This window comes from Podarcis raffonei, chromosome 8 (assembly GCF_027172205.1).
Source record: "Podarcis raffonei isolate rPodRaf1 chromosome 8, rPodRaf1.pri, whole genome shotgun sequence".
Lineage (NCBI taxonomy): Eukaryota > Metazoa > Chordata > Lepidosauria > Squamata > Lacertidae > Podarcis > Podarcis raffonei.
Genome location: NC_070609.1, coordinates 24,470,318 through 24,607,496, shown reverse-complemented (window position 1 = coordinate 24,607,496; position 137,179 = coordinate 24,470,318). Strand labels below are relative to the sequence as shown.

Genomic DNA, 137,179 nt, shown 5'->3' with positions numbered 1-137,179 from the left:
TGGTACCTCGGGTTACAGACGCTTCAGGTTACAGACTCCGCTAACCCAGAAATAGTACCTTGGGTTAAGAACTTTGCTTCAGGATGAGAACAGAAATTGTGCGGCAGCAGCGCGGTGGCAGCGGGAGGCCCCATTAGCTAAAGTGGTACCTCAGGTTAAGAACACTTTCATGTTAAGAACGGACCTCCAGAACGAATTAAGTTCTTAACCCGAGGTACCACTGTATAATGAAGATTCCTAACACACCTCTGTGGGGAGGGAGTTCCACAACTCTGGGGCTGCCACTGAGAAGGCCCTCTCCCAGGCCAACAGCTTCTGAAAGTGGTAGAACAAACAATACGTCCTCTTCTGCCAATCTTAACTCCTGAGAGGGTCTGTAGGGAAGGAGGCAATCTTTCAGGTGTTGGGAGCCTAAGAAGTTTGTCGCTTTAAACTAATGTGAGCTCCTTGACTTGAGCCCAGAAACAGACTGGAACTCGTGCAGTCCATTTAGAACACTGCCTTTCAGTGTCAAAAACATTCCCAGTTCTGCTTACAGCTGCCACTGGCTGTCCTGGAATCTGCACACTGGCTGTCCTGGAATCTTTTAGTGAAGGGCAGTTCAGAAATACCTCAGATAAATAAAAACCTAGAGCAAAACAGTAACAATACAAACTGCAGCAATTGAAAACAATGCCATCACATATTTGTAGCCCAGAATCCCTCAGCTTGGTGCCTTCCAGATGTTTTGAACTACAACTCCCATCAGCCCCAGCCATCATGGCCAATGCTCAGGGATGATGGGACCTGTAGTCTAGCAAATCTCCCACCCTATGCTCCAGACAATAAAGTTCCAGGGGACTTACTTTTGAGTAAGCATGCATAAGAGGATTTAGCTGTATAAGAGGATTCTTTCTACCAGGTGCAAATACTCTGAGGACAACGCTGTGGTAAAGTTGATTTGGCGCCCCCACCCCACCCCACCTGTTGCATCTGTAGACTCAGTATCAGCCAGCCTCTGCTTCCGGTTACGACTAAAAGGACCACAGGATGCTAACCAGGAACATGATGCTGCCAGACTTGTATCAGTGCCAGTGTTGTATCTAGGACTGTTTTGTCTCCTTGAACCAAAGGGAGTGTAATCACTTTGTACAGGACATTGTTTCCTTTGGGCAAAACAAGCCTGGGCGTGGTCTCTCAGTCATTAACCTGGCTTTGTTGTCCTCCCTCGTTTAAAAGGCTCTTCTAAAGTGGAAAAGGCAGTTTGGCCTCTTTAGCCATTGCAGCTTGTGCGAGAGAGCAAAAGGTCAGGAGGCTGCGACCAGGATCTCTTTCTCCTTTGTTCCTTTCTCACGCTAATCCAGGAGGGCCTTCTCTCCCCGCATTTGCATCTTGCACCCAAAAACTTTCTCCACAAGGGCAAATCCCCAGACATGCCCTGGGTTTTTGTTTTCTTTTTGCCAAAAGTACTATGTGGATGACAGAGTGCCTTCTCAAGGTCTCCCTGCCCAGCCAATCAATAAGACAGGATGACTCTGGCATGGACCCAAATAAATGACTCTCAAGGAGAGACAGAAATATAGTCACCTTAAGTCTGCCAGGGATTCACTGCCCCTGCTCTTTATGCCTCTGACAGCTGGGTAAGAGGCAGAAGTTCACCAGGGAAAGCTCTCTCAACCATGTTATCTTCCACCAGGAAAATCTCCAGCTGTTCAGTTTCTGCCTGTTATGCAGCTGTTTGTGGACCAGAAAATGAGGTGTTACTATTGGTATATAAAGCCCTCAACAGCTTGGGACTGATTTACTTGAAGGAACATCTTGCCCCATTCATATTTGCCCACTCTACAATCTCTCTCTCTCTCTCTCTCTCTCTCTCTCTCTCTCACACACACACACACACACACACACACACACTGGGGATGATGGAAGTACAGCAGCAGAGAGGTCATTCAGCATGCAACTTAAGGGTTAATCATGTTAGTGTTAAAGTCAACTAAGAAGAGGGGGGCAGGTTAGGTTTGCTTAGCACAATCTTAACTTAGATGACATGTGTTCTGATTGGCTACATAGTTCTGAGGGAACTTTTTTCTGTATGTTTGGTTGAGTGTCACCCTGCTATGTTCAAGGCCTGAACAAAGAAAGACAAAACCTCTCTACTTATTTCTTCTCAAATTATACATTGCTTTTGTTCCGTTTGCTTAGTAAAGTGTTTTAAAGACTTTTCTCACTGGGCTTGTGTCTGTGTTATTGAAGTGACTTTGCTAAGAGGGTGCAACAGAAAAAGAGTTTTAGTCTGTCCCTCATCATTTTAGTTATTTATTTCTTCCTTTGTATGCCACATACTTGGACTGACCATGTTCCTCACAGTGGGTTTCCTCAGAAGCCCTTCCCCTTGGATTACTTCCAAATGAGTCTTGCTTTGGAATGTGGCCTTAAATATTATTCCAGAAGGATTAAGGGCACGCGCTTAACAATCCTATTGGATTCAATCAGCTTTAAGAGGGCTGAACAATCCAATATAGGAATGCTGAAAGCTACCTTATACCAGGTCAAACTAATTATCCATCTCTCTAACCTGGTACTTGCCAGCCTGACTGCAGTGGCACTTTCAGCCTTGTCCAATCTGCTGCCCTCCAGATGTTTGGGGTCAAAACTCCCATCTTTAGCCGAGCTGCTGGAAGTTGTAGTCCAAAACATCTGGCTCCTGCTCTTTTCTGTGTTCCTTCTGCTCATTCTGCCGGGTGGAGTCCTCAACCTCTGTCCCAGAGTCCTGTCCTGTTGCCACCACTATGCAAGTGAGCCTATCATGCCGATTTTAAAGATTAAACAAAACATAACAAAACCTGAGCAAGGATGACTGGGCTTTTCTTCCACAGCAGTTCCAAGGAATTCTGGGCTCACTGCCACTGCCAGAGTGGCTTTCGCTATCATATGAGGTTCGGGCTGGGAAGGGAAGGGAAGGGAAGGTGATCCTACTGTATGTGAGCTGAGATCCCACTGCCGAGATCACTTTGGGACCTGCTGGCTGCTGCATTCTCCTCTCCTCTCCCCCCTCCCCCTCTCCCACAGGCCTTTCGGGGAAATGATTGCAGGATAGAGAGTTGTGCAAGAACGCAGGAGTCTGGCGCTCCACAGTAACTGAGGGAAGGTAGACTTTATGGAAGCACAAATGCAGAATGGAGCCTCACTTCCAGCTCCCAGAAATGCTTTGCAGGCTGAAGCCAGCACGGGAAGGAGGAAATGTTAATGTTTATACAGAAAGATTAATAGCCATTACTTGTGGTTTCTGTTTTGAAAGATAACTTTCTATCTCTCTCCTCTTACATTCCCTCTTAAACCCAGATTTCCTGCCAACTTTCCTATCACTCTTCCCCCTGTTCTTTCTTGTGCTCTCCTGGTTTTGCAACGTGTGACGCCACACTGTTACAACAGTATCAGGAAGCCGAGGCTGGATGAGGTAGCTAAGCTTGAACAGGTGAAACAGCAATTTACGACTTTTCTTTTTAACCCTGCCTCCCTACCCCTCACTTTTCCTTTATCCTCAAGTTTTAGACTGTAGGCTCCTCAGGGCAGGGACCTTCTCCCTCTGTACTCCACATTCAAGTGTACTTGGGGCACTTCCTGATGGTCATTGTTTTCGGGTGGGATTCAGTCGCATCCTAGCAAATCTAGGCTGCACAATTAAAGCCGAGTTGGGAGCTCTCACTAAACAATTCCGCTTCCCCAGAAGACTGGACGTTTTGCAAAAAGGAAAGCACGAGAAAAATGCACTGGGAAGCGTGAAATAACGCAGCGTCATCTAACATCTTCCCCATCAACAAATCAGGGTAAATACTCGTTAAATGGCAAAGGTCATCTGATCTCTCTGCAAACAAATCAGACCGGATGCTCATTGAACAGGTCATGTGGAAGTAACCTTTGAGGACAGTTGATGAGGGTGCATTTATGTATACTTAGAGGTCAGTTGACAAGGTGGCATTCAATTTTGGGAAATGATATACAACAAATTGAAGAAAATGTTCCATCTAACATTTGTTAAAAAACCTGAAGCATTTCTGTTAGGGATTATAGGGAAAGACCTGCCAAAAAAGCTGAAAAACACCTTCATATATGCGACAACGGCTTCGAGAGTTCTAATAGCACAAGGATGGAAGACTGAAGAAACCGTAACTAAAGAATCATGGCAAGAAAAATTGACGGACTATGCAGAACTGGCGAAACTGACATATAAGCTACGGGACAAGGATAACTGTGACTTTAAAGATGAATGGGAACCCTTTACAAAGTATTTGAAGACACAACAAAGTGAACTGGACTCCTTGGCAGGTTTTGAATAAACATTCACAAACTTTTTATTGAATAGTTTGAGGATCTATACAACTCTGTAACATGCAGAAAACAGCAGTCTCAGAGAAACCAAAGACTGGAACTGAGGGAAGTCGGGGGGTGGGGGGGTGGGAGTGGGTGGGTTTTGTGGGGGGAGGAAAATGGGGGGGGAGAGAAGGATGTTATGTTTTTGGATAATATGTTTTGTTTTAATTTTGAATAAAAACATTTTTTTAAAAAAAAAGACAAAGTGGCATTCAAGCACTACAGGGGTGGGTTGACGAGGTGCCAGCCCTAGCTGTCGGGGCTCATCCCATCACTGTGATGCCCTGGCTTGTGTAGCTGGATGTGTATACAGCACTGTCACATTTTATAGTCAGTTTGCTAAAATTATGCAAAGGAGGCTGGTCGATCGTAACATTTGCTTTTGCATCCATCTGAGGATCACCAGGGCACGGTTGAGAGGAGAGGTCCAGACTTGGAGGAGATGGTAGCATTTTCTGTAGCTCAACAACTGGGGGCATTATGGAGGAAAGAGGCAGTTTTCTACTCAGTGCCCCTGCTCCCAGCTGCTGGGAATGCTGCTTGCAGGTTCCTCCCCTTGGTTACTGCTGCTGCTTTCCAGCAAAAGTCCTTGGTCTAAAAACCCTCCGCTGCTAATTTATTACAGATGGAAATTCCTGTTTGGAGAGATGAGGGGAAACCTGAGTTCTGGGAAGGCGACGGGGCAGCCAGTCTGGATTTACAGAAAATGCTGCACAAAAACCCTAGATTCATCACATTCTTCTGGCAAGAGGGAAAAATGAGACCACCTAGGTGGGTGGATGAAGGAACCCCAACAACCTCCAAATGAAAAGAGGGAGCTGGGGAAAGAACAGGGAGACCTCCCAGCCTGTCTCTGTCATTTGCATCTCTCTGGTTAGAGAGACTTTAAACTCCTCAGCCTATTACAGGAGTGGGGAATCCCAGATTTTGTTGGAGTTTGACTCCCATTAGGGAGTTTCAAGTTCTTTCAGTTTCTCTTCAGTAATCCACATTTCCACATCAGTTTGCAATTATTATTATTATTATTATTATTATTATTATTAAATATCTCCACAAAAATCTGGTGGCATTTTAGTGCATATTCCTAATATACACCTATTTGCAAGCTGTTTCCCCTAATGCAATACATTTTTTGTATGCTGTTTTCACTAATGTATGCATTTTAATGCATACTTTACCCTTGTACATTCATTTTTATACACATTCCATGATTGGAGAACTGCACTACCAAATTAGGAGAACTCTGAATTTCAAAGGATGGTTGTCTTTCAGGTCACTTATCGTTTCAGGAGGTACAAATTAGGCAACGTGCAAACTGAATCAATTTTCTCCACCATCCCTGCCTCCCACAGTCCCCTGCCATTGGGTATGCTGGATACAGATGATGGGAGCTAGAGTTCAACAACATCCGGAGTGGTCTCCTTTCCCCACAAGAAGCAGGCATGATCCTTGTGAAGCAAATTATTTCTGCAATCGAAAGCCTTACTGTGAAAGCCGTCCAGAGTACCTGGGGCAACCCAGTCAGATGGGCAGGGTCAAATAAAACCATTATTATTAACAAAGATGTGAGGGCTATGTGCCACAATCACATAAAGACATACGAACCTAGATCAGGCCAATGGCTCATCTAGTCCAATGCTAGTATGGTGCTGGCACACATTGCATAGCACCTCTGGTTCACCGGAAATGCTATATGATCAAACTCTATCTGACCTTATAAGAACATAAGACATGGGTAGGCAAACTAAGGCCTGGGGGCTGGATCCGGCCCAATCGCCTTCTAAATCCGGCCCGCGGACGGTCCGGCAATCGGCGTGTTTTTACATGAGTAGAATGTGTCCTTTTATTTAAAATGCCTCTCTGGGTTATTTGTGGGGCATAGGAATTTGTTCATTTTTTTTTTTTCAAAATATGGTCCTGCCCCCACAAGGTCTGAGGGACAGTGGACCAGCCCCCAGCTGAAAAAGTTTGCTGACCCCTGACATAAGACAAAGCCTGCTGGCAGGCCCTCCAAGTACTCCTATTTTCCAAGGACAGTCCCAGTTTCTGATTTGATCCTGGAATGTCCCACTTCTTACGAGCAGCGGTTCTCAACCTGTGGGTCCCCAGATGCTGTTGGACTACAACTCCCATCATCCCTGAGCTGTCCTTGCTAGCTAGGGATGATGGGAGTTGTAGTTCAACATCTGGGGACCCACAGGTTGAGAAAGGCTGCCTTAGAGCAACCTAGTTAGATGGGTGGGGTATAACAACAACAACAACAACGATATGATGGAATAGGATGTCCCTGTTTTCATCCATTATGTGCAGCATCCTCACCAGATGCCAATGGGAAGCCGAAAAGCATGACCTGAGTGCAACAGCATTCTCCCCACCTGTAATTCCCTTCAACTGGAATTCAGAGGGATGCTGCCTTTGGCAGTGCCAATGACAAAACATTTTGGCTATCAACTATAGCCTTACCAGTCATGTCTTTTAAAGGCATCCAAGCAGGTGGCCATCACCGCCTCTTGTGAGTGCAAGTTCCATGTGAAGAAGTCCTTTCATCTGTCCTGAATCTTCCAACATTCAGCTTCATTGGATGGCCCTGAGTTCTAGCATTGCAAGAGCGGGAGAAAAACCTATCACTATCTACTTTCTCCACAGCAGATTATGTTTGATTATGACTCAGTTTGTTGCTCAGTTCACTCTTGAATCCTTAAATTGATAGTACAGCAAGCCAGGACTGCCTGAATACAGCACGTACGCTGATGCTATCTAAGCATTGTAAACTCAAAAGTGCTAGCACGAAGCATTCCCTCAGAAGCATTGCTGCTGAAAAATGCCGTAACACTTAACAGGCATGGACCCTGCCTTATCTGTGGGGTTTCTTGGGGAATTTCCCCTGCTTGTGGCACTTGACCCAGACTCTGTAGCAAAGGGCAGCTCCTGCCCTTGAGGAAGCCTCTTAATTCAGCCACTCAAAAGGGACTCTGCTAATATATCTTCAAGCACAATTGGAAGATTCCTAGCAAGTTGCAGATATAAATCTCTTCAAAACGGCAAGAACAGAAATATAAGCATAGCAGAGTTGGAGGGAGCCCTGTAGGTGAGGAATCGCCAACCTTTTTAATGCCAGTGGGCACATACGGTATTTTGGAATAGTGTCATGGGTGCAAGTCACAAAATGGCTGCTGTGGGGTGTGACATAACGCAAGATGGATAAAAGAGCAGAAAAAGAGACAGGACCACAAAATGCTGTAGGTATGCCCCTGCTTTCAATCAACCCCACCCACATTGGGGGGGGGGAAGAGAAGGCATCTGCATTAACTACCACCACATTCCAAGAATGATGCTGTTTATACCTCCCTTCTGTTCAGGAAAGGTGGATTTTCGATCCTGCCATCCCCTCCAAAAATGTGGGTGGGATTAAGGGTGTGTGTGTAATGCAGGAGAGGCCAAGCCACTGCAATTAGGAGCTGATAAAGAAAAGCAAAAAGTCTCCCAGGCATCATGGGTTTTTGAGAAGGTATTTAATGAGACATTTCATGGGCACCTTGAAGGGACGCGGGTGGCGCTGTGGGTTAAACCACAGAGCCTAGAACTTGCCGATCAGAAGGTCGGCAATTCGAATCCCCGCAACGGGGTGAGCTCCCGTTTCTTGGTCCCTGCTCCCGCCAGCAGTTCAAAAGCACGTCAAAGTGCAAGTAGATAAATAGGTACCACTCCAGCAGGAAGGTAAACAGCGTTTCCATGCGCTGCTCTGGTTTGCCAGAAGCGGCTTAGTCATGCTGGCCACATGACCCGGAAGCTGTACACCGGCTCCCTCGGCCAATAAAGCGAGATGAGCGCCGCAACCCCAGTCAGCCGCGACTGGACCTAATGGTCCTTTTACCCTTTACCTGGGCACCTTAGAAGGTACTGGTGGGCATACTGGCCCTCATGGGCACCACATTGGTGACCCCTGCTGACCATCCAGTCCAACCTTTTGTTGAATGCAGGAAACCCAAAGAGAGAGCAACCCTGACCCATGGCTGACCTCCGTTGAGGGAGAGGCCACTGGCAAGTCCAGCATTTTCATCATTGCCTGACATGGCTTGGAGAAAGAGAAAGAGGAAAAAGAAAAAGAGAACAACAATGAGAAAGATTAGCAGGTCTGCATTAATGATCTGTGGGCCTCCAGGTGATGCTGGACTACAACTCCCATCATTCCTGACTGTTGGCCAGGTTGGCAGGGGGTTGATGGGACTTGGGAGTCCTATATTTAGCCAACCATGTGCCCCCCCATCCCTGTACATAATAATCTATAGATGAAGCAGCGGCAGCCTGGTTAACCACTTACTGCCCAAAGGTCTCCAAGCGACTTACAACGTGTTTGAAAAACATGAACATTAATACAATATATCATTTAAAAAAATCAATACAAAACACCTACAAATAACATAGCAAGTGGCAGCAAGAAATCCCCCCACCCCACCCCGGAAGTAACTTAAAAAGCAGATTCCTTAGAGTAGCTGTAAAACCAGCCATTTCTCTGCCCTTATATTTTCTCTTCTTCCTTGTTCAGCAGACAGCCACATGGGGGCAGCCTATGTCAATACATCCCAAATACTTCTCCAAAAAGCCTCAGTAATTTGGGGGGATTTGTTTGTCTTGTTCAGGATTCTGTGGATTTGAAAGTGGCCTTGACTGCCAGCTTCGTCTCAGGCTGCATTCAGACAGCACTTTATTCCATTTTCCTGATAAATTTTCACGTTTTGTGAACAACGTAAAAAAATTCGCTTCTGGGAACCCAGCAGCATCCAGCATGGAAGTTTCCCACTTGTTTGTGATAATTGCTTATGTTGGGAGAGAAAAATGTGGAACTAAATTCAGAGCGGTATTCCGGCCTACAGCTCTTTCCCCAGCATTTCCATGAGTGAATTATGAGGGAACGAAAGCGCACATGTGCATGAAAGGTGGGTGGCAACATGGTGGTATATTGATTCAAAAGCCATAGTCCCATAAGGCAACAGGTGAGAAAGTAAAGGGACCCCTGACCGTTAGGTCCAGTCAAGGATGACTCTGGGGTTGTGGTGCTCATCTCGCTTTACTGGCTGAGGGAGCCGGCGTACAGCTTCCGGATCATGTGGCCAGCATGACTAAGCCGCTTCTGGCGAACCAGAGCAGCACACGGAAATGCCGTTTACCTTCCCGCCGGAGCGGTACCTATTTATCTACATGCACTTTTGTGCTTTCGAACTGCTAGGTTTGCAGAGCAGGGACCGAGCAACAGGAGCTCACCCCGTCACAGGGATTCGAACCGCCGACCTTCTGATCGGCAGTCTAAAAGGATCATTAATTCTTGCGTTTCTAATCAGGAAAGCTAACAGAACAATCCCTGTGTCTGAACGCACTGTCAGTGTTGCCCTGTAGGAAAATCAGCAGAGGTGATGAATTGGCTTTCCCGGTCATTGCCTCTAGCTGTTTACTGTCTGCTATTTGGGTTCCCTGCCTTCTGCCCCAATGGGAACCAGCCATTACTAGTCCCAGCCAAATAGGAAGGCTGGTTAAACTTTTCCTGATCAGGAGGACCTAATGGCTACTCTAGCAAGGCAGGCGCCTGGAAATGGCACTTGAAAACCAGGAAACAGCGGTCCTGGTGGCTTGCCGTATGGGCAAAGGACACACGCTGAGGATTTGAGGATTTCTGTTCTCGGCCCAGCAGCTCCTGCAAAAGCAACGAGCAAGTCAGCGCTATGGGTGGCAATCACAAAATGGCTGCCACACGGGGCGTCTCAGACCACAACATGGCTGCCTGTGGGGATGTGTGGCATAATGGTTGCCACATGTAAGAACAGAACAAGAGGCAGGACTGCTAAATGGTGCCAGCATGCTGCCCCACCCCAAATAAATGGGGGGAGGGAAAGGCACCTACATCAATTACTATCACATCCGTTCATGGAAAGAAGTTATTTGCACCTATCCTCTGTTCGCAATGGGAGGGTGGTCATCAAATGTCAGCGTCCCAAGATGTGTGGGCATGTTTAATGGGGTTGGTTCAGTGTAGGAGAGGCTGAGCCACTGCAACCAGGAACTGAACAGGAGGAGCCAACAGTCTTTCATGTATTGCAGATTTTTTTAGCATTTACAGAGACCTACAGGAGTTACATAGGGACACAGGTGGCGCTGTGGGTTAAACCACTGAGCCTAGGACTTGCCGATCAGAAGGTCGGCGGTTCGAATCTCCGCGACGGGGGGGGGGGGGAGCTCCTGTTGCTTGGTCCCTGCTCCTGCCAACCTAGCAGTTCGAAAGCACGTCGAAGTATAAGTAGATAAATAGGTACCGCTCCGGCGGGAAGGTAAACGGCGTTTCCGTGCGCTGCTCTGGTTTGCCAGAAGCGGCTTAGTCATGCTGGCCACACGACCCGGAAGCTGTACACCGGCTCCCTCGGCCAATAAAGCGAGATGAGCGCCGCAACCCGAGTCGGCCACGACTGGATCTAATGGTCAGGGGTCCCTTTACCTTTACAGGAGTTACAACTGGTGCCTGAAGGCATCATGTTAGTGAACACTGAGTTAAAAGTTTGGGACATAGTAATGCATTTCTTTATTTGTTGCATTTATCTCCCACCTTTATTTCCATGGAGCTCAAGGTGGCCCACACGGTTCTCTCCCTCCTCATTTAATTCCCACAGCAACCCTGTGAGGTGGGTTAGGCTGAGAGGCTGCGACTGGCCTAAAGTCGCCCAACAAGCTTCATGGCTGAGTGGGGATTTGAACCCTGGTCTCCCAGGTCCTAGTCTGGCATGCTTAGAAATATCCACCCTCCCCCCACAACAAAATACAAAAAAACCTAATGACCATGGAAACAGAACTCAAAATAGGTCTCTGCTTGGTTCAAACATTTTATTTCCTTTTTTGCTGTTGTTCACAAAACACACATCACCAAGTGCCTCAAGTTTAGAACAAAACAAAACAAAACCCTCACATACATCTCCACCCACCAGGCCAAAAGTTACAGAAAACCTAGAAGTCTTTAAATACTCAGTCCCAAACAAAAGCCACACAGCAGAACAGTGTCAAAGAGGGATTCCATTATAAATACAGTGCAATGATTATATACAACTTTTTACAATATTTAAGACAGGACCAGGGACAACGTTGGGCCCAAATAACATGTTAAAGGCCTTGTACACAGGGGGAAGCACTGAAGAATCAAAACAGGCCTCCCTCTTCTCTGAACATATGGTGAATTAAGACTAAAGTTGAGCTGCGATTTCATTGTTGGCGCATGCTCAACCCGTATTACAATCTAGAATCAGAAACTGGTTAAAAAAACCCAACACCATCCAGTGAAACAGGAACATGGAGAAATAAGTATTCTAGAAAACAGCCTCCCCCAACCCGGTGCTCTCCAGATGTTTTGGACAACAACTGTGCTGGTAGTTCAAAACACCTGGAAGGTGCCAGGTCTACACCAAACCACGTTTCGAAACAATTGCAGGCATCTGAATGCTGCAGAAATTTGGTATCCCAGAAGGGTTGATGAAGCCCCAAACTCATAACTCATTTTGCTATGTACAAAGTAAAGAACCTCGTCTATGCAAATAAATCAATTAAGACAATTCAGTTCCAAAAGCTTATTTTCAAACAGGTATATAACACATAGCCCTTAAGTGTCCTTCTGTTGCAGAAAAGGAATGACTATCCCCCCCCTCAAAAATTGCACTGTGGCATTTCTTACTCAAGACTTTCATGCCCATTCCCACCCCCCAGCTTTCCAGACAAGCCTCAAAATAATCTATACCAAATTAATGAGCTACCAGAGTTTAAACTGAGGTTGGCAACTGGCAACCCCGTGGTTGAATCCAGGATGAATTCATGCTCTGTGTCCCCTTAATTTGGGAGGGTACTAAGAACTGAATGGTGTTCCACGCAACTGGTGTATTTGGTCACATGATGGCGTGATTTCAAAATGCAAAGTAAGCCCTGATTGGCTGGGCCACCTTAGGATGAAGCCCATATTTCTTTCTTTCTTTCTTTCTTTCTTTCTTTCTTTCTTTCTTTCTTTCTTTCTTTCCAGTAGCTGCAGGAAACAAACAACTCACTGAAAAAGATAAATAATGTACATGAAATCTTCTCCTCAAAGCACAATTTTCACTCTTTTTTGTTTCCCTAATGAATTAGGGAATGGAGCACTTTCCAGATTTTTAAATGTGCTGTATCAGGAAAAGATGTTTTGCAAAGGAGGGCTGCATTCACTCAACACACTTGTTGTCGTGCAGGGACTGTGTCAAGCTGATCCCTGCTAGTGGAAAACGGCAGATATCCGCAGCTGGCCACACAGTCCAAGGCAGCAACTAGTCAGTCTCACTTTCTTGCAATCCACACCTTCACGCTATTGCTTGATTATTTAGTGCTACAACAAACTCCTAGTCCTTACTGAGGTATTGCACTTCCATCCGCCTAGATTTCAACATGGCAAACTGCTGGTGGGGACTGCCATGACCTAATGCTTCAACAACAAAACAAGTCTTTGCAAGCAGAAAACTAGCATGCCAGAAGGGCAGGCCCACACCCTTAACATCCCATTTTCCACACGCAGGGACTTTTAAAAATAAACACAGGAGAGCATTATGCATTATGCAAGTTCCTCCTGCAGCCTGAAGTGCTATAGATCTGATGCAGGTTTGCTGCTCCAGTAAAAACTAAGCCTAATTCAGCCATGGAAGAAGTGATCATCAGGAGGCAAACCCATGGCTCAAATCCTATGATTTAAAGACCAGCTTAACTTATTCATGGAATTTGGTGTCATGCACCATGAGGGCAAGAAGTATGTGAGATTGAGGATCTGTTCAAATTGGGATGCAATTTGTGCTTTGAAGATCAGGTAGGCACCAGACATGTTGACGGATGGCTGTGTACCCTCTACTGTAAGTTCAATTGAACAGCTCTCTAGAATGAATGGCACTCATGGTGACAGACCTCCAATCAAAGTACTACACCTGCAATCCTGGATTCAGAGGCTGCAAGGAGGAGTGTTTCCAAATCTCCATGGGTCAGGCACTGTCACTTACCATAAATACCCAAGCAAAACGTTTGGTTCCAAGACTCTCAATTCATTCCACAAAGAAGTTCTCTCTCTCTCTCTCTCTCTCTCTCTCTCTCTCTCTCTCTCTCTCTGTGTGTGTGTGTGTGTTATAGACAAAGAGAGAGAGGCAGAGAGAGACACAAGGAACAGTTCAGAGCAGCAGCATCTCCAAAGGCAGCATGTTATTTGGTCAGGAGCATCAGAACAAATGAAACCATTGTTCCCTGAGACAGTATGCATCTCCTATAGCAGAGATTGGGAACCTGTGGCCATTCCAGATGTTTTGGGACCACCGCTCCCACCAGACCCAGACAGCAAGGTCAGTCATCAAGAATGATGCATCTAAATTGCACCCCAACTTTCTCTCATAGATCATCTAGACAAACTGGATGCTTGGGCTTGATGGTTTATCATGCTGCTATTTTACACTTGCAGCTGTCAATGCATGAAGCGAAGGTGGGGAAACTCCCCACATAATGTGATGTTCAGAGACTTTCACTAAATGTTTCTGGGGAGAAGAGAAAGATGGTATTTTCAGGGACTGGCCTGTGTCTTGTCTAGCTCTGCAAGGACATTAAAAAAACCAAGAACTGGCGGGACATCAACTTTTAGAGGGCAACAAACACAGCAAGAAGAACCAGCAAGGTTTTGTGCTTGCCAGACAAATTCTATGCAACTCCAAAGCTTCTCTAGGCTCCTACCGCAATGGGTCCAGCCAAAAGAGCTTCCCTGTTTTATATTTCTTGGTCATGGATGGGACAAGCTTAGGAAAAGGCCTTGCTCGCTTACTTACTAAGCCAAATTAAGGAACTGGACAGCCACCTTTGATACCCAAAGATGACAAGCCCCAATACAAAGAAATAAGGCTCTGTTAGGCAGGAGGATTTGGTGACAATGGTGAGGTTGAAGATTAAAATCGAACTGAACCAATAAGGCAGAGTTGGGGAATCTGCAGTCCTCTCCAGATGTTGGGAGTTCAACAACATCTGGAGGGCCAAAGGTAGCCCAATCCCTGCTTTAAGAGTTACAGTCCTTCCAGCTGAGTTCCTCCAACACCTCAAAGAAGGTGAGCTACTTCATCTGGTGATTATGAATGACGAGAGATTACATCCTCTGGTGTACCTAAATTTGGGACGGGGGCTACAGTGCAGGGATGCGGAACCCTCTGGCCTTCTGGATGTTGCTGGGACTCCAACTCCCATCATCAATAACACTGCTGATCAGGGCTGGTGGGAGTTGGAGTCTGACAACATCTGGAGGGGTCAGACAACTCTAGCGGAAGAAAGAATGCTTTGCCCAAGGCAGAACCGTCTGAAGCAAGGAGAAGGTTCCGCCAACCAGAAATGGCTCCATTTCCAAGGATGAGGCTACCCTTGGAAATGAAGGGGACAGATCCCTTTGCATGGCTTAAGTCCAAAAAGTGCAGCTTAGCCTATGCATAGACATCTTAGCAAGGGATGTGCATGGCTTGCTTAGAACTCAGCCTGCAAAAAATAAGCCAACCTCACCTTGTTCTAGCTACCGTAGGAGACAAAGGAAACCTTCCCCTACCCTCCTGATACAGTAGAGAACCTGTGGTCCTCCCAGTGTTCAACAACAAGTCCCATCAGCTCCAGCCAGCCTGGAATGATGGGAGCTGCAGTCCAACAGGTTCCCCAGCCGTTCATTTCAGATTTAGAACATCATGTGGTGCATTCACAGGAGGAAGCATGCGACCTTGCAGCTTCATACCAGAGCGCACTGGAAAGGAAGTTTCAAGTTAAATCGGCTTCACCAGGACGGGCTTTTAGCTCAGACACATCGTGCCACAGGACTGATACTTGGAGAGGAATCGCAGCAGTAGCAGGAGAGTACCCTGTGCCAAGCACTTGCTAAAAATATTACTTCTCCTGGCAGATTGGCCTATAATTTCAGGGTGCCAAAGCCAAGGAAAATGGCTCTCTTGCACATCTCCTGCTGCTGGGATTAGCGCAGTTGCTTTGCCAGCCAGAATCACACCTGGTGCTACCGATACTGCCCTAAATAGACCATTTCTGCCTCGGTGAGAAATTGGAACAAAACAAGGACGCATCATGGGGTTAAGGTTCCAAGGGTCCCTAGAAAAGTCACAGACATGGGCTATTATAGCTGCTGGCACCACGAGTGGAGTGGAGGGATAATCATCCAGCTTGCAACCTCTGCAGAAGGAAAAGGGGTAGGAGGGGGGTCCCCCCCATGGCAGCTGTTGGCACTTCTCATTGCATCAAGGGGGAGGGGAGTGTCACGCACAACGTCCACGACGGTTTCAGAAAAGCCTGAGATGAATAAGGATCTCTCGGAGAGCTGCTTGTGGGGGTCTTGGCAGCCAGGTTCCGCTGGGCCCAAATGCAAGCAGGTGCCCCAAGGCAGAAAAGCCCCGAGGCTCTGGAGTGGAGGCAATTAGCACCATGAGAAGGGCCTGGGGATCCTGGGGGCTCAGTTCTTTAGCAGGTCGCCCAAGTCGTAGGCCTCAAATAAGTCGCTGACGCCCTCGCCCTCCTCCAGCCCCCACAGGTAGTCCTCCTGGTCGAGGTGAGGGGAGAAGGTGACAAAGGGCCCCGCGTCACCATAGGAAGCGGAAGGGAGTTGGTCCTCGGTCTGTTGCAGGAGGTGGTGAGGCAGCTCAAGGAAGCCGTCTTCCCCCTCCATCAGGCAGCTGGGCAGCTCAGTCTTCACGGACTCGACTGGGGAAAAGACACAAAGAGAAGGGAGGAGTGGTGGCTGGTACCCACTGAGAGAAGGGCCTTCTCAGTGATGGCTCCGACCTGGTAGAATGCTCTGTCCCATGAAACTAGGGCCCTACAGGATTTAACCTCCTTCCGTCGGGCCTGTAAGACAGAGCTATTCCGCCTGGCCTTTAATTTGAACCCAGCCTGATCCTTTATTTCCCTTCTCTTCCCTCCCCCTCCCCTTTTATGAAGATCACTCGCTCTGAGACCCCACAGCTAATTGTCCCCTGGCCTCCTCGCTGGCCCAAGTAGGACCAATTCAGCCAGATAGCCCTGGGGATTATCTAATGCTTATTCCCCTAAATTGAATTTTTAATTTTATTGTTATTCATGTTTTTATACTGCTTTTACAATTAAGTGTTTTAAATTTGTTGTTAGCTGCCCTGAGTCCGGTTTTTGAACCGGGAAGGGCGGGGTATAAATAAAAAATAATAATTATTATTATTGGGAGAAGCAGAAGGCAGGGAGCCCCAGGGAGTTTCAAGGGGTTGGAACAATGCCCCTATGAGGAAGGATCGCAGCACTGGGGGCTTTTTTAGGCAAGAGGTGACATGACAAAAGTTTATACAATTGTGCATTGCATGGAGAAAATGGAGAGCGAAAAGGCTTTCTCCCTCTCTCAAGACACTGGTGGACGTCCAGTGAAGCTGAAGATTTCAGGACAGATAAAAGCCCTTCTTTCTGCACATAAACGATGGAACTGCTTCCCACAGCAGGCAAGGATGGCCACCAACTTGGATGGCTTTAAAAGAGGGTCAGACACAGGAGGACAAGTTCATGGCTACTGACTATGATGGCTACGTCCTGTCTCCACGATCGGAGGCAGTAATTGTCATGGGCCAGTAGTCAGCCTTGCCTGCTGAACAGCATCCTAAAGGGGGAGAAGGCAGAGTGACTCCACCAGCAGCTGATCAGCCTTCAAGGACTCAGAGAAGGCACTGCTGAGAATCAGCTGGCTTCAGCCTTCTGAAGCAGAGCTTCCAGCAACAGTCAGATGCTAGAAACAATGCTTGTTGCTGCTTCCTGCTCTCCATCTGGAGCCTTGGCTCTGTGTCCGTCTGGATTCCCAGATCTCTAGACTGTCTGGCTTTGTATGCGGATTCTGCTATCAGCAAGAGTTCCTTGGAGACTCCTAACCCGTCTGCTCGCCTTGCCTTGTTTAGCATCGCAGCAGATTCGGGAGCTACAGTGCAGGGCATTGTAGGAAATGAAAAAGGTGGCCACAAGACCCAACTACTGGGTACTGCTGCCAGGTTAAGCAGGAAGGGATCCAAGGAAGGATGCTTTGGCCCAGGGCGCTCTGCCCTGAGACAAGCAAATAAACCAGTTTGGAGAGCATTGCTGGAAAGGTGGGGGGGTGGTGGTCTTGCAGAGACACCTTGCAGAAACCAAAATGCAATCCACTGGTGCAAAAGTGTCAAGGCATTGGTTATCCAGACCCCCAAGATTTTACCTTTCACTGTCGGGGGGTTGCTGCTCTCCTGGGGTGCTGGAGCAGGAGCAGGGAAGCTGCCTTCCTTGGCTGGGCTCTCCTCCAGGATTTCCTCAGGACAGAGGTATACCTCGATGGGGCCGTTGTTGCTTTTCAGATGCAGCTGGACGTTCTCCTGGCCAGAAAAGAGGAAAGCGGTGTGAGACTAGAGAACAACCTGTCACCTACTAAGCCAAACACAACACACTGAGATCTGGGGGAGAGGCTAGGAAGGTAAGCTATCACCCCCCTCCCCCAGGAGGCCACATTACATGGGGAAGGCTTAAATACCCAGGAAGAAGCTGCTAGTCAGAGTGGACAGTATTAGGGTAGTTGGACAAATAGGCAGTTCAAGGCAGTTTCCTATGTTCTACCAGGCTACACTTTACTTAGGAAACAGGGCCCTACAAAGCTGTCAATAACATGGTAATAGGGTCCATGCCGCAATGTAAAGTAAAGGTAAAGGGACCCTTGACCATTAGGTCCAGTCGTGGCCAACTCTGGGGTTGTGGCACTCATCTCGCTTTACTGGCCGAGGGAGCCGGCACACAGCTTCCGGGTCATGTGGCCAGCATGACTAAGCCGCTTCTGGCGAACCAGAGCAGTGTACGGAAACGCCGTTTACCTTCCTGCCGGAGCGGTACCTATTTATCTACTTGCACTTTGACGTGCTTTCGAACTGCTAGGTTGGCAGGAGCTGGGACCGAGCAATGGGAGCTCACCCTGTTGTGGGGATTCGAACCGCCGACCTTCTGATCGGCAAGTCCTAGGCTCTGTGGTTTAACCCACAGCACCACCCAGTCCCTCCTATGCCGCAATGTAGGCGAGAATTATTATTCTGATATTCCGTTTACAGAGGGGAGGAAGAGAAACTGAGGCTGAAATAAAAGTGGCATGCCTATGGGTCACCTTGTAAGTTCATGACAGAGGTGGGATTTGAACCCAGGACTCCCCGATGCACAGAGGAGTCTCTTAGCCGCTAATGCTATGCTAGCTCTCATCTTGTGAAGCCACTCTTTGAGTTACAGGAAAGGAGATTCCAACTAAACACCAGGAAGAACTTTCTGACAGTAAGAGCTGTTTGACAGGGGAATGGACCTCCTCAGGAGGTGGTGGACTCTTCCCTCATTGGAGGTTTCCGAGCAGAGGTTGGCTGGCCACCTGTCACAGATGCTTTAGTTGAGATTCCTGCATTGCAGGGGGTTGGACTACATGACCCACAGGGTCCCTTCCAACTCTACAATTCTAGTATTCTACCAAGAGGCAGGCAAAAAAAAACAGGAGACAGTGGTGGCCATCAACTTGGATGGCTTGAAAATTGTGCTTAACAAGTATTGTTGGCAGGGACATCCCGAAGGCCTTTAGAGAGGTATTTTTATATGCAATGGCTGCAGCCCGGACTTTGGTGGCAAAGGGGTGGAAGGAAGAAGAAGCCCCAACAATAACGGACTGGCATAATAAACTACAAGAATTTGCTGAAATGGCACAGTTGACAAATAGCCTGAGAGGAAATTCAAAACAAAAATTTATGGAAAAATGGGATAGATATAAGATATATGTTCAAAAATATAGTAAAGGTTCGCTATCTATGCTAGCATTCGATTGACGTTGGAGAGAAATTGAGTTGAGAAACAAGATTAAGGGTACATATTGATATAGGAATGTATTAGATAAAATGTAAAGAAATATACAATAATAAGAGTACATTCATTTGTAAAAAAAGAATATATGAGATTGACAGGAAGTCCGTAGTGTTGGTACAAATATTATTTTGAAATGGCTTTATGTCTTTTTTTCCCTTTTTCCCCCTTGTTTCTTTCTTTAGGTACATAAATTTGGTATATAAACTTTGTATACATGTTGGAAATTATATTATAATATGTTCTGTAATGTAGTAGGATAATGTATACATATGTGACATAAGAATGTTAATAAATAAAAGAAAGAAAGAAAATAGGGCTTAACAAATTCATAAAGGATAAGGCAATTGATGGCTACTGGCCCTGAGGGATATCTCTAGCTGGAGGCAGGATGCTTCTGAATATCAGTTGCTGGAAACTGCTCAGGTCTGCCAGAGGGCTTTCCCCGTAGGCAACTGGTAGAGTTGCCTACCAGTAACTGAAAATAAGATGCTGGAATAGATGGGACATTGGCCTGATCCAGCAGGCTCTTCTTACATTATTTATACTCTTGCCCCGCAACCCAATCTTGCAATCTCACCTCGCAAACGTCTGGCACCTCCAGCCGGGTTTCTGGTGGGGCTCTGACCACAATCACCGTCTGCTCGTTGAAGTTGCTGATGGCCCGGATATCCTGATAAGTGACATATGCTAGCGTAGGGCAGGGCAGAAGTTAAAGAAAACACCAGGCACCCATATCCAGAATCAGCTCAGGCAGAGGTAAGCGAACATGGTGTTCTCTAGATGTAACATGACTCCAACTCCCATCATGCCTGGCAAATGCGTCAGGGACTACTAGCAGGATGCTGGTGAGTGTGCCCTGGAGGAAAGAGGGCTGGCGTCTGACTCAGGAGAGTGACACCGTGATCTGTGGGCACCTGTACCAGCCAGGAGGCAAGAATCAAGAGGCAGGGAAAACTTAGGAAACTTAAGGAAACCTCTTCCTTAGGGACGAGGACGAGGAAGAGGCAGATCAGGCAAGTGAAGGGCCAGGTGCTTCCCCACCCTCTCCTGCACCACTGTCCCCTAGAACCAGGAGGGAAATGAAAAGGGAGGAGCAGAGGAAGTTGCCACACAGTCTCTGGCTGCATGCATGCAGCCTGACAGGGAACTGCCATCGGCTCAGGGGCGAGAGGGGAAAAGCTGGATGGATTACAGAGAGCCCCCAGAGATCGATCAGCAGAGGAAGGAAGCCACGCCTCCAGTGGAGAGGAGATGCAGGGCTTGGAGGAGGCAAGGCGGTGCCAGGACACCTTGCCTGAGCAAAGCGGGGAGGAGGGAGGTCCTCCTTTACCCAAGCCGTCCTTGCGCAGTAGGCTTCCGTGCAGAGAGGGGAGGCGCAGACTGGGGGTCAAGACTGGGAAGATTTAAGCACCGCCCACTCTCAGATTCTGCCAGTGAATGAGCAAGACATGGAATAGAGATGCTCTGCTTTGCAAAGGTTTTTTAGCACCAATAAGAAAGCTTTAGCACAGACTAGTGAGGCATCTTGCCTGATTGTTCTCAAGCAATCACCCGATACCCTTAACACAGCCCATTGGGGGAAGATATATAAACTGGTGGAGGGGAGTGGACCCATGTTGATGCTACTGCTCTAGACAGTGAGGACCTGGGAATAACTGGATTGGGGTGCATAGGTATCCAGAGCTGTAGAAGTGACTGTAAGTGTTATATTTGACAATAAAGGCTTAACCATCTGCCATAAGTATTCCTTTGGCTGGGAAGCACCCTTGACGCCATGCTATCTGGGGCTGATGGAAGCTGGAATCCAACAATTCTGATGAGAGCCACAATGAGCTACATTGTTCACTGAGGACAGAAGCCAGCTCTCCAGACTCCCACCCAACTTCTCCAGAACCTCCCGGCCCTCTAAAGGATATCTCTGATTTGTTTCTTCATCTGTCAGGTGCTTCAGCTGAAGTGTGCACTCGTGGATGAGCTTGTCCAGCATCCTCTCAGTCTTGGAGAGCTCCGTCAGCTCCTGCCGCAATGCCTGCTGCTTCGTTGCCACAGAGGAGTCCTCAAAAATCCCTGTTCCCCTGTGTAGCAAATCAAGATACACTGAATGAGCACAGAACTGCATTTTGCTGCATTCAAACGAGAACTTTATCATTATTTTAATTTCTTCAACAGGATTTAATATATACCACGTCATCGTCAAAAGCTCTAAGCAGTTTAAATAGAATGTATGTTAGAACCAGTACAGTCGTACCTTGGTTTTTGAACAGATTAGTTCTCAAACGTTTTGGCTCCCGAACGCCGCAAACCTGGAAATGACTGTTTCGGTTTGTGAACTATTTTTGGAAGCCAAACGTCCAATAGGGCTACTGCAGCTTCCGATTGGCTGCAGGAGCTTCCTGCAGCCAATCAGAAGCTGCACTTTGATTTTCAAACGTTTTGGAAGTTGAACAGATTTCTGGAACGGATTCCGTTCGACTTCCAAAGTACGAATGTAATTAAAAAGAAGTTAAAACTTGGATCTTCTGCAGCTTTCACTAAAGAGACAAATGGTATGGACAGTGCCGTTGGTAGAGAAATTGACCAAACGCATTAAGGTCCTGAATGGGACTCGGGACTTTTCTCCCTCCATTCCACTTTACAACAATGACCTAGTTGTGTGCTCTCTTTGACCAAAACTGGACTTAGATGTTGGTCAAATTTGGTCAACTGTGTAAAAAAAGAAAAAGAAAAGAACACCTAAAAGTAAATTATGTCCAAACCAAGGTTGCCGTATTGGGTGAAACTTGGATGACTATTGAAATATGGCATCTGTTAATAACTTACTCAAACGGCAGCACCACCACATACTCACAAAACAATTATGGTGTAATGTATTCCCCTAATGATGTTTCGAGCCCTTTTGGGGAGAAAGGGGAGGGTTATTATTCTTGTCCCTATCATATCCTGCCAACCTCACTGGGCAAGGCTGCAATTCCCTTAGCTGTCATTTTTCACCAGGGGTCCAGCAGCTAAGGCACTGGGCAGCGTGGTTCTGCTCCCAGTTCCCCAATGCACTTACATCCATTGAATGTTGTTTTTGGATTTCTTCCGAATGAGCTGAATCCCCTCCAGGACATTGGTGATATCGTAGATGCGCCGCTTCTGGACATCCAGCACCTCGGCAGCCCGGTTCAGGTCCAACACACCATCCTCCGACTCGCTGAGCAAGTGGATGAACTTCTTGGTTAGCAGGCCGAGCGACGTGTCGTAGCGGGTCTTCTCCCCAGGTGACTTAGGGGCTAAAAATGCAAAAGAGAAGATTTGCCATAGCCTGCACACAGAATTCTTGTAACTGAATGCTTGTAAATTTTGACGGGGCCCTGGTAGCTTCCCATTGAGATGTAGTGTGACTCATGCAACAAGTTGGCAATTAATATACACAGAACAATAATTATACATACTTTATCAAACTTCTGAGAAAAATACAAAACATTAAGCAAAGCCACAGAGACTTGCGAACTACCCAACCTAAGATGAACCTAAGCATCCCATTGAGATGTGGCAGGAGAGAATATAAACCCTTTCCTTTTAAAATGGGCAAGCTCTGCTGCTGCTTCAAGCTACAATGAGCCTCTCGCTCGACCCTTCTGAGTCCTATAAATTGTCCCAATGGGAATGACAGTTGTATGTGGAGGGGGAAACGCAACTGCCCCTCCCTCACTGCCCAATAGCTTGACTCTGCGAAAAGCAACTTCCTAGGATCTGCCAAGATCTAAGCTGCTTGTGTGCTGCAAGAAAGTAATGCAAGCCTTCCCTGACTCAACGCTGGCAGATGGCATCTCCTACTAACTGGCCGCAGGACTGTGGCCACCTTTTCCCTCACTTCTGTTGGCAAGTGCCCTCTATCTAGTTGCCCAAGGAAGGAGTGGCATGCAGTGCTTGCTTTCCCCGTTTGCTTGCTCCTTTGCCAACGCTGCCTCCTCTTCCTTCTGCTACAGATGGGAAGGGAAGTGCCTTTCAACCGAGAGACACCGAGGCAGAAGCCCTGCAATTTCCCTGCCAGATGCAAAATCACAGCAGGGGCTAGGTGGGAAATGGTAGCTTGTGAGGAGGAGCTAAACATCTCCTTGCTGCCATACACTGGAGTGACCTGCACCTGCAGGCATAAATCTGCATCTGAGTTAGTACAGACCAGAAGTTCTAACAGCCTAATTTAGACAAGGGGTGGGGGAAACCAGCTTTCTGCTAACCCTGTTATTAAACACCCACAAACCACCCGCCAATCCACCTGTAGGTTTTGATCTGTCTTCTTCCACACCCTGCAGTGACATATACTAGCGTTCTTCATCTCAGGGTCGTGGGTTCGAGCCTCACATTGGACAAAAGAGTCTTGTATTATAGAGGGTTGAACTAGATAACCTTTGGGGTCCCTTCCAACTCTACAATCCTATGATTTGCAATACAGTACAGCCACGTGTATGTTAAAAAGTGACTTTGTACATTGAGTTACCTTTTTCTATTTCATCAGTACAGTGGTGCCTCGCAAGACGAAATTAATTCGTTCCGCAAGTTTTTTCTTCTTGCGAGTTTTTCGTCTTGCGAAGCACGGTTTCCCATAGGAATGCATTGAAAATCAATCAATGCGTTCCTATGGAAACCACCTTCAGACCAGGTCCGGGGACAGTCTGTCCCCCGACCTCTTCTGAAGGCTGGGGGGGGGGGGGCAAGGGCTTTTCTTCCCACCGCCAGCCTTCTGAAGGCTGGTGGTGGGAAGAAAAGCCCTTCTCCCCACCTCCCGCCCCGCAAGCTCCAGGGACAGGAGGGCTTTGCTGCCGACCGCCAGCATTTTAAAAGCCCCCGGGACAGCAGAGACTTCTCCGCTGTCCCGGGGCGATCTTAAAATGCTGGCGGGCGGCAGCGAAGCGTTCGCTGCCGACCCCCAGCATTTTAAAAGCCCCCGGGACAGCAGAGACTTCTCCGCTGTCCCGGGGTGATTTTAAAATGCTGGCGGGCGGCAGCGAAGCCTTCGCTGCCGACCCCCAGCATTTTAAAAGCCCCCGGGACAGCGGAGGTCTTCTGAAGGCAGACGGTGGGCGAAAGTCTTTGCTCCCCCCCGCCTGCCTTCAAAAGCCGTCCGGGATAGCGGAGAAACGCGCTGCGCTTCTCCGCTATCCCGGGAAGGCAGGCGGGGGGGAGCAAAGACTTTTGCCCCCCGCCGGCCTTCAGAAGAGGTCCAGGACCTCTTCTGAAGGCCGGCAGTGGGCGAAAGTCTTTGCTCCCGATGGCCAGCATTTTAAAAGCGGTCCGGGATAGCGGGAAAGCGCTTCCCTGCTATCCTGGACCGCTTTTAAAATGCTGGCAGTGGGGCACAAAGCCTTTCGGCCCCCGCCGGCCTTCCTGGACCTCTTCTGAAGGCCGGAGGGGGGCGAAAGGCTTTGCTCCCCACCGCCAGCATTTAAAAGAGGTCCCCAGAGATTTCCCTATGGGCTTCCCTATGGGCGAAGCAAGCCCATAGGGAAATTCGTCTTGCGGAACGACTCAAAAACGGAAAACTCTTTCGTCTTGCGAGTTTTTCGTTTTGCGAGGCGTTCGTCTTGCGAGGCACCACTGTACATACACATTTAGCTTCTCAGCTTTCCAGGATGCTGCCCACATGACTTCCAAGCTAATCAGTCATAAGGGCTAGAAACTTGATTTTTAAATTTAAAAAAATGGCAACTAAAAATAAAATAATGCAACCTTTTCTCCACCCAGGACTTCTGCTTTCACTTACTTTTGGGACTGGGGATATGCGGGAGCGTCCTTCCTTTGCCCTTTGGGGTTCGGAACTCTGGGATGCACTGCTGGCCTGTTCCTTCCAGATCCAGCTTCCTTTTGGCCTAGAAAGAAGGGAGAGAAAGATTGCCATGGTTAAGTTACCAACAGGAGCTAAAAGGCAAAAGGTAAAATACCCCTGGACAGTTAAGTCAAATCAAAGCTGACTATGGGGTGTGGCGCTCATCTCGCTTCAGGCCAAGGGAGCCAGTGTTTGTCCACAGACAGTTTTCTGGGTCATGCGACCAGCATGACTGAGCTGCTTCTGGTGCAATAGGACACCATGACAGAAACCAGAGCACACAGAAATGCCGTTTACCTTCCCACCACAGTGGTACCTATTTATCCACTTGCACTGGCGTGCTTTCGAACTGCTAGGTTGGCAGGAGCTGGAACAGAGCAACGGGACCTCACCACCGTCGTGTGGATTTGAACCGCCGACCTTCCAATCGGCAAGCCCAAGAGGCTCAGTGGCTTGGACCACAGTGCCACTAGCGTCCCTTGGGCTCAAAGAACAGAACAGGGCACAAGCAAACAGGTGGCCACTAACATACGTAGGTGGCAAAACAATCAGCTTGGCATTGCTGAGTTAAAGAACATCTGTAGTGGGAAACCATACCATTGTCTCTATTTGGACCCAAATGAGTAGAGTTGAACTTCGTGATGATTTGAGCCTTGGGGAAGAGCCCTCACTACAGCTCAATGGCAGAGAAATTACAATGCCTGCAAAAAGTTCCATGTTCAATCCCTGGCATCTCCAGGTAGGGCTGGGAGTCTCCTCTGCCTGGAGAGCCACTGCCCGCCAGTGTAAACTATACTGACCGAGACAATACTGACCAAGTGGTCTGACCTGGTGTATGGCAGATTCCTAATTGAAGAGCAGCCCATGGGAGCTTCTCTCTGGGTTTCCTCTGTTCAAGTATGACCACCTTTCAGACTGTTAGCTGCTCTGAAAATAGTTATAGAAAAGTGGGGCAGAAATACAGCGAGATAATAGAATAATTCAACAAAAGACATCTGCGTCATAAGAACATGAGCCAGGCCTGCTTATGCAGCCCAGCTTCCTGTCCTCACAGCGGCCAACTGGATGCCAGTGGGAAGCCTGCAAGCTGGGCATGAGCGCAACATCAATCTGTCCACCTGCAACTTCCAGCAATGCAATGCCTCTGAGAGTGGAGGAAGAACATAGCTCTAATGGCCAGTAGCCACCGAAAGCCTTTTCCTCCATGTATTTGTCTAATATTGTTTTAAAGCCATCCAAGTTGATGGCCATCGCTGCCTCCTGTGGAAGCGAGTTCCACAGTTAACTGTGCTGCAAGAAAAAGTACTTTTTAAGAAATCTGCCCTGGCTCTTCTAACTTCCAGCCTCATTGTATATCTGCAAGTTCTAGTGACAGAGGGCGTGTGGGGGGGGATTCCATCCACTTTCTTCATGCCATGCATAACTCTATAAACTTCGATTGCGGTTTAAAGCTGGCATGCAAATCCTCACATGTTTTGAAGCTGTTAACCATAGTTTCCTAATTTGGATGTAACACCAAACTATGGTTAAGAGCAACTGTTTGGCTCGTTTCCTCGCTTGTGTAGAACAAGGCAGCTGCTTGCAGGTACATGTTGATTGTGCATAGTCTAGTTTTTTAAGCCATGATTCATGGTTTAGACCAAAACAGACCTTCCTCTGCTGTTCTCAGTACATGGATAGGCCTAGTTAATTTTGTTATTCAGGCCAAGGACAGAAAAGGGGAAGAAGAAATTCACTCCTGCTGCCCTTCTCACTCGTGTTAGATAATAGCCAGGTGCCAGGAGTTTTTTGCGACTGGTACGGGACCATGTGGAGATTTCTGGTTGCCAGGTTCGCAACCACAGTTTTAAAACCTCTGCTTTAATACCATTTCCACTGTGTGTGTTTCTCCTCCTTGCATACTGAGACAAGCGAATTATTGAAAGAGCAAGTGGCAAGCAATGTACACGAGATCATAGACCTGTAGCACTGGAAGGGACCAAGAGGGTCTTGCTGTCGCAACCGTAACCTAGGTTTAAAGTGCCATTTGGCAGCTAGGTTATATACCTGAGTTTCAAACACTGGCTCCACTGCTTGTCGACAACCCGTTGGAAAAGTTGTCTTGAGACATACATGCCACGGGCTGTACGTTCTTATTATCAAAGAACACAAGTGGTTCAAGAATACAGTGTTTCTCTTGAGGAGAGATGTTTGCTACCAAGCTGGCTAGCAGCCAAAGCAAAGGGAAAAGGCCTGATCTTATCAGGGCAGGCTTTAGGACTGACTGCTTGATGGATTGCTACATGTTTCTATATGACTTTCAGCCCAACCCTGCAGAGAAACATGTCTGCTGAAGCAGCAGGTTTTTTTTGGGGGGGGGTGGAGAGTGGGAGGTGAGAGCAGCTTTGCTGCAAGTTTCTGCCAGTGAACACAGGTAAAGGGTCTCCGTGATAACAAGGTGGTGGTCAAGCAGTTCAAGATGAGAGACACCTATGGAAATACGGCAAAAGACACCAAGTCGGTCCAGCTGAAGTTGCTAGCAGCAGATCTTAAACGCTGAAGCAGGTTGCTAGTAGCACGTTTTAAGTTCAAAGAGAACACAACGCACCTCGTTGAGCAAAAGGAAGAGAGATTTTTCCTTTAGCATTCCTACAAAGAAAGATGAGCACTAATTCCCAGCTTGCAGCAACTAGCTGATTCTACTGGTCTGAGGCAACCTAATTATTATACCACATTGGAGAGGGACCAATTTAAATAGAAAGCAAGCAGACGCCAGGCTGCTGCTATTAGTATCGAGGTGAGGGTGGAGTTTGGTTTTCCAGTGGGGGAATCCCAATGGGGGAATTGGCCCCCCAAAAAGGAGGGGGAGGACAGACAGAGGAGAGAGGAAATGCAACAAGGATTAATGTGTGCAATGGGTCCGTGATGCTCAGAAGGTGCAGAGAGCACACAAATACAGTGGTACCTCGGGTTAAGAACTTAATTATTTCTGGAGGTCCGTTCTTAACCTGAAACTGTTCTTAACCTAAAGCACCACTTTAGCTAATGGGGCCTCCTGCTGCCGCTGCGCGATTTCTGTTCTCATCCTGAAGCAAAGTTCTTAACCCAAGGTACTATTTTCTGGGTTAGCGGAGTCTGTAACCTGAAGCGTATGTAACCTGAAGCATATGTAACCCAAGGTACCACTGTGTGACTTTTTGCTATTTTTGCAAAGGAAGTTACCATGGGCAGAAGGGCAGTTCCAACAGCTAGCATGTTGCAAAACACACCTGGCACCAGGCTAATTTCTAACACTGGTTAAAAGACCTTTGTGACGCTAACACGGCAGGTTCAGGTCTACCAACAAAGACCGTGTGAGACAGCCAGTGTGGTGTAGTGGTTAGAGGGTCGGCCTGGGGGAACAGGGTTCAAATCCCCACTCAGCCATGAAGCTCCCTGGGTGAGCTTGAGCCGCTCACTGCCTCTCGGCCTAATCTACCTCACAGGGCTGTTGTGGGGGGCTTAAAGGAGATCGGGGAGAACCATGTTTGCCTCCTAGAGCTCTGCAGAGATGGAGATGTAACTGAAACAAGCAAACAAACATTTTCTCTAGTACCAGAGTGAGAATGAATCAAGACATAGAATTTACAGCCGTTATAAAGGCAGATTCTGAAATCCCACAGCTGCTTAGCTAAGGGCTGGCCGCTGAAAAGATGAAGAAAGGGTCCGCAGGCATGAGCGCCAACTTATGGGAGGACACCTGTCCTTAACCGCATTCAAAATGCAAGCAGGAGCAATATGCAAAGACGGCCGACAGGAAAAATAAGGGCAGGCAGCAGCGGCCCAAGTCAGCCAACTCCCCTATCGCTTCCTGCCCACTTCCTGCCTAGCGGCCAGACTGCTCCCATGCTGCCTGCCCTTCTCCTCAAGTGCTTCCTCCCTGCTACTGGATCACTCGGCCCAATGGGAGCCACAGGAGCAGAGAACAGGGCAAGCCAGTCCCTGGGAGGAAGATGGAGCAAAGCGGCTACTGAGCGTCTTGTTCTCTATGACTTATAGACCCTTCTAAAGCCATTCAAGGGAGCAGCCATGCCCAGTTAAACTATGCACTGTGTGAAAAAGATAACCCCTTTTCTCTGTCCTGAATCTTCCAGCGTTCAGGTTCACTGTTGTAAACCACTGTGATATATATATATTTATGACACAGTGGTATATAATTTATATATATATATGCAAATAAATGGATATAACCAACCCTGTGATACAGGTTAGGCTGAGAGATGGTGACTGGTCCAAGATCACCCAGTGAGTTTCGTGGCCAAGTTGAGATTCGAACCCTGGTCTCCCAGGTCAAAGTGCAATACTTTAACCACTACACAACACCAGATTTGCTTTTCTCAATTCAGTACAACTAGTGCCACTGGCTAAAGTTCCCTCTTCTGTAGAAGCCTTTAAAAGACACAGGAATTCTGACTTGGCTCTGCAATGTGTTCGGCTTATTATGTTCTGGGGACCCACGTTTGCCACTGTTTGTCTTACAGCAGGGGTCAGCAAACTTTTTCAGCAGGGGGCCGGTCCCCTATCCCTCAGACCTTGTGGGGGGGCCGGACTATATTTTGAAGGGGGGGGAATGAATGAATTCCTATGCCCCACAAATAACCCAGAGATGCATTTTAAATAAAAACACACATTTTACTCATGTAAAAACACGCTGATTCCTGGACCGTCCATGAGCCGGATTTAGAAGGCGATTGGGCCGGATTCGGCCCCCGGACCTTAGTTTGCCTACCCATGTCTTACAGTTTCAGAGAGAAATTAGCAATAGGGCAGCATTTGATTCCTGCAAAATTCGTTTCTTTTTCTTTTAAAAAAGGGTCAAGACTCTAGCATGGTTGTAGTGAAGCATGCACACACACAATAGTGTCCGGTGTCTACAGGTCAGGCTTTTGTGTTCTGCATGGATACACGGTGCAGTTTTCAGTTAACATTGTCTTCGATGTACATGCAGAGAGAGGGCTAGACAAAAAAACACACAAAACTAAATATAATAATTCCTCCTGCCGCCAGGATGGATATTTGGCTCTTTGCTCTATGTTTTGAAAAGAAATCCTAATATTTAAAATAAAGCATGCACAGAGGTTTCCACACAAGCGGGCCTGCAGATTTCTTTATATCACTTTGGTTTGAACACAGCGAACCGAGATACGGATATCCTCCTCTTTTTCATTCAGCAAGTCTCTGTGGGCACCCATATGGTTAAACCCAGCTGTACGGGAAACACCTGCTAAAGCAAACAGCATCACCCCAAGCAGCAGAATCCACTGTACCACCTTCTCCTGCCTGCCTTTAAAAAAAAAACCCCAGGCCCGGCGGATCAGAGCCAAGGAGGGTTCTCTGGGGTCTCAACGCTTTCTGCTCCCTCTGCTCCCCATGCGGTACATCTGTCAGCCACAAACTTGCAGGCCGCAGAGCAACAGGTGGCTTTGACAGGGCAGACAATCCGGGGAGGGGTCCAGTAGCCCGCCAAGTCAAGATGCCAACCCTCCTCCCACAGTGGAAGGCGAGACAAATGGGCTCTGTGCTTCTCTTGTTCTCTCTCACACTCAGAGAGAGACAGAAATATGCTTTTGCAAAGTTATTCTGCTCCCCTCCCCGCCTCCTGCCACCCGCTACTCTATGATAGCCAGCCGAGAGAAATGCATATTATCTGCGAACAAGCGAGGCCCTGCTGCAAACGGCTGCATTTTAAAAAACCATTCAGTTAATAAAAGTATTAATCTACCCTCCCTCTCACAAAACATCAAGGCTTCGTACAGCAACGTAAAAAACCTTTAAAAGCAAATGAAGACCATCAAAATGACCAGTTACCCAAAAACAAAATTTGACAACTGCGTTGGCTGGCCAGCTTTTCTTTTTCTTTTTCTTTTTTAAGACACCTGAAAGTGCTTGAATCTCAGCAGGAACATCAAGGGCTGCTCTAGTGGGCTCCCAGCTCCTGTATCTGAGTTTCTAGCACTGTTTCCAATTCGGCAGTTTGATGACCCCCACGGCAGCCTCCTCTGGACTCTAGGTTGCTCCTGCCAGTATGATTTTTATAGAAGCTGAAAAAGAGGGAAGGTGGCCAGACCCTGGCTAAACATTACACACCCCAGAGAGAACTGGCCATGTGTAAGTCAGGCCGTTGTGACTTCTTAAAGGGTCCCCCACCCAGTCATAGGCAAAGAAATCCAAGGGGACCACAGAACTATCACTTGTCTTCCTTCATCTATCTATGCTTGTCTTTTTTTCAGTAGGATCGGAGCCTGCTCCCTTATCGAGTGAATGGGGCACTGTCCTCAGTCAAACCCTACCTGCCTTCTTACAGCAGGTCAAGAGGTGGCTCTGTCTGTCCGCTTAGCTTCCGTGTTGCCCCTGAAGGACTCAGCAGGGAGGAGGATGGGGACAAAACACTTGTTTGGCTCTGCCTGTTATTGACTCTGGCTCCACCTACTGTTTGGGATCCCTGCATTCTGTGTCCCTGCCCCCATGCCAATGGGCACCAGCCGCCACTTCTTAAGCAGCTAAAGAGTTAGCTGCCCAAAGGACAGATAACATAAGCAGAGACAAATGATGTGATCCCTTTCGGCTTTCTCTGCTCGTCTCCTTCAGAATCATCTGCAACAGTCAGTTACTGCTTGTTTACACATGGCAACCCTTCATGCGATGAATATAACAGGCATCTAAGATCGTAGTAAACATTGCAAAACACTCACCAGCGGACTGGCAGCTGCAACGGCAGCAACGGCTCCCAGGTGAGCAGTTGAGAGGCAAAGAGCATTTGCCGTGAAGCCATTTGCCTGCTACCATAGCACTGCCCTACATTTAATTTGCTTGGAGAGGAGCTGCACGCCACACCAGCTGTGGTCAAAGTTCTGCACATCCCAGCTGCAAAACGGTAACAGTCGAGAGCAGAAGGCTCAGATGCAACAACAAGAAAGGCGGGGGGGGGGCGTGCACAGCAGCGCTGTTGCCGCTGCTCGCACTTTCGTTTCATGTCGTAAGGTCATGCGAAATGGAAGAGATCATCAGCTTAGCATGGCCCTTGACCTGGCCCCAAACGCAACACCCATCAAAGGCAGATCCAGAAAGACAAAAGCCCTGCAGCGGACACTGTATTGCTTGGCACTCAAAGCTACACTGGGAGACCATCATCTAGCCCTATGAAGGAATTCAAGGGCAAGCACATTATGGGGAAAGTGAGAATGTGCAAGGCAAGCTTCACCCGCTCAACAGCAAAGCACGATGGGCACACCCCTAGCCAACACACGATCAGGATTAATCTGAAATAGTGTTTCCACTCAGGAAGAGTTTCCAACACGGAGAATGGAACCTTGGTCAATCAGGATTTCTGTCCCCATGTTGGAAACCCCCAGTTTAGCCATCTCACCCACCCCTCCAAACTAAGACGTCTTGACCAATGCAGACTGCCACATGATAACTGTATGCTGGCATTTTCCCATAGTTGGAACCAGTAGCTTAGTTGCTTAAAAAGCTGAATGAATGCGTGGCATCCAAAACTGTGAGGTGGTGGTGGGTAGCTGAAATGCTGCATGTCTACCTGTAGTTTATTATGGATGCTGAGAGTTGTTAGGAGACCCCGATCCCCCTGACAGAGCTGCAATTCCCAGAACGGTTTAACAGTCAATCCTTCTTACCAGAGAACTTTGGGAATTATAGCTCTCTGAAGCAGATAGGCATCTTCTTTGACTCTCAGCACCCTTACCAAACTGCATCTCCTTGGTTTCTTTGGGGAAAGCCATGACTATTAAAATAGTTTAATAATGCTTTAAATGTCTGGTTTGGGTACTGCATACTTTTAAAGCCCTAGTTGGCATCCCTTAATGCAGTGTTTCTCAAACTTGGGTCCCCAGCTATTGCTGGACTACAACTCCCATCATCCCTAGCTAGCAGGACCAGTGGTCACAGATGATGGGAGTTCCAGAAAATAAACACAAGAGGAAGAGAGGGGCGGGGCCATTTTTGCACCCAAGTTTGAAGAGAATAAGTATAAGCTAGAGCATTTTCAACTGCTGGTGGCAAGAGAAGGCTTCTGATTGTCTTTCCTCACCGGTTCCAACAAGAGCAATTGAGAGCTTGGGAAGGGGTTCTGCATTCTGCCTGGGCACTCTCTTCACCAGGCAGGTTTCTTTGGGGTTGTTGAAGTAGCACGATAGTGCTTTCAAAGAATGGTGCCAATGTGGTCCAAGTGGAGAGCTGAAAGGCCCTCATAGGAAGTCACCTTATAAAGAGTCAGACCATTGGCCAACCTCGTTTTGTAATGCTGTGTGGCAGCTGCTCTCTGATGTCTCAGGTTGGGGACATTCCCAACCCGACCAGGGATTGAACCTTGGACCTTCTGCATGGAAAGCAGCAGCTCCACCATTGAGCTATGGCCTGTCCCCACGGCAGCCTTATGGAAAGAATGGGAGACAGGAAAATAGGGTTGCCATATTTCAAGAAGTAGACAACCCCCCCCCAAAAAAAACACGATTTCTTGGTTTACTTGCTGAAGATCCAAGACAACCCAGCTCCTTCTGGAACCAACCCCCCGACGTATGGCAGCCCTATAGGAAAAGTTCTCCACGTGTGCAAGGGGTGGAGGAGTCAAGACTACACAAGCCATCCACACACCATGTATGCAAGGCAAGAGTCCCCAGCGCCCGCCTGTCCGCTCCCCTCCGCCGCCTCCGAAACAGGGAGAAGGATGCATTCACAAGTCCCCGAGGAGGGCGTTTGGTGGGGAAAGGACAAAAGGAAGTAGCAGAGCAGGCCAGGGAGCAGCTGCTTTGCCTGGCCCAACCTAGCGCGATCCTGTCATTCCCCCACCACCAGCAGGATTAGCCGCACGACAGCTGGCCGCCCAAGCTGCCACGTTGATAATGGAACAGAAGAGCCCTCCTCCTTTCCCCATCTCCTCAGCTTTGACAGGCCCATAGCCAAAAGGAATTGGGGGTGTCGGGGGGGGGGTGGAGGGAGAGAGAGAAGCCAGCCGAGTTGGGGAGAGAGAAATGCCCTGCCTCTGCAGTGGCCACGGCTGGTGCTAAGCAAAGGATGTTGCTGGTGGGTTGGAGTGGGAAGCAAGGAGGCCTCAATGCCCTGCCCGGTTTGTACATGAGACAGTTCTTATTAAACATTTGCATTTATTGATTGATTTATAGGTATGTAAGAAGATGAAAGTTCCTTTCTTAGGGACTCTTTTTTTTTTAATGAAGAGGTGGAGAACAGGATCCTGCACCCCACCTTTTCATTCCCAGCAAATGGCATTATCAACAAACGTTTTATTTGACTACTAGGCCTCAACCTAGCCAGGCATTCCTTGGCAAATTTCCCACAATCCCTTGGGGCAAGGGGACGGGAGGGATGGCAAGACAAGCGGGAGCCTCAAACAGGTGAAAAGACCCTTGTTGGAAGGCAAGCATTCCCTTCATTTACAGCCAAAAACGAAGGCCAAACCCAGCCCCGAGGGGGCCTACATTTCTTTAAAAGAGGAGGAGAGAGGATTCTGGTGGCAGAACTGTGAACAGAGCCCCACCACGCTCTAGCCTTGCCCAGGCAGATATGTCATGCCCTGAACTCAACCCCCCCCCCCCGATCCTTTCCCCAAAACATGCACACACCCTCTCTAGGGCGTGGGAACTCTTCTGCTACATTATCACAGAATACCACAGCGTTTATGGTACACACCCACTCTCTCCTTCTCTCTCTTTCATGCACAGACAGAACAGGATTTCCACCATGAAAAAACAAGAACAGCACCTCCCAAGGCAATCCAGCCCTCTACAGAAATCTTTATACCCCCTGAAAACTATGCACGGGGCCCATTCAGCGGTGATTAACCTGTGGAACCTCCAGATGTTGTTGAACTACAACTCCAGTTATCCCTGGCCATTGGCAACGCTGGCCGGCCTGATGGGCGCTGCACCTAATAACAGGGAGGAGGATTTGTGGCAGGAGACAGGGCTAGAATAGGCTCTATCTATTGCATATCACTCTGCCTTCCACCCTAGCAGTCCCAATGGGCCCCAGCTACAACTTGCCCTACACAACTTGGGCACCAGGGTATCAGAAGGAACTGGTTTTAATTATTGCTTTGTGTTGCTTTTAAATGTTTTTGTGCTGTTGTATACCACCCTGATGTTCTGCGAGGGCAGTATATAAATGCTTCTATAAATAAATAAAAGTAAATAAACTTCGTTTAAACCAACATTGGCTCTAACAAGGTTGTTAGACTCCAACTCCCATCAAACCCAATAGTCAGGTAAATGGGATTTGTAAGCCTACAATATCTGAAGGGCCACAGGTTCTCCATCACTGGTTTAAACTATGTCGAGTTCAAAAAAGAAGTCGTCAGGGTCAAACCATGGCTTACAATTCTATCTTGCTTACTAACCATAAATTAAACTAGCCAGTTCCCAGAGTTTGGGTGCAGTTGGGAACTATGGGTAGTTTAAAAGTGGAACTAGATGCTGCCACTCTCCTGCTTGTGGACATGGTAAAGAGGACTTTGCCCAAGTCCATAGTTTAGTGTTACCTTTGAATGGGCCCTTTGATTTCTACAAGAGAGTAAGGCTAGGACTTAACTCTGTCCCTCTTACCCTAAATGACCAGTCTGCTTCACAGTTATAAATATTCATAATTTGCACATTGAACAGGCATAGTCAGATTCTTTCCCCCGCTCTTTTCCAACTATTCTTTCTAGGGCTGACACCTAATTAAATAGATCTCACAGCACAATCCCAACTTCAAGTTATGTGGGCTAGATTTAAAAAAAAGGATTGCTCCTAAATCCCTCATGACAGCAGTATAACTTTATGCCAATGTGAAGTTCTACAGTACCCTGGTTAAGTTGACAGAAAGGGCAGCTTAGCACAGATCCTATCCTCTACCGGCCAAAATCCTGCCTCCACCACCAGCATAACATTAAAACAGCAAAAGAGCTGTTGTAAGCAACTACACAGTCACTGGCTCAATGGGGAGACCAAGATGGCTGCTTCCCACTCAGCCACAACTGAGCACAGGATGCCAACTAACTCTGCAGCCAATTAAAACATATCAACAATGGAAGCCACAACACTCGGATAGGGTACATAGCAGAAGGCAATTACTGGTATCATTCTGGTCCCCATGTCAAGTAAGCTTTAAGTGTGCAAGCAGGAACTTTTGTAATGGGAAATTTTTTGGTGCAAATAGGGAATACAAGCAGCTTGGCCCCAGAAAAAAAAAAAACATAGGAAGAGCATATTGCACTAATAACCAGCTTTTCCATCTCAGGACTCCACTCAAATGCCCAGCAAATGAGGATGTGCCCACAGATTACACAGAGCACTCAGACTTTCAAAACGTTTTTGAGAAGGCATCTCCACAAAAACTAAGAGGAGAGGCCCTCTTGTGGATCAGGAATTGGTTCAGCAGAAACCAATCCAGAGGGTAAGAATAAATGGACAGTTCTCCAAATGGAAGGATGTAAAAAGTGGAGTCCCCTAAGGATCAGTATTGGAACCTGAGCTATTTAACTTGTTCATAAATAATTTTACTTTAGGGTGGCCAGTGAGGTGGCCAAGATTGCTGATGATGCTAAATTGGTTCAGGATCATTAACACAAAAAGCGATGGCAAAAAGTTCCAAAAGGAACCTCTCCAAAATGAATGAATGGGTTGTAATACAATTCATTGTAAGCAAGTGTAAAGTAATGCATGCCAGGGCAAGGAAAGACCCTCAGCTTCACATATATGCCCATAGAGTCTGAAATAGCAGTAACTGACCAGGAATGAAACCTTGGGGTCATAGTGCATAGCTTGATTAAGACATCAATCCACTGTGCAGCAGATGTGAAAAAGGCAAATCCCATGCGAGGGATCAGCAAGAAGGGAATTGGAGATAAAACTGCAGATAGCATAATGCCATCATACAAATCTATGGTGCGACCACATCTGGAACACAGCTCTGGTCGCCTCACCTCAAAAAAGATATTGTCAAGTTGGAAGACGTTCAGAAAAGGGAAACCCGGTGATCAAGGGATGGAGCAAATATTGGAAGATTCGAGACAGATAAAAGTGTTACGAAAAAGGAGCAATGCAGAAGCGAGCTCCAGGTGGCTGGAATGGTAAACAGGAAACTGTTGTTTTGGGACTGTACCGTGGGAACCAGGGACGGTCTATTCAGTGCACTGAGCACCGGATGTTAGCTCAGAGTGGCACATGACCCTGTACTGGAAGTACATGGGTGGAGTTATTCTCTCTCTGCAGCTGGGGATGTGAGGGTACAGACATGGTTTCTCTGTACTGCTGGAAAGACAGGAATAAAGACATGTAAATATATTTCTGTCTGTCTCTTTCCCCCCCCCCCTGGCGATGGGAGGGGGAGGAATGGTGTGTTCTTCTTCATGTTGGGAAGAATCGCCGATTGGAGACCTCCCCTGGTCTTGCCGGGAGTCGCAGACAGGAGGTCAACAAGGATTCAAGCCGGGCACCTGGAGGGTGGCCAAATTCCTCTGAACTTCGCTGGCTCTGCTGGCTTGAATTCAACAAAAAGTACTTCAGCGCTTAATTAAAAGTACACATCAATTAATTAAACTATGGAACTTGCTCCCACTGGAGGCAGTGGGAGCCACCAACCTGAATAGCATTAAAAGAGAATTAGACATTAATGCTAAGGCAATCAGTGGCTACTAGCCATGATGGCTATGCTCTGCCTCCGCAACTGGCCTGATCCAGCAGGCTCTTCTTATGTTCTACCATAAGGAGAGGTTATATTCTACCATATCCTCAAAATATAATTGCTGCAGATGCCTCCTATACCCTGCACCTCTCTGCAATATTAATAACTGAGAATTAGACCTTTTTGCCAAGTGGGTAGCAGTGTCCCTCTTGCAGAAGACACGTAATAAGTGTACATTGTGCAGAATGGAGGAATCCTTGTGACCAAGAAATAGCCAGACATTGGCGAGCTTTCATCATGCACTGGCAGGGGCACGAGGGAGCACAGTTCTCTCCAGCAGTGAAAACCTGGCATTCCACTGCACCCATAGCTGTGACTCCGAGCCAAATGATCATGGCTCCTTGCAGGATCGCCATCTGGCAACATGGAGCAGAACAAATAGACACTACAAACATCACACCATAAAAACTCCCTTCATAGCTTGGGTAGCCTGGTGATCCCCCTATGCCCGCTAGTTTAACCAAAAGTGTTTGACAGGTCATGGATATAGTGGTGTGTTGTTGTTTTTTTAGAAAAACAGTAAGGTTTATAACATGTTAGTTTGCTTTTTTAAAAAAACACAACCAAAATATCATCTAATTTTTTTCTTGAACAGTCACACCACCTCAGATCTTCATTCTTCCACTGACCTAGCATAGGGTTGCCATACGTCCAGAATTTCTTGGACAGTGCCAGGATTTCAAAGGCAGAATTGACGCCCGGGGGAAATTTCTTAAAGGTGGTGCTTTGTCCTGGATCTTAGGCAAGCCAATCACTTGGGGGGGGGCATTAAAAAAAAACCTCAACAATTTTGGTGGTTTCCTGCTTTTTGAAATATGGCATGCTACTTTCTATAGAACAGCCAGCTGTAGGTGCCAGGGGGACTGGTGAAGGCAGAGGGACCTTCTCTCCATTGCTGAGTTTACTTGCAAAGACCTTTACTTGGGAAAGATGCTCTGTGACGAAATGGCAGAGGAAACCCACAAAAGCTACATGCTGTAAACTAAGCTCAATGGGCAGGAACCATAAGGCAGTATCAAAACTAGCAACTGGTGACAGCACAGACATCCTGCAAAGATGGGAAAACATACAGCTTCAAATGTCCTTAGATGGCTTTTCCTCACACTTTATCAGACTCTCTTTTGGGAGTTGCCTGCCCAGCCCTCAGTTTCCTCTCCTGCTACAGATAGGAAAATTTGCAGAGTCACATTGGTCGGGGCCTCTCCATGAAAGCCAGGTCCCACTATGCAGCGTGCGGAAATATGGCCCCAGGGAAGAAGAGACTGCAGCCACCTTCAGGAAGAAGCCTAAAAGGCTGAACTTGCTGTCCCTCAAACCACGCCCATCCTGGCAGCTGCATTTTGTGCAATTAAAGCGAAGTGACTTGCACTTCAAATGCTGACCAAACAGTTTCCTGTAAGAACTCTGTGTTGCTAGTCCTATGAATCATCATCTCAAAGGGCAGCTTGGAACAAAAGTGAAATGGGGCTGGGGAGGGGAGAGCCCAGGCAATAAGATTAAAGGTCTCTGCTACCTGGTTCTAACCTGTCAAGGGTCACTGAAATCATTCCTGGGAACATGCATGCAAACAGAGAGAATGAGATTAAGGACTATGAATCATAGAGTTGGAAGTGTTCTCTATTCCCTCCAGTGACCAACCAACGCCCCCCCCCCCAGACAATGCAGGAAAATCCAGCCTAGGGCACCATTGATAGGTGGCTTATCCCAAGCAGTCTGGTCCACTGTCAAGCAGTTCGGCCCATCAGGATGTTCTTTGCAAAGTTTAGATAAAATCTAGTTTCTTATAATTTGAAGCTGTTGGTTCGGGTCTTACCCTCTGGGGCAGGCATAGGCAAACTCGACCCTCCAGCTGTTTTGGGACTACAACTCCCATCATCCCTAGCTAACAGGATCAGTGGTCAGGGATGATGGGAACTGTAGTCCCAAAACGTCTGGAGGCCTGAGTTTACCTATGCCTGCTCTGGGGCAACAAGGGAGTGAATCTGTTCTGTGATCTATGCAACAGACATTCAAATGTTGAGTGTGGGTGTGCCTTACTTGATATTTTTTTAAAAGAATTTCCCCCCAAAAAAAATTCAGCACAATCCTTGATCCGGCCAAAGATTCCTAAGAAATAAAAACACACACACCCCGGCAAGTATTTAGCCCTTATGGCTACAAAAACATGCTTGAATATGTGGGTAATACCTGCTGAACCTCAGAAACTAGAGAGGTAGATTTATAAGATGCCCAGATGTTGTGAAGGAGCCACATTCATAGAATTGCAGAGTTGGAACAAACCACGAAGGTCATCTAGTTCAACCAGCTGCAATGAATGAATTTTTTTAATTTTATTTTTTGCCCCAATTGGATACTCAAACCCACAATCATGTATGATTAGGCACATATCCCTTTAAAATGCTTGGAAGCAGCAGCTCAGTGTTCTCCCTGCCCTCCAGAGCTAAGCTCCTCAAATCCACTAGCCAGGATGCTGGTGGCAACCATCCCTTCCACGTGTTCCCTGTGAGCTGGGACAGGGGCTTGACATGGGACTAGATCTCACTTCATTTTGCACTTAACTTTTGTAAGATGTGTCTCGGAGGTAGGGCTGTCTGGCTAGTAAGCAGAGCCAAAACATGCAATAATACCAATAATAATTTTATTATTTATATGCTGGCAGCCTGAGTGGGTCACCCAAGCCACTCTAGGCGGCTCCCAACTAAATATTAAAAACGCAATAAAACATCAAACATTAAAAAACTTTCAGATGTCTTCTGAAAGTCAAATAGTTGTTTATTTACTTGACATATGATGGGAGGGCCTTCCACTGCTCCACTTACTAAGCAGGCCCTCTGAGCTGGATCTCAGCTGGACGATGGGGGTGGAGATGCTCCTTTAGGTATACAGGGCTGAGGCCATTTAGGGCTTTACTAGGTCAGCACCAATACTGACCTAGTATTGAGACTTCAATACTTTGGCCACCTCATGAGAAGAGAAGACTCCCTGGAAAAGACCCTGATGTTGGGAAAGATGGAGGGCACAAGGAGAAGGGGACGACAGAGGACGAGATAGTTGGACAGTGTTCTCGAAGCTACGAACATGAGTTTGACCAAGCTGCGGGAGGCAGTGGAAGACAGGAGTGCTTGGTGTGCTCTGGTCCATGGGGTCACGAAGAGTCGGACATGACTAAACAACTAAACAACAGGCCAGCACCAACTCTTTGAATTGTGCCTGGAAACCTACTGGGAGCTCTGCACCACAGCTATGGTTTCAAAAAGAAGAGCATGGCTTTTCTTTTTGAAACCATACACCAGGCTTTTCAACAACCTCTTGCTTGCCACTGGAAGAAAGCTGGGCCCTGCTGCCACCTTTTTGGCACCTGATGTGCCATAAGTAACCTGCATTAGACATCTGCATCTGCTTGCATCATCAAGCAACGCAGTAAAATCTTGGGTGGGCTTTCAGTCGGAGCAAATTTCAAACTTGTGAAGGGCCGGACCCCCCTCCGAAAAGCGCCCCCTCTCCCGAAAGGACCTCCCCCCCCGCCTCGTCTCCGCTGGCCTGGGCGGCAGAGGCAGCCTCCACGCCGCCACCACTTCCTCCCGCTCAGCTCTTCCCGCTCCCTCCCACTTGGCGGCCTCTGAGCGCCACCCCTTCCTTCCTGCTGAGGCGGCTGAGCAGGAGGAAGCAGTGGCGGCGCAGAGGCCGCGCCAGCATCGCTGTCCACCCAGGTGTCAGTGGCTTCTAATTGGCTGCAGGAGCTTCCTGTAGCCAATCAGAAACCACGTCGCATAAGTCAGTCTCTGCGCAGTGAGGCCTCTGTGCTGCACCGGTTTAGCACAGGGACTGACCAAGCGGGCGGCAGGGTCTGCAAGGTTCGCGGGCTGGATTAATGAGCCCGGCGGGCCGCATCCGGCCCGCGGTCCTTAGTTTGCCAACCCCAGCACAAGCATATCCGACTTGACTGGTGCAGTGCCCCTGTTTTCTGAGCTCAGGTACCTGGGTGGGGCTTATGAAGCAGCCTTAACTGGTCTTAGCAAAACAAATGGAGTAGCTTATTTAGAAGTTGAATCATAGCCACAGTCTGCTTGTGAAGGCCGGAAGAAAACTGCTGTGCCATAATCAACCGAACGGCCAAGACAACATTCACCTAAATTGCAAGTTTATCCCAACCTGCACTTTAAAAATTACGCACCAGCTTATATTAGAAGTGGCTTTCTGAAACAAGTTTCTCAGATGCAACTACCAAGCATATTTACAGTGCAATCTGATACATGTCTACATACAAACTTAATGGGTCATATGCCCAGGCTAAGAGCAAGCGTTAGAAATTAATATTAGCATGATGGGGGCTATAGTTCAGCAACATCTGGAGGGCCAAAGGTTGTCCACTAGCCACTTACAGCAGGCATCCCCAAACTCGGCCCTCCAGCTGTTTTGGGACTACAATTCCCATCATCCCTGACCGCTGGTCCTGTTAGCTAGGGATGATTGGAAATTGTAGTCCCAAAACAGCTGGAGGGCCAAGTGTGGGGATGCCTGACTTAGAGGCTGGGGAGGGGAGAGGCCTTTTACCAAGTGGACTAATAGAAAAGGGATGGGATGATCCTTTCTTCCTCACCAACCCACTGCATATCTGTGCTGTGCTGGTCATGGTGATTTTTCATCTTCTACAGCTAACCTAGAAACCAAGGAGCCTGGCAGAGGAGGGATGGCACATTGTGTCCATTATCCATCATCCACTCACTCACCTGCATGGAATTCCTATGGTCACATATAAACAAGTACCAGACAAGCTGTAAAAGACAAGGCTATATTGGTGCAGCGACATGCCTATGCAAGTCAGGATAGAATCATAAAGGACTTAAGTTTGGAAAGATCTTGTTCCTCGAATGCAAGAGGAGCTATGAGGTCTATTTCACCAGAGCTCCTGTTCTGCGCAGATAACACGGGGGACATGGTGCCCCTGACAGAGACATGCCTTCAGAAGGAGTCTGGGCAACAAAAGAGGGGAGGGGTTTAGATGGTGCCTTCCCTCTTTTGGGGGTGGGGAGGGAAAGCATCTCTGAGAGCAATGCAAGGCACAGATGCGCAGCAGGAAAGAGAAAGCAGGTGATATTATTCTAGCATAAGGCGGAGGCTGTTTAGAGAAACTGGCATTCGGCCCCTGTTAAGCACAAAGGTCCTAGTTGCTCAGCCAGATTAGGAATTCCAAGAGCTAGAAAGTATGGAGGGGAGAGGGAGAGCTACAGACCCACAAGGGGATGTTCATCCCAAAGCCCACACCTGTCAGGAGGCGTCAAACACTCAGCAGGGGAGATAGAGAAATCTGAAATTCGATTCAGCCCTTGGGAGGACAGAGGGTTTCAGCAGAAGCTGGAATAGTTCCCAGGACTTGGGGAAAGTTGGGGGGGTGATGACTCCAGGCTTCTCTGCCAATTAGGAGCATTGGTCAAAGCTTTCAGCAAGCATGCCATGGAGGCCTAGCATCAACAGTTGCAAAACAGCGGAGCAAGATTGTATTGAGGAAGGTATTCTTGAACCCATCAGTCCGCCACACTCTGCACCGTCTACACACCAGCCACACTCGCACATTATGCTAAGATGAACCATGGTTTAGCGTGAACATGCTGGCTCCCAAGGAGGAGATTTCACCCACTTTGCTCATTTCCAGATCCTTGCAGCTCAGCATGGCAGCTAAACCATTGTGGCTCATTGTGTCCTCTGAATGGGGGATTAACCACAATCTATAGCCAAGGTTTATTCCTGGTTACAGGTCATGGCTAAGGAGGAGGGAAATTAACCACAACTCCATGTTCAGATGACACGCTGAGCCAAACATTGGCTTAAGTGCCACATGTTGAGCTAAAAGTACTGGAGAGGAGCAAAGCAGCTCCACTCCGCATATTGGCAGGGTCCCGGTAAGCCATAGTTTGGCTTAGCATGATGTACATACCCAGCCACTAACTGATAGAAGCTTTCCAGAGTTTCAGATGGGACTCTTTCCCAGCCTTACTTGGACATGCCTGGAACTGAACCCGGGACCTTCTGTAAGCAAGTCATGTGCTCTACCAATGAGCTATGGCCCTCCTGTCCTCCCCATGGCACTATGGGGAAGGAGTGCAATTTGCAAATTCCCTGAGGAAAGACATGACATGGCCCCAGGCAGAAACATCAACATCACCTCTACCGAGGCAGAGAACTATCAGACAAGCCCAGCTGAGTTTTCTGGTCTTTCCAGATACAGCAGCACAAGGGAGCAGGGATGTCAGTGTTAGAGCAATGCCTTGGATGCAGAAGGCCACAGGTTCACTCCAAGGCATCTTCAGTTCTAATGAACAGGCAGCAGGTGATGGGAAAAACTTGGTTAAATCCATGGAAGAACCCCTGAGAAGTTTCTGTTGGACAATACTGACAGGTCAGCAATCTGACTCAATATGAAGCAACTTCCTATGTTCCAGGGATAAGCATCACAGCACTGCAATGAGGATAGCTGCTATGTCTGACAAAATGCCCTTTTCCATGCGATGCTTAGAGGTACCGAAGCCCTCAAGGTGCCTCTGCCTTGCTGCTCACCTCGGTTGCAACTCAACTTCCCTTTGGGCCAGAGGCTACAGCTTTGTGGTAGAACTCATGCCCTGCAGTGCACACAAAATATCTCCAGTTCAGTCCTAGAGACCCTGGAGAGCCACTGCCACTCGGTGTGCATTATTGAGTAGAGGCCAGCACAGCAACACTCTCCCATTTGTGCTCCCAAACAACAGGTGTTCAGAGGCATATGATTTATAGCATCAGAATCTTACCAGACAACTAAGTCCAACCTGGGACCAAGAGGTTCCTAGAAAGATAGGTTTTCAATAGCTGGCTGCAAGCTCACCATGGGACTGGATGATCAAGTGCCACACATGCTGCTAAGGTAAATCTACTTTTGGACTTCCCGCAGGCATCTGTGAGAACAGGATGCTGGGATAGATGGGCTTTGGTCTGAACCAGCAAGGTCCTTCTTATATTCTCAAAACACACACAAATTATTGGGGGTGTTACAAGATAATGTGCTTTAGAGCAGCAGCCTGAGATTCAGAGGGCACTCCTAAAACACACTTACTAGGGAATATGTCTCCTCGGACACAGCAGGATAGACTTCTGAATAAACATGCGTAAGGTTGTAGATTGGCAGGGACAGAAAGGGCCACCAATGGAGACGTCCAGTTTGCTTCTAGTAGATGACCCAGCCAAGTACCACTAATGGTACAGGAGTAGTTTTGGTGCTCCCTTCCGCCCCCAAGTCCCTAGCACGAAAGCAGGGGGTTACAGTTCTACCTGAAAACACAGGTAATACAATTACTAACAATAGCACTGGTTAAATCAGAATGACGAGCATTTCTACACCTTTGCCTTATCAAACATCATGTAGGGTATCACTCCACGCTATGCCCCACCCTGTGGCTCATCCATCCCACATAATGTACAGGCCCAGACAGCACTGCCATGCAGGGATTAATAACAATATTCAATCTAGGCATGAGAACTTCACATGCACCATCTGGTTGTAAATCCTTACAGTGGCCCTTTAAAGCAGGTGTTGGGAACCTATGGCCCTCCAGATGTTACTGAACTACAATTCCCATCATCCCAATGAAGAATGGCTGGGGATGATGGGAACTGTGGTTCAGCAACATCTGGAGGGGCACAGTGCCTCCACTGCTGCTTTTAAGCAAGCCGCAACTATTATCTTCCATATTCCAAATGGGAATAATACTGGCTAGAGCTTGGGCTCATCCAATGAAGCTCGACGGGGGGAAGTACTTCTTTGAAGTTATGCAACACAATTTGCTATCACAAGATGTGTGACGGATTCCCATTTAGAAAAGAAAGCCAGACAATTTCATGAAGGATGAGGCCATCAGTGGATACTAGTCCCAATGGCTCTATGTTGCTTCAAGAATTGGAAGAACGTTGCTTCTGAATACCAGTTGAAGAACAACAGTGGCACTCATGCCCTCATGCCTTGCATGTAGGCTTCTCATAGGCATCTGGTTGGCTGCTGTGAAGAACAAGATGTTGGACTTTGGTTTGAGCCGGCAGAGCTAGTCTTATTTTTTTCATTGTGTTTTGTGGAAAATGACTAGTGATGAACTGAAGGAGTTAGGGAACACCATGACCCATGAAGCCATCTCTTAGTCCAGCCTGGTGTCCTCCAGGCTTTTTCTATTGCAATTCCCATCAGCCCCACAGCCAATGGTCAGAGCTGATGGCAGTTGTAGTCCAAAACATCTGGAGGGCACCAGGCTGGCCAAAGAAAACTGCAACCCAACACAGCAAGGCTTATATGTTCACCTACTGAACTCATGGCAGAGACAAGACTGAAACTGGGGCCCATGAACCTAAGTCAAAGCCACAACACTACATCAGCTCTCACAGCAACCGCTTTCAGGATGATTGCAATTAGATCTACCATGCAAAGGCCAAGAGGTTGATCTGGGTGGGTGTTCTGTTTCTAAGATGAATGCTTTGCTCACCTGGATTAACCCACCTGCTCTTACAGCAGCGGTTGCCAATGCAGTGCTCATGGGTGCAATGTCCCCCTTGAGTTTTTTCCATGGCGCCCATGAACTCTCTGAGGCCCTCATCCCACTGCCCTCTCAGTCATCGGGCAGAGGCTGCTTACCTTTTTCTCTCTTGACCAGAAAGTAGAGCTGAAGCAGGAAGTTGGAAGTGCAACACTTTCCCCCACTTCCTCTTTCTGCTCTACAAGCTTCTCAAGGTTCAGATTAATTCTGCTAGACCCAACTCCCAGATCCCTTGGAAAAGCAAAGACAAGGGAAACAACCTGGCTTAAGCACCTGTGGGTCCTCAGGATCCATCTGGCAATGCTGGGTGCTTCCGTCCAGCCCTGTCTTGGGACCAGAGTGCTTCCGATTTCAATTCACACCCACACAAAAGCAGCGCACACCAGAAGTGCGGAAAAACTTGGCCAGAGGGCACAATCCCCAGCTCACAAAAACGCACTGACACAACAACTATTTTTTTCTTAAAGAACATCCTCATCGTTCACTGCGCCTTGCGAACTACCTCCAATGCCAGAGGTAGCACACCTCTTAATACCAGCTGCTGAGAATCAGAAGTGAAGAAAGTAGAGATGTGGCGCTCAGCTCCTGCTTGAGTGCTTCCCAAAGACACCTTGTTGACCACTGTGAAAAGAAGATGCTGGAGTAGGTGGGCCTTTGGGCTTTTCCTTAATTCCTTATAACTGTTTTTCCCCTTTGGGGATCAGCTTGGTGAAGAGCATCTGGCTTTTATGGAGAAGGTCCCACATTCAATCCCTGGCATATCTAGGTAGGGCTGGGAAATGCCCCTGCCAATCGATCCTATGCTAGATGGGCCAATGGTCCAGCTTACTATGATTCCTTTGCCAGAGGAGGCATCAAACTTAGGCATGGTTCTTTAGATTCATGCACCGGAGGCTATCGAATCAGGTAAAAGCTCTGTCAAAATCAGAACTCTTCCAGAGAATGAGTGGCAGAAGACACAAGGCTTTGATCAAAGGAAAAGGGGGGAAAGATTAAGGCTGCTGGAACTGATTCACTGAGGCCTGGCTCAACTCGGCTGAAATAGTGATGAAATGTATCAAACTGCCATGTCAATGCAGGAGAGGAATTTTGCAACATGAAATTCTTCTCCTTAGCATCTTGTTTTTAAAGATGCTTCCCCTATCCTTTTAGTGTCACAGATGGCATTTTGCATGACGTAGCAGCGTTAGGATTTCTGCAATAACAAAAAGGAGAAGTGTTGTAGGGCAAAGTACAGGGAAGTTAAGAAATGGCACGAGCCACAATGTACTATATTGAGATTCACGAATCTTTGGGCATTAGCCCAAAGGACACCTCCATCTGCACGCCCTCATACAGCATAACCCCACAAAGCCCACCCAGCAATCGAGGTTTTCATAAGGTAGCCTTGGCTTTGGAGCCATTGGCAGAAGTACACCTTGTTCCTTGGGTCTGCACAGCCAGGTGCAACCCATTGCCAACCACCAGCCCCCCAACCCTACCCACATTGTTGCATCCATATAAAGGTGCAACAGTGGTGTCAGAAGCCAACGCGCTGGTAAAGAAACAGAAAGGAAAAGTAAGAGAAAAAGGAAAGCGGTATTACCGGCAGTTTTCCAGTGGAAGCGGATCGCATGGTTTTGATCTCGGGTCCATGGGGGGTGGCATAAAGGCAGCTGCCCCTAGGCAATGGGGCAACCACAGCAGTCTGAGGGTACACCTGAGTGAAATAGGTAGCTGGGAGAGTTCGCATCTGGGGGCTGCTGAGGTTGGAGACCACCAGTTCTGCAGAGGTGATCACAGGCATGACTTTCTTTTGCTGCTGGGGGGGTCCAAGAGCAGAGGGGGGCCGTCCAGGGGCAGGAGGCCCAACTTTGGGGATTCTCAACATGGCTGAGCCCTCTCCAAAAGGCCACAAAGGAACAAGCAGAGCTTCAAAAACAAGTGATGGTGGCAATAACTGTTCTTATTTTGAGAGATCCTGAGAGGTAACTTGGAAAATGTACTCTTAGCCATTTAAAAAACTGCCATTGGCTTGCTCCCCAGGGGTCAAGCCCCAATGCAACATAAAAAAAATAAATCACAAATTCATCCTTCAAAGAAAAAGAAACCTGGAAGAAACAGCTTGCAATATTGACTTTTGGTATTGGAGGAATGGCTCATGCAGACCCCGATTTCTCTCTTTTCATCAAAGTCTGTTTCCAGAGCCTTTCTTTGCTAGGGGAGCGAGCCATAGGGCGGCCAAGCAGGCTTCCCCCCCCCACTTCCTCCTCCTCCAAACCGATGAATGACCCCAGCTCTCGGCTTCGAAAATAAATAAATAAATGATGCACGCTTAGCGCGGAGAATAAAAAAAAAGACACACCAACTTTGCACTAGCCCTCTTTCCAAAAACATAAAATAAAGGATTTTTGGAGAGACTTTGCAAGGTTACAGATCAGCTTTGCACATCCCCTCCCCCAGCAAAGAAAGCAGCTTTTGTGGCTGGGGGAAAAAATCGCAGCCGGAGAATCGGGGGAACAAAAGCTCGGGTGCTTTTTCTTTCTGCTCTTTCTTTCTTTCTGCAAAACACCACCCGGAAGATTTCTCTCCCCGGCTGCCCCCCGCTCCAGCTCCCAGTGCCTAGATCCCAGGGCCGGCGGAGGGGCTCGGCAGAAGCATCCTGGCCGGGCTCAAGCAGCCAGTCCGGGCCCTGGATCCTTTCGCGGCCCCGGTGCCTTTCATGGAGCTGCCGCCGACTTGCAATGCTGGCCCCCTCGGCTCCTTGGGGCTCCCGGCTGGGCCGCTGCCAGGTTCCGGGCCGCTGCCAGGGCCGCCTGGGGCAAGGATGGATCTGGATTGGGGCAAGAGCGCACCCGATGGCTGCCCAGCCCTTTCTCTTTCCGTTCCTCCTTCTCTCGCTTTTTTTTTTTTAAGCGCCAAACTACGTGCCGCGAAATTCGGATCTCCCGCGGAAAACCCCGCGCTCCCATTGGCCCGCGCCGCGCCAGCCCGTCCCCGCCCACCGGATTTGATACATTTTGCCAGGCGAGGGGCGAGACCGGAGGTTCTGCTCTTAAAGGGGAAGCGCGTGGCGGCCCGCGCTCCCCGAGAGCCTCCAGCCAGCCGCCGGCTCCGGCTCCCCCCGCCCTTCACGGCGCGTGGGCGTGGCTATGCAAATATTGACCCTGGGATGGTCTCCCTTTGCACGCCTTGCTTGCTCTCGCTTAAAGCGGCCGACGGAGGCTTTGGCAGTGGCGATCCCCAGTGCCGGGCTCCCTGGGAGGCAGGCGCATCTTACCTGTTGCGAATTTGTGGGGCAGGCCTTCCGTCTGTCCGCTTCCCCCGCGAGCCCCTCGAAACCCGCAAGGTGACCGGGGAAGAGAGGCGCGCTGGACCGCCCGGTGGTCTATGAACAAAGAAGAGGCCAATGGCGAGGCTGTGCACGCTCATAAACAGGCTTGGAAAGCAAGGTTATCGATGTTCCTCCCGTAGCTCATTTGCTTTGCGTGCAAAAGGTCGCAGGATCAATCCCTGCCATCTCCAGGGACTCCCTGTTTGAAATACCGGAGAGCTGCTGCCAGCCCGTGTATAGACTACTAAGCCAGGGCCCAGTGGTCTGTCTCATTATCTGACAGCTGCCTGTGTTGCCCCCCTCACATCCCGCTTTTGATGTGAGCCCATGCACCTCTTGAAGTTCATCTATAGGGGCTCCATCTTCCGTTTGTCAGTATGGGGAAGTGGGGTTTGACTTTGTGGTTGATCTATCCTGATACATTTACGCCCCAATACGTCTCATTTTGAGGAAAGTTGAGTGGGTGGGCTCTCAAAGCAGGGTGGGGAACGTGCAGCCCTCCAGATGTTGGTGGACTCCAACTCCCATCAGTGCCAGCCAGCGTGGCCATCAGTCAAGGTCCAGGGATGCTGGGAGTTGGAGTCCATCAACATCTGGAGGGCCCCAGGTTATCCATCTCTGCAGCTGCACTCCTGAATGCCAAGTGGTGGTGGTGGCTGGCTGGTAGGAAGACCACCATAGCTGGATGCAGAGCCCCTGATGGGCAGAGCAAACAAAGTCAGATATACCAGGACAACACTCTTCTGTTGTCTCCTGAGCGGATGCCAACCAAACACTGGAGACTGAGGATGCTGACAGGCACTGCCACCCCCTGGACTGCTTGTAAGCAAGACTCAAATGGCATCACTGCCCTCTGCTGGTTGCAACAACCATGTTCCCTATTCTTTGTGCTGCTCTGAATAAGGACTTTCCACAAGGGACACTGAGGGCCATACTAGACAGGAGGTGAATATCTCTTTTTGCATGTAATGTGCAAGGTCTTTTTTTTTTTCCTTTCAAAAATGCAAATAGCAGCTGTTGGAAAGGGGAGGTGCTGAGCAATATCGGGATCACAGCAGGCAGGGAAAGGGAACTTAACTCCCCCCCCCACTCCTGCCAAAAAGCCCTCCCTCAAAGCTGCTCTTTGCACTGTGGACTTCAAAGGTGCCGTTTTCCTCTTTTCATGTCTATGCATGTCTTTAAAACTGTAGCTCTTTAATTGCTCTGCAGACCAGCAGGCAAGAAATTAACCTTTGCTCTCATTCTAGTTTCTGCTTATTTTTGCTACTGTAATGTTGCCTGGCTGAAGTTCTGCAAGTTCCCTTTTACAGGAGGTAGGGAAAAAATGTTCTGCCATGAATGCTCAATAAATAGGTTTTCTGGAGGATCCGGAAGAGCCAAAGTTTGGGAAACTCTGTTTTAATTAGTAGTAGTAGTAGTAGTAGTAGAAATCGTATTCGAAGTATTTGTATATCACTCTGCATAACATGTTATCCCATGATAGTTTACTGTACAATTAAAAAACTTACTATAATACCTCCATTCGAAATATACAGGCCAGGATCCAGTCACACACATTGGTGCATAAGCAGCAAGTTTTCATAAACATAAAGGCTCTAATATTCAATTCAGTATTTTATTGTTCTATTGTGACTCTGAAGCCAGCACAATTCTGAAAGTTGATTAACGTAACTGCATCTATTCCCCCCCATCTATTTTGTGACGTTCACAAAGTTCTTTGGGGCAAAGTTCATTTTCAAGGGCGACTGAACTAGGCGGCATCCCCAAATCCAGAGAATGCAAAGCAGCAAGTGAGCTTTCCTTATTCCTCTGCGTGTGACGCGATCCTAGGTGGCATTGGAAAATGCAGGGCCGAGAGCATAACAAACATCTTGAGGCTTTGGAAGAGAAGAGCTTGGAGTCAAAAGGTCTTACTGAAAAGACCCGCTAGCATCTCTGTATGTAGCAGAAAAGATGACCCAGAACCTGGCTAAGGAACGTGTCCTGGGTTCTTTCTTGATGGGCCAGAGCCAAGCTGTGTATGTTGTTCTTGGACTTGTCCACAATTCAAGCAACCCAATGCTATGCCATGATCTGGGCTGCTGCCAGGGGCATGTCCTCCAAATTGGCACTACCTGGGCATAATTCCTACTCAATGCCAACATGGAAAGGGCCGGAAATTTGAAGCAAAGTGTGAACACACTGAGGATCATATATATACAAAGAGAAGTTCCTTTGTGGCCCACGTCCAAGGAATGATGCTCTAGCAGTAGCGATATCACTGGAGGTTGGTACGTATGCTGATAGCTCCTTCTCCGGGTGATGAGTGCTGAAGCTGTTCTTCCCTTCCCCTTTTGACACTTCTTCAGATGCAGCCTCCACTCAGAAGCCTCTCCCTCCACTTGACTCCTGCTTTTTGCATTCTCTGCTTGGATGCTGTTTTCCCATGATATGCAAGTCTCTGTAGTCCTGATTGTGCATTTGTCTCTCCTCACTCTCCTGGTTTTTCAGGGGGTTTCTGGTATTAAAATAAAAATGTGTGGTTAGTTTGGAAACTTTTAATAACCTGGGGTGCGTGCCCAGGCTCATAGATCTCTAAAAAAGGCCTCAAAAAGGATACTGTAAAGGATGCAATAAAGGGCAACCAAAATGATCAAGAGGCTTCAGAAAGTCCCCTGAAGGAAAAAGCAAGAAAGTAAGAAGAGCCTGCTGGATCAGGCCATTGGCCCATTTATTCCAGCCTCCTCATTTCCTAGCAGCTGCCCAGGTGCCCATGGGAAACCCACAAGCACAAGGCCACTGTCTCCAGCAACTGGTATCCAGAAGCATAGCCAACATGGCTTGTAGCCATCGACAGCCTTCATGAATTTGCCTATCCCTCTTTTGAAGCCACCCAGGCGGGTTGCCATCACTGCCTCTTGCAGGAGCATGTTCCATAATTGAACTATGCACTGCATGAAAGTGCTGAATCTTCCTACATTCAGCCTCCCTGGGTGTCAGTGAGTTCTAGCGTCATGAGAGAACAACTTTTCTCTATATACCTTCTCTATGCCGTGCCTAATTATTAAAAAAACTTCTATCATGTTGCCTCTTTTAAGGTGTAGTGTTTTGCTTTGCTGTGCTTTTGTTATGCTCTGTTAGAAAGCCACCCAGAGTGGTTGGGGAAACCCAGTCAGATGTGGGTAGGGTACAAAAAGTATATTATTATTATTGGCTTTTTCTCTAAAGCAGAAGTCCCAAACATGGCAACCTTTCTCCATAGGGGAGTTGATCCTTTGGGCTTCCTTTTTCTGAAGCTTTTCCATCTCTGTAACTCTACAATATCCTTTTTGAGGTAAGGCGACCGGAACTGTACACAGTATTCCAAATATGTTTGCACCACAGATTTGTACAACGGCATTATGATGCCAGCAGTTCTATTCTCAGTTCCTCTGCTAAAGATCCCCAGTATGGAATTTGCCTTTTTCACAGCAGGGTTACAACTGGGGCCAGCTCTACTGTTAGGCAAAGTGACAGAGGCAACCACTACAGGATGCAGAAGCTGGGGACAGCAGCAGTAGCTGCTTCCCCAGCTATTGGAGATCAGGCCTGAGAGTCGTATCCAGTGAAGTTCCACACAGAATAGACCTACCTACCTATCTATTTATCTATCAGACCAAAGTTAGCCGTGTTCTTTCATGTTCTTTGTGTTAGTAGTGGCTCTGCTCTGAGTAGGACTAACATTGGACACAACCCCAGGTGCGCTACAGGCCTGGCATGCCACCCCCCCAAACCATCATCTTGCCCCCAGGTGCACCAGAAAGTCTATCCTGTTGTCATTACTCCCAGCTGGGGATGGTGGTGGTGAAGAAACGAAGAAGAAGACAAAATATGACTAAGAATAAAACTGCTGCCATTCACCTACAGAGCTATTTCAAAGGGCGGACTCCAGCATGAGTTGCAAATACAGTTTGATTATATTCATCTGGGCATCAATATAGACCATGGTTTCCACTCCCAGTACTATTTTTAATGTCTTTCCAACGCTAGGATAACTGTATCACCAATTGATCACAGTGCTTATTTTGCAGAAGATTGAGCTTTCAATTGTCACAATCTGTACTTTCTACATTCTACTGCCGTTTGAATCCACTGTTAACCTTTTTCTTTCTCTATACCCCACCCTCCCAATATATATATCATTAATCTTTAAAGTGGCACAGGACTCTGTTTTTGTTTGTTTGTTTCATTCTTTCTTTAACAGACAATTCGCACAGCAACCCTGCAGGGAATTTATTTATAAAATAATTTATATACTGCCAATTCATACAATATAACATCATGGTGTGCAGCAATATAAATAACATAAAAATAATTCTGTAAATATAAAAATATACATCTGAAATACATATGTCTATCAAGTCTTACTATGCTTTCCCGACGCCTGCGAGCCCTGTGTCCTGGCCTGACAGCCTATGGTGTGAAGAAGTAAAGAAGAAAAGGTTAAATGGGGGGGGGGAGGCAGAATACGTGAAACCCTTTCTTTTTAGGAGGTGGTGTTCATGGAAATTAACAACAAACAAGAATTGATACCAAACCCATTGTTAGCATTACTGGGGAGATAGGATGAGCCAAATGAACACAGTTTGGATAAAGCATTGGTTTTATATTCATTATTAACTCTGTCAGGATGGTTATGGTAAGAAAACAGAAATATTTTAAAGGGATAAATAAGGATTTGTGTGGCTTTGTCAATTCTGGTCTGTAGCTATTGCTGAAAAATCAACTGAAATTAAGGGATACTAAAAGACAAACAGCAAGAGATTCATTTTCAATTGCACTGTAAAAATTATCATAATACAATCTCCCCACTTTTGCAGGGGTTATGTTCTCAGGTATATGTGAAACTGTGTATAGTCAAAACTCCACTGGGTTCAACAGCAGGTGGGATTGAAAAAACAAATTTCCTGGATGCCCATCCCTGTTCTGCCCCCCCTTCCCCCTCCCCAGGTGCATAAAGCTGAATGTGCACAAGTTGAATGCATATAAGTTGGGAATGCCTCTATATAAATGGTGCTAACAATGTTCAAATGCCTGCCGTGAGGTGCTCTACTATTTGCAATTCTTAGTAACTTTTCAGTTTTAAGTCAGAATATCATAAGAGCTTGACAGCGACTTCCTGATATCTATAACCAAAGCAAATCTTTATTTTCCGAAGGACACCTTGCTACCCTCCAACATTATTTCGTATTATTATTTCTTAAATTTGTATACCACCCTTCATCCGTAGATCCCAGGGCCATTCACAACACAAAAATATCCAATATCAACACTTAGTATCATTCCCAGGAATAGTGAATGCAACAACCCAAATTTGTGTCTTTGTGTGTGTGTTTTCATGTACGGTAATTGCATCGCTTTTCTCTTTAGCTTTAATTCAGTGTGTTATTGAGCTATATGAATGAATGAAACCATTTCTGTCTCTTCATGCTCAGCTGAAGCTACAGAGGCTTCTTGTGTTCTGTCAAATATAGCAATTGGTATTTGTGTCCTTGTTTTATCCAGGGACATCCCCCCTCTCCCGCACAGCTCTTGTTGGATCCTAGAACCTGCCTTCCCCTAAAAGTAGGAGAAACAGCTTCTTCTGGTTGTATTCCTCTGCTGCAGGGACAGGAAAGTGTGGCCTTCCAGATGTTGATGGACTACAGCACCTATCATCCTTGACCATTGGATGTTTTGGCTGAGGCTGATGGAACGGGAGTCCAAGAGCATCTGGGGGATAATAGAGGGAGGGTTGTGGCTCTGTGGTAGAACATCTGCCTTGCATGCAGAAAGTTCTGGGTTCGATCCTCATCATCTTGAGGTAGACTTGGGACAGTTCCCCATGTGAAACCCTGAAGAGCGACTGCCAGTCAGTGTCAGCTATAATGAGCTAGCTAGATGAACCATTGGCCTGACAGTATAAGGCAGCTACCACTGTTCTTCCTGTTTTCCAATGGAAGGCCACAGGTTTCCAACCCCACTGAACTCAATAGGACTGATTTCTGAGGAGACATGCCTAGGATAGCTTTATCAGGAACCCACTGCCCTGCCTCCAATCTACACCTCCATACTTAAGCCAGGGATGCGGCCATCCAGATGCTGGACTATAACTCCCATCATGCCTCACCACTGCCCATGCTTGCTGGGGCTGATGGGAGTTGGAGTCCAACAATATCTGGAGAAGCACAGGTCCCCCAGTCCTTCTTTAAGCCAGTGAATGCCTCTCCGAAGCAAGGAGGCACCCTTTGGACTTCCCTGTACGACTGGGAAAGTGTCCATGGGTCAAAGCATTTATCTTAAGGTTACCAGACGTCCCCGTTTCCCAGGGACAGTACCTGGATTTACAAATCAGTCCCCTGACAAAATCCTATCATTCCTATTGAAGTTGAAAAGTGTCCCTAGATTCATTGGGGGGGGGGGAATCTGGTAACCTTAGTTTATCTCAGATGTTCCTGCTCTCCTCTGCTTTTAATGGGTCCTGATGTCAGATGGATTTAGACAGCCTTTTCTCATTCTGGCCACAAGACTAGGGATGGAACAGCAGAGCTAGCTGTAGGGCTGCTTAGTTGAGGGTCTAACCACTGCTGATGCAGCATCTTATCTTGCTGTGCTGGACAGCTCCATTGCTATCTGAAACCTATTGATCAGTGGCTCACTGGACAGCTCCCTGACCTTGCCAGTTGAGTGGAAAGCTTAACACTAGTCACAAACAATGTAGAATTGTAGATGTTCCTCCCCCCCCACCAGCTGGACCCCAGGCCATGTGGTGGTGGGGCTTTCATTTTAAAAATGGATCTATTCTTTACATTCATTAGTCACGTACTAACTTAGTCCTCTTAATCTGAGAGAGGCAGGTTCGAGCCCCTCGTTGAGCAAAAGATTCCTGCATTGCAGAGGGTTGGACTAGATGACCCTCATTATCCCTTCCAACTCTAGAATTCTATGATTCTATGTCCAATTCAGTTTAAAAAATAAAATAGAGCACAAAATTAAATAATACAGTATCAGCATGAAAAACAAACACCTACAAATGGCAACAATAATCCCATAATTAAAAAAAAACAAAACAGAATTCTGAGATGCTGCCAGTATAAAAACTAAAATTATATTTCTGGACATTTTTAACCCTTTGCGTTCTGCTGTGGTCCCATTCTGAATTGGGGACGAGTGGCATGGGTTGATTGATTATATTTATTTATGTTTTACATTTGTTACGTTGATATCCCACTTTTCATCCAAGAAGCTATAGGTGGTGTTCATGGCTCTCTGAATTTTCAGGTTATCCCCACAAGACCCCTGTGAGGCAGCTTAGGCTGAGATACAGCAATGGGCTGGAAGTCACCTGGTGAGCTTCATGGCTTCTCTAGATATGAAACAGAGACTGAACAGGCAAAAATGGTTCTTTCTGGTCGCTTGGACTTCACAACATTTGTATAGGAAGGCACTTTCTTGTGCAGAGAGGTGCTGGAAGTTCAGTGCTGACAAGGCCTCATCAAGGCATGTCGAGTGATATATTATTTTTGGTCTGAAGCTATTGTCCATATAAATCTTACACTGGCCAAACCTTTGACATTTGGAGGATGACCGTGTTCTTTTTAACTATATTCCTGTTGTGTGAGGATAAACAGCAAGACAGCAAAAGTGAATGTGGTGAGGTCTTGTGGTTGCCAGGAGACTTAAATTTTAAGCCTGGAAGGATAAATGCCCACCATCCATTAGGCAATGGTCTGAGGACCTCACTGCCCTTGCTACATTTGAATATATTTTTGTAAACAATTTCACGTGGGTTCCTCTCTGGACATCTGGAAGGCTTATAACAATTTTTATGTCCAATTTTAGCTGGAAGTACTGGTCGCTACTGCATTCTCAATGCGAGCTGACTGTGGGTGTTGTTATTATACTTTTCCCTGTACTTTTTTTTTTAAAAAAATTATTCTATCTCCTATCTTTCTCCTTTGCTAAATTTGACAAGAGAGATGTGCATCCACTGTGAAAGGCTGCATAGGGGATTGCTGACCAATGTTGTTTCATCTTGCAGTGTTTGGCTTTACATTCTTACCAAGCTATCCTGAGGCTTGCTGCTGCTGTCCTCAGAGCTTTGTGGCGGCTTGCGGCTGCTGTCCTCAGAGCTTGGTGGCTGGGGGACAGAGAAACAAGGAAGAAAATGCAAAACACCAGTAAGAATGTGCACAGGCAGCAATAAAACTCTTTGCATCGTGGGGGGTTAGATGATCCTTGGGATCCCTTCCAACAATGGTTCTTCCTGGCTCCTAATGTGCAGCACTGAGGGTTGGGCTGGAATGGGGCTGAAGCTCCAGAGGCTCCCTGGATTCTGTTAAATACATCTGATTGCATTTGCACCCCTCCCTGCACTTTCTTACCCCCCCACACCCAATAAAATCTAGTTCCTGTGGCCACCAGAGGCCATCAAAGACGCAGGGCGGTCAAAGATCAGAGGCTTCCAAATGCTCTTTTCATGCAGAGACCATTCCTTGCACTACAACTCACATTGTTGCAGTATTGGCTGGTGCCCTTTGGAACTGACAGGGTGGTAGGTAGGGCCAGAGCCAATGACAGGCAGAGCCAACTGATTCTGGTCCCCGTCCCCGCCCCTCCATGATTATTTCTCCAAGGGTGACACTTAGGCTGAGGAGGAAGCTAACAGGCCGTGCTGCCACCCCACCCTGGGCTGGTTGTAAATAAGAAGGCAGGCAGAAGGGGGCATATTGAAGTTGGGGCAGTGCTCCATTGACCCAAAGGAACCAGCCTCCATTGTGTTCCCGGAGCTAGGGGAAACGCATGTTTTGAAAGATCTCTAAAAGCAGCTGTTTCCCATGTAATACTTGTTTGATCTTACAATAGTCTGAGACTAGACCAGGCCAGGCCATGCTTGCTGGGGCTGATGGGAATTGTAGTTCAGCAACATCTGGAGGGCCAAGCTTCCCCACACCTGTCCCAGGCCAACACCTGAACCACTATGCCATACTGATTCGTGTTGGACTTCCACTCCCATCAGCCCCTGCTGGTGTGCCCAGTGGTTAGGGGTGGCATGGGATTTGCAGTCCAATAGCAGCTGGTTGCTTCCCCATCTCTCAGTATGCCTTTGAAAACAAAACAAGACATGGGGAGCATTGTGTCTCCATGCAAGTAAAGAACAAGCACAGGAGGGAGAAAAAGTGCAGCCAAGCTGCTCCCAATGAAGCAGGTTTCTACCTGCAGGGTGGTTGTTTTTTTCTTGTTTGCTACATTGTGGGATTTTGAAGCGAGACAGTCCATTCTACCCCCTCATCCCAGTGCCTGTGGCATAGAACAGAATTCACACTGACCAAGGGAGCAATCCTATGCACAAGAAGCTGGCATAAGCCAAGCTGGCGAAACTTAATCCAGTGTAATGTTACACCAGATCCAAACCCTGTTCCCTAAAGCCTGGCAAAGGGAAAACTAAGCCTTTAAACTAAGCCTGGTCTAGGCCAGGTTGCTAGATCAGGTGCCTGAGTGGAACAGGCTTAGGATCCAGTCCTCTCACCTCTCTGGTCCCACCCCTGCCTCACCCCCAGAATGAAAATGGAGGACAGTGGTCGTTGGAGGAGAATGCCACACGGCAGAGAGGGAACTAAAGGAGGTGCAAGGGCTTCACAACCCACATTAAGATGGGGGTGTGGGTGGGCCCTTAGTGCAGGTGTCAGGAAGCTTTAGCCCCCTAGATGTTGCTGAACTCCAACTCCCACCAGCCCAAGCAAGCATGGACAACAGCTAGAGATGCTGGGAGTGGTAGTTCAGCAATGTCTAGAGGGCCAAAGCTTTCCCACACCAGATGTCGTGTTATCTAAATGGTGAGAATTTGAAATTCATGTGAGGGGATGGAAATGTGACAACCGGGGTGCCTTTGTTTTTTGCTGAAGGCTTTTATTTATTTTACCTAGGGCAGTATCCAAAATTGTGATTCCCCACCTCGCTTCCTCATCTGCAGTCTGAGGTGACAAAGGACATTTGAAGCAGGACGTTGTGCCCTGGGTTTAATTAACAAAGCCAAACAGTTTTAAACTCCTCTTCATCAACTCATCCACATGCACTAAAAGGCTGCCAAGGGAGTAAATAATGAAAGTGGTATCTTCCGCAATATATGTTTCTACAGACTTACCAAAGTCATCTGAGTACTTGGAACTTTTGATACAGATGGTCCCGGCTGGGGGTGTGGAGAAAAAGAAGAAGAGAAAAATGGAAAACCTAAATAAGGAAAAGCGCGTAGGCAAAGGAAGCTCATTTTGGCTTCTTGTGTGAAGACAAAAACACACACCCCTCTTTTTTTATTATGGCTTTAAGTTATATGCTTTTGATGTAACAACACCATTAAATTACAATAGGAAAACCACAAGCAAAACGTAAATGCACAATATAAAAATGTGGTAAAAAAAAGAATCCAGTAAAAGGTTTTGCAAAACATTTCACACCCTTGTCTTAGCACACCATCTCTGATATGACGGTACATGCATGGGGGATTATAATGCCCAAAGTTAGATGTTGACATTCACATGTGACAGCTCTCTGATATGACAATCCAACATGTCATGAATATCCGAAACCATGGGGACATAGGGTGCTGCTGTATGCAGAATCAGACCCTCTGCATCTTGCTCAGTATTGTCTGCACGACACAATTCTGCTCCCCCCAACATGTCCGTTTATTGCTCTGCTTCCCAGTCAGTACTGGCTTGTGCCCATTGGGACTGGTAGGGCAGAAGGCAGAGAAACCATTGGCCAGTGGAGCCAATCACAGGCAGAGCTACCCTCTGACTGGTTGTAAGTAAGAAGGCAGGCAGCTACGTGGGGCAGTGCCCCTATTTCCCTAATGGAGCAGCCTCCACTTTCCCCAGATCTTCATCATCTGTAAAATGGGGGAGTCGCATCCAAAAGCTGAGGAAAGGCTCCTAGTCTGTACCTCTTGGGCAAAGCTTGCCCAAGATGGACTGGTGGTAGGCCAGAGGTTCTCCACCCCTGGTATTGAGGGAAATCATATAGTAAGGGTGCGATCCAACACCCTCAATTCACTGCTCTGATTGAGGTAGAGGTTTCCCTTCATCCAGTGAAGGGAGCTCCACTAGCCTCCACAGCCCCATGGACTGGTGTTGGTGTTTTCCCACTGGTGTGGAGTTTCTGGTTCTGCCTGCTGAAAGGGAGCAGAAGTACTGGGTGGAATAATAATAATAATAATAATTATTATTATTATTATTATTATTTATTATTTGTACCCCGCCCATCTAGCTGGGTTTCCCCAGCCACTCTGGGCGGCTTCCACAAAGACCAAAAATACACTAAGATGTCACACATTAAAAACTTCCCTGAATAGGGCTGCCTTAAGGTGTCTTCTGAATGTCAGGAAGTTGTTTTTCTCTTTGACATCTGGTGGGAGGGCGTTCCACAGGGCAGGTGCCACTACCAAGAAGGCCCTCTGCCTGGGTCCCTGTAGCTTTGCTTCTCGCAATGAGGGAACCGCCAGAAGGCCCTCGGCGCTGGACCTCAACGTCCGGGCAGAACGATGGGGGTGGAGACGCTCCTTCAGGTATCCTGGGCCGAGGCCGTTTAGGGCTTTAAAGGTCAACATCAACACTTTGAATTGTGCTGGGAAACCTACTGGGAGCCAATGTAGGTTTTTCAAGACCGGTGTTATGTGGTCTCGGCGGCTGCCCCCAGCCACCTGGAAGTACTACCAGGGCAAGGGGTGTGTATGAAGTACTGCTGGGAGACTTCACCCCATAGCTGGGCACTCCAGGAATAGGGAGTGACTATGGTGGGCTTGGATCCACTGGATCTCAAGATGACCAAAATGCCACCACATGACGGCGCTGAGCTTGACTTGGTCCCTTCCCGGCCCTAAGCCAAACAGCTTAATATCCTGCTATGCCATTCACAGGCATGCACCAAAAAGGTGTCAACTGTACATCGTCTAACTGATACGTTTCTACAGCCTTACCAAACTCAACCGATGGATCGAAGATTTCGGTGGAGCCTCTGATGGCTACAGTGTGGTGGAGCAAAGAAGAGAAACACAAGGTATAAGGGAAAGTGTGCTGCCAAAGAAAACTTGTGTTGGCTCTGCCACAACCACCTTTTAAAGCCACCCCCAACCCATTACAATCAAGGAGGGTGTGGAGGGAAAAGCCTGGACCACACCAGCTGGCTCCACCCCGGCACACCCCCCATCTGAAAAGTGCTGGGGATGACCTACAAAGCCCTACATGGCTTGGGTCAAAGCTACCTGAAGGACTATACCTCCCTATAGGAGCCCACCTGGGTTTGAGACCTTGCAGGGAGGCTTTTCTCTCAGCCCTGCCACCTTCACAGGAAAATTTGGCAACAATGCAAGGGCCTTCTTGGTGGTGGCTCCCAGAATGTGGAGCTCCCTTCCATGGTGAGCTAGGCCCTCTCTGCTTTCCTTTCACTGGAAGGTCTTTGACCACCAACTGGCTGTTGTGGCAGTGTCTTGTGCAGATGGATGATGTTCTTAATTTTATATTTGGAGGAGGAAGGTTTTTCTGTTCAGTTTTTAATAGGGTTACTCTCTCTCTCTCTCTCTCTCTCTCTCTATATATATATATATTCAAATTGTTTGTATTTAGTTATCTGTTTTGATTTATGCTGTGAGCCACCTTGGATCCTGCACTGGGAGAAAGGTGGGATATTGAATGAATGAATGAATGAATGAATGAATGAGTAAAAGAGGAGCCTATGCATTTATAGCTGAACGTGCTCCCCTTTAGACATTGTGTAGACATGTGGACATTGGTGTATGAGGCTGGCATGAATGTCCCAATTTTCCAGTCACACATTTTCCAAACACATAGACTGGGAACACCCTCAAAGAGGGTTACTGTATGTGGGAAGTAAGAATCAAGGTCAGGGATGTGGTTGAAGGAGCTGAGGTTTTCTGTTCTATTTCATTTATCCCTTTCTTGACATTTGCAAGCCTCGGTCTGGTTCCTGTGCACCGAGGTCATTGGAGGCTGTCTTTTATACAGGGACTGTCTTACTCTCTTTTCCTACAGAGCATGTTGGAGTGCAAGCCATCTTTGGTCCTCAAAGCTCCATGTGAACGTAACCTCCAAAGTGTGTGTGTGGGGGGGGGGGGGACAAGGGCAGAACCTCCAGCTTCTGTCACCGTTCTGATCACTCTGCACAATTTGTGAATCTTGTCAGAACCCATGGCGAAGGACGGGCAGCTGCTCTCCCATCGTGGGAGATCTTGCAATGTGTGATCACTTATCATAACCACAGTGCCCCTCCAGGTGGCAATAAAGGAGTATCATCAGAGAAGCATTTAAGATAAAGTGGAATGATGCGCTGATGATGCCGTATAAAAGGTCCATATAGTTAAAGCTATGGTTTTCCCAGTAGTGATGTATGGAAGTGAGAGCTGGACCATAAAGAAGGCTGATGGCCGAAGAATTGATGCTTTTGAATTATGGTGCTGGAGGAGACTCTTGAGAGTCCCATGGACTGCAAGAAGATCAAACATATCCATTCTTAAGGAAATCAGCCCTGAGTGCTCACTGGAAGGACAGATCCTGAAGCTGAGGCTCCAATACTTTGGCCACCTCATGAGAAGAGAAGACTCCCTGGAAAAGACCCTGATGTTGGGAAAGATGGAGGGCACAAGAAGAAGGGGACGACAGAGGATGAGATGGTTGGACAGTGTTCTCAAAGCTACCAACATGAGTTTGACCAAACTGCGGGAGGCAGTGGAAGACAGGAGTGCCTGGCGTGCTCTGGTCCATGGGGTCACGAAGAGTCGGACATGACTAAACGACTAAACAACAACAATGCAGTGTTATTGCAGCAATGAAATGTTGCAGAAGACACCCACAAACACCCTCACTCCAGTCTAGAGGGGCCCTCAGCAAGCAGCTTGAAAACCCTCTCTGTCCCTCACAGGAACACATGGGAAAGCTGTATGTTGATATGAATAATGAATGTTATAGCATCCACAGTATAGGTTTCTTAAGTCTTACCAAACTCAACCGATGAGCTTCAGGCTTTGGAGGTTTGGTTGCCTTCTCCACCTTGTTGGAGAAACAAGAAAAATACGAAACATGAGTAGGGAAAAGAGTGCAGCTGATGGAATATTATTTAAGCTTTATGCACCCTGACTAGCTTATTTGTGGGTGAGGGTGGGGGGAGAGTTTTAAATGGTATCCAGAGATGACCAATTAATCCCAGCTTGGTGTTCTCCTCTTCCAGGGTCACTGTTTGTGCCTTGCCAGAAAAGAAGAAATGCCTTTTGAAAAAGAAGATAAATCTGCATACATTTTCCACCTGCTGTTTTATTATTTGTTTCATAAAATGTGTACACCACTCAGTTGTAAAAAATGAACAAACAGCCAAAACCCCTCAAAGTGTTTTACAAAAAACAAAACAGTAACGTCAAGAAAAATTTACAACTCTCCTTTAAAACATACAAAAGTTAAAATACTAAACCAGATTAAAATTGCTTAAGTTTTCTAAGCATCTGAGTAAAGGTAAAGGGTAAAGGGACCCCTGACCATTAGGTCCAGTCGCTGATGACTCTGGGGTTGCGGCCCTCATCTCGCTTTACTGGCCGAGGGAGCCGGCGTACAGCTTCCAGCTCTTGTGGCCAGCATGACTAAGCCGCTTCTGGCGAATCAGAGCAGCGCAGAAAAATGCCGTTTACCTTCCCACTGGAGTGGTACCTATTTATTTACTTTCACTTTGATGTGCTTTCGAACTGCTAGGTTGGCAGGACCAGGGACCAAGCAAGGGGAGCTCACCCCGTCGCAGGGATTCGAACCGCCGGCCTTCTGGCAGCAGGCTTGTCAAAAAAGGAATGTTTTTAGCAAGCACCAAAAAGAGCTACACTAACTGCAGCTTCTGGATCAAGTGGCAGGAACTGGGACAGAGCAACACATCTGATTATATCAGTATTGTAATGAGTATTTTATGTATGTAGCTTAGAGGTTTCGATAATTAAGTGGTAAATAAATAATAATAATAATATATATATGTTGTGATTTCACAGAATGTAAACCACTTAGAACATAACACGGAAAGGGAAATTAAGATGAGCCTGCTGGATCTAGCCAATGGGCCACCTAACGCAGGATCCTCTCCTCACAGTGACCGACCAGAGTGGGTGGTATATCAAGAAATTGTCTGAAACTGATTTCAAGTTCAGATTGCGACAACTGTTTCAGAATGACAATATATCACCAGACAGAGCTTTAAAACAAAGCATTCATGCCCAGCCACTGCAAGAGGCAATTGCTGGGATTGCTGGGTACCCCAGGGCAGACAGCCCAACCGGGAGATTGCTCTTCCTCCTTCCTCCCTCCCTCCACAGCCCCAGCCCTTGAGGTCATGTTATATCGGTATATCACAATGGTTAGCTTGTGATACATCACGATGTTGAAAACTGCCCAGCCCTAGATGCCGGTGTAAAACCTGCAAGCAGGACCTGAGCTCAAATGCCCTTTCCCCCGCTGTGGCGTCCAGCGACTGGCATTCAGAATATTACTGCCTCTGACAGAGGAAGCAGAGCATAGCCATCAAAGTTTGTCTCCATTGATAGCCTGGAACTATCAAATCCTCTTTTAACACCATGTAATCTGGTGGCCGTCATGGCCTCTTGCGAGGAGGAGGTAGGGATTCCATAGTCTAACTTTGCACTGTGTGCAGAAGTTCCCCTTGGACCTGTTTCTTCTGCGGTACGTAAGAAGGACCACAAGCTGCTGATCTACCTACCGGAGTCACAGACTGCCGCCGTACTCTCATGGCGGCTGATTTCACCCCTCCCTTTTGGAATTCCACGTCCGGGCTTATCTGCCAGAGAAAGAAGGCAAAGAATGAGGGCAATCTTAAGAGAGAATTTTTTGGGTGTGGGTGTGTGTGTTGCTGGCTTGGGCCACAGAGGTCCAGAGTGGCCATGTCTAGACTGGGGACCCAGCACATGTGCCTGTGTCCATTTCGATGTGTAAAAGAGATGGAGGTGTTTGGTGAGCCAAAGCAGGAGCAAATGAGAGGTCTGTGCATAGGAGCCAACTCCTGGGGGGGTCTTTGGCTCCCCAAAATAAATTCTAGTCCAACCCCCTGCGATGCAGGAAGCTTTTTTGCCCAATGTGGAGCTCAAACCCATGACCTTGAGATTTAGATGCAGTTGGCTTCATACCACTTTAAACATCCATGGTTTCCCCCAGTGAATCCCCACAGAGCTACAATTCCCAGGGTTCCCTCGGAAGAGGGACTAGTTGTTAAATCGCTCAGGGGATTGTAATTCCATGAGAGGAATAAGTGTCTCTCCACATCCATGAGAATCTACAGCTCCCAGCATTATCTGGGGGAAGCCATGACTCTTTAAAGCAGCATGATACTGCTCTAGATGCAGAGTGTGAATGGGTTCAAAGAGTGTGGCATGTGGTCGGGCAGGCTCTCTGAAGCCCACTGGGTTTGAGGACAGGATTTCTACCACAGGGGAGGGGGACCTTCAGCCCATGGGCCAAATTAGGCCTGAAAGGCTGGCCAAAACAACAGGGTGCCAAATTTAAACAGCCCCAATTGTGCAAAGCGACAATTGGGAATGTGTTCTAAGCCATGCACTCCTGATAGCTCCTTGGTAGCAGCTCTTGCCTTCCACGCTGTTTCTGTTCAGAGCGCATTCAAGCCCTACTGCATTCTGATAGGCTTGAACCTACCTGTGCTGTGTGATGCCAAGAGATGGGCCTGTTGGCATAATGGCTCACCAGACAAAAGTGCTTCCCAGTCCCTTTCCAACAGTGCAAGACATACAACCTGTTCCTTTCTACTCCTCTAGGACTTTGGGCTTGCAAGCTCTGTTTTTTTTTATCAGTTTCCCAAGACCCACCACAGAGCCCAAGGCACCTGAGGTGGACCACAAAATGGTGTCCTCTCCCCCCAGGGAAGAAGGGGTGAGTGAATATCTACATCAGGAACAAGGAGGGGGGGCATGAGTATCTACATTGAGATCTGCTGCTCCTGTGGATCCTGACACCTGAAGCAGTCACCTCACCTTGCCTTATGTGTGGGCTGGCCCTGACAGGGCCTGATGGGAGTTGGAGCCCAATGACAAATGGAAGGCAGCACCTTGGCTGCCCTTGAGCGAGGAGAATGACTTGTGATAGAAGTAATGTTGATTGATGTGGAATGACCTGCTCCCCACATTGCCTTCAAAGGCATGAAAAAGCAACCATACCTTTTCCAGGCTAAACATTGCACTGAGAAGATCGCCACTCTTTGGTTGCATGGGATCCGCATTAAGCATACTCTCCGAGATGTTAGATCCACGGATGTTTCGCAGAACCACCTCTTGCTCCTGATCTACATTGAATTTGATGGACCTCACTTCATCGACTATTCTGTGGAGAGTAACCACAGAAGAAAGAATGCTGGAGACTTGCTTCATCCATCGAAGATGTGCACCTGGCACCTTCACTATAGTTTCAATTCTATGCTGAAGACATATCTCTTTACCTTGGCCTTTGACACCTGAGATACATGTGACTAATAGCAGCTCCTGGGGGGCGGGGAAGGGGAGGTCAGGGAAGCAGTTAGGGAGGAATTTAAAAGCCTCCCTCCCTCTGCTGCACTCCTGGTCCAGTTTGCTCCACCCACTTTAGCTGCTTTAAAGAAAAAGAAAAAAGTAACAGGATCACAGATTTCCCTGGGACGGGTCATAGCTCAAGAGGAAGGGTCAATGGGGTGTCTTCCAAATGCTGCTGAACTACAACTCCAATAATCCTGGACCACTGACCCTGCTTGCTGGGTTTGCTAGGAGTTGGAGTCCAACAAACACCTGGAGGCCACCAGGTTGCCTTACTCTGGCTTTGGGGATGGGGTCAAGTCAGCTCTTCCAGTTAGGAAGTGACATTTGAGGTGCTTCTCAACCTTCAGGAGAACAGGCAAGACTTACTGGTCAATCTCATCCCGGATCACCCGGTACGCCTTCAGGTTCTCATGGATTGCTTCCAGGACAACGCAGAGTTCTTCGCAGGTGCCTTCATTCAGGTTGCCCAAGTTCCCAAGGCTAAGCAAATTCTGGTGGTGCACCATGGGTGTAGCACGCATGACCTCTCTTACATGCAGAGGTTCTTGGTGACTTGGTTCAACATCATCATCACTGCCTTCCTGCTCAAGGAGGAATATCGTTAGGTCCCTGTATTTGTTCCAGTGTCATAAAATGACAGGCGCCACCCCAATCCACTGAGCTTTTATTCCTGTTGTCTCCCTGGATTGAAATACATTTTTTTTAAACTCCATTCAATATTCCATCTTTCCTCCAAGAAGCTCAAAGTGGCATATGTGTTCTCTGTTTCCCCATTTTTATCTTCACAACAACACTATTAAGTAGAGTCAGACTAAGAGGCACTGGATGGTCCAAGATCACTCAGGGAGTTTCCTGGCTGAGTGAGGCTGTGAACCCTGATTATTAATTAATTTTTATTAATTTATTATTTATACCCCGCCCATTTGGCTGGGCTTCCCCAGCCACTCTGGGCGGCTTCCAACAAAATATTAAAATACAGTAATGCATCAAACATTAAAAGCTTCCCTAAACAGGGCTGCCTTCAGATGTCTTCTAAAAGTCTGGTAGTTTTTCTTCTCTTTGACATCTGATGGGAGGGCATTCCACAGGGCGGGTGCCACTACCGATAAGGCCCTCTGCCTGGTTCCCTGTAACTTGGCTTCTCGCAGTGAGGGAACCACCAGAAGGCCCTCGGCGCTGGACCTCAGTGTCAGGGCAGAACGATGGGGGTGGAGACGCTCCTTCAGGTATACTGGACCGAGGCTGTTTAGGGCTTTAAAGGTTATCACCAACACTTTGAATTGTGCTCAGAAGCATACTGGGAGCCAATGTAGGTCTTTCAAGACCAGTCTCGGTGGCCACTCCCAGTCACCGGTCTAGCTGCCGCATTCTGGATTAGTTGTAGTTTCCAGGACACCTTCAAAGGTAGCCCCACATAGAGCGCATTGCAGTAGTCCAAGCAAGAGATAACTAGAGCATGCACCACTGGCGAGATAGTCTGCGGGCAGGTAGGGTCTCAGCCTGAATACCAGATGGAGCTGGTAAACAGCTGCCCTGGACACAGAGTGAGGCTGTGAACCTGATCTCCCAGGTCCTAATCTGACACTTTAACCTCTACACCACGTTGGCTGGCAGCCATGAGAATCACACCCAGAATCTTGGAACCCTGAGGAGGGAACAACCATATAGCTCAGTGGTAAAGTCTCCCTCCTTAGGGTTTCCATCAAAGAATTCCACAGGACTGATTGCAAATATTTTTTAAATGGTTCAGACAATATAACTGTGTCTGTTTTATTGATGTTGAAGGGCAAACTGAATAAAGCTGAGAGTTGGGATAGGGCTGAAATTCAGTTCACGTGCAAGTTGAAACTAAGTACCGTATTTTTCGCCCTATAGGACGCACTTTTTCCCCTCCAAAAATGAAGGGGAAATGTGTGCGCGTCCTATGGGGCGAATGCAGGCTTCAGGAGAGCCCCACCGCCAGCCCCACAAGCTCAGGGGACAGTGAGGAGGTGGAACGCCGCCATCCCGCTGTCCCCCGACTTTGTTAGAAGGCTGGCGGGGGGGGGAAGCCTGCTCCTCCCCGTCGCCAGCCCCGCAAACTCGGGGGACAGCGGGAGAGGCACAGCGCACCATTCCCGCTGTCCCCCGACTTGGTTAGAAGGCTGGCGGGGGGGAGAAGCCTGCTCCTCCCCGTCGCCAGCCCCGCAAACTCGGGGGACAGCGGGATAGACGCAGTGCATTCTGGGGGCTGGGGGAGGGGGAAGCTCGGGCTTTCCTCTTCCCCCAGCCCCGCAAGCTCCCAGAGTGATGCCAAAGCTGCACGCAGCTTCGGCATGGCTCTGGGTCGCGTTCTGGGGGCTGGGGGAGGGGGAAGCTCGGGCTTCCCCCGCCCCAGCCCCGCGCCTGGGGGGGAAAATAATTTTTTCCCTTTATTCCCCCCCCCCAAATCTAGGTGCGTCCTATGGGCCGGTGCGTCCTATAGGGCGAAAAATACAGTAGTTCGCACTTTCCAAAATAATATGCAAGCCAAAACACAGCCAACTCTTCAAAACTCACACTTCTCTGAATTTTTCAATGTACTTTTCTGGTTGAGTAATGTGTACAAAAATGCATCTTTGAGGGGAAAGTGTGCCTACAAATGGATATATTAGTGAAAATAACATGTTTTACATTGGGGGAAGTGGCTAGGCAAAACTGTGTACGTTGGGCAAAATTGCATACAAAAGAAGTCTATAGTAGGCAGACAAAAAAAGTCTATGTTAAACGAAATTGCATACCAAAATTTCTATATTGCAAAAAAAGCAAAATGTGTATACATGCAAAAAAAGCATACCAAAAAAATCAATATTAAACAAAATTCCATGCCAAAATGGGTATACTGTATTAGTAAAATGCTGGTGAATGAGGCCTTTTTACTTTTTTAGGCTCCTAAATGGCATCTTTCTGTGCCAATTTCCCACCTGGCTTCCCTCTCCAACCCTTGAATTAATACTCACATCCATTCCAGCGTCGGCCATATTGACAGGGATATGAGCTTCCGACTGCTTCTTCTCTTTGTATTCACTTACAGACCGTTCTAGGTTCGTCGTCACCACGGCCACAAGCAGATTTGCAAAGATGAAGGCCCCAAACGTGATGAAGATGAAAAAATAGAGAGCCCCGCCTATCTCCAAAGCAAGACCTTCCTTTCTGTAAAGGAAAGAAGGAATGGCATTGTTAAGTTGTGGGTGAACATATCAGACGACACAGCGATTCTTCAAAGAGCTCTTGTTTATTCACAGACCCAGAACTGAAGGGTTCAGCCAGCCTGCTTATATAGAGCTCCACTAGAATGCAACAGTAACCATTTTCTGTAACCATCCAATCACTGAACGTCACTTTCAATCCCTTATTTGCATATGTGGACCTGAGTGAAAACTATCTACAGTATCCCCCTGCTGGCCCAGGGTGAGAACTTCAGTACATAACATTCATCACCAAAGCGGGTGGGCGGGAACCCTTTGGCCCTACTCTGAGGATGGGGCCATGGCTCCCATATCCTTTTCTCTCTAGGCCAGGGATGGGGACCTTGCAGGCCCTCCAGATATTGTTAGACTATCATCCCATGACTACTGGCCATGCTGGCTGGGGCTGATGAGATTTGGAGTCCAGTAGTGTCTGGGGGGCACCAGGCTCCTCATTCCTGATCTAGGGCTCTGATGTCAGTCTGAAGGCTGATCCAGACTAATTTTCCTCTGCGATTCCTAGGCGCAGGTCTGTACTTTTCCGATCTGTGTCCAAGAGCTTCACCCACCTCCCCTACTTCCCAGTGAAGACCGGCTCTTCAACATTCTCGGCAATCCATGGGGAACCCCAACTGCTGTTTGTTCTGATTCAGCATTAAAGAGCAGCTTTTCCTGGGGGAAGCAGTGGGACAAAAGGAGAGAAGAGCACTTCGGCGTGGACCAGGAAAGCACAGACTTGTGCCTAGAAAGCGTGGGGCAAAAGGTCAGTGTGGATGAGCCTGGGACCAGCCCTCTACTATTCATCAAATCAATTTTATACTTCTTTTTCTAACACTAAGAAAGGAAACTCCCTCCAAAAAATGCAGCAATTTACATAAAAGAACTAAATCAAGTCAAATGGCCATCAAGTAACAAAAGCAAATACTTTAAAAGTTTTAAAAACTTTAAAATCAAAAGAAGCAGAGTTAAGGCCTTCAGTCATCTCTTTATGAACATCAAGGCCACCCAGGAGGAGAATGTTTTCACTGCCAGCCTAAATGTCATCTGGGATGCATTTAGAATGGCCTGGTGAAGAAAAGAAGGGAGGTCTCCTGCCCCTTTAAGTTGCTGAGAAGAGTGAATTTCAGCAGATACAGCTTATTATTAAATGTGCAGAAGCCCTGTCCCTCTTTTGCAACTAGCCACCATCAGTGGGGGTCAGGGGTACCAGCTTGAACAAAATATGGGGGGAGGTAGGTAAGCCCCGCCCCACATAACTGATCACATGTCACAGTGCACACATACCATTTGAACAGCAATGCTCATCAACTTGGGGGAAGGTGGCCCCCTCATATATTTCATTGTATTCTAATATATTAGAATACAATAAAATATGTGAGGGGACCACCTCAAATATAATATACAGTCGTACATTGGATCCTGAACGCCTTGCAACTCAAATGTTTTGGCTCCTGAACGCCGCAAACCCAGAAGTGAGTGTTCCGGTTTGCAAACCTTCTTTGGAACCTGAACGTCCAACAGGGCTTCCACGGCTTCCGATTGGCTGCAGGAAGCTCCTGCAGACAATTGGAAGCTGCGCCTTGGTTGTCGAATGTTTTTGGAAGTCGAGCAAACTTCTGGAACGGATTCCAATCAAGAACCAAGGTACAACTGTATGTATATATTTATATAGTATACAATATATAATATTATAATATAAAGTATTATAATATTTTATCATAGGAATTGACTCCTATGATGAGGGCAATTACCTGGCTTATACAATCTATGATCACCATTATTTGCCATGTGAGGCCACTGCCCCACTTTATCTAACGATAGGGCCAGTCCTGGTTGGACTAACCTAGTCTAGGTCCCACCTGCTAGCTTTTTCTAGGATTTCTTCTGATTTTACTGGACCGTAGGGGACAGTAAGCTTGAGGAAGGGCTTGGTAGAATGGCACCTGCTCTGTACACAGAAGGTCTTGGGTTCAATTCCTGACATTACCAGGTAAAGCTGTAAATGCTCCCTGCCTGAATCCCTGAAGAACTGCTACCAGTCAGCATAGACTATGCTGAGCCTAACATGGCTGCAACTCAGAACATCATTTATTGGCATGATGCCCTTCCTCTCATTTGGAATGAAGAACCAGTTGTTGGCATCCGCCTGTCTCGAGAGACAGCAGAAGTGTGCACCATCAGAAGTAGAGTTAAACTGTTGGAGATTCACAGCACCTGCTGTGGCTGTAGAGACCAAAATGGGAGGTGCATGTTTCACTGCAGCTGGGGAAGTTGCAGGCATCTGGTTTCACTACTTCCTCTTGTTTGGAATAATAATAATAATAATAATAATAATAATAATAATAATAATAATAATGCCCCGCCCTTCTGGCTGAATTTCCCCAGCCACTCTGGGCGGCTCCCAATCGAGTGTTAAAAACAATACAGCACTAAATATTAAAAACTTCCCTAAACAGGGCTGCCTTCAGATGCCTATTAAAAATAAGATAGCTGCTTATTTCCTTGACATCTGATGAGAGGGTGTTCCGCAGGGCGGGTGCCACTACCGAAAAGACCAGTGACCCTTGTTCATTGTGGCTGAGCATGGTTTGCAAGCTACTCACTCAAAGTCGTCATATATGTTAATCCACCCATCCTGCGTTATGCAGATGAACAGGGAGTACAAAGCAGTCCCCATATTCCCAAAATGCGTTGGGACCGTGCTTCCAAAGAGGGTAACACCAAACACAGAGAAGACCTGCAAAATGACAAAGCAACGGTGATGCAAAAATAAGGAAGTTTCCCGGGTTTTATTTGCACTAACATATGCATTTTTAGGCACACTTTACCCTAGCACTGGCATTTTTGTACACATTCCTCTGCTGGTGAGCCGCACTGAAAAACTCAGAAAAACGCAACTTTCGAAGTTGCCTTTGTTTCAGTTTGCGTATTGTTTTGCAAAGTGTGAATTGGTTTGGGTCAACTTCAAAGCAAACAGAACTGGTTTTATCCCTCATTCCTACATCATACATATGCCTGGATTGCCAAATGAAAAAGAAAAGAACAAAATGAAGGAGCACTGAGTGGGTGTAGGAAGATGTAGGAGACAGAAGGGATCTCAGTTCATTCCCATGCACTGCACCCTGACTTAAGAGGAATTTGACAGCATCTCACCAGCATGATGGCAAAAAGCAGGATCATGATGTTAGCCATGTCAGGAATGGACTGCAGGATCACCTGGATCATCCGTGCCAGACCAGTCACCATGGTGCAAACATGCATCAGTCTCATGACTCTGGAAAGCAGAGGAATAATAATAATAAGAAGAAGAAGAAGAAGAATTTATTATTTATAATCCAGCTGGGTTTCCTCAGCCACTCTGGGTGACTCCCAACAGAATAGTAAAAACACAATAAAACATCAAATATTAAAAACTTCCCTAAACAGGGCTACCTTCAGATGTCTTCTACAAGTCAGATAGTTGTTTATTTCTGTGACATCTGATGGGAGGGCATTCCACAGGGCGGGCGCCGCCACTGAGAAGGCCCTCTGCCTGGTTTCCTGTAACCTCACTTCTCGCAGTGAGAGAACTGCCAGAAGGCCCTTGGAGCTGGACCTCAGTGTCCGGGTTGAACGATGGGGGTGGAGACACTCCTTCAGGTATACTGGGCCAAGACCGTTCAGGGCTTTAAATGTCAGCCCCAACACTTTGAATTGTGCTCGGAAAAGTACATCTCACTACTCACTTGCTCAGAAGTGATGTAAGAACAGAAGCAGAGCCTGCTGGATCAGGCCAATGACCCATTGAGTCCAACATCCCCTTCTCACTATGGGCAACCCCTAGATGAAGAGCTAAATTAAGTGTTAGGCCAAATCATCTGACCAACCTGGATCCTCTCTCTACCATGTGCAGAGTGCAGACCTCATGAGAGAGGATGAATGGAGCATGCAGCCCACATTTTCTCAGTGGCAGTTGCCCGTTTGTGGAATGCCCTGCCTGGTAAGGCGCATCTGTCTCCCTCATGATTAACATTCAGTAGAAACTGAAAAGCTCCCCTGTTCACCCAGGTGCTTGACTGCTGAGCAAAAAACTATTCCCTATAACCTTGAAATCATGGGACATGAGTAGGCATGTGGAAGAACTCTGCCCAAAATGGAAACAGGAGCAGGAACTGCTGGTGCTCGCTTATTCATCCCATTGTCCAGAACAGAACTCAATTTGGTGGATGCACTTCACCAAATTTTGGCATTTGCTGCTGTGGCTTTCAATCCGCAAAGCAATGCATCATGGATTACGTTACCCTCCCTGCCATTTCTGCTGCATTTATCTGGCACTGAAAATGTCTGAGGCAGAATAATATAATGGCAATGTAAGTTACAGAAGCTCAGCTTCTTTTTCCACTTGGCAAATTGGCACCAGCCATTTGGTTTTTTTGCCTACCTCGTAGCAAACCTCACAACTTTCACGGTATTGGCAGTTAGGCATTGGTAAGGGTATTGTTATGCAAATGAAGGGGGGAAGGAAGCTCCATCACCTTCCCCCAAAGCAAAGGGTAGTCCGGTAAAGCATTCGGGGGGGGGGCGTTGCCCTGTCTGAAGCCTATGGAGGTGTGGGCCTAAGACACGCCCCCGAGTGGTGACCCCGGGGGGGGGGATCCTAGTTGACGTACTTCAGCAGGACTCCCCCCACTAGTGGTTAACCCTTACCGGTCTTCATGCAATTGGGCTGAAGCCGGTTAGTTGGTAGGAACCAATACCTAAGCCAATAATGCTCAATTCCTGCAATCAATAAAGTTGTGGCCTTTTACGCCCATTAACCTTAAATAATGTGTCCTGTGTCTTTATTTCATTGCGTGGGGACTTGCCACGCAATGGGCAGCAAGATGCATAACGTCGTTTTTAGCACCATATGAACTGCAGCAGAAAAGAAACGGAGCTGTATGTAATGATAACAGGGCAGAACAGAAAATGATGGTTCCTTCTTACATCTCAAGCTACAAGGATGTATGACTGATTTTAAACATGTTTAGATGTTTATTTTTATTTCTAATAATATTGTTTTGCTGCTCCCCCCCCCTTTTATGTTGCTCTGGGCTCCTTTAGGAGTATAACAACAGCAACAGCAGCAGCAACAACAACACCTCCTAAGAATTTTGGGAACAAAGACAGCCCTCCATTCCTACCTGAGCATGTGGACAATTGTTCTGTCATTCAGTGCGGTAAAGATCAGGCCAAGGAACAGAAGCAGCATAATGAAAAAATTTATTATGTTCCAGCCATCCTGAGTTAAGAAACAGGGAACAATGAAGTGTCATGTGGAAGATCTCAAAGGAATGTATTTATTTTAATTCCCACATTTATGTCCCATCTGTCATGGACTGGTTGGATGCAGAGGAATGGTGGAGGGAACCAGCTGGGGAACCCCTTAGGGAAGAAGGTTCAGAGCCCGGCAAGTGACGGTGGGACAACAATGAGTGGTCAGAAGGAGAAGAGGGAGAGGCTTGGGAAGAAGAGGTGTTGGAAGCTGGAGAAGTGACAGGGCTTAATGAGCTGGGAGAGTCTGTGGCAGAGAGCAGTCAAGAAACAGAGGCAGAAGCTGAAGCAGGAGAGTAGGATGTGGGAGGCCAATAGGCAGAGATGAGTCAGGCTGGCAAAGAGTCAGGGGTGTCTCCATCTCCTACTAAGGTGAAAACCCCTCCCCCCCATTTCTCCCAGAACCGGAAGGGACATGGAAAGGGGGGAGGAGAGATTGGCTGCATGAAGCTGCTGTCTCTGATTGCTTGGAAAAAGTCTTGGCAACTGATTTTCATGGAGGAAGACCACTGGGAATGAGCTGCTCTGCTCATTAGGCCTGACACTCAATCAAATCTGTTAATAAAGAATTTACTCTATCTTTGAACTGTGTTATTACTGACCAGCACACTCCTGTGATACCAGTCTTCCTTGAAGAACCTCAGGATGATGTTGGGCATAGGGGTGGGATAGGGGTGTCAGTTTATCTCAAATTGTCATTTCCCCCATCTTAAGTTCAGCTCTCCACATTTCTGCATCAGTTTGTGATTATTATTTTTTTAAGTCAGTGTGAAATTCGCCAGCATTTTAGTACAAATTTCTCTTAATACACACATCTTATATGCAGTTTTGCAATTTCCCCTATTATAATGCATTTTAAATGCATTTTCCCTCTAATATACAGTATGCATTTTTCTGCACGCCTTAGCATAGTATAAAGCCATAGTGTGGTGTAGTGGTTAGAGTGCTGGACTAGGACCTGGGAGACCAGGGTTAATATCACCTCTTACGTGCCCTTTTTCTAAACTAAAAAGTTCTAAACATTGAGACCATTTTTTGTAAGGAAGTCCCCTTGATCATTTTGGTTGCCCTTTCCTGAAACTTTTTCCCAAACTCACAATATCCTTTTTCAGGTGAGGTGACCAGAACAGTACTCCAAACATAGTTGCACCATAGATCTGTACAATGGCATTATGGTGTCAGCCATTTTGTTTTCCTTTCCTAAGGATCCCTAGCATGGAATTTGCCTTTTCCCACAGCCACCACACCCTATTTTCTCTTGAGAGTAACTAAGCACCCGTAGACAAAGCTAATCTATGCACTGAGGCAGGTGCCATGTTCTCACCTTCCAATATAAGGAGAAGCCATAGTACCAGTTGAGGATTACTTCGCAGAAAAGGAGAGACATGACAATCATATCTATGGCTGAGAAGAACCCAAAGTATTTCTACAGTAGAGGAAGGAAAGAACAAAGTTGGCAGTCTCCCTAGGTTAATAATAAATGATAATAATAATAATAATAATAATAATAATAATAATAATAATAATAAATAATTTATATCATGCCCATCTGGCTCTGGGTGGCTTGCAACATATAAAACACAACAAAACATCAAACATTAAAAAACAAGATATCCTATACAAGCAACAAACAAATCAATAAAAACCAACAACAACAACAAACAGTTTACAGTTACAGTCGTACCTTGGTTTTATGAATTTAATCCGTTCCAGCGGTCCGTTTGAAAACCAAGGCGTGGCTTCTGATTGGCTGCAGGAGCGTCCTGCAGCCAATCGAAGCTGCACTGGATGTTCGGCTTCCGAAAATTGTTTGAAAACCGGAACAATCACTTCTGGGTTTTGATCATTTGGGAGCTGAAACATTCAAGTTCAAAGGCGTTTGGCTTCTGAAGTTCCACTGTATATTCAAAATAAAGTAACAACCAATCCCAACTAAACATTTAACCAACCTGACAAAAATGGAAGAGAGGAACCAAAATTATAACCATTTAAAACATTTGAAAACATTTGAGCCACTTGCCCCAACCCAAGGTTTGTTCCAGCAATGTCCCAGTGGCCTCCCATGAGCCTCTTTTAGCTATTCAGAGTGAGTCTAGGCCCCTAGGCCAGGTGAAAATGGGCCTTGCAGAGGGGAGCAGGTCTTTCTTCCAACCCAAAGGCAGCAGCAGATATGCATTTTCCATGTCATGTTTCTCATTCTCACTGTGAGGTGTATGGTGCAGAACACTGTACTGTATGGTGCGGCCCTCCAAGCTTCACAGTCTGGCCCTCTGGACTCAGCCCAGGCCACAACTCAGCCACAACCCCTCTCTCCAGATGACACCCCTTGCCAGCCCTCCTTCACATCCTCCTTGGGTGTTTTCACTTGGCTGGAATGTGTCCTTGAACCCTGAGCTTTCTTGCCTGTCTAGATCAGGGGTAGGCAACCTAAGGCCCGGGGAATGGATCTGGCCCAATTGCCTTCTCAATCCAGCCCGCGGACGGTCTGGGAATCAGTGTGTTTTTACATTAGAATGTGTGCTTTTATTTAAAATGCACCTCTAGCTTATTTGTGGGGCATAGGAATTCATTCATTCCCCCCCCCAAAAAAAAATACAGTCTGGCCCCCACATGGTCTGAGGGACAGTGGACCGGCCCACAGCTGAAAAAGGTTGCTGACCCCTGGTCTAGATGGAGGGGGTGTGACCTTGTGTAGAAGATTTGCATTTGTTGCTCCACCCACTTTTGACTCTAGCCCCACCTACCACTGCTGTGTGCTTCCTGGAAGGTTTCCCAAAATGGGAACATGGCCTCCAAATTGAACAGGTTTGCCCACCTGTGCCCTAAAGCCTCAGATACAACGTGGAAACAGAAGGTTTAGCTCAGGGGTGGTGAACCTCAGGCCCAGGATTTGTGGCTCTCCAGACCTCTCTATCAGGCCCTTGACATCTCAGTTCCCTGGGAAGAGGGTGTGACTGTTAAAGAACTCTGAGAATTGTAGCTCTGGGAGGTGAATAGGCATCTCCTGACAATTCTCAGAAGCCCCCATGACAATCTACTTTCCCCAGGATGCTTTGGGGGAGGCCATACGGGGGAAGCTATACATGTTTAAAAGGACGCGGGTGGCGCTGTGGGTTAAACCACAGAGCCTAGGACTTGCCGATCAGAAGGTTGGTGGTTCGAATCCCCGCGACGGGGTGAGTTCCCGTTGCTCGGTCCCTGCTCCTGCCAACCTAGCAGTTCGAAAGCACATCAAAGTGCAAGTAGATAAATAGGTACCGCTCCGGTGGGAAGGTAAACGGCGTTTCCGTGCGCTGCTCTGGTTCGCCAGAAGCGGCTTAGTCATGCTGGCCATATGACCCAGAAGCTATACGCCGACTCCCTCGGCCAATAAAGCGAGATGAGCACCGCAACCCCAGAGTCGGTCACGACTGGACCTAATAGTCAGGGGTCCCTTTACCTTCACCTTTATACATGTTTAAAGTGGCATGAGACTGCTTTAAATGTAGAGTGCCAATAGGGGGCTCTTTAATTGCAATGGGTCTACTCTAAGGAAGCCATAGTTGGATGCAACTCATACAGTCCACTGGTACCCGGTCAACAGAGGAGGGTTCAGGAACCTGTGGCCTTGCGGACATTATTTGATTCCCGCTCCCATCGGTCACAATCAGCTTAGCACATGGTGAGGGATGATGGGAGTTGTAGTCCAGCAGTATCTGGAGGGCAACAGGTTCCCTACCACTGAAATAGAAAGTCAAAGGGATAACAGAGAGGGAATAAGGCTGAGTCGATGGTGTGCTGTGCCCATTTAACACTCGGTGGTCCTTTGGCCCTGCCCTGGATTGGTGTGTCAAAACTCACCTCTTCTAACGTTGGCTCTGTTCGCACAGCAATAGTGATGGCGTTGAGGATGATGAAGCTGGCCAGGAGCAGCCTGAAGGCTGGATGATGGAGGAATGTCCCCATGCATGTTTTCGAGATAAACTCTTCCACGTCCCAGTCATCCTGTTGGAGGAAGGAGCAGAATTGTGGGGGTGTCAGTCAGGCTGGGCATAGTAACTCAAAACATAGGAACGGCACCTTCCCGTCTCTCTCTGCCTGATTCTGTCTTTCTCTGTAGCATGGTCCCTTCTGAATTTATCACTACACTACTGAGGGAGAGTCTGGTGATGGGCCTCAGATCAGAGGTGATCATGCAGGGAGACCTTCCTGTGGATACAAAGGTGGCCATTTTGGAGACAGCGGGTGGAGCTGTGGCTATTCCTGAGATGGTGGAGACAGAAGGTCGGCTTCCCAGCGGTTCCTGGGAAGGCAAGACCTTAGGAGACTCTTCAAGAGCCGATTATGACAACTGAGCTCGCACCAAGTAGAACTTCTCCCTGAATCAAGATTTGTCCTAATGGCTACATTTACAAACAAAACAGAAACCCTGGAGCGTCAGTGAATCTTGTTTAGTTACCTACATGGATCTTCTTCGCCTATGTAGCCTTTGTCACTTGTAGCCTGAAAGCTTCCTCTGCAGAGGCAGTGTGGTGTAAAGGTTAGAGTGCTGGGCTCTGACCTGGAAGCCCAGGGTTCAAATCCCTACTCTGCCATGACACTCACTGGGTTGACCTTGGGCCAGCCACTGCCTCGCAGCCTAACGTACTTCACAGGGTTTCTGTGAGGATAAAATGGGAAAGGAGAACCATGGGTGCCACGTTGAGCTCCTTGGAGGAAAAGCTCAAAAGTTGGTTTGTTCAAGAGTGGTTTTAAAGCATTTTTGAAAACAGTTTTATTTGCCTCACCCTCTCAGTCCAAGGTTTGTTTGTTTTTAACTTGTTTTGTTTTTAACTTGACGTATTGGGCCCAACTAGAAGCTAAGCAAACATTTTTTTTAAAAAAAATTAAAACAAAATAGTGCAATGCACTTAAGAGCTGCATAAAGAAGATCTCTTCTTTATTGTATTTATTTATTTAGAGAGTTCCACAAATCTTATGTACATCAATGAACATATTTCAAGCCTAATATTTCTCAGATTTGTGTTACAATAAGTTACAAAGTATGGCCACCAATCAACCAAGTTCATATTACAGTGGTACCTTGGTTTTTGAATGGCTTAGTTGTTGAACAAATTGGCTCCTGAACGCCGCAAACCCGGAAGTAAGTGTTCTGGTTTGTGAACGTTTTTCGGAAGCCGAACGTCCGACGTGGCTTCTGCTTGAGTGCAGGAAGCTCCTGCAGCCAATAGAAAGCTGTGCCTTGGTTTTCGAACGATTTTGGGAGTTCAGGAACCAAGGTACCACTGTATATGCGGTGTCATTCCTCTGATGGACTGCCTCAGCCTCTTCATTTCCGTTGATTCTAGGTTATTCAGTAGCCATCCCATATAGATGCAACACAAGGGCATTTCCATTTTCTCACCCATACTACTCTGGCTTCAATAAGACTTTTTTTTAAAGATATCTGTTCTGCAGACACATCGTCCTCAATCCAATTAAATATTATCAACATTGGGAAAAGTCTAATATTTGCTCCTATCATCAATGTAAATTGCAGCATAATATGTATCGCAGAATAATGGGCATGTTGACAAGAGTTTAGCTCTTAACACGGCAAGGGAAGGCAACAGAACCACCTTGGTATTAGCAAAAGAGTTAAATGATTCCAGCTGGTCTAGTAATAAAGGAGATTTTACTGTAAAGCAAACCCAGAGATCAAACCAAGTGGTCCTTGAAAATGTTTGTTTATATCCTTTATTTTCTTTTTTTTACACTGGAGGAAACATGCATGACTCAACCGACACTGCATTTGAAGATGATCAGGGGGCTCCTGTGCTGAGTTTCTGGTTTTACGAAGCCCATTAAAATCCCACAATGGCTGTGCAATACTTCCAGTATCTGAGTCAGCATGTCTATGAATGCTGGGGAACACCAGCTCATGTCCTGCTTGTAAGATTCCCATGGATATCTGCTTGGCCCACGGCCAGCCCTGCAATGAGGCAGAGTAAGGCAGCAGCCTCAGGTGGCAGATTCTGATGTCTATACAGTGTCCAGAGCTGTAGTGCTATGTACTCCCTAGGCTAGACTGCTGCCCTCAACTGCAGTAGAAGGCATTGCCCTTCCCCACTATTGGAGTAATAGTCAGCTACCAACCCAGTTGAGGGATGTGGGTGGCACTGTGGGTTAAACCACTGAGCCTCTTGGGCTTGCTGATCGAAAGGTTGGTGGTTCAAATCCCCGTGACGGGGTGAGCTCCTGTTGTTTGGTCCCAGCTCCTGCCAACCTAGCAGTTTGAAAGCACACAGTGCAAGTAGATAAATAGGTACCACTGGAGCGGGAAGGCAAATGGCGTTTCAGTGTGCTGCTCTGGTTTCGCCAGAAGCAACTTAGTCATGCTGGCCACATGACCCAGAAAAACTGTCTGCAGAAGCAGACAAACGCCAGCTCCCTCGGCCTGTAAAGCGAGATGAGCACCACAACCCCAGAGTTGTTCGCGACTGGACTTAATTGTCAGGGGTCCCTTTACCTTTTACCAACCCAGTTGGCTTCTGTCTGTGCCTTGGGGAAGGGAACCACCTTTTATTTCACCTCAAGCAGCAAAACATCTTGAGCCGACTCTGGCTTGGCCACTGTTAGTATTTGTACTGTATTCATTAGAAAATGTATTTTACAAAGAATAAATTGTACCGGGGGAAAGGAAACCAATGCAATGCAATGCAATGTAACAGCTGCAAAATCTTGTGACTCCAACTAAGGTCACAGAAACACTGAATCATTGCCTTTTCAGTTTCTTAGCTCCCTTTAAAAGTGAGCATGTGTGTTTCTTAGGTAGGGGTGGGAATTGGAGGAAGGCTGGTTGTTCCCCTGTTTTGCCAATGTTTTTCTGAGTGTGAAGTCGTTGTGTCTGGAGGAGTTGGTGAGGACAGAAGAGCTATAATTTATAGCTTGGACTGCTTCACAGGCGTTTACAGTAAGTAGCAAGAAGACACTCTCTTGGGCTCAAGAGAGCAAAAGGCATTGCATCGGACTTAGTATATATGTATGACACTGCTTGTAAATAGATGCCATCCTGCAAGTAAAGAGTCGTCTTCAAAGTCTTGTGTGTGGTGTCTACTTCATCCCTAGGGCTTTGAGGGTAAAACTGCTGAATCACTCTGCAGGACTCAGAAAAAAATAGCCAACAGCTTGGCCATTGTGGAAAACAGGATTCTGGACCAGATGGACCAGGGCTCTTATGAAAATTCAGGGATGCAACACTGGAAAAGGTACTATGATACGTATATGGTGGAATTGTTTAAACATCAAACAATTTTGGGAAACAATATATAACGAAATGAAAAAAAATGTTCAGATATTCATTTAGGAAAACACCAGAAGGTTTTCTATTGGGAATAGTACCAGGAAGTCTAAAGGAAGAAGACAAGACATTATATTTATACGCAACAGTAACAACAAGGCTATCGATTGAGAAAAATTGGAAAAGTGGTATTATACCGACAAAAATAGAGTGGCTTGCCAAATTACTGGAGTACTACAATATATCCAAAACAATGGGAGAAATTGGAAGGATCTCAAAAGAGAAGATAGACAGGGACTGGAAGGTGTTTAAAGGATACTTGCAAAACCATATCGAAAAATCAGAACTCCTATTAGAATAAACAAGTTCTGTTTTAAATACCGAAATACTAAATAAGATGGATAACAATGTGTAATAGAAAAAGAAGCATGAAATTAGGTTAAAGGTGTGTGAAAGAAAGCAATAGAAGTGGAAAGAAATTGCAATTGAGTAGATTGGAAGTCTAACACAAAGGTGGGGTGAGGGGTGGTGGATGGTGATGGGAAAAGGAATTATCTGTGGGATTGAGTGTAGGTATGTTTGAACATTTTAAAGGACTGTATGAAATGTATGCTTGTATATTCGCAATATGTGTGTATTAATGCTGAATTATTTTAACAATAAAAACTTAAAGAAACAAAACCTGGTGGGGGGAGAGAGAAAGTTCAGGGAGCTCTGGAATAAAGTCAAACAACAAGCAAAGAGATTGAGCCTTGGAGAGGAGAGGCAGGGGAGGGGGGGGAAAGGAGAATACCTGACTACGAGTGACATATCTGCAGTTGATCTCGGGGACTTCTGCTTCAGTAATAAGTCCCTGACCGCCTAGGTCAGCCACCTGGGAGACAGGAAAACACAAAGACTCTTGTGGGAGCAGGCTAAACATATTGAACGTGCATATCATAAGGGGAGAACATTTTTTCATATCGAGGGTCACATTCCTGATGGGGGGTGAATGCCAGTAGAGGGCAGGGCCAGAGGCAAAAGTGTGTGGGAGCAATAAATGCCATTTCTACCTTTGAACAGTGGCCTAGTTTTGCACACACTGACACACGTCCTCCTTCCAGGCAGGGGAAGGAATGTGAGTTTTACACACACACACACACACACACACACACACACACACCCCTCTACCCTCCATCCCGGCAAGCAAGAGGCACTGCCAGAGTTCAAGGTTGCAATCCATCCAGGCGAAAACACTCAAGGAGACGTGAGGGAGGGCAGCAGGGAGGCAGAGAAGGGTCCCAAGGGCCAGACAGAGAGGTCCTGAGGGCCACATTCTGGGCCTGGGGGTCCCCATCCCTACTAGGAGAACAACAACCTTCTAATCAATCTACTAAGACTTTGTTTTTCTGACCTATCTCTAATGCAAAGCACAGAGGTGGTTGTTTTTTTATGTCAGTGGAGAACAGGCAAGTATAGGGTCAATATATGCAGCATACAACAGACAGGACCTGGTTTTTTGTGATGTGTAATATGCTGGGAAGGGACGCAGGTGGCACTGTGGGTTAAACCACGGAGCCTAGGACTTGCCGATCAGAAGCTCGGTGGTTCAAATCCCCACGACGGGGTGAGCTCCCATTGCTCAGTCCCTGCTCCTGCCAACCTAGCAGTTCGAAAGCACGTCAAAGTGCAAGTAGATAAATAGGTACCGCTCCAGCGGGAAGGTAAATGGCGTTTCCATGTGCTGCTCTGGTTCGCCAGAAGCGGCTTAGTCATGCTGGCCACATGACCCGGAAGCTGTACGCTGGCTCCCTCGGCCAATAAAGTGAGATGAGCGCCGGAACCCCAGAGTCGGCCATGACTGGACCAAATGGTCAGGGGTCCCTTTACCTTTACCTAATATGCTGGGGATTGAGGAAATGATCCTTGGTAAGATGAGAACTGGGATGTTACAAGGATGTGCCCCTATTTCCATCCATTGGAGGATATGCTTCATCTTCACATCCCTCTCTCCAAATTGCTCCAGCCCCACAAAAATCATTTGGCCTCATGGGGAGCATCAGAAAGATGGAAGGACTGGAAGGTGAGTGAGATACAAGGATTTCAGCTATATCAAATGTGTATTGTGCTGGGATGGGAGCCGAGAACTGGTGTAATGGAAGGGAAATGTGTTGGAACTGCAGTTCCAGGACTTGTTTCCAGAGCAAGAGTGAAGGCATCATCCACAGGATCTCCAGGCCAACTGCCAGGCCCTCCTTTATCTAGCAAATGAATAAGGTGCTAATGAGGCCTTCAAGTTTTGCTATGGCTTGTGACAGATTAGCACAGAGAAAGGTCACTTCCAGATCACCTCTTTATTGAGCATTTTCCCATTGCATTTCCCTGCCACTTTCCTTATTGCAAAAAGATCTGGGTTTTATTTTATTTTTAGGGAAGTGAATTGGTTGCACAAGACCTGCAAATTCACCTTAACTGTGGAACCCAAATGTGCTGGCATGCCATTGAATCCCACCTGCAAATTTACTGCAGTCTGAAAGTACTCCAAGTCACAGAATAAGCAAGCAATCCAGTAGAAGCCGGATACTGCTTTCCTTTTATTTGATGGGGTTCCTGCTTCATGCTAGCAGTGTAAGTGGTGACACCTCCTTGCAACAGGGTTTTGAGGGTTTTTTAGCATTTCTAACAGAAAGCGTGGCCTGTTTTCTCCCTAGTAACTAAGCGTAGGATTGCAGTCATGCCACAAGCATGAGAAAAAACTTTTAATTTCAACTTTAGTCTAGCTTCGAACCTAACGGAACATGCAATCCTTGGAGCCATAGCAGCTTTCGAGATGAGGTCCTGCAAGTCAAAATTTGCCACTGCTTCTCTGGGGAGAAGAAAGGTCAGTGGGCAGAAAGGTTTCTGCTGCTCCACAAAGAGAAGGAGGGCAAACTCCGCGGCTTCCTGAAGTTGCGAGAAATCAACCCCCAGGATCTCACCAGAGAGCTCTTACGACGTTCAACCATTGTGCGTGCAGCGTCAAGTCCACCACCTACGAAACCATTCCTCCCTCTTGCATTGTGACCTCAGCATTCTAATATCATGAAATCCTGGCTGTAAGCATGACATCACAAAAGCCTCCATTCTCTCCTGCTATGTGGAATAAACAGGAAATTATAGGGGGAGGGGGGGAGGAGAGAGCGGGGGATAAGAGAGAAAACGGCAGGTGGGAGGAACATCAACAGTGGCTGGTGCCCATTGAGATTGATAGGGCAGAAGACAGGGAGCCCAACTGTACGGGGCGCCAGAGCTGACGGCAGGTGGAGCCCCAGCCAATAGCGGGCAGAGCTAGTTCATTCTAGTTTTGTCTCTGTCCCCTTTCTCCCTGCTGAAGTCCACAAGGGGCAATGCTGAGACTTAGGAGGAGGAAGATTGCAACCAGCTCCACCTCACCCCCCTGGACTGGAGGTAAGTAGGAAGTCAGGCAGGTGGCTGCTGGCAGAAGGCCAACTGAGGTTAGTGGGGTAGAGCCCCATTTACGCAAACAGAGCAGCTACCATTACGGGGCTGGTAGGGTGGATGGAAAGGGAGGAGGCCAATGACAGGAAGAGGCAACTGATTGTAGTTTTGACCCCATCCTCTTCCCCAAGGATTTCGACAAAGGCAACGCCATGGTAAGGAGGTGGACCAGCTCTGGGAGTTGTAACTCAGTGAACGGGTAAACTTCCCTTGCCCAGAATTCTTCGAGGGAATGATGGTGCTTCCAATGTGATTTAAAATAGCACATCTTCAGTCTAACATTTCATCATCATGCATGCCTTCTCCCTGATTTGATGGCTCTGCACTTGCACCTTTTGACCACAAAGGGGAGGCAAGAGACCAAGAAATAATATGGAAGCCGTCTGAGCCTTGTTAGGCAAATGCGTCTGATCCCATGAAGAGTGAATTAAATACTTCATTGACCCCACCCTTCCCACTTTCAGGGGGCAAGGGCCTCGCAGTGCCACAGCCTGCCCAGGGCCTCCTCCCTTGCCTGCCCAACACCCTGGGGCTCTGCCACAGCCTTTTGGCTGGACTAATGCCAGCACCAACAGCCCCTTTTGTGCTGAGTAAAGGTAGCCAGGAGACAGAGGAGTTCGTGGACAAGGAGAGCAAGGTCTCCCTACTCTGAGGGGGGAAAGCCAGAGGAGGGGTTAAAGGCCACCTGGGAAAGAGACAAAGATTTGTTGCTGCTGCTGATGACAGTGGTGGTGATGAACAAGCGAAGAAGCTGTAAATAGAAAGGAAGGGGATGAGATAAAAAGAAAGCAGTGAATAGAAAAGACTAGGAAGTATGGAAGAAACAGGTAATTGGCTGGGGGAGTGCGTGTATGGATATTTTTAATTTTATTATTTATTAAATTTGTATACTGCCCTTCATCTGTGGATCTCAAGGCAGTTCACAACATAAAAGTGACGACTGCAAAACAGGGAGAAAACGTTCCTCTTCAACCAGGCCCCGGTGGTTTTGTCAATGCTGCCATAGGCTAAGCTAGCTTTGCTGGCAGAAACACCAAAGTAGATCCAGGGGCTGCAGTCAGGTGCCAGCAGTGGAGGCAGGTTGATTTGGGCCCACGAAACTCAATCTGCCCTCAGCCAGCCCCCACCTGCCTCCCCAGGGAGGTACCACTGCCAATCGGCTTCCTCTTCCTTGCTCTCAGCAGGCTCCACCTATTAGCTGGCTCCATCTATCTTTGGCCCTGGCTCCACCTTCTCTTAGCCTCTCTATGTTCCACCCCACTAGCCCCACTGGGCAGCAGCCACCACTCTTCGTCGCTCACATTTCTTTAACCAGAAACAACTCTGTTGTGGAGTGTATCATATGACTGTCAGCATGCACATGACAGAATGATAGAATTGTAAAGTTGGAAGGGACCATGATCTAGCAATCATTTGCCCAATGTGGGGCTCAAACCCAGGACCCTGAGATTAAGAGTCTCATGACCCGCAGCCTGTGGCAGTATGGCTGGAAGGCATAACAACAGTCAAAACAACAGATGCTAAGGAATTACAGTGGTACCTCGGGTTACATACGCTTCAGGTTACAGACTCTGCTAACCCAGAAATAGTACCTCGGGTTAAGAACTTTGCTTCAGGATGAGAACAGAAATTGTGCTCCGGCGGTGCGGCAGCAGCAGGAGGCCCCATTAGCTAAAGTGGTGCTTCAGGTTAAGAACAGTTTCAGGTTAAGAACGGACCTCCAGAACGAACTAAGTACTTAACCTGAGGTACCACTGTATGCGCTTTGCAAAATATGAATAATTCATTTTTTTTTCTTTTTTAAACTTGAGATATACATTTGTTAAATAAACAAAACAACAAACAACTGCCTCTAATTTAGTGCTGAATCTAAAGCTTTTCTGCAGAAACAGCTTTGGAATACAATTGCTCTAATGCTGCCCAGAAAGGGGGCATAGCAGCATATTTATTTAAATAAGGTTTGGGGACCTTCAGCCCCAGGGACGAAATTTGGCCTCCTGACCTCTCTCTCTCCCTAAGCCACACCCCTCCTCAGCCACACCCCCTCTCGCCAGGCCACACTTCTAACCAGAGCAGCGCACGGAAACGCTGTTTACCTTCCCGCTGGAGCGGTACCTATTTGTCTACTTGAACTTTGATGTGCTTTCGAACTGCTATGTTGGCAGGAGCAGGGACTGAGCAACGGGCGCTCACCCCGTTGTGGGGATTCGAACCGCCGACCTTCTGATCGGCGAGTCCTAGGCTCTGTGGTTTAACCCACAGCACCACCTGCGTCCCCTAGGGGGTGCTGTACTAAGGCTGAAATAATGCAAGGAAATCATATCCTGGCTTGGATAGTAGACTCTGCCCTGGCAACCATACCTAGGCACCTTGCTTGCTGCGGTATTAGATTAACAGTTGTAAGGTGGCACAAGGGGCTAGGGGGCTTCCAGCAGCCCCTCTTAGCCCTCTGATTTGGGATCAGCTCTTTTTCTGAAGAAATTCTCCCTTAGACCAAGATGTCCCCTATCTGTCTGTGTGTTGATTGCTGGGTCTGCACACATCAACTTGCTGAGTGTTGACCACCACACCTGAAGCACATGTGAAAAAAGCACATTATATATAAAAAAGAGAATGGCACAACGCTCTGTACAGGAGACAGATCATTGTCCTCTTCTGGTACATGGCAGGGGGATTTTCTGCCAGGAGTTCTGACTTCCAGTTGTTTACCAATAGCCCCCTCCCTCCCCCAGGGCAAAAAGAGGCGATTGGAATTCCTGATCTGTAATAGATGGAGATGATTTCATTTATGAATCACTTCCTGTGAGGCATCCCGAAGCGATGTGCAATAGCACACGTAAAACAACTGCATATGGAAAACTTTTTCTTTTCTAAAAAAAAGAGAATTGTGGTTTAAAACAACAACAGCGCATACATAAAATCGATTCAGACTAAAGACAGATACCAACTGGGAGAAAGATTTTAGATGGTGCATTGAAGGAGGAACATTTGTCTGATGGACTCTCCAATGGAAGGCGAGAGGCTGGGGACACCAGATTTAGGCATCGCACAGGGCAGGCACTGCTGAAATTTGAAGCGCCAATATCTGCCATTGTAGCACACCGAAGGACTGGTTTCAACATTTTGCAATGGGCCTCCTGATGGTATCTGCGAAGGCCCTCTCCTGCAGAACATAGGAACTGTTTAGGGTATGCAGGCAGCGAGGCAATGTTTTAAGCATCCTGTATCTGCAAAGCATCCCAGCGCCATGGTTTGTAAGGCACACTGCAGTAGAAGAAGAAGAAGAAGAGTTTGGATTTGATATCCTGCCTTTCACTCCCTTTAAGGAGTTTCAAAGCGGCTAACATTCTCCTTTCCCTTCCTCCCCCACAACAAACACTCTGTGAGGTGAGTGGGGCTGAGAGACTTCAGAGAAGTGTGACTGGCCCAAGGTCACCCAGCAGCTGCATGTGGAGGAGCGGAGACGCAAACCCGGTTCCCCAGATTATGAGTCCACCGCTCTTAACCACTACACCACACTGGCTCTCCCCCTGAGCCACCAGCTTGCACATGGCTCTGCCCCAAGCCACTATTTTGCCATTGGTGGATTTCGGTGGTCCCAGGAAAAAGGAACGTCGATCCCAGATGCTCGGAGCCCATCCACACCTGCTGGACACGATGCAGCCTCACCTGATTGCCACCTCGATTTCCCTCAAAGGGAGGCTGAGAACCATGCCCAAAGATTCCCATTGGTAATAAACAGCTCTTGCCAGCTCTGTCCCGGAGTCAGTCGGTCTTTTCTGTTGCTGCTTCAGATCAACCGATTTCCATCTTTACCCACCGGCTGTATATCCCTCCCGTAACCACGGTTACGTGGGCTAGGCAATTAATTGCCCCTTCAGCATGCAGCTGCGGGCATCGTTAACACAGTGGCAGCAGCAGGGGAGGAATTAGGGATAATTATAAGCCTGGGTGGTGTCCCAGCTGCAGAGAGCTGCACCACCCAAGTTTACGGTCTGACTGCATCTTCCAGCTCATGGGGCTTCAACAGCGCCTTTGAACACCATCCCCCTCTCCCCCCCCAATTCCCTAAAACAGCAAAAAGCAAACCAGAGCCCTCCACCCAACAGAAGAGCCACTTCTCAGGAGTCTTCTTGATGGCAAAGTGGAATGCAAACAGTTTATTCCACATTTTGCATGCGGCAAATGCCATTTGGGGCCCAGTTCTTCTCAAGGGGCATGTTAAAAGTCCATGGCATCTATTTTTATTTATTTCCTTTAAACGATTTATTAGCTGCTCCCGTTATAAAATAGCAGAACGGTGCAAGCAAATGCCCCACGTCAGTCTGAAGCAGATGCCGAGAATCGCACAGTTAAGCTGTATTTTAAGCCGTATTTTAATTAACTGTTTGTTTGTTTGTTTGTTGTTTTCTATTACGTTTTATTGTAATTCACATTTGGTGTTAGCCACCCTGAGCCCAGCCCTGGCCAGGGAGGCTGGGGTATAAATAAAAATTTATTATTACTATAATTTATTGGTGCTGTGGGTTAAACCACAGAGCCTAGGACTTGCCGATCAGAAGGTCGGCGGTTCGAATCCCCATGACGGGGTGAGCTCCCATTGCTCAGTCCCTGCTCCTGCCAACCTAGCAGTTCGAAAGCACGTCAAAGTGCAAGTAGATAAATAGGTACCGCTCCGGCGGGAAGGTACACGGCGTTTCCGTGCTCTGCTCCAGTTCGCCAGAAGCAGCTTAGTCATGCTGGCCACAACCCCAGAGTTGGCCACAACTGGACCTAATGGTCAGGGGTCCCTTTACGTTTACCTTTATTAAAATTACAGCAGGACACCAACAGACAAACAAGAAGGCAAGAATTAAAAATGCCACAGGTAAATGGCAAAGTCTTAAGCATGCTGATGCAAGAGGGGATTGTTGGAATATTCTATGGGTTCCGAAAACAGACACAGCTTTTGAGTCATTGATCGTTTGAGGCAGATGTGTTACTTGCTTCCCCCAAACCCGTTATTGATAAAGTGCAATGGAGTGTTCAAACATAATAACCTTTCATGATTATAACGAAAGTCAGGACCTGCCAGGGACATGGGCGGTGGCAAAATGGCTGTCCTAAGCCATTGTTTTCCCCAACAATGACCCAAGAAGGATGTTATGTACAGAGTCCTTTAGCAGAGGCATTTTGTGTGGTGTCACAGTGGTGGCTGGCCCATTACTTAATAAACCCCTTTACCCCTTAAATAGTCAGTAGATCACTATGGTCTGCAGGAACATATCCTGCAAGTTCCAAAGATCTCAGAAGCTTGTTAAACAGGGACTTCCAGGCTGCCTTCGTTCTGTGGAATAGCATTCCTCTTGACATACGGCAAGCTCCCACTCTTTGCACTTTCCGGAAATAATTGAAGACATTCTTGTTCCGACAGGCAGTTCCAGCTGGATAAATGGGTCTATGCCATGAGTGTTGGTTTTGTACTGTTTTTGTTTTCTTTTAAAGGTATCTGTGGTTTTTTGTGTGGTTTTAAGTGTTTTTTCTTGGTTGTACTGAACATTGCCTTGAGACTATTGTGTAGAAGGCAATTAATAAACTAATCGTAATAATCATAACAGGAGTATCATAAAATCATAGGACTGTAGAGTTGGAAGAGATCTCAACGGCAACCTAGTCCAACCCCCTGCAATGCAGGAATCTCAGTTAAAACATCCATGACAGATGACCATCCAACCTCTGCTTTAAAACTTCCATGAAATAAGAATATAACATCCACAACCCCCTGAGGGAATCTGTTTCACTGTCGAACAGCTCTTTCAGAAAGTTCCTCCTGATGTTTAGTCGGAATCTCCTGTTGTAGTAACCTGAATCCCTTTGGTTTGGGTCCTACCCTCCAGAGCTGGAGAAAACAAGCTTGCTCCATCTTCCATGTGACAGCCCTTGAGATATTTAAAGATAGCTATCCTATCTCCTCTCAGTCTGCTCTTTTCCCAGACTAAACATACCCAACTCCTTCAACCATTCCTCATAAGGCTTGGTTTCCAGACCCTTGATGATCTTGGTCACTCCTCTCTGCACACATTCCAGCTTGTCAATATTCTTCTAAATTGTGGTGCTCAAAATTGAACACTTGGTCTGGACCCTATACTCCCGTTGGTGCAGCCTAGCATCTTTTACTGCTGCATCACACTTGTTGACTCATGTTAAACTTGTGGTTCACTAAGACCCTTGAAAAAGTATCATAGGCTGGACCAACCCCACAGGTGGTTAGGTCACACTCATCCTGGCACACATCGTGTCCTGCTGTTCAGTATGGATTTGAACCCTGGTCTTCCAATGGGGTGACTTTTGGTCATTCACCACCTCTCAACTAATCTACCCAACCTACCTTTCAGGGCTGTTGTCAGGATAAAATTGGGGTGGGGAAGAACCGTTCATGTCACCTTGAGCTCCTTGGAGGAAAGATGGGATATAATGATTGATAAATAAATAAATAAATAAACCCCACCCATCTGGCTGGGCTTCCCCAGCCACTCTGAGCGGCTTCCAACAAAATATTAAAATACAGTAATGCATCAAACATTAAAAGCTTCCCTAAACAGGGCTGCCTTCAGATGTCTTCTAAAAGTCTGGTAGTTGTTTTTCTCTTTGACATCTGGTGGGAGGGTGTTCCACAGGGCGGGTGCCACTACCCAAGAAGGCCCTCTGCCTGGTTCCCTGTAACTTGGCTTCTCGCAGTGAGGGAACCGCCAGAAGGCCCTCAGCGCTGGACCTCAGTGTCCGGGTAGAATGATGCAGGGGGAGACACTCCTTCAGGTATACTGGGCCGAGGCCATTTAGGGAGGAACTGGGTCTGTGGCAAGCTGATGTCCTGTTTGAAGATGCACTGGGAGTGTTTTCTAATGCAGCCTCCTCACATGAGATGCTGCCCTGGCCTCGAGACAACTGTTTGCTTCACCCACTAGATGGTGACAAAGAGTTACGCTCTGGCCCACCAAAAAGCTCCAAGGGGCCCAAACATGGTTGACTCTCATGAAGTCCACAGCTTTGGGGAACGGGCTTCCTGTTTCCATTTCACCGCTGATTCATCAAAATAGAGAGCAGCCTAGATGAGAGGATGGTAAGCGAACTTGTACAGAACTGGCTAGAAAGCCCTGTCAATGGGAAAGTGGTTCTGCAGGAGTTTGATGGCTTCTGGAATCAGGAAAGTACAAAAAAAAAGCCCTTCCAAGGAATCGCAGCAATGTTGCCTGATGCGTGGTGTATGCAATTTCTCGTTGGAGACAAGGGCATCAGAAGGAGCAACTGTGCACACTAGTTATTTGGGAAGCTGGACGTGTGACATGGGGTGAAACTATAAGATGTATATAAGGATTGTGGGCGATGTCATGTGTACTTTGCTTCTGACATTGGCAGTGAGAGTGCATCAACGATACTGGGTACAAAGCCTACATCTTCCGTCATCCCTGACTATTGGCCATGCCATCTGGGGCTTGCGGGAGCTGGAGTCCAGCAGCTTCTGGGGGCCACAAGTTCCCCACCCCTGCACTACCTGATCTTTCAGAAAAACAAAACCCAAAGATGGACTTTGGACCTCGAGTGGACAATCTCTCCACTATGGAGCTATGACCCATTTTGAAATGAAATTCCTGCTTGGCTGACCATATTAGAAAGGGAATAAGCACAGCCTCCTAAAAAATTTTCTTTTTTAAAAAACACCCTATATTCTAGTCTGACTGAACCATTGAGAAGAAGCAGGTCCTTTTTCTTCTGGTGAGCATCAATGCCAAAAATGGAAAGAAAGAGAAAAGGTTTGTCTGAACAGTTTTATCGCCTTCTCCGACTCATCCCCCAAGCATTTCTCCTCGACCTGAGGAACTCTTGCTGGGACAGAGAGTGGGGTGGATGTCAGCATCAGGAAGAAGTGCTGGAATCCAGATGGGATCGAGAGGTGGGAAAATAGCCAGGAAGGGCCTGGAAATGAATGAGTCGGCAGCAGGAATCATCTTTTGCCCCCAAGCAGAAAAAAGCTTGTAGGCTGGGGTGTTGCTATGGGGTAGTCCAAGGGGCACAAACACCAACCAGGTCTTTCTTGCCAGGCCCCCAGATCTCCTATCCCAAAGGTGGGGAACTTTTATCAGCCACATTCCCTTCTGTTCAATCTTCTGAGAACCACATGTCAGTGCTGGGCGGGGCCAGAGACAAAGGCGGGTGGTGCAATTATTATACATGTTACCTTTGTACAAATTATGGTGCTGGAGGAGATTCTTGAGAGTCCCATGGACAGCAAGAAGATCAAACCTCTCCATTCTGAAGGAAATCAGCCCTGAGTGCTCACTGGAAGGACAGATCCTGAAGCTGAGACTCCAATACTTTGGCCACCTCATGAGAAGAGAAGACTCCCTGGAAAAGACCCTGATGTTGGGAAAGATGGAGGGCACAAGGAGAAGGGGACGGCAGAGGACGAGATGGTTGGACAGTTTTCTCGAAGCTACCAGCATGAGTCTGACCAAACTGCGGGAGGCAGTGGAAGACAGGAGTGCCTGGCGTGCTCTGGTCCATGGGGTCACAAAGAGTCGGACACGACTAAACAACAACACCTTTGTACAGTAGGCTAGCTTCTTCATACACTCACCAACTCCCTTCTTTATCTTCATCCAGGCAAGCAAGACATCTTCGGGAGAAGAAAAGGCTAAGGAGTTAACCCTACATAAATCTGGAGCAGAGTCCCTAGGGCGGTTGGATAGCACTTTGTACGCCTCCTTTTGGCAACTCCTGCAGCCAAGCTGGTGCCAAATGTATTGCTCTGCTTTCCTTTGGACCACATCAGCGAGGCTGAGAGGGGAGGGGTCTTGCCATCTGGGCAGCCCAGGATCACCACACACACTGCCCAGGCTTGCACCCCCAGAGAGGGAGTGCAGACTTTGTCTCTGAAGGCGCACTCTCTTGAGATAGATGGGCGCCAACAACGAGACAAGCAAGAGGAATTATCAGAGTCCAAGGACACATTCCAGCCATGCATAACACTCAGGGTGTGAGGCTGCGCCAGTTGAGGGATGGCATCTAGGGCAGGGGTAGGCAAACTAAGGCCCGGGGGCCGGATGCGGCCTAATCGCCTTCTAAATCCAGCCCACGGATAGTCCAGGCATCAGTGTGTTTTTACCTGAGTAGAATGTGTCCTTTTATTTAAAATGCATCTCTGGGTTATTTGTGGGGCATAGGAATTTGTTCATTTCCCCCAAAAAAATATAGTCCGGCCCACCACATAGTCTGAGGGACAGTGGACCGGCCCACGGCTGAAAAAGGTTGCTGAACCCTAGTCTAGGGAAAGTTCTAAGGGTCAAATAGAAATGTCTGGAGGGCTACATTTGGCTCCCAAGGCCTGAGGTTATGCGCTCCTGCTGAAACTAGCATATGCATATTTTATGCCAATGTGTGCCACTTGATGCAAATTTGGGTCAGGAACCTGTGCCCCCCAGTTTTTTAAATAGCTGACAGTTTCCCTGCTTATAGGGTTGCTTGGAGTGGGTCAGCACATCTGAGCCCAGGGGGAAGCCAATGGATCAACATAGGAGAGGTTGGTAAACAAGTAGCGCCACGACTCCACCCAGCCAAAACGTGGCCATTGGCCTGAATGAAGAACCACCACCAAGTTAAGTGTGGAATATAGAGGTTTCAAATCCCAACTCAAAAGGCCACCTGTACCTGAGAAAGTCACGCTCACAAATTCTTGGCTGCACATTGGCTGTGTTGCACCATGCATTTGCAGCTCACACTGGGTGTTGAGAATCATAGTTCTGTGAGAATTATAGTATCCAATGTTCTTTCTGTGGGGTGCATTAAACATGCTTTGAATGCATGGTGCATAGACAACCATTTTGAGCATTTATAAGGGTGGGGGGAGCAGTTTGGTGAAAATCCAGCAGGGCAATTGTGGGAGACAAAGAGGCACAGCGAACAAAGTACTGGAGGAAACAGTATAATTTGTTTACAAAAGGCTCTCCAGTTTTCTGTTGTGATGCCTAATGACTTTTAAGCCAAATTCAAGGAGGACAAGGCTATCAATGGCTCTTAGTCATCATCTTCCCATTCCATTCAGAATAAGAGGCAGCATGGGGCAGGCAAGGGCCAGCTCAGCCGCAGAGCACCTGTTTTGCATGCCAAAGAACACAGGTTCAATCCCTGCCATCTCTTGGTAGGTCTGAAAAAGACTCCTTGTCTGACACCCCAGGACAGTTGCTGGCAGCCAGTGTAGACAGCACTTAGCCAGCTGGTCAATGGTTAGAGTCAGTGTTAAGACATATTTCCATTTCCTTTCTTTTTTATTTTTATTTTATAAACGTCACACTTTACATTTCAATAATATAGGTAAAATAAATCAAAAAGTGACATTTTAGAAAGAAGAAGGTTGGAGAGAGAAATATAAAGACAGAATTAATCTGAACACATTGTGCTAGCTGTGATTCCTGTGTTGCATGGGGTTGGACTAAATCACCCTTGGGCCCTTTCCAATCTTCTAATTCTATGATTCTAAGGAGATAAATAATCTCTCACTCTACCAGTACTGGATTGCCAGTAGTACATCTGAATAGGATCTTGGGGTCTTAGTAGACCACAGGCTTAACATGAGCCAACAGTGTGATGCAGCAGCAGAAAAAGCTAATGCTATTCTAGATTGCATCAACAGAAGTAGAATGTCCAGATAAAGGGAAGTAATAGTCCCGCTCCAGTCTGCCTTGATCAGACCACACCTAGAATATTGTGTCCAGTTCCGGGAACCACAATTTAAGAAGGATGTTGACAAGCTGGAACGTGTGCAGAGGAGGGCAACCAAGATGATTAAGGGTCTGGAAACCAAGCCTTCTGAAGAACAGTTGAGTGAGCTGGGTATGTTTAGTCTGGAAAAGAGCAGGCTGTGATGAGATATGATAGCCATCTTCAAATATCTCACATGGAAGATGGAGCAAGCTTGTTTCCTCCTTTGTCTGGAGGGTGGCAACATGAGAATGGGCCTTTTCTACATTGGCTCCATTTATGGAGCACTCTCCCCAGGGAGGTTTGGCTGGCACCTTCATTATACAACTTTAGGCCCCAGGCGAAAATATTCCTTTTAAACCAGGCCTTTGTCTGAATGACATCTGATGCCCTTTTAAAATAGGTTGTGGAAATTGGGGGGTTACAGTGGTACCTTGGGTTAATTACTTAATTCGTTCCGGAGGTCCGTACTTAACCTGAAACTGTTCTTAACCTGAGGCACCACTTTAGCTAATGGGGCCTCCCGCTGCTGCCGTGCCACCGGAGCACGATTTCTGTTCTCATCCTGAAGCAAAGTTCTTAACCTGAAGTACTATTTCTGGGTTAGCAGAGTCTGTAACCTGAAGCGTATGTAATCTGAAGCGTATGTAACCTGAGGTACCACTGTATTGGGTTGTCTTTGCTTTTATTTTTACTATGTATTTAATATCTCAATTTTATGTTGTGAACTGCCCTGAGATCTATGGTTATAGAAGGTATACAAATTTAATTAACTTAACAACAACAACGGGACGTGGGTGGTACTGTGGGTTAAACCACAGTGCCTAGGACTTGCCGATCGCAAGGTTGGCGGTTCGAATCCCCGCGACGGGGTGAGCTCCCGTTGCTCGGTCCCAGCTCCTGCCAACCTAGCAGTTCGAAAGCACCCCAAAGTGCAAGTAGATAAATAGGTACCGCTCTCCAGCGGGAAGGTAAATGGCGTTTCCGTGTGCTGCACTGGTTCGCCAGACGCGGCTTAGTCATGCTGGCCACGTGACCCAGAAGCTGTCTTCGGACAAGCGCCGGCTCCCGGCCTCTTGAGCGAGATGAGCGCGCAACCCTAGAGTCGGTCACGACTGGACCTGATGGTCAGGGGTACCTTTACCTTTTTAACAACAACAACAACACCCCCCAAACCAAGGAGATTCCCACCAAACACCAGGAAGAATAATCTTTCAGTAAGAGAGGTTGTGGACTCTCCTTTCTTGGGTTTTTTAAAGCAGAGGTTGGATGGCCATTTGCCATGGATGCTCTTAGTTGGGATTCCTGCATTGCAGGGGATGGGACTAGATGACCCTTGGGGTCCCATCCAACTCTACAATTCTATGATTCTATGTTCCTATAAATACTAGTTCCTGGGAAACACAATCAGCTCCTGCACTCATGTCCTGTTTGTGGTTGGCTGCTGTGGTCAGCAGGATGCCAGACTAAGATGGGCCTCTGGTCTGATGCAGCAGGGCTTTTCTTGTGACAATAACAACTCTTCTGCATCAGAGGCAGAAAGCACTTCTTCCTTTTCATCTCCTGAATGAGCCTCTTTGTCTCAGGCGAGAGTGAAATCCATCACCAAATCTAGGGTTAGCCACGGAATGTGGGTGCCGTCATTCAAGATGACACGGAGATACAAGTTTGACATTAAATTTGCATTTCATGGTTTGAACGTCAAGTTGCAAGACACATATTTTAAAATTCCTTCACCACCCCCACTCTCCGACGGCTGAATTTGAGAGCCAGTGTGGTATAGTGGTTTGAGTGTCAGACTAGGACCCAGCAGGCCAGGGCTGAAACCCACACTGGGCCATGAAGCTCGCTGGCTGACCTTGGGCCATTCGCTGCCTCTCAGCCTAGCCTCCCTCACAGGGCTGTAGTGGGGATTAAAGGAGGACGGGGAGAACCACGTGCTCTACCTTGAGCTCCTTTGAGGAAAAGGTGGGACATAAATGAAATAAAAATAATAAATGTTATTAATGTCATATTATGCTGATGTTTCAGCTTGGCAAAAGATGGACGTTGCATCCGTACGTTGCATTTCTTTTTTTTAAAAAAAGATATTTATTAAATTTTCCCATTTTTTATACAAACAAAAACAAACAAACAAAGAGATTAAAAAAACAAACACATATAGTTCATAAAGCATACTTTTCAATAACAAATTTCTCTGACCTCCTCATACCTCCCCTTCTTGTACTCCATTTAAGATTATTTGTTCAGCAAATCCTTAACTTAAAGCATTACAGCTTATAATATTACCTTATTTTCCAAACCCTTTTTTCCCCATCCATGTTCCTTTATATCATTACAGCTAGAAACCACTCAATTTCAATCCAACACCATTCAGCATTCCTTAATTTTACAATATTTCTGTAAGTAGTCCTTAATTTTTTTCCAATCTTCTTCTGCCGACTCTTCTCCCTGGTCACGGATTCTGCTAGTCATTTCTGCCAATCCCATACAGTCAATCAGTTTCATCTGCCATTCTTCCAGAGTGGATAGATCTTGCGTCTTCCAATACTTTGCGATGAGTATTCTTGCTGCTGTTGTAGCATACATAAAAAAAGTTCTGTCCTTCTTTGGCACCACTTGGCCGGCCATGCCCAAGAGAAAGGCCTCTGGTTTCTTCAAGAAGGTATATTTAAATACCTTTTTCAATTCATTATATATCATTTCCCAGAAAGCCTTAATCCTGGGGCACGTCCACCAAAGGTGAAAGAATGTACCTTCATTTTCCTTACATTTCCAACATTTATTGTCGGGCAAATGATAGATTTTTGCTAGCAAAGTACTGGAAGACACAAGAACTACCCACACTGGAAGAATGGCAGACGAAGGTGATTGACTACATGGGACTGGCTGAGATGACAGGCAGAATCCGCGACCAAGGGAAAGAGACGGTGGAAGAAGATTGGAAGAAATTTAAAGTTTACCTTAAGAACTGTTGTAAAATTAATGAGTGTTAAAATGTTATGAGTAATGTAAAATAGAATTGCAGCGATAAACAATTGGACATGAGAAAAAGGATTTAAAGGAAGTGTTATAAGTAATTAAAATTAGGGGTTGCTGGAAAGATTTAAAACAGGGATGCAGAAAAAGGAGGTATGGGGAAGTCGCTGAAAGAAGGCTTAAGGAAAAGAAGGTTAAGAAATTATACGTGTTTATATGTTTGTTTGTTTATGTATTGTTTTGTATTGTCTTTTAATATGTGTTGGAAAATTAATAAAAATTTATTAAAAAACAACAACAAATGATAGATTTTTGCAAGCTTGACTGGGGTCATGTACCACCTGTATATCATTTTCATAATATTCTCTCTTAAGGCATTACATGCCGTAAATTTAATCCCGGTGGTCCACAACTGTTCCCAGTCAGCAAACATAATATTATGTCCAACGTCTTGTGCCCATTTAATCATTACAGATTTAACCGTCTCATCCTGGGTATTCCATTTCAGCAGCAAGTTATACATTTTTGACAAAGTCTTAGTTTTGGATTCTAACAATTCTGTTTCCAATTTAGATTTTTCCACCTGGAACCGTACGTTGCATTTCAGAGGTTGTGCTTTGCCTATGGGGTGGTGAGATTTCTCAGCCAGGAGTAGATCTTGCACTGGCAGTCATGAGCAAGCTACAAATCAGGCAACATGCCCTAGGGTTGCCATGTTTCAAAAAGCATCATTCCTGACACCAGGAACCCACCTAAATTGTTGAGCTTTGGGGGGGGGGACTTCCCCCAACAATAATGATTTTAAGATTTTGGAGCTGTTTTCGCTGCTTTTTCCATCACATTGCCATACATCCAGATTTTCCCTGACAATTTGCCAATTCAGCAAAATTCCCCCCTGACGCCATTTTTACGCCCGAAAACCAGGACATTTTCCTGGCGTATGGCAAGCCTAACATGCCCATCACACTCCTCTGCGTGTCAAACTTCAGCTTGGAGATCAGTTCAAAGACCTTACAGCTGAATTGCCAAAGCTGTTAAGATACCATCACACATCAATGAATTCCTGTATGCAAATCCCCAACAATTTTGCATTGGTTTTGCATGCTGCTATTTATAATGTTTTGCCTGTGTGACTTGCTTTTTTGGGGTGCTTTTTTGGGGTAAACAGTCCTGGAAAGCTTTGGCAAAGGCCAAGATATAAAACTTTAGAATAAATAAATAACTGGGTCTTGCGTGCCCCCAAGAGAAACTGCAAGCCTGTCTTTTCAGCAGGGATGGGGAACCTGCAGCACTGCAGAAGGTGCCGGACTCTAACTCCCATACCACACCCAAGGAACACAGAGACATAAATCACAAACTCTGTATGTAGTTTACAAAAACCCATTAACAATAATATACAGCATTTCACCACCTTCTGTTACATTAAATCTCAAATAATATATATAATGCCAAAATAATAATGGCATGCGCAATTTTGAGATACTGAATTGCACAAGCCATTATTATTTTGGCATTGTATATATTATAAGCTACATACAGAGTTGCTTAGTTTGTGGATTCTAACTCCCAGCAGACCCAGCAGGCAAACCAGCAATCAGGGATGCAGAGAGATATAGTCTAGCACATTGCAAAGGCTAAAGGTTCCTGGACCCCAGTTTTACAGGGCAGGTTTCCTTTAGAAGAGAGAGCACTGGAGATGTCTGGGTTCTCTCACACACTAAGCTGTTCTGAACCCCTGACCTAACTGGCAGCAAGGCAGCATGCCAAGTCAAAAGTTCAAAGTGCAAGGATCAACCCACACAAGCAAAGTCCAAAACCCCAAGTCCAAAGGTCAGGAAATGGCCAGGGTCAATCCAAGTAGCCAAGGCTGAAGTCCAGCAGTCAGGATACAGTCCAGAGTCAAACCCAAAGTACAGTCCTATGAAAGTCCAGGAGCATCCAAAACAAGGTCCATCAACATGGGCAGTTGAGCAAACACAGCACCTCAGCTCTGCTTCCCTTTGGTACTTTGCATGCTGATTGCAGCATCTGGGCTTGAGGAGGCAGGTGCCTTTCACCTGTTCCAAGCCTACAGCAGCTGAGGAATCACACCTCTTCCCAGAGCTAGCAAGCCCCACCTAGCCAGGTAGTGTGCTGGGTTGTGGGCCCTTGCCTGCCTCAGCCTCCTAGAGTGCCCCTTGTGTGTCTGTGGAAACAGGGGCCCCTCTGTTTCTGGTGATGGGTCCTAGTTCTCTGGTTCCTGTGCACTGACCCGTACCCTGTGAGTACTTCCTTCCCCATCCCCTGCTTGCCCCGGTGTTTTCCCGGTCCCAGCTACACCTCTCGGCAGGATCCTCTTCCTCTTCCCTGTCATCCTGCCAGTTCATGACATATGCTAAGGGTGTATATGAGCCGCCCACCAAGCCTATCTCGCTGACCCTTTGGGGCTCTTCTTCAACCACATATCCTCACTGGCCCTGTTATATTCCCTTCTTCAGTGCTTTTTGCCTGGCTGGTATGCGCCTTTTAATTGTCATAGGTCGCGTCCTCCCTGTGCATTGAACCACATGGCTTCCCTCAAAGAACCCTGGGAACTGCAGTTTGTCAAGGGCGCTGGGAATTGTAGCTCAATGAGGAGATAAACTACAGTACCCAATATTCTTAAGGGGAAGCCATAACAGTAAAAGTGGCATAAATGTGCTTTAGTTGGAAGGTGTTGATGTAACCAGAATGCTTCTTGGAGAGGTGATTTTTGATGGAGAGGCATTTGTGTCTACTGTGTGTGCAGGAACCTCTGGGTTTTGCATGGACCAAATGTAAATTTAACAAATGATGATGATAATTATGATGATGTAGCCATGGCCCCACCCACCACTGGCATAGAGACCCCAACCTTACATATTTGTTTTGACCCAGGAGGTTCTTTGAGGTTCAGGGTTAAGCAATTCCGCAGCTCCTGCTTATCTCAGCTGGCTGGGAGATTGAAGCTGGTGAGATTCATCACGTTTCCTAATGTAAACAAAACCCGTTTCCTAAAGCTATTCAGGCTTGCAGTTTCCGAAAACCAAAGCTATCTTTTATTTGCCAGGAAGGATTCCCGTTACTGCGTCTTAAGTATAAATCAGGATCTGAGCTGATGATTTTTCCAAAGAACAAATTCAGGTCTTTTTGTGAGAGTGCGTATGTGCAGGCTAGTTTAAAAATGGCACAAGTAAGTGCACAGAGGAAATGCTATGTGTTCATCAGCTTTGGGCTTGAACACGCCAGCTTTGTGCAAACTATGTCAATCATACAGGCATCAAATTGCTTGGAGTCCTTGTGGTCATGGTTGCTTTTCCAGCATCAAACAAATTGCCCATCCATGCTTTGGAAGAACCGAAGGTGGGGGGAGAGTGTCTCCCTTTTACGGAGGCCTGTCCGTTGTGGAGGCATGTGCGTGTCTGTCTGTTACAGGTCTCTACTGAGATAAGGATAGAGCTGGCTGTTTCATAGGTGTTTTTGAAATCATGTCCATTTCCTATTGACAGTGAACATCTGGCAACCTTTAAGAAGAAGGGGGAAAAGGCCTGGAGAGCAGAAGTTATCTAAGACTCTGCAGTTCGGTGAGAAGGAGGGAATGCCGGGGGTGGAGGTAGGCGGAGTGGTGGATGAGATTGTAGCAGTGGAGAAAAGTGGTGAATGCCCTCTAAAAGATCTGGGCCTCTTCTAGACATCTTTCACTTTCAGTGTTATGTATGCATGCAGTTTTCTTAGGCTGTTCAACCACCCCAACCCCCAGATCTGGCCTTAACCTGATTGGGATGGTGCACACCAGCCACACCAGAAGGCTCAAGCTGTGGTGCAGGCCAAATCAGTGATCCTGGAGAAGATGTTCCAAATCGAGGGGAACCAATACAGTGTTCTCCAGAGGTTCTTGGACCTCCAGCTCCTATCCTCCCCTCACCATTGGCCATGCCTGATTCCAAAAGCTGGCAGTGAGTGTAAGTAAAAGTTGTGAATAATTTGTTTGGGAGTCGACTCTTCTGTTTTGAAGGCCTCCTTCAGGTCTGTTTTAGGTTTGGGAAATTTTACAAAGTTCATACACACAACACACACACAAACGCCATATCCTCTTGTTTTGTGTTGATCCTTCTGCAACGACACAGAAGTTTGAAGTATAGAGTAAGCTACAGCATGTAATGGCAGCATGCTGGTAACTGCTGCAGCTAGGGTGGGCACCCTGGTGCCATCCAGATGTGGTTGGACTGCAGCTCCCATTGGCCCAAGCCAGTGTGGTCAATAGTCATGGATGATGGGAGCTGGAGTCCAGCAACATCTGGAGATCCATAGATTCTTCACCCCAGATGCAGTAGGGACCAGCATGTTGCCATTATACACAGCAGTTCATTATGTAGACTGGGTGGTTCTCCTCCACAGCATTTTGGAGGAGGAGGAAGAGGAGATGTTGACTGATGGGTTGATATCCCATGTTTTCTCTCTTTAGCAGGGTTTTCAAGAGCAGGAACCACAGCTCAGTGGCAGAGAACATGAAGGTCCCAAGTTCAATCCTTGGCATAGAAAATTAAAACAGCCAGGGAGCAGAGACTGGGAACAACCTCAGCCTGGAAAGCTGCTACCGGTCAGAACAGACCAGGGGTGGGGGACCTGTGGGCCTCCAGATGTGGCTGGACTCCAACTCCCATCATACTTGAGCTTTGGCCAGACTGGCTGGGGCTGATGGGAGTTGGAGTCCAACGACATCTAGAGGGCCACAGGTTCACAGGTGATTCACAGGCAGGCCTCCTCCGTGGGGAAAAGGTATAGGTTGGTGGAATGGCCCCTGGTTTCATCCTTGGCATCTCTGGATAGGACTGGGGGTGTCCCAGGTCTAAAAACCCTGCAAAGCCACTGCCATCCAGTGCGGAAAATGCTGAGCTGGAGGGGAGCAAGGATGAGACGCCCGAGCCGCAGCGTGCGTTCCTCTGCGCCCAAATGCCGCTGCACACCCCACCGCAACTCCCAGCACAAGCTCAACAAGTGAACCCCTAACCTCGCTCCCTGCCCCGCACATGCAACCCTAGGGGAAAATGCTATCTGTGGGGAGTTCAGCTTGAGCAGCTGTTAAAAGGCACAGGAGCCCTGCCAAGGGAACAACAGCAATATTATTAGCAACCCTGTTTTACATAACGCCCCCCACTTTCTTGGAAATGATTTTAAATCACTTAAGGGCAGGGCTCGGCACATTTCTCCCCCCCCCGCCCCCAATTACCCGGTTTCCAGGAGCGATTAAACAGATCTCAATGCACGAGGAAAACTGGAAGCGGCCTCTACGTTTCTCTTCCTCTCTATAAAGGTCGGGTGGGAAGAGAAAGGAAAGACGGGCGGGGGGGGGGGAGAGATGAGAGGAATGAAATTCTTTCAATTATTTCGCGGTCAAAAGCCCCCTTTGGCCCGATCGAGAGCGAGTAATAAACAGGGGGAAAGGGCTGGGAGCGGGGGGGGGGAGTGGAGGACCAAAGAGAAGACTTCTGAGTGTTCCCCGTACCACCACGCGCGAGGAAGGCGGGGGGGGGGGGACTTGCAGAGAAATTAAGGCAGGAATTTTTGCAGGATTTTTGGCGTTTCGAGAGCAATGGATGGTGCTTTTTTTCTTTTTTGGAAAGAGGCTATTAAGCGCGAGAGCAAGCGGCTGGGCCTTTTCTATGTGGGGCCTTGTTTGCAGACGTGTGAATGAGAGAGAGAGAGAGAGAGAGAGAGAGAGGCGCATTGAATGGACTTGGAAGCGGAGAGGCAGAGATCAGCCGGCAGGGAGGGGCGGGGGAAGGAGCCGAGGCTGGGAGCTCAGACAGCCTGGCGCCAGCAAACACCTGCGAGCAGCTAACAGGAACACAATGGCAAACGCAGGTGGGGGAGTGCTGTCAAGCCAGGCCTCTCCCCACTGTTAATCACGGCTGATTGCATCAGTTTCCAAAGCCTGCCAAGACCCACCAGCCAGCAGCCGGCCAGAGTTGTTCTCTGTGTCAGGATTTTTTTTCTTTTCTAATTTAAAGCAACTTTGCATTAATTCCCCCCCCCCTTTCAGCACAAAAAGGGAGGGGGAGGGAAACAGGTGGGGGGAGGCTTCAGAGTAAGAGTCTCACTGGCTGAACGAATAAAAGCCAAGCCGGATCAGCTTGAGGGTTATCGATCTCAGCGCGCCCCCCCCACTCCAACCAGTAGGATCCTGCCCTTTCTCGTGCCTTTGCAGTGCAGTGGATCAGAGCAGGGTTAGGTTTGCCAAAGAGCAGGCCTGGGGTTGGTGCCCAGCAGCCTTGGGCTGCCAGCACTGTAGCGGGGCCCACTGCTGATACCAGCCCTGCCCACCCCTTTTAATTTCTCTCTCTCTCTCTCTCTCTCTCTCTCTCTCTCTCTCTCTCACACACACACACACACACACACACACACACACCTCTTCACCATAGCCTTCTGAACAACACTGGTTGGCTGGGTGGAGCGGACATGTCAGATTTCCCACAGTGCTCTAGGACAGCATTGTTCCAGGGCATTGTGGGCAATTAAAATGGCTGCAGGGCGCCACCACCCAGTGTGGCTTGTTTGCAATGCTGTGACTGCCTCTCCCAGGTGAATCCAGAGAGGCTTACAAATATTTGCTTTGCCCAGGTGCCCTTGAACCTGAAGCCACTCCTCCCTCTGAATATGAAAGCAGAGACTGCTGCTACCAATTGTGCAATAATAAAATTGGACTTTTGACTGTCTTTCTTCCTTAGATGTTGTGTGGTGGTTTCCAAGCTGTGTTTTTGGGAGGGGAGCAGGGGTCCGTTACTGAGTGTTTATTGGACGCTCTTTGGTGTTCTGAGGTTCAGACATGGGTGTGCAAATCTCCCTAAAAGTTCTTGCCTGCCAATGTTGATCTTTCCTTGGGAATCTGAAGGGGTTAAGGGATTGTTGCCCAACATTCCTGGCCTTCTCTTGTGCATCCCTATCACTCTTGCCCTACAAAAGAGTTTTATGGCTGACTTCTGATATAGTTCTCAAGAGTCGTTGGGAGTGTTCCACAGCACTCCCTGTGACTACTCTTGCCCCACAATTCAGATTTGCATGGGAATGTTGCTTGCAACTGATGGGATGGCAACCAGGGCTAGCGTCCATGCCTTGCAGAGTTGCAGAGAATGCTTGCCCATTGAGAATGGTTGCACTGCCATTCTGATCCTGCTCTGCAATCTGAAGTGGTGTGGGGGCAATCTTCCTCTGCATTCGAAATTCAGTCAGTAGAGTGCAAGACTCCTTAATCTCAGGGTTGGGGATTCGAACCCCACGTTGGGCAAAAAATTCCTCCATTGCAGGGGGTTGGACCCTTATGCTTCCTTCCAACTCTACAATTCTAGGATTTTAGGATGCTGTACAAAAATATCAGGCAAAGTACAGAGTGCAGTCTTGGTTGACATAGGAGCCAGGGTGAGAGCAACTGGGAACAGCAGTGCCTTCCATCCATGGTGCATTCTAGCACATGCCCCAGAATCCTTTGCAGTATGGCAACACATCAAGCTGAGCTGTGCCTTTAAGCCCATTCAATGTTGTGAGTGAAAAAAAGTGCATATTGAATCTCATAGAACCAAACATAAAAGCTCACAGCCCAAAATTAAGCACAGGATGCTGACCAGGAATGCAATGCTGACTCCTGCCATTGCTGATGTGGCAAATCTTAGAAGGCACCCATAGGATGTGGCTGCAGGGCTGACCACATCTTCAAACCAATGTCCCTCTAGCCACTTAACAGAACCATTCCTGAACATTAAATGTATGGTTCTTTTCTTGATTTGTTTCTCGCGGTCGTATCCTGCCTTTTCCCCAAGGGAAGTTTACATGGGGATTGTGGTCACCACAACCCTGTGTGGTAGGTTAGGCACAGAGAAAGTACTTGACCTAAGGCCACCCAGTGAGATTCAAGGTTGACCAGAAATTGGAATCCAGCCTTCCCAACCCAAATCTTCCCATTGCACTGCAGATCGATGTATATCCACATGTTGACTGTACGTCTCTTGATTTCAAAATGCCATGCATGGTTGATGAACCTTGGCCACCTCTGCTGTCCCTGCACTTGTTTCAGCCCTCAAAATATAAGGTTATACCATGGTTAAAGGTAAAGGGACCCCTGACCATTAGGTCCAGTCGTGACCGACTCTGGGGTTGCAGCGCTCATCTCGCTTTATTGGCCGAGGGAGCCGGCGTACAGCTTCCGGGTCATGTGGCCAGCATGACTAAGCCACTTCTGGCGAACCAGAGCAGCACACAGAAACGCTGTTTATCTTCCCGCTGGAGCGGTACCTATTTATCTACTTGCACTTTGACGTGCTTTCAAACTGCTAGGTTGGCAGGAGCAGGGACCGAGCAACGGGAGCTCACCCCGTTGCGGGGATTCGAACCACCAACCTTCTGGAAACGATGCCTTATGAGGAACGGCTAAGGGAGCTGGGCATGTTTAGCCTGGAAAAGAGGAGGTTAAGGGGTGATATGATAGCCATGTTCAAATATATAAAAGGATGTCACATAGAGGAGGGAGAAAGGTTGTTTTCTGCTGCTCCAGAGAAGCGGACACAGAGCAATGGATCCAAACTACAAGAAAGAAGATTCCACCTAAACATTAGGAAGAACTTCCTGACAGTAAGAGCTGTTTGACAGTGGAATTTGCTGCCAAGGAGTGTGGTGGAGTCTCCTTCTTTGGAGGTCTTTAAGCAGAGGCTTGACAACCATATGTCAGGAGTGCTCTGATGGTGTTTCCTGCTTGGCAGGGGGTTGGACTCGATGGCCCTTGTGGTCTCTTCCAACTCTATGATTCTATGATTCTAAGTCCTAGGCTCTGTGGTTTAACCCACAGCGCCACCCGCGTCCCTGTACCATGGTCAGGGATTGGCAAATCTGTCAGCTTTTGTTGACCCGGTTTCTCAATTTTCCAGTCTTAATCTCAATTTTGCACCTTACTACAGATTCCTCCCCCCTTCAAAACAGCTGTTATTATTTTACTACAAATTTCTTCTAATGAACAGATTTTTATATGCAGTATTGACCAATGTACTTACTATTTCCTCTCGTATTATGAATCTTTGTATGATATTTTCACTAATGTGCATTTAAAACACACTTTCCCCTCCCTAGTGCACTCATTTTTGGTACACATAGCCAAGTTGGAGAACCGTGTTGCCAAATTCAGAGACGTGTGAACTTGGAAGTGTTTGGGTTCTGATTCAAGTTTCTCATGGAAAAGCAAACAAAATTGAATTTCTGCCCATCAACTAAAATTGGTTCTCATGAAGAGGAGCCAGTGAGTGCCCTTATGGATGTCTCCACTGTAACAGTAGAGGACAGGGAACTACTAAAGCCTCATGCGTCATTCCCGGAGGATCATTGTCTCCCTGCATAATGTTACGGGTTAGTGAACCATTCTTGGCTGGGGCCTGGATCCAGTTTCCCAGCTCAATAATGCAGGAAATAACGATCTGCATTCAGAGGTTTGTTGGGGTTTTTTGTTTTGTTTTGGTGAGCTGGATGCCTTCAATGGATGATAAACAGCGCTGCCATTTGGAACCCTGCCCCATTGTGCAAGCGTGTTAGAGAAGAGTCACAAGTTGTGGCATCCCATTTACTACAACTGGGATGGGGTGGGGGGTGGGAAGATTATTGTGCTTGGTTTGCATGCGTCTTGTAGCCTCATTCCAGCCTTTAGAACGCCAACAGGATATGCTGGTCACAATATGTGAGTCACCCAAAACCAAATCCTCTCTTGCCATCCTCAAGAGAGCTTAAAAGACAGAAACCCAAAATGAAAACTAGTTCCCTGTGACTCAATGTATCTTTGCAGTGGCCCCAATCCAGGGAGATAGCAACAACAATATTGACACACTGGGGATGCTTTCAGCTAACTTTACTCAGAGCAGATACACTGACATTAATGATGGGCTAAAGTTAGTCATCATGGCCATTGATTTCAGTAGACCTACTCTGAGTAAAAGTTAGTTGAATGCAACCCAGGAAAGATGGCAAGTAGAGTGTAGTTGAGCTTTCGGAGCAATCCAGATTGATGGGTTGTCGGTGATGTTGTTTGCAAGCATCTTCTGCAACATGTCGTTGATGCAATAATAATGCTTTAGCAGTGGATTAATATTGGACTACCCACACATCGTCCCACTTTATTAGTTGTTTTGCATTGCTTTCGCAGTGCTACTACATTATTGCTGTCCACAAGGGCACTTGGGCACTGCAATGCAGCAAAAGCAGGACAACACACACACACACAGGAAGATTTGTGGCCTGAAAAGGTATAGAATCTCCCTAGGATGCTATGGAACAAGTCCCAATGGAAACAGAGCATCATGTCTGTCCCAAAACTTTTCAGATGAAACGGTATTGAAAGTGGGATTGCATATAACTGCCCCGATCATGAATGCACAAGGGTTGTTCTTGTTTGATCATGCTCATGTACAGTTTTGGGAGTCCCACTGAGGGCTGAAAAGCAACATCTAAATATCAAATAAAACTCAACTCAGCAGAGAGAAGGATGGGGACAACTAGAATTAGTTGCCTCTGTCTGGATCTGGCTCCACCTACTGTTGGGCTACTTCCCATATGCCCCACAAGTCTCAACGGGCACCAGCCATGGCTTGCTACAGACCCTCCAAGTGTCCCTGTTTTCCAAGGAGAGTCCCGGATTTACAAAAGGCGTCCCAGTTTCTGATTTGATCCCGAAATGTCTGGTTTTTACTTAGGGTGCCCCTATTTCCATTGGATAAATGTTGTACGGTATGGAGCTATGCGACCCACAAGCCATGGAGATAAGTAACTATACAATCTTTATAGCCCTGTATAGGGAAGTTTTCTAAATATTTTATTATGTTTTTATATATGCTGGAAGCTGCCCAGAGTGGCTCGGGCAACCCAGTCAAATGGGTGGAATAACAACAACAACAACAATAACAGCATCCCTATTTTCATCGGATAAATGTTTGAGGGTATGTTGTTAAAGGCCCACCAATTACACCTCACACAGTAGATGTTCTGAAGAGATTGGGGGGGGGGGCGCATGCCTGCTCCACCCCAACTTTCCCACACAGATTAGGAAAGTCTGCATCTTCATTTTCCACCATGCATAAGTGACCACCCTTGTGCTAAATTCAATTACAGTGGTACCTCTGGTTACGAACTTAATTCGTTCTGGAGGTCCTTTCTTAACCTGAAACTGTTCTTAACCTGAAGCACCCCACTTTGGCTAATGGGGCCTTCTGCTGCTGCCACACAATTTCTGTTCCCATCCTGAGGTAAAGTTCTTAACCTGAGGTACTACTTCCAGGTTAGTGGAGTCTGTAACCTGAAGTGTTTGTAACCCAAGGTACCACTGTAGCAAGGATCAGCGATGAGGCCCATTTTCAGGAACGTCGTCTGTTCTTCTTCAGCAGGATCCTTTTATCCCTGATGGCGACTCAAGTTCAGAAAGCTCAGGGACCCAACACTCCTCCTGGGAGACCCCTGCTTCTTCTTCCTCTCCCGGAAGTCATGCTGGCCTGCATCCGACTGCCTCACAGCTTTTACCAAACATGCTTGGAAGCTGCCTGCCTCAAGCCAGGTGCTCTTGAGGGAGTGTTTCCACGCTGTTTGCCATCAATCACTTTCGTAGCCAGTGATTATGTACACAGGAGCAGCTCCTGCCTGCCTGCCTGGGAGAAATCAGGGTGGGGTGGGGGCTCTTCCTTTCCTTGAGTTTTCCCAGCCAGTACGCAGGCACCCCCCATCGAGCCCTCTTCCCCCCTCATCCCCACTTAATATCTCCCACATGTTATGCTGAGCCAGACTCTTCTTCCACTGGGTATATAGGGGTTTAGAAAGAGACACCTGTACACATACATCACTGCCATGAGCTAAGAGAAGGTGATGATCTACGAGAATCCCCGTGGGCACTTCCTGTTGTATTTACACAGGGAGCTGCTTTGAAGCTGGAGAAGGCCTGAAGGGAGAGAGGGAAAGGAGTCGGATGGGCGCATATAAGTAATAAAATTATTATTCATAACACGGCTCGGGAACTCTGGCATCCTTTCCATCAAACCACCCTAACCTCCACGCAGGTTCGGCGGAAGGTGATAGCAAACCGTCGCTCTCTCCAAGAGAGCTGAGGAGGGCTTGTCCAGGAGGGCAAATGGTGCCCTGCCCCACCACGCTCAGCTTGTCCTTAGCCAGCCCCTGTCTGCTTGCCTCCTCCTTGTGACCAGTCCAAGGGGGGCAGAGGTTCTCTACTTCCTCCTCAGTCTTGGGGTTGGCCTTGTAGAACTGAAAGGTGATGAGGATGAATCATAGAACACCTTCTGAACGTGGGGGTTTTTTTTATGATGATGTGGCCATGTCATCTTTAGACTCGGAAGGTGCCTTCCCCAGCTGAAGTTGGTTCTCTAGGACAAGTGAGGCACTGCCCCAAGAATCTCAGCCAGCCTTCAGCCAAGCCCCATCTTCCTTCCTTCTATGTCCATCCAGACAGGGGGGTGGCAATGCCTGCCAGCTTCTTCCTCTCAATTCTCCCCTTGTAAGACTCAACGGAGAGGAGAATGGAGAGAGTAAAGCTAAAATTTGTTAATCAGTTAAACCAAACTGTAGTCTGTGAGCTTCACTGAAGTGGAGGTGCAGCAGCGGGTCTGTGGATTTGTGGTTGAAGAAACAAGACATGACGCCCATCATGTTAAACAGTGCTTTTTTTCTAAAAAAAATGTTTAGGGGTACTCTCATTTTCCTACTCATATTGAAATACTGCCCCTCAATGAGACCAAACTTAGATTCACAAAATATTTAGGGGTATGCATACACCTGCGTCCCCCCAGAAAAAAATGCATTGATGTTAAATATCCAAAATTGGTTTTCAGTTGTATTTTTATATTGCTTCTTCTATTTCTTATACTGTGTTCTGTTGTGTTGTCAATTCAATTCTATGGGGTTTAACTCCTAATACAATAGAATATAATATATAAGAAAGAAAGAAAGAAAGAAAGAAAGAAAGAAAGAAAGAATAAAAAATGCAATTAAAGATCATATGGCATTTAGCACAGAGAACATTGCAATTGCTACAGCAAGCAGAAAAGCCATTAAGTGGTCCACCAAGATCCTCAGCAATCTTCAAGTGGTCTGTGGCGGTGGGGGGATAGTTTGGGAACCATGGGATTAAACTGTTGCAGCTCTAGTATAACTATAGATTCAGAAGATCTGTGATTTTAAGAACAGCAATCTGTCACCTGCCTAGATTGTGTGCATGTGCATGCATGCATAATATACATATATAGATAGATATGCTTCTACTGCATAGGCAGAAGGAACAGCACTTTCATATATATGCTAACATGAATTCCATTTGCTGCTGATTAGACCGGCAATCCTTTCTATGGAGAAATTGCTCTGATGTTCCTATCCCTCTTTTCTTTTCTTTTTTTAAAGCATTGCAAATGACTGCCCGGTCTCAAGATGCTCCAGGCTGACTTGTGACATCGATCAAGAGTTGTTTCACAACAAGAGCAAGACAGCTGTGCAGCTGGGTGCGTGTGTGCGTAGGTGGCTCATTTCCCTCCTGCTCCCTGCTCCCTTCTGGGAATAAGGCTTACGTTAATTACATAGGGCTCCCTTATCTTTTTCTTTCTGTCCTCCGAGGTAGGTCAAGAGTTCCATGTGAAACTAGGAGACACCCAAATACCCTGGCTGACCCATCACCAACTACATGGCCTTTTAAACAAGTGGATAACCAAGGCGGCAGCTACCAGGCCACTGGCTAACTTTGGAAAACTCCTTCTGACAACAGAGGGATGCAGCAAAGGGATGTATCTGCAACACACAAAAATACTGCTCCACGCCACTACAGGCCCCTTCACCACAATCAAAGACCAATGGGAACATGACACAGGACACGAAAAAACTCAACCCAATGGTCAGAACTTTGGCCTAAGTCACACTTTAAATATATCTCAGCCAAAAGAAGGGAACTCGCTTTGAAACTTATTTATAGATGGTACCTAACACAATGAAAGCTAGTATTGATACATCCAGGAGCTTCACCTAGGTGCTGGAGAGGTTGTTCCTCCATGGGCACATTCCTCCCTGTGTGATGAGAATGCCCCCAAATCTGATCCTTTCGGATATTAGTCTTACAATAAATTTGCAAAATAACAAAACAGGTAATAGAAGCAATTCCAGAACTGGCCCTACTCAATATCTTCCAAGACAATTATGTGCACTCACATGACAAAGAAGTCACAAACCACTTACTCTCAGCTGCTAGGAGTGTCATAACTAGAGTGAACATGGACCACTGGTACCAAACTGTCAGAGGCTGTGCTGAGGAGGGCTGCACTGAGGAAGAATGGTGGGAGCCACCCCCTTGCCCTGATCCTGATCCTGAATATTCCCAGGAGCAGGAGGACAGTATAGATTTGGAACAGTAGTTTGCAGAGGGGCATGGTTCAGAAGGCAGAAGCTGGGAAATACTGGATAGGGAATAGCTGGCAGAAGAAATACTAGAAGAGAGAGAGTAAACAGACTCACAGTCTCTGGACAGCATTCATCCCCCTTCTCCAAAGACACAGAGAGCTCAGAAAGTGTTAGAACAGAAAGCGCAGAGGGAAGAAGCTCAGATTACAAGACATAGGAGTGATGTAGATTAATAGGGACGGGGGGGTGAGCCTTAATTGGGAGCACCACCATTTCTAGGTAGACGTGTTATTTTATCTTTCACTGTGATTATTAAAGAATCCAACTGGTAAGACGTTCTGTTCGTTTAATCTTTTTATTTACTGATCTTTTTATTTACATGGGGACAAACACAGGAGGACACTTTCACCCCGATGTGGCACCCTTTTATTACATATGCAAGCCAGCAAGACAATAACCAACCCCACCCCTAGACAGCATACAAATCAATATGGTTAACTTGACCCACCCAACAACACACACCCCTCTCACACACAGACAAAACATGGTGCAACCAACTCGCAACCAACCATGCCGTGGGCCCTCTGGTCTCTTGCACCACCAACAAGAATAAGGTAACTGTTTATATGACACTGACACAAAAACTTTGCTCATATACTATGTAGAAGAATGATTTTCTACTGTCTTGCCCTTTCCTTCCCTCTCCCTTCCTATTTTTCTTTTCCCTCAGCCCCTGTAACAGTAATGTCTCACTCTGAATATGACTGATTTGTTTGAATGATTCTGTGACTTGAAAACAGAGTCTCTGAATGTTCTATTGTTACCCAAGAAAACCTTTTAATAAAACTTTTTAAAAAGAGAGTTCCATGCGACAGACAGGCAGGAGAGATTAAGAGGCAGCAGTTTGCACACAAGGCTACCTGGAGAGTTTGCTGTTGGACTGAAATTTGAACTCAGGCCTTCTAAAGTACAAGGAAGAGTTTGGATTTGATATCCCGCCTTTCACTCCCTTTAAGGAGTCTCAAAGTGGCTAACATTCTCCTTTCCCTTCCTCCCCCACAACAAACACTCTGTGAGGTGAGTGGGGCTGAGAGACTTCAAAGAAGTGTGACTAGCCCAAGGTCACCCAGCAGCTGCATGTGGAGGAGCGGAGACGCGAACCCGGTTCACCAGATTACGAGTCCACCGCTCTTAACCACTACACCACACTGGCTCTCAGATCATCACACGAGTGCTTCATTTCAAACAAGGGTGGCTCTAACTTGCAGCTCTCTGGATGTTTGTTGGACTCCAGGCCCCAACATCCCCAACCAGCATGGCCAACAGTCAGGGATGATGGGAGTTGTTGGTCAACAACAGGTTAGCAGCCCCTGATTTAAATACTCTGGATACTAGGAGGTGCTCCTGTTGTCTGATATGCAGACAAAATGCCTTTTAACCTCTCCTGGGGTAGCACAGAGGGGAGATACCTTAAAACACACAGAGATGCATGCCATTGTCAAATAATGTACCTCTAAATGTCCTTTAGTTGGCTCCAGACTTAGCTGAACAACTTAGGTCCCACAGAAATCACCAAATCTACTTAATCACAGCTTAAGTCCCATTCATTCCAATGGGAATGCAGGCCAGCTAACTTATTCAGGGACTCAGCTGATCAATGCACCAAAGCAAAAAGGACCAAGACTGAGTAGGATGGAATGCCTTTTGGCTTGGAAATTTGCCCAAGGTGGCCTCTTGGGCCCAATAGAGATGTCTGATGGTCCACTGCTCTGAGCTTCCCCACCACTGCCATAAACCCACCATCCAAACAGCCAGACACAACCTTCTCCAGTCCCATCACCAGGAACATAGGAAGTCACCATATACCAGGTCAGACTATTGGTCCATCTTGCTCAGTATCACCTATGCTGAGTGGCTCTTCAGGGTCTCAGGCAGATGTTTTTCCCAGCTGTGAATACATTTGTTGGAGGACTGACCTAGGGACCTTCTGCAGGCCCCAACACTGAGCCATGGTCCAGGAAGCTGGGCTCGTCCACCGGCTGTGCAGAGAGACCTGCCTTTGCAAATAGCACACAAAAAGGAATTATAGTCAGAGAAATGGCTAGGCAAAATGTGTGCATTAGTCAAAACTGCATACAAAAATGTGTTTAATTAGTTGAAATCCACACTAAAATGCTGAAGAATTTTCATGGTGGGGTTGTGTTGGTTGTGTTTTTTAAAAAGATTCCGAATTAACTGCAGAAATCTGAGTAACTGGAAACTGGAAAAAATGAGAGAAATGAAATGGACAGATTCTTCTCTCTATTATCAAATGGATTTGGAAAGTGGTGGACTCTCTTTCAATTGAGGTTTTTAGGCAGAGATTGTATGGCAGGGATTCTTTATCTGTAATTCCCAGATTGCAGGTTATATCCCAGATTACTTATATCAGTACCTTCCGACGCTACAATTCTACGATCCTATGGAAGTGACGTTAGAGGCAGGGTGGGATAAACACATAAGAAATCAGAACAATGTACTTCACACAGACCCCCTTCTCACATTGCCGCATCCGATTTATCGGACCATACCAGCTCCCTACCTTGCAGAAATCCACTATGTGGAATACCGCAGACTTCTTACAGCGGCTAGATTAAATGTCCTTGACTCTGCGATATTGTGGGGGAAGGTATAGGGGCAGCGACGCGGACTTATAAAAAATATTGGGGGGGCCCGGGAAAGCTCATGAATAATAAATAAGCTCATGAATATGCAAATAAAGTGGCGCCGCCTCCTCGTGAGCGAATAGGGGAGAGCGTGCTGCGCCTATTAATCAGCTCCAAAGGAAATTGGGTGGAGCTTTTGCTCGGGAGGGAGGGCAGGAGGCATGCAGCCCGCCCCCCCTGTGCATTTTGGGCTGGGGGAGGGGCGGCGATGGCGCTCTGCTGGAGGGGCGCCGGAGATTATTGGGGGGGCGGAGCCCCCCCAAACGAATTTTTGAGGGGGCTCGGGCCCCCTCAAGCCCCATGGAGTCGGCGCCTATGTATAGGGGAGTACCATACGCCCAGAGAACCTGTCATTGTGCCATGGGTGTGGTTGAGTCCACCAAACACATTCTCTTGACTTGCCCTTCTTATGCAGAGCTTAGACAAAATTTTATAGACCCACTCCTATGTCAATTTAGCTTCCTACCCGGAGAAAACCAGGTTTTACACTTGCTGAATAATGTCACTAGAGCTATACCTTCCTTGGTGGCCAAATTTCTTTTTTTAGCTTTTAAGCGTCGCAAGACTTTAATTGACTGTATTGATATGGGGCTATCTGTTTAGCCCATTTTAGTGTTGGCTAAGTTCTAAAATCTTCCTGGATGTTTTAACTGTGTATTGACAAATGTACTTTTTTCTGACTGACGGTCGAATAAAAAGGTTGATGATGAACTCTGGTTTCCAGGCTGCCTCAGAGCACTGAGATCAAGGGGACCCCTGTTCCTGTCTCATCCCACGCCCCCCACCACAAGCGCAATGAGGGGAACGTGGATACCTTTCTTGCGTCAGCGGCGCTTGTGCCTGATGCGTGTGCCATCCCACGCACCCCGTCACCTTCCTTCCTCTCTGGGCACACTTTCCCTCTGCTGTAAGAAAGGGGGGAAGAGATGGCTGTGTGCACCTAGCCTCCCCTTCACTCTCCCCTCCCCTCCACCATGCAGAAACAGAGAGAGGCAGGTGCTTCTCCAAGCCACAGTGGGTGGATTCAGTCGCTTGGCTCATGGCAGGTTATTATGCGGGAGGAGGGGCAGTTTCGGGACCAGCCATTCAGGTTCTTGCAGGAGACCAGCCAAGACTTCGAGGTTCTAGTCCCAGCTGGGCACCTGACTCACTTTGACTAAGTCACTTAAGCCCAGAAGCTAAAGTTACACAAAGCAAGCACTGTCGTGATGTCCTGCCTCCTCAACCACATTCTTCAGGAGGAGTCAGCTTTCGAGTTACAACAGAGGTCCTTCTCACCGCTTCCCCCCTTCTGTGAGGACCAAACCATAAGGCTGCGAGGAGGGAGCAGGCAAAAGGAGCAGCTGGGGGACGTGGGACTAGTCCATTGCAGGGCACTGCCCCACAAGCCTCAAGCCTGCCTCAGTCAGCTCCTACTTGCCTCCCTTCTTACAACATAAAAGCAGCAGGAGAGCCTGCTGGATTAGCCAATGGCCCATTCAGTCCAGCATCCTGTTCTCGCAGGGACCAACCAGGGGAATCCACGAGCAGGATTTCAGCACCAGAGCACTCTCCCCTCCTGTGGCTTCAAGCAAGTGGTCTTCAGAAGCATTGCTGCCTCCAACTGTGGAGGCAGAGCATAGCTCTCATGGCCTGTAGCTATTGATACCCCTGTGCCCTCCATGAATTTGTCTAATCAACTAAAAGGGTGGCTGTCACTGCCTCTAGTGGGAGGGAGTTCCATAGTTTAACAATGCACTGCAGGAAGATAATTCTTTCTTTTGTTATCTGTCCTGATTCTCCTCCTCCTCCTCTTCTTGTTTCTTTCTTTTTTTCTTTTTTTATAAATTTTTATTAGAAACTTAAACATAACATAATATCTGAAAACATAACATCCTTAATTTCCCCCCATTTTCCTCCCTCCCTCCATCCTCCCATAAGCCCCCTGATTTCCTTCAGTTCCAGTCTTTGGTTTCTCTATGAATGCTATTCTTCTGCATGTTGCAAAATTGTATAAATCCTTAATGGCCTGGTTATCCTTTCAACATTCAGCTTCATTGGATGCCCGTTGAGTTCTAGTGTTATGAGGAAAAGAAAAGGGAGGGGAAAACTTCTCTATCTGTTTTCTCCATGCCATGCATAGTTTTTATGCATCTTATCTCTTATCATATCACCTGTCCAGCAGGTGACCCTGCCTTTTAGCTTCCTTCCCAGTTTGCCCTTGTAGAACTCAGCAAGGAGTGGAAGTGGACAAACCTAGAATTAGTCAGTTTGACTTGACATTGGCTCTGGCTCTACGTACTGCTCCAGGGAAGAGTTATAGCACTAGTGTTCCTTATAAGTTTGCAGGAAAGGTTTGACTGAGTTTGGGAAAGGTGGCAATGGTACTTAACACCCACCCACACCCACACACTCACAGTTCCTCTGTATTGCAAAGGGGGTACAGTCCAGTGGAGGTCTATACCACATTTCCAGATGAACATGTTAATCAGTTCTCAATTGTCAATTTTTCATGGGTGACTCTCTTCTTATTAAACTTGCAATGTCCCATCAATTAGTCAGTCAAGTGGCAGGGTGGGCTCCAGCTCAGAAAAGACCTGGACAAACATTAAAAGGCATGATACTAGATAGAAGAGATCATAAACCAGTGTGGTGCAGCAACTGGAGTGTAGACCAGGAGCTGGCAGACCAGGATTCAAGTCCCTACTAGTCCACCATGAAACTCATTGGGTGACTTTGGACTGGTCACAGTCTCTCAGCTTAATCTATCTCACAGGTTTGCAGTGAGGACAGAATGGAGAGGGATCATTATTAATAATGTGCAAAGGTGTGGGGGTTTTTTGGGGGGGTTGTGTGTGTGCACAAAACACTCCAACTCTGATGGTGCAACCTGGATTTGCCAGGATGTTATTTAATCCCACTGGAAAATAACAAGAGTCTGGAAATGCCCTTATGCCATCTTCCTCTGGACACACGATCCCTGGAGCAGCAGCCACTGACAATTAAGCCACTAGACTCCGACCCTCAGGATTGTGGCAGTCCTCCCCTGCTGATTTCTAAGGCGTTTGCTCTGTTCAGCTGTGCATCTCTGGACCTGGGTTTCTGGGAACTGCTGTGTACAAAGCAGAAGCAAAGTTGAGTCATGCTCCTTCCTGTAAAGTGCAACATTTGACTTGTGAATCTCACCCACAAGGGTTCTTATCTGCATCCCTCCCAATTTACCTTACTAAACAGGGAAAGCCCCTATTTTCTTCTATCTGTCCCTGATTAATCATTGTTCCTATTTTGCTTTGGGAGAATGCCTTCGCCTATTATTATTATTATTGTTATTGTTATTATTTTATTTTATATAAAGTTTAAACAGAAAGTACCAATAAAAAAGAAAGCACAGTTTTGACAAACCAGTTGTTGTTGTTTAGTCGTTTAGTTGTGTCCGACTCTTCGTGACCCCATGAACCAGAGCACGCCAGGCACTTCTGTCTTCCACTGCCTCCCACAGTTTGGTCAGACTCATGTTTGTAGCTTCAAGAACACTGTCCAACCATCTCGTCCTCTGTTGTCCCCTTCTCCTTGTGCCCTCCATCTTTCCCAACATCAGGGTCTTTTCCAGGGAGTCTTCTCTTCTCATGAGGTGGCCAAAGTATTGGAGCCTCAGCTTCAGGATCTGTCCTTCCAGTGAGCACTCAGGGCTGATTTCCTGAAGAATGGATACGTTTGATCTTCTTGCAGTCCATGGGACTCTCAAGAGTCTTCTCCAGCACCATAATTCAAAAGCATCAATTCTTTGGCGATCAGCCTTCTTGATGGCCCAGCTCTCACTTACATCACTACTGGGAAAACCATGGCTTTAACTATACGGACGTTTGTTGGCAAGGTGATGTCTCTGCTTTTTAAGATACTGTCTAGGTTTGCCATCACCTTTCTCTCAAGCAGTAGGCGTCTTTTAATTTCGTGACTGCTGTCACCATCTGCAGTGATCATGGAGCCCAAGAAAGTAAAATCTCTCACTGCCTCTATTTCTTCCCCTTCTATTTGCCAAACCAGTAACAGAATGGTAAATAATGAAAACCGCTTCTCCTTCTCCCTCCCTGTCCCCTTTTCCTTTATGCTCAGATTTCAACTCCCTTGAATTGGAGCTCAAGGCAGTTGCAGGCTTGCAGAAACAAACTGGGTAATGTGGATTGAGTGTAGACACCCCACCCTGTCTCTGATGTGTGCAACAAGTGCAAATGTGACTTGAAATGCAGCAGGAGGGAACAACGACCTTGCTGTGTCGTAAGCCAGCCACTAATGTATACGTATCCTTAGACTGTAAACCTGTGAGCACAGGCTGTTTTGTTTCAACTGATTGTATGTCAGCCACTGAAGGAGCCTTTTAAATATGAACCGCAGGGTAGAAATGCTCAAAATAAACAAACATACAACCACTAGTGATTGAACAATTGATATCATCAGGCAATTAAACGTTTAGTGAAATGGCATAATCATGACCCTGGCTTATTCTTACATGTGAATATGTGGCAATGACGTGTATCCTTTGCTTCCTCATCTGTAACACACCGGCCTGCTCTGAAGCAAACCCCTTGTGAAATATACCTCTTAGGTCAGGGTGAGGAAGAGGCAAAATAGGCACATTACTTCTGATTCCATATACCGCCTGCCCTCCTTTTATCTGGTGACAATACATATAAATGTAGGATCTATGTAAGTTGCAGAAAATTCACAGGGGGAGTTACACACACCCACACCCACACCCCCTCACTGCCAAGATGGAGCGGAAGAAGGCAAAATCCTGGCAGTGGCAGGTCCTTCATCTGCTAGGAAGGACCCCTGTTGTGGAGAGGTCTATAGAGACAGAGGTTTTCTCCATTCACCTGTTTGAGGAGAGATTTAAGGCTAATGTTCCTTTTTTCCACCCCACCAGGCATCCAGCTGATGACAGGAAGACAAGAGTTCAAAGGTACCAACATCTGCGCCCGGGAAACAGCTTTCATGCCTACGTTTGGGGGAAAGTGTGGGTGGAACAGACAGTCTCTCCGCTCCACAGTGAGAGAGTTGCTTTAATGTGAACCAGTTTTCTTTCCCTGCAGGCTCTGTTGCCAGGTGGGTCCCTCGACAGATTGAAACATCAGGAGGGCTTTGCTGGATCTGGGCAGTGGTCCATCCACTCCAACATCTTGTCTCTTACAATGGACCATCAGGTGCCTCTGGGAAGCCCACCCAATGTGGCACAAAAGTAGCCCTCTCCCCGCACTGTTGCCTTCCCTTAATATTTTGGGAGTTTATTATTTTATTGTATTTCTATCCCGCCTTCCCTCCAGGGAATTGAAGATGTCATACCAGGTTCTCCCTTCCCTCTCCATGTGATCCTCACCAATGACCCTATGACGTAGGTTAGGCTAAGAGACAGTGACTTGCCCAGGATCACCCAGTGACCTTCATGGTTGAGTCAGGACTCGAACCTGGGTCTGAGCAACCCAGGTTCGAGTCCTGACTTAACCATGAAGTTCACTGGGTGATTCTGGGCCAGTCACTGTCTGTCAGCCTAACCTACCTCCTAGGGGGACTGGCAGCAGAATGTTCAAGTGTGAAGTGCTCTTGCTCAGAGTTCCAGCCAGCCATGCCCTCCTCAGGGTTTCCCCAAACATGCCAAAATCTCCTCTCTCTGTGTGTGTGGTTCCATTTTGGCTCCATTGGCACTGGCACTCACACCTGAACATTGGAAACAGCGTGAATGATAGACATCTCCTCCCCCACGAATTATGCTAATCTCTTTTTTAAACCATTTAAGCCAGCAGGCGTCACCACTTCTTGCAATAGCAAATTTCATCAGTTTGTGATACGTTGCACGAATCTATTGTTTGTCACGTGTGATTTGCATGTTGGCTACTGTTTCTTTCTGCTGGTTTTCAATAGGTTTCATTTTTATTGTAACTGTGTGTGCTTTATTGTCGTTAGCTGTCTTGAACAGCTAAGCGGGGAAAGGCGGGATAATGTTTAAGGTAATAATACTTTAAAATAGATAAATACGGATGGGGGAAAATAGGTGCATTTGCTCATACTGAGGTGAGCTCTGTTGTGGTTCCTCTGCTAGTTCTCTGCATGCTCTCTGTCCTGCCCATTTATAGACCACATGCATACTATATCTTGAATGTCCATTTAAAGCACAAAATGGCCTCTGCCCAAGAATCCTGGGAACCGTAGAAGAGTTTGGATTTGATATCCTTCTTTATCACTACCCGAAGGAGTCTCAAAGAGGCTAACATTCTCCTTTCCCTTCCTCCCCCACAACAAACACTCTGTGAGGTGAGTGGGGCTGAGAGACTTCAGAGAAGTGTGACTAGCCCAAGGTCACCCAGCAGCTGCATGTGGAGGAGCAGAGACGCGAACCCGGTTCACCAGATTACGAGTCTACCGCTCTTAACCCCTACACCACGCTGGCTCTGTAGTGTGTTAAGGGAGGGATAGTTCAGTTCGTAGCGCATGAGACTCTTAATCGCAGGGTCGTGGGTTCGAGTCTCATGTTGGGTGAAAAATTCCTGCACTGCAGGGGGTTGGACTGGATGACCCTCATGGTCCCTTCCGGATCTACCATTCTGTGAGGGGTAAGATTACAGTTCGGTGGAAGAAGCCAAGTGCTTTAAATCCCTGGTGTGAATGTGACCACAGAACAAAGTGACGAGTGTCAAAGCAGAAGTTGCTGCTTGGATTTCAGTACCATTTTGTACACTTTTTGCCTAAACTTTCTTCGTCATTATGAAGAGTTGGGAAAGGAAGCAGGTGATATTCCTATCCTGTTTGGTGCTGGATAGTCAGAACAGGAGAAGGACCCTTCACCAAATGCCTGTCACAAGCCAACATCCTATTATCACAGTGGCCAACCAGGTGCACATGGGAAGCCCAGAAGCAGAACCTCAGCGCAACAGCAGCTTTTCCAAGATAACTGTATTCAGAGGGACACACTGATTCCATGATAGACTTCTCTCCCATGAATTTGCCTAATCCTCTTTTGAAGCCGTCCAAGTTGGTGCCTGTTTCTTGTGCGGGCGAATTCCATACTATGCGCTTAACTATAGAATAAAAAGCTGGGAAGAACTTCCCCACTTGTCATGGATTGGGAAATTATGACAGTGAGAGAGAGAAAAAGAATCCTGAAAGCCAGGTAGAAAAGAGGTATCAGGATTACGGTTTGTCCCTCCATTGGCTGATCATCTTTTTAATAGCTCCGGGTTTGAAAAACAACGCGCTCCTGAAACGCAGTGAAGGTGGTTCTCTCAACAGGCCTTTGCCAACAAGGAGTGGAGCTCTGGGTAACTGTTCATGCAAAATGGGGTGCATAGCAGAGATGCAGCTGTATCAGTTGTGCTCATTATCTACAAAATGTTGAAGAAAAGTAGCCTCTGGAGGAAGTTAGCAGTCGAGAAGCAACAGCAAGAAGGCGCTTAACTACTTCTGCACTCACAACCTCTCCGTTCAAAATTACCCACTTGTGGGTTACTTTTCTTCCCAGAAAGAAGGGCAACTGGATTTTATGTGGGATGGAGAAGCCCAGAAAGAGGCTCAACAACTTCAATCCTAAAAAAAGGTCAACAGCTTTGGTTGGCCCCTTGGCCGGCCCTCATGGCCCTTCATCAAATCTGGCCCTCTTTGAAAAAAGTTTGGACACCACTGCTGTAAGGGAAAAGCAGCCAGCGGGAGGATTTGGAGTGGAGGGTAAAGGATTAAGCAACTACAGTGGTACCTCGGGTTACATATGCTTCAGGTTACAGACTCCGCTAACCCAGATATATTACCTCGGGTTAAGAACTTTGCTTCAGGATGAGAACAGAAATCACGTGGCGGCGACGCAGCAGCAACAGGAGGCCCCATTAGCTAAAGTGGTGCTTCAGGTTAAGAACAGTTTCAGGTTAAGAACGGACCTCCAGAACAAATTAAGTACTTAACCTGAGGTACCACTGTAGTCTCCGTGTTGTATTTCTATTCCAATTTCCCCCCCTCCCAACACTGCTGTCTAATCCCCCTCCCAAAAAATAAAAGTAGCAGTGAGGTTGTGTCTCTGCACATAACTAGTTTTTCAGAAAAAGCAGTTTTGCCATTTTCTGAAGTTTATTGTATATTTTATTATGGTTTTTTTAAAAAAATGTACTACCCTGGGATAAGATTTTATGAAGGATGGCAGACAAATAGCTTACACAAAATAAATCGACACTTTGGGTGGGGCAAGTGGAGACCTCAAACTAATTTTATGTGGGATGGGGAAGCCCAGAAAGGGAGATGAGAAATAAGGGGAAATGGATAAAGCAATGGAAGGGGGGGGACCTTCTGCATATGTTCAGGCGTGTCAGAAGAGATGAGGGCACATCAAAAAGAGGGAGAGAAAGGGTGCTGCAATCCTGTTTTATCTGGGATTAATTATCCAAGAATGCAGTGTGACTTATTTCTGATTATGGGCATGTGTAGGATTGAACTGCAAACCTTATACCAAAAGATAGAAGGAACCGGCCAAAATCTCATCAACCCTCACTGAACACATAAGATTAAGGGGAACGAGCTATGTCTGTTTCTAGCCATTGCTCTTGCCCCCAGCTGAGTGGCACGAGGGCTGTTGCAAAATTATCATGAATGCCATCTAAATCCAATTGCATTGGAGTATAAATAACATAGCAGGCATGTCGCTGGCTTCAGACTAAGACTATCAATGGCTACTAATGCTGATGGCTCCGTTTTTCCTCTACTGTTGGAAAGCAGTCTGCCTTGGAATACCAGCTGTTGGCAATACCATGCGCGGAGAGAGCTGTTGCGCTTGGGTTCCGCTTATGGGCTTCCCATAGGGATGCAGTTGATCACTGTGAGAACAGGATGCGGAACTGGATGGGCTACTGGCCTGATTCAGCAGACTCTTCTTATGTTCTTCAGTTGGTAAAGAATAGAAGTGGTTGGGAGAGGCTCTAGACCAGGGGTAGGCAAACTAAGGGCTGGGGGCCGGATCCGGCCCAATCACCTTCTAAATCCGGCTCGCACATGGTCCGGGAATCAGCGTGTTTTTACATGAGTAGAATGTGTCCTTTTCTTTAAAATGCATCTCTGGGTTATTTGTGGGGCATAGGAATTTGTTCATTTTTTTTCAAAATATAGTCTGGCCCCCCACAAAGTCTGAGGGACAGTAGACTGCCCCCCTGCTGAAAACGTTTGCTGACTCCTGCTCTAGACAAATGTGAACAGGGTCCTATTTATTATTATTATTCACTCTCTGAAGTCCTGCAGCTTTTATGCCGCAGAGAAACAGCATTCCAACACATCATTAACCATGTATTCCACCTGGGCAGTCTGCTGAAAAGGCCACCTGGGCAGTCTGCTTTACACCCAGGGGCCATATCATTTCATTAAGCACTAACTTGTTGTCTAGCTGTTGACCACCTTTGATTGGCCCAGAGAGTCTCCTTTACCAGCCTACAGAATCTGCTTTGCTGTTTTCACTAGCGACACAAAGGTCCACCAACCACATCCAGGTGTGAAAACAGAGGCTATGAAGGTGGAACCAAATGCAAATGGGGCAGAGCTACTTTCCTTCCACATCCCATAAGCTGCACACATTAAGTGTGTATCTACATCTTAAGTTACTGCGGATCAGGTATTCCACCTCAAAACTCTTAAAACTGTGCAAGGACTAACTCAAAGGCCACTGGTTAAGGCTGCAACACTTACCTGGCTGCACTTAATGTTATTTAGTTAATGCACTTACCCGGCTGCACTTACCTGGGAGTAAATTCAACGGGACTTCTGAGTAATCCTAATGCGCTGCAATATCTCCCATTTTACAGGTGAGCAATACCAAGGCTAAGTGATTAGCAGAACGTCAGCCATCCCAGAAATTTAATTTAAAACAAAACAAAACAAGGCCCTATTGTTCAACCTGTCAAGAGTCATAAATTTAAGCAGATTCTCTGTAAATCAGAGAAGTCTACCAGTAGATCCCAGTCTACCCACTTGATATATACCAGGCATGTCCAACTCCCAAGAGACTGCCCTCACTATAAAAAAACTGGCAGTGATCTACGCACTGGATTGACCAAAGTAGTTGAGCTTTTTCGGGGAGGGGATCAATCAGGAGCACGTGATCGAACAGGATTGCCCAGAGATCAACCGGTAGATCACAATCGACAGGTTGAACATCCCTGATATATACAATCCCTACTGAAACTGGAGTGACCTGCTCAGCACTAATCACTGAATGTTAGCTAAGCAGAGGTTGGAACAAAGATCTATTTGCACAACTGACCATCGTGGCTTCAGAATATACTGTGATTCCAGAGAATCACAAGCATATCAAGTACAAGTACTGGTTGGATGACACTGTATTTTTTTAATTTAAAAAAAAAACCCACCCCACCTTAAGCAATCATGTGTACTGGAGAGAGCAGTGAAAGCTTTGACTTCTAATGACCTAAAGTGTTGCAAAGGCAGAGAGGTATGCTTTGCATTGGCCTGTGCCAGCAAGACAATCAGGCTAAGACTGGCAGATGCTCAGTTGAAGAACTGCAATAGATCAGTAACTGCCGGCTGCTTTGCCAACTTTCAACTAGGCGTAAATTCCCAGCCTGCAACTGGCAGCTACCTTGGGATCTTGCTCAGCTTTGCCATTTGAGCATGGGAGAATGATTTACTAGTTCAAACTAGGATTTTTTTGTTGGGGGGGGTCACAGTGGAATTCACCCCTACACCCCCAAGAGAAATTAACTTTCCTTTACAGAGGCTGCATTATCAAGTTTTACCTGTGCATAGGTAGAAGACAGAAGCAAAGAAATGCAATGTTGACGTCTGGAGTGCATGTGTAAGCGGTCAAATGCAACCACTTAGTATTATGTCCATGCTGCAGATGAAAGGACTGAGGCAGAGACCCAATTGTTGTCTTAAGATTACCTAGTGAGTTCAGAGATTCAAACCAGGGACTTCTTGACAGCTTCTTTTTTCATCACCCTCCACCAGCTCAAGAGTGCCTTCTTTTTATGCTTGCTTGTTAACACTTCTCACTGTTTAACTCACCCATCAAGAGTTCTGGATTAAATATGAATTAACTGTAGAGTTGTTTATATGTTGCTTCCACAAGCCATGACTCTATAATACCCATCCCAGGATCCCTTGGAGAGCTGTGTTAATTGTGCTTCCCAACTGCACCCCAAAAATATTGGTGCCGTAAGCAACTATGTGGGTGGTTCGTGCAGCTGGTACAGCCCTGTGTTTGTCCCATTTCCACACAACTCCATTAGAATGGCATCTCTGTTGAGCGCCAGCTGCCTCAGCAGCTCCCTAAACAGTTTCAGTGGAGAACACCTTCGGTTGCTGCCTACAGTGCGCACACAAGTTGTTTTAACACCACCAATAACATTTGCAATATTGTTTGTAGCTGGTGCGGCCAATTCCACCTAGCAGATATCTGGATGTTTTCCTCCAAGGCTTCAACACTCATCAACATTTGCCTTCTTTTTTTGTTGGTGGTGGTTAAAGGCTACCGCCGTTGTCAAAACGAGGCAGCAGCCATTGCACCTATTTTAGGAAACTGCAGTTGCTGCAAGACAAGAGTTTCCAAGTTTTAAGGGGATTATAATCTGTAGGATCTTCAGATCAGCCATCACCAACCTGGTGGGAGTCCCATTTTGGGGACTACAGATCCCATCAGCCCCAGCCAACACAACCATACTGGCCAGAGCTGATGGGAATTGTAGTCCAAAAAATCTGGAGGCCACCAGGTTGGGCCAGGGCTGGCTCAGAATACCTCAAGGGTTTATAAGGGGTATGAAAGGCGATGTGGTGGTCTGGTCTAAGAAGTTTTCCCCCCCCTCCCAAAAAGTTTTCAGATTTGTTTTTTTAAAAAACCCAGCTTAAAATTTATTATGTAAGAAACTTTTATAAAAAGTTTTTTTTTTAACCAAAGGAAGTACAATTCATGGATGCAGAAATTAACCTTCCTGCCAAAAAAAGGTACATGTGTTCTCTCTATTATAGAGTTCAACAATAAAAACCATGAGGCGAAACAGCCCCAAGACACCTCAGTTTTCAGTTTTCATGTTCTTGAAAGTCCCCTTCCACCCCCCCAAAAAATGATGTTAAAAAACTATAATCCAAAATATACATACAAGCTGCATATCTGCAAAGTTTTTGTTTTTTTTGTTGCCCTTTTTTCTGAGCAAACGACAGATCGGTCCACATTTGTCACAAGTTGTTGCAATGTTGGAAGTGTGTGATTTCACTAAGAAATCTCTCGACCAGGATCAACGCGAAAAATCTGATGGCTCAGAGCTTTAAAAAAAAAAACCGTCCCAACACACACACACACAAACCCCACAAAGTTTCTTCTTGTGCAATACAGCAATCCAATAGTTAAATCTGAGAGTGGATTAAAAGGTGGGCTTGCTTTCAACCCGCCCGCCCCCCTCCTCTGGCCTGCAAATTTTGTTTTCAGGCAGTTGGAAGAGAACAACAGATTGAGGGCAGAAAGTTGTTTCTGGAAGTCCAGTCAAGGCATCTGAAACTGCCAGGCAAGACCCATGTTCCACAGTTTATCTGGAAGATAATGATGGAGGTCTTTCCATTACTGGATGCACGGGGTTAAAACATCAGATCCTTTCCCCACTCAAGATCTTTTTTCTCTCTCCTCTTCTTCTATCTTCTGTCTCACTGGAGAGAACCAAGTGTCAGGATCCCACACCTGCAGTCTGAAAAAAGGGGAGGGAGGGAGGGGGAGGAGGCGGGAGAGAAAGACATGTCAGTTTCAGCAACAGATCAGAGGCAGGTCTGCAGACATCCTGGCGCCAGAGAGGAAACTTCTATTTACCTCCAGCTGATAAGGAATCAGGAGCCAACACTCTAAGCTGGAGGTTTGCTAATTGGCACCAAAAATCTAAAGCAGGCGGGGCAGCAGAGGGTGGAATGAAATGGACCCTTCTGTTTTCTAACTTTCTGCAGATGTATCTAAAATTACAGATTCTGAGGGAGGGGACAAACTCTTTAGTGGTGTCTTCCCGACTTTAAAAAGAAAAAAGAAAAGAAAGAAGAGGGGGGAGAAGAGAAGAGAGGGAGAGAGAAAGAAGAAGAGTGCCTCTTGATTCACTGATTTCAACAGGGCTGTTTAAGCAGCTGCAGAGACTTAAAGCTATAAAAAGAATGACATTGTAAAAATAATGACTCCATTTACAGGCATCTGAGGCTGCTGCCTTATTGCTAAGCAGTGACAAGGGGCTCTAAAGACCACAATCTGTTCCAGGGAGGGCAGTCAAGTAGGACTACTCTGGAGTAAACATTGGGGTGCACATCTAGATTTCTAGACTGACTGTAGGGTTTTTAAAAAATATTTTGGTGGTTGTTTTTTAATAAAAAACCTGCTTGAGGTGTCTTGCTGGTTGAGATCGGGGATGGGGGAAAAATAATTTGGGTATTTCTTGGCTGTTACCTGTTTTAAGAGGTTAGTGGCAGAGATTCCTCTCCTCTTTTGAGCAAAGTTCTGATGCCAGCTCTGCAGCCTATAGGAGAAGGGGAAAGAAGCGTTAAGGAGATACTGAGTTCACAGTTTTATATACGCCACATGATACAAAAAAATAAAGATCGGGAACAGTGAGAATGGGTTTGCTGCACACAGGACCATGATCCTATTGACTTTTCAGTGGGATTTCTGCTGAGCAACACCTATTGACTGACAATGCAAGCCTAGCCAGAAGTCCCACTACATTCAACAGGGTTTACTCCCAGGAAAATGCCACGGATTGCAGCCTGAATGGACAGCAGTGCCAATTCAATTTACATCAAATGTGTTTAGCATGGGGTCCTTAGGATCAGAACCCAAGATTGTTATCTTAGATCCTGCTCAAGTAGTCCCACTGAACCTGGGATCCCAAGCACTTTATTAAGATTAAAAAGATTATTAAGATTAAAAAACACCCCCCAACAAATAAATACAGCGGATCTTCTTTTGGAGGTAAAACGTTTAGGACCGCAGTTTAGACCCTGCTGAAGGCGCAGCTGTCAGCGGAACCAAAAGTGCCCATAAATCCCTCCCTCCCAACGCATATGGCAGAGAAGAGCGCAAACTGTGCGTCTATTCCCGAGCAAGCAAAGTACTCCCGCAGCAGCCCGTTTGCAATAGGATTCCACAGCCTTAGAGGCGAGCGCAGTTTGCTCAAGGCTGGATAGCGCAAAGGACGGCTCGGGACCCACTGCAATTTGCCTTACAGCGCTCTGCGGACCGCAGGCAGGACGCGGCTCCCGCTGGCGCCCGTTAGATCATTACTTTAACTCATAACCCAAATTAGCCTAGATGGCGTCTATAGTAACAGCGTTTTCCCCGGCTCCCCCCCCCGCCCCTCAACCTTGTGTGCGCCCACGAAGGCTCCCTGGGTTTTCGCCCCCTCTTCCTTTTAAGAGAAATCTCCTTACTTTTAAAGAGAGTAGGGAAGTCTCGGCTGCGGACGGATCTTGCCCCTTCTTTGCCTGCTCCTCCAGCACGATCTGCAGGTCAAAGATGTAGTCGATGACGTGCTGCAAGATTTCCACTTGGCTGACTTTCGTGCCTTGCGGGATCCCCGGCACCAGCTCCCGCAGCTTGGAATAGCAGTCGTTCATGTCGTAAAGGAGGTTCATGGGCTCCTCCAGAGCCGGGCTCTTGTTGTTCGTTCCCCGGGTGATGGCGAGGCTCTGATCCGAGAGGCAGCACACGGCTTCGTAGCAGCTTCTGACCGATCTGACGGGGCTGATGGCTTTCATGGCAGCGAAGGAGGAGAGAGGGATTTGCAGAAGGGCAAGGTTTCCTTCCTTAAGGCGGAGAAGCGAGTGAGGGATCGATGCTTGCCTGCTTGCCGGCCTGGTTAATTCTCTATTGTGCACACACAGAAGATGCTTCTTTGCAAAAAAGCGAGGGCTGTCACCCCGCTCGGCTTTTATAGCTGAGTGTGAGCGCTCAAGCCCGCCCGCTGATGCAAATGAGCCACCGCGTTCCCCCTCCCACTCCCCTTCGCTCTGATGACAGCGAAAATGTTGGAATGGAACGTTTACAAGATGGTTAAACTGCAAAACAGGTTTCTATTGGCTTCGGCTGACACCGAATAGCAGAGGACATCAAAGGAATGAGGAAGCTCTGATTACAAAGAAGGAGGGGCCAGCTATCAAAAGCGCTTCCTTCCTTCCCTCCCCCTTTCGCTCTCTCTATTCCATTCAATTAAACAGAGTTAAATTCGAAATGTGTGCTATTCGTCTTGTCCGATTTAATTCTTATATTTGGGTATGATTATTATAAAGGGGGAGGGAGGGACGGCCATTGTGCCGAGAAGAAAAGGGCACATTTTTCTATTACTGCTTCTCTGCCTTCACCCAGCCCTTAAAACGTTCAGGAGCCATAAATCCCATCACGGCAGAGAAATTTCCCAAGGTTTTAGATTTTTTCCCCTCCTCCTCCTCCTCCTCTTCAGGGTTTGGGGGAGGGAATCTTGTAAGGACTTAGTGCCGCCTTGTTCCTCAATTTGCTACTCATATGACCTCCAGACTTTCTGGCGTCAGGAATTATCTTGTGACCAAGTTAAAAAAAAAATTAATTGCGGGAAAGCTGAGGCTACGATGGAGAAAGCAGATTTGAGCCAGCAATAATGGTAGTGAAACGTGTGTGAGGGAAGGGGGGGCGGCGGAGGAGATTATGGGGAAATTACTTACAAGTCATAATTTACTTGATAAACAAATAAACAGGCACACAAAAATCCAGGCAAGACATTGCTAAGATATTTTTGGACAACAGGATTATTTTTCCGACTGAAAAGAAAAAGCGGGCAGAAGAGAGGAACTTTGGCCCATCTGAATTCCCTGTCCTACATACCTGAACAATATATGTGTTTGGGAACCCATTAAATGGGCTGTAATCCTGTGCACATTTGCATGGAAGTAAATCTCATAGGGGCTTATTTCCAAGTAGACAGGTATATAGAGAGAGAGAGGCTTTTAAATCTGCTTTTCACTTTAACTGTTGATTTTAATCATACTTTTAAATACATGTTTTAAACTTTTTCTTTGTTGACTATTTTAACTCTCGTGTTGACCACGTAGAGCTTCTATGTACAATCAAGTGGTATATAGCTTCTGTTAAATAAAATAAATAAAAGGATGGTGCTTTGTGAATATATTGGGTTGTATCCAGTCAGTGGGACTTGGGTCACAATGAATTTGAGACTCACAGAATCATAGAATTGTAGGGTTGTAAGGGGGTCCCAAGGGTGATCTAGTCTAACCCCCCTGCCATGCAGGAATCTCAGCTAAAGCATCCATAACAGATGGCCATCATGAGTTTTCAACAGAACAAGCAGGTCCAACTGGCCATTATGTGGGAATCTGCAGCAATAGCTGTTCCACCTTGCGCAAGCTCATACAAATCTTTTCACCAGGCACCCAAGTGAGTCAAATTAAGATGTACACACCATACACTGAAAGCTCCCCCCCCCCATTTTTTTAATACTGGGAATTGTAGTTTATACCCCAGGGAGCTACAACTCCCAGCAGCCTATTCCCCTCATAGACCTACAATTCCCTGAGAAGAGGGATTCATTGTTAAACCACTCAGGGAACTGTGGCTCTGGGAGGAGAATAAGGGTCTCCTAACAACATTCGGAGCCCTTAACAAAGTACAGCTCCCAAAATTCTCAGGGGGAAGCCATGACTGTTTAACGTGCTCTAGACTAGAAGACCCTTGGGGGCCCCATCCAGCTATACAATTCTATGATTCTAAGCATGGGGTCAATGCGGCCTCACTTGAAAGCCCACTATTGCAAGGAATTAAGGATGGGGAACCCTTATCGACTCTCAGACCATTGTCCCTGACCATTGGCCATGGCGACTGGGTCTGATGAGTGTTGGAGTCCAACAATATCTGGAGGGCCACAAGTCCTACCCCCACCAACTCTCTTGAAGTTCTTGCTTGAGGATGTTGATACAAATGTCTTCCCCTTTGTTTAGAAGCAGCATTAGGACAGACAGTGAGGGCCATGTAGGGCAGATCAGCAAATGATGCCACCCCCTGAAGCTGAGATACACAGCACCTAGGGCGGACCAGGCACCTTCTAACATTTACAGTGGACACTCGGGTTGCGAATGTGATCCGTGCAGGAGGCACGTTCACAATCCGCAGTGTTTGCAACCTGCAGCGCCGCGTCTGCGCATGCACGGGTCACAATTTGGCACTTCTGTGCATGTGCAAAGCACAATTTAGTGCTTCTGTGCATGCGCAAGCGCCAAAACCCGTTCCGGTACTTTTGGGTTTGGCGCGGTGCGCAACCCAAAAACGCACAACCTGAAGACCGTACTTGCAATGGGGAATTTTATTAGGTGTTGTTCATTTACAAGCATGACCTGCTGAAATCACAATGGTTAAAAGATGCAAGATCCCTGTCCCATTTGCATCTGTCCACCCTCATAAGGGTACAAGGCTAGCCAGGTTGAGGGAGAAAAAGTTAAAGCTGAAAATTGGGAGGATCCAGCAGAGACAAGAGGAAAGTAATTCTTCTCACAGCGCATTGCTAAACTATGGAACTCACTTCCGCAGGAAGCAGTGATGGCCACCAACTCGGATAGCCATCAAAGAGAATTAGATAAATTCATGGAGGAGGATGCTACTAGCCATGACAACTACATTATTCTTTCACTATCAGAGATGGTCTTCCCTGGAATGTGGGCTGCTGTGCTCAGATCCTGCTTTTAGGCTTTCCATAGGCATCTGGTTGGCCACTGTGAGAACCAGGTGCTGATCCGTCAGGCTCTTCTCATGTTCCTAAACCCCTCAAAACACCTTCCATGGGATAAAAATACAGGTGGCGACCATTTTGCACATGTCCAATTAACGTGCAACTGCTGATGCACATGTTGCTTTTGGCCCCAGAAGGGGGCAGAACCAGGTGGGGTGGAATGAGCTTACGTGTGACTGCTGATGCACACAAATGACCCGGACGATGCAACCCTCACACAAATGGGGAGTTGCCTGTACAACAACAATAGTTTACCTGTCTTGACACCCAAGAGCAGCTACCTGAGGCCACCACCTCACCATACCTAATGGTAGGTGGACTCAGATACACATTTTGAACAATGAGCAGACCCCACATCAAGGATGGGCATTCGCCCAGAAAAGTGGCCTAAACAATAGATGCCGTAAATGCCAAGATTTGTCACTTGGGAGATAGTGAGAAGAGAAACTCCCTACATTAGGAATCAGGGACATTTTTACAGCCTGAGGGGCACATCCACTTTTGGGAAGGCCACATGGCAGGGGAGGCAAAAGTCCAGGTAACCATGATAGCAAATTTTAACTTTATACAGTAGGCTAGTTTCCCCAAATGTTTTATCCAGGCAAGAAACAGTCATCATCTGAGTCAAGGACACATTCCAGCCAGGCAAAAACACTCCAGGGGAAGTGAAGCAAGGCTGGTGATGGGGTTTGGTCTGGGGGAAGTGGATGTAGCAGAAGAGAGGGGCGGCCTGGAGTCCTGGGTTTGGATTTTGTGGCTGACCCTGCTTAATCCTAACTGAACAGAGCAGCATCATCCTTGGTACTGAAGTGTAAGCACTAAGAAGCTGAAGAGCAGAGCCAGGCTAGGCTCCACCAGGCCTCCTCTCCCCTCAACTGTCACCTGGGGCAGCCATTTTCATCAGGCTGCCTCAGTGTGAGAGATAGGAAGCAGGGTTCATTGCATCTGCTTTGCTGCAGCCCATCAGGAACCTCCTGCCTCTGAACTATGCCAGCTGGTTTATATGGAACAACTGTATAGAAATCAGTGCCTGCATTTTGAGTTTTATTTTTCCTCTTCCCTCCTTGTCCCTTGTCCATTGCTTGCTAGTTAGTTACCATAGTTAGTTAATTAGAATGCAAACTTGTGGGTAGGGAACGTCTTGTTTTGATTTCATGTAAGGCACTTTGGAAAACTTTCCAGTGGTACCTCGGTTTTCAAAGATCTCCATTGACGAACATTTCGGTTTTCGAACGCCATCAACCTGGAAATAAATGCTTTGGTTTTCAAATGCACCTCGGAAGTCAAACCGGAAACGGGGCTTCCGTATTGAGTTTTCCTTCTGTTTTGAGGCTTCTGTACTGAGTTTTCAGTTTTTGTACGTTTCTGAACTCAAATGGTCTTCCTGAATGGATTACATTCGAAAACTGAGGTACCACCATATTGGTCAAAGAGCTCTAAATAAATAAAATAAGGACCGGGCAGAGAGGCCCGAAGGATCACATTTGGCCCCCAGATCTCAGGTTCCCTAGCTCTGTCCTTTCCCACAAACTACAAGTCCATGGGTTCCTTAGTTCCTGCTGGTTTTTCCTGTGCATTGGCAGGAGAAGCCTGCAGGTTCTGGGCATCCAAATGACAGCTGGAGGAGGTGGGTAGATATTATAATAAGCCGTGGGAGGGGGTGTCAATGTCTCAAGGGCAGTGACAGCCAGTGCTGCTGGTAGGTAGAGACTCCCAGAACATGTGGATGTAATTAAGGGAGGCCTCTGGTCTCCAGAGTGCATATAGGAACCGATTCTAGATCGTAGACTAAGGGATAGTGTCCAAAGGCCATTTGCCTCTTGGGTATAATTAATATGCATCTGTGCCGTACCACCATGACTGGCTATAAATACAAATCAGGCATCTGGAAATTTAAAAAGCTTAAACCAGAGACAGGGAACCCAACCCTCCAGATGTTGCACTAGAGTTCCCCTCATTCCTGACCGCTGGTCATGCTGGCCGGGGGCAGATGGGAGTTGTAGTCCAGGATTAGAGGCACAGGGTAGTCACCTCTGGCTGAAGACAACTTTTGAAAATGTTATTTTAGAGTCAAGAAGGAAAAGGCACCTGGAATAAATTATGCCTGCCCACTAGTAGAGCATTCACCAGAATACCTAAACTCAAATTTAATTTCCCA

The 137,179-nt window shown here is 47.0% G+C and overlaps 3 protein-coding genes across 4 annotated transcripts; all 3 read right to left on the bottom strand.

Annotated features, from left to right (window-relative positions):
- Nucleotides 1-15,523: 15,523 nt before the first annotated feature.
- E2F2 (E2F transcription factor 2) lies at nt 15,524-49,251 on the bottom strand. Its single transcript, XM_053398609.1, has 7 exons — nt 47,924-49,251; nt 25,013-25,118; nt 22,319-22,538; nt 21,180-21,338; nt 19,841-19,955; nt 17,603-17,756; nt 15,524-16,104 (listed from the first exon to the last, which is right to left on the bottom strand). The coding sequence occupies exons 1-7, from the start codon at nt 48,206-48,208 to the stop codon at nt 15,857-15,859; spliced, it is 1,287 nt and encodes a 428-aa protein (XP_053254584.1). The 5' UTR covers nt 48,209-49,251; the 3' UTR covers nt 15,524-15,856.
- A 2,723-nt stretch (nt 49,252-51,974) lies between these two features.
- CATSPER4 (cation channel sperm associated 4) lies at nt 51,975-86,279 on the bottom strand. 2 transcript variants are annotated; one of them, XM_053398592.1, is made up of 17 exons: nt 85,934-86,279; nt 83,770-83,850; nt 79,559-79,702; nt 77,043-77,144; nt 75,589-75,686; nt 73,580-73,700; nt 73,030-73,163; nt 70,199-70,391; nt 67,587-67,801; nt 66,870-67,032; nt 65,405-65,482; nt 63,658-63,708; nt 61,623-61,667; nt 59,793-59,837; nt 57,711-57,788; nt 54,038-54,082; nt 51,975-52,148 (listed from the first exon to the last, which is right to left on the bottom strand). In XM_053398592.1, the coding sequence occupies exons 1-17, from the start codon at nt 85,958-85,960 to the stop codon at nt 52,122-52,124; spliced, it is 1,647 nt and encodes a 548-aa protein (XP_053254567.1). In that variant the 5' UTR covers nt 85,961-86,279; the 3' UTR covers nt 51,975-52,121. The 2 variants fall into 2 exon arrangements, with proteins under 2 accessions (XP_053254567.1, XP_053254568.1); XM_053398593.1 differs by lacking the exon at nt 61,623-61,667 and having other exon boundaries at nt 85,934-86,277.
- A 42,859-nt stretch (nt 86,280-129,138) lies between these two features.
- On the bottom strand, nt 129,139-132,202 carry ID3 (inhibitor of DNA binding 3). Its single transcript, XM_053398607.1, has 3 exons — nt 131,681-132,202; nt 130,701-130,770; nt 129,139-129,966 (listed from the first exon to the last, which is right to left on the bottom strand). The coding sequence occupies exons 1-2, from the start codon at nt 132,005-132,007 to the stop codon at nt 130,714-130,716; spliced, it is 384 nt and encodes a 127-aa protein (XP_053254582.1). The 5' UTR covers nt 132,008-132,202; the 3' UTR covers nt 129,139-129,966; nt 130,701-130,713.
- Between the last annotated feature and the right edge of the window lie 4,977 nt (nt 132,203-137,179).

Excerpts from the sequence above, each read along its gene's own strand:
- E2F2 (XM_053398609.1), bottom strand. The coding sequence starts at position 48,208 with ATGTTGAGAATCCCCAAAGTTGGGCCTCCTGCCCCTGGACGGCCCCCC. Across the intron at positions 25,119-47,923 it reads CTTCCACTGGAAAACTGCCG|GCCAAAAGGAAGCTGGATCT; the intron begins GTAATACCGCTT and ends CCTTCTTTCTAG. Across the intron at positions 22,539-25,012 it reads GCATATCCCCAGTCCCAAAA|CCCCTAAGTCACCTGGGGAG; the intron begins GTAAGTGAAAGC and ends TTGCATTTTTAG.
- ID3 (XM_053398607.1), bottom strand. The coding sequence starts at position 132,007 with ATGAAAGCCATCAGCCCCGTCAGATCGGTCAGAAGCTGCTACGAAGCC. Across the intron at positions 130,771-131,680 it reads CTTCCCTACTCTCTTTAAAA|GCTGCAGAGCTGGCATCAGA; the intron begins GTAAGGAGATTT and ends CTTCTCCTATAG.
- CATSPER4 (XM_053398592.1), bottom strand. The coding sequence starts at position 85,960 with ATGGTTGAACGTCGTAAGAGCTCTCTG. Across the intron at positions 70,392-73,029 it reads AACATATATGACGACTTTGA|AAAGGAAGGTCTTGCTTTGG; the intron begins GTGAGTAGCTTG and ends TTTCCTTTACAG. Across the intron at positions 63,709-65,404 it reads GGCGGCAGTCTGTGACTCCG|GTGGAGAAGGCAACCAAACC; the intron begins GTAGGTAGATCA and ends TTCTCCAACAAG.